General features: G+C 46.0%; 6 protein-coding genes across 15 annotated transcripts in view; 3 read left to right on the forward strand and 3 right to left on the reverse strand.

Moving 5' to 3' along the window:
* Pla2g4c (phospholipase A2 group IVC) overlaps positions 1-12,083 on the reverse strand; it is a 34,664-nt gene extending 22,581 nt beyond the window's left edge. Inside the window, exons 1-3 of the mRNA XM_035449190.1 lie at positions 9,783-12,083; positions 5,140-5,251; positions 4,778-4,914 (exon numbers count right to left, since the gene is read on the reverse strand). Coding sequence (XP_035305081.1) covers positions 4,778-4,914; positions 5,140-5,251; positions 9,783-9,832 — 299 coding nt within the window. The 5' untranslated portion in view covers positions 9,833-12,083. The remainder of the gene's footprint in view (positions 1-4,777; positions 4,915-5,139; positions 5,252-9,782) is intronic.
* Positions 12,084-23,364: 11,281 nt separating this feature from the next.
* On the reverse strand, positions 23,365-57,276 carry Lig1 (DNA ligase 1). Of its 2 annotated transcripts, none has more exons than XM_035449289.1 (28): positions 57,148-57,276; positions 55,152-55,225; positions 53,352-53,441; positions 51,703-51,838; positions 50,270-50,393; positions 47,625-47,720; positions 46,125-46,220; positions 44,796-44,921; positions 44,577-44,652; positions 43,205-43,285; positions 42,893-42,949; positions 39,517-39,689; positions 38,244-38,410; positions 37,797-37,873; positions 36,618-36,709; positions 36,310-36,409; positions 35,135-35,220; positions 34,383-34,498; positions 33,126-33,221; positions 31,475-31,585; positions 30,846-30,917; positions 28,611-28,755; positions 28,394-28,476; positions 26,999-27,151; positions 25,985-26,038; positions 25,248-25,391; positions 23,706-23,798; positions 23,365-23,621 (listed from the first exon to the last, which is right to left on the reverse strand). In XM_035449289.1, exons 2-28 carry the CDS (start codon positions 55,214-55,216, stop codon positions 23,538-23,540), a joined length of 2,793 nt encoding a protein of 930 aa, XP_035305180.1. In that variant the 5' UTR covers positions 55,217-55,225; positions 57,148-57,276; the 3' UTR covers positions 23,365-23,537. The 2 variants fall into 2 exon arrangements, with proteins under 2 accessions (XP_035305180.1, XP_027287107.1); XM_027431306.2 differs by having other exon boundaries at positions 46,125-46,223; positions 57,148-57,275.
* Positions 57,277-57,284: 8 nt separating this feature from the next.
* On the forward strand, positions 57,285-75,398 carry Zswim9 (zinc finger SWIM-type containing 9). Of its 9 annotated transcripts, none has more exons than XM_027431308.2 (5): positions 57,362-57,465; positions 58,021-58,479; positions 58,717-59,000; positions 64,099-64,411; positions 72,659-75,394. In XM_027431308.2, the coding sequence occupies exons 2-5, from the start codon at positions 58,468-58,470 to the stop codon at positions 74,633-74,635; spliced, it is 2,586 nt and encodes an 861-aa protein (XP_027287109.1). In that variant the 5' UTR covers positions 57,362-57,465; positions 58,021-58,467; the 3' UTR covers positions 74,636-75,394. The 9 variants fall into 9 exon arrangements, with proteins under 9 accessions (XP_027287108.1, XP_027287109.1, XP_035305181.1 ...); XM_027431309.2 differs by lacking the exon at positions 57,362-57,465 and adding an exon at positions 57,843-57,938 and having other exon boundaries at positions 72,659-75,398; XM_027431307.2 differs by lacking the exon at positions 58,021-58,479 and having other exon boundaries at positions 57,285-57,465.
* Positions 75,399-91,293: 15,895 nt separating this feature from the next.
* LOC100769379 (vomeronasal type-1 receptor 4) lies at positions 91,294-92,241 on the reverse strand. The gene has a single exon (XM_027431290.1). The coding sequence runs from the start codon at positions 92,239-92,241 to the stop codon at positions 91,294-91,296; it is 948 nt and encodes a 315-aa protein (XP_027287091.1).
* A 23,290-nt stretch (positions 92,242-115,531) lies between these two features.
* Positions 115,532-116,479, forward strand: LOC100773483 (vomeronasal type-1 receptor 4). Its single transcript, XM_027431289.1, has one exon. It carries the CDS (start codon positions 115,532-115,534, stop codon positions 116,477-116,479), a length of 948 nt encoding a protein of 315 aa, XP_027287090.1.
* A 23,224-nt stretch (positions 116,480-139,703) lies between these two features.
* LOC100773773 (vomeronasal type-1 receptor 4-like) lies at positions 139,704-140,651 on the forward strand. Its single transcript, XM_027431291.1, has one exon. It carries the CDS (start codon positions 139,704-139,706, stop codon positions 140,649-140,651), a length of 948 nt encoding a protein of 315 aa, XP_027287092.1.
* The last annotated feature ends 3,528 nt before the right edge of the window (positions 140,652-144,179 follow it).

The following is a 144,179-nucleotide window of genomic DNA, read 5'->3' on the forward strand; positions in this document are numbered from 1 at the left end:
AGCAGTGCAAACAATGCTCCCCCGACAGGTAGCTGCTGCAGTAGGCTGGGTCCTCACTCATCAAACGTCAATCAAGAAAATGTCGCCCCAGGCTTGTCTACATGCCAATCCGATGGAACCAATTCCTCAGCTGAGATTCCTCTTCCCAAGTGACTCTGCTTAGTGTCCAGTTGCCAAAGAAACCAACCAGCACAATCACACCTTCATAATTAGCCACCAAAAGGAACAATAAGATCATTGTCAGTTTAGAGAGGGACAAAGAGAGTGAGCGCCTTCCTCAGCATCACACAGATATTGAAAGGGAACTGGATTTGTTTTCAGATAACCCATCCATCTTAATGCATTTTATTTTCTTTATCTGATCATAGATAAACAAGCTGAGGACATGCCTAGATGGAGAGAGGTTGTCATAGGAGAACTCCTTACCAGTTCCTATAAGGAAATTTGATACCAGCTGGTTCAGTATTTTTTAAGATTTTTTAAAATTTGTATCTATGTGTTTGTGTGTAGCTGCAGGTTTATGTATACACACATATGCAAGTGCCCATGGCAGCACAATGAACCCTCTTTTACCTAAGTCTCATTTGTCAAGTGTTTTTTTTTTTCATTTATTTTAGTGTGTGTGTGTGTGTGTGTGTGTGTGTGTGTGTTCACGAGCGTGCATGTGTATGCATCTGTATGTACACAGGGGTGTGAGGGTGCTCACAGAAGCCAGGAGAGAGTGTCTTCCTTTGCAGCTAAAGTTATAGGTGTTGTGAGCCTCCTGAGGTGGGTGCTGGAACCCAAACTCCAGTTCTTATGACTGAGCAGCAAGTGCTCTCAATCACTGAGCCATGTCTCCAGTCCTGTTTAACAGGTGTTTTTGAAACAGCGATGAGGGAAAGTAATGAATACAGCATGTGACTGATATGATTAGGAAATCATTTTCCATTTTAAATTTTATTAACTTGAATTTCAACATTGCCATTCCATCCCATTACTGGGAAGCTGAAACGCATGAGAAATAAGCTTCTCTGACCTCTACATCCGTGGTGCGGCGCACATATGCACATATATATACATGTGCTCAATAAATAAACAATAATATTTAAAATAAAATGTGTATCAGTTTTCAAAGACTTGGTCTGACAAAAGGAGTGTCACATATCTGATTAATGACGAAATACTCGTGTTTCAGACACCTGAAGGAAGGAAAGTCATTTTTCCTTTGGGTGTGGCCACTGATAAGTCTCCTATACCCCAGAGGAGGTCCCCACACCCATGTGCATATGGAGACACTAAATGGACTGGGTCGTAATGAAAAGGGCGGGATAGGAAGTTGGGAAAGGGGCTGTGTCAGGGAGGGCCTTGGGCGAGTGGGGATATGATTAAAATATACTATACAAACATATATACATATTATGTTTCAAATAACTAAAAAACTATTATTAGAAAAGAAAATGCACCAGGACAATTAATGTCACTGTATCCTTTCACTTTTTTGATGGGGCTTTTCGAATATCAGAAGGGACAGACGTGATTCAAGTGGTATTTCTATTAGATAGCCCCATTTGGATGCTTTCCCTGTCACAGAAACCCTGCAAGATTAGAACTGTAATCCTCCTAACAGCCCGGGAGACAGAGGTCCGTAGATGTGACAGCTGGGCTTCCACCAGCCCGAAATGACTCACTGTAGGAGTTGTATCACAGCTGTTGGACCACAAAGGCTCACCTCCTATTCACCTACAGGCAACATCACGCTTAAGCTTTGAGAAGTCTGTAAATTCTATTTCAATAGCACCTCCTGGAGCTGGGACAGAGAAGTATTGCTCAACCTCAGGCAACCCAGAGATGATAGCAGACGTGTGTGTGTATGTGTGTGTGTGTGTGTGTGTGTGTGTTTTCATGTGCACGTATGGGTTAAAAAGGCAGAAGGCAACATTAGGCAGCTTTCCTCAGAAGCCATCCATCCACCTTGTTTTTTGAGACATGGTCTCTCTCTTGCCTGGAGCTCACCGGTTATCAGAGCAGGCTGACTGACTCACGCACTGCAGGGCTCCACCTGTCTCCACCTCCCCGGTGTCGAGATCACAAGCAGGTGCCACGACAGCCAGCCTTTTAAAATATGGATTCTGGGGATCAATCTCTGGTCTTATATTTGCACTTAACCATCTGAATTATCTTTCCAGCCCTGGTGATGATAATCTTGATCGTCAGCTTGCCATGATTTAGAATCAATCACCTAAGAGAGACATCTCCGGGTGTGCCTGTCAGGGTATTTCAGGGGTGTGAGGAGATGCACCTAACGGTGCTTCTCAACCTTCCTAATGCTGGGACCCTTTAACACAGCTCCTCATGCTTCCCCAATGGGACAATTGGTTTTGTTGCTACTTCATAACTGTAATTTTGCTACTGTTATGAATAGTAATGTAAATATTTTTGGAGACAGAGGTTTGCCAAAGGGGTCTCGACCCACAGGTTGGGAATCGCTGACCTCGAATGTGGGAGTTATCAATCTGTGGGCTGCTGCTGTCTTGGTCTGAATGAAAAGGATAAAGTGAGCTGAACACCTGAATTCATCTCGCTACTTTATTTTATCAACTTAATTTTATTAAGTATCTGCCACAGCAATGAGAAAAATAACTAATGCAACAGGTGTGTCTCTGAAAGGAGCTGTCTCCCCACTGAGTGCTACAGAGTCCTGCCATCTGCCACCTCCACCCACCATTCATTCTCTAAATGCTGTTAGTTCAACAGCTTGTGTAGCTTTATCTGTCAGTGAAAAGGTACCAACACTGATGAACAATGTCTGTCTGGGCTTAGAATCAGGTTGTCAGGCATGAGTGCTTGTGAGCCCTTTGGATAAGAAATTCTACATGAGCTGGGTGTTGGTGGCGCACACCTTTAATAATCCCAGTACTCAAGAGGCAGAGGCAAGCGGATCTCTGTGAGTTCGAGGTCAGCCTGAAACTCCATAGCGAGTTCCAGGACAACCTCCAAAGCTACACAGAGAAACCCTGTCTCGAAAAACGAAAAAAAAAAAAAAAAAGTCTACATGGATTTAATCCAATAGTCTCTGATAAAGGGGTTGTATTCTACCTACCTCAAGTGTAAACACTTGAACTTGAAAACGCTAGAAAGGGGGCAGCAGAAGGTAAAAAGTGACAGGGGAAAATTGGAGTAATAGAAGGGTCAATCCGATCAATGTATACTGTATGCATTATGGAACTGTAACAAAACCCCTTCTGCTGTACAGCTGACATACTATTTCAAAGACAACTTTCAGCCCGGGGAAATGGCTCAGTAAGCAAGAGGGCCTGCCATGCAAGCATGGAGACCTGAGTTTGAATCCAAAACACTCATGTAAAAGTAGGTGTGGCATCTTCAGTAATCAGATTGGTAACTACCCCAATTGTCATCAGAGAGCCTTCATCCACTGACGGATGGAAACGGATGCAGAGATCCATAGCCAAGCACTGGGCTAGCTCGGGGAATCCTGCTGCAGAGAGGAAAGGATTATATAGGCCAGCAGGCATCAAGGGAACCGACAGAGAAAAACAACTGAGCTCACAGACTCTGGACTGATAGATAAGGAGCCTGCATGGGGCTGATCTAGACCCTCTATATATGTGTGACAGTTGAGTAGCTTGATCTACTTGTGGGAGCAGAGCCTGCCTCTAACTCTTTGGCTGGCTTCCAGGAACCCATTCCTCATCCTGAGTTGCCTTGCCCATCCTTAATACAAGGGGAGGAGCTCAGTCCTACCTCGACTTGATAATGCCAAGCTTTGATGACACCCATGGGAGGCCTGTCTCTTTCTGAACAGAAACAGAAATGGATTGAGGAAGTGGGGGAGGAGGGAGGGGCAAGAGAATGGGAGGAGAGGAGGGAGAGGAAACTGCAGTCGGGGATGGAAAATGGATGAATAAATTTAATTAATCATTTTAAAAAGTAGGCATGGATGAACAGGCCTGCACCTCTAGCACTGGAAAGCAGAGACAGGGAGATCCGACAGCCAGCCTAGCCGAAATTGTGAGCTTCAGGCTCACTAAGAGACCACGTCTCGAGGGAATAAGGTGGAGACCGAGGGAGGACACGTGACGCCTGCCGCGCTCTGGCCACAGCAGGCCTCCACAGGGACATACGGAACCCAACATCTCACATGCAGGGGTAAATCTGTGAGGGAGTCTGTGAAGGGGTTAACCGAGACACTTAAATGGCATAGAAGACACCCTCTGAACGTGAGCACACCAGATGGCTCCAGACGGAACAAAAAGAAGCTGAGCTGAGCACCAGCACACCTCCCCCTTCTCTGCTTCACCAAGAAGAGCCCATGATGCCCGCCGTGACTGACAGTGCTCTCAAGCTGAGGGCCAAAGGAAACCTTTCCCTCCATAAGCCGCTTTTGTCAGTTATTTTGTTACACCAAGAAAAGTGAAAATGCAACCGATCGGTGCATAACAACTATATACCGAAATACCACACCACGCAACATTAAGATACGCAATTATCATCTGGCCATTTAAGAAATGGAAAATAGGGGCTGCAGAGATGGCTCAGTGGTCAAGAGCACTGACTGCTTTCTACCAGAGGGCCCGGGTTCAACTCCAGTTCCAGAGGATCCACACCCTCACCCAGACATACATGTAGGCAAAACACCAATGCATATAAAATAAAATTCAAAAATTGAAATGGAAAATAGTAAAAGACAGCATGCATTTGGTGTCTGTTGGAAGATGCTTTCATTCTGACATTAGAAACCATGGTGCACCCTCTCATCCCCACACACAACACTTACCAAGTGGACCCAGAGACGCCTGCCAGGTATGTGACGGCATCCAACAGGCCAAGTTCTTTCATTTCACTCAGTACTCCAAGATAAGCGATGTGGGCCCTCAGTCCCCCACCAGAGCCCAGGACGGCAATGACCGGAGCCTGGGCATTAGAGGAAGGACAATTAGAGCCAGTGAGCAATGTGAGGAACAAGAGGACGTCTAAGGTCCTGCTTGAGTAAGGTGATATCTGTCCCGGGTCAATGCTCTAGCCAAGTAAGTCCATACGTATTTACCCACCCTTCTTACTCATCCTGGATCAGTTGAGCTGCAGAACCTAGGGACAGTAGAGGCAATGTCACCAGTATGGCCCCTCACTCGCACTTACCTGGTCAGCCTGGATGTTCAGCTTTTGCAGAGCTTCCAACACCTTGGGGCTACGTTTGGTCAGAGCGGCCTTCTCCTCTTTCTGGAATCCAGTAGCAAAGTAAACCCCAGTGCTTCTCAGGACAAAGAGAAAAACAGGAAACCACAGGAATTTTGCAGTAAGTAAACACAGAAATTACCTAGAGTTATGTCCTCCAAAGAGCCACCTACCAGTTGCAGGCAGCTTAGGAGCAAATGTGGTCAAGGGCTCTCAAGTTAAGATGCATCTCAGATATTGAAAACATAAACTAAAGAGCAGCCAAAGGCCAGCCAAGATGGTTCTGCAGGTAAAGGTGCCTGACAACAAGTCTGATGAGCTGAACCACACAGTAAAGGGAGAGAACTGACTTCCCCAAGTTATCTTCTGATCTACCCATGTGATGTGGCACATGTATGCATGCAGACATGCATGTATACATTCACACACATTCATACAAATAAACAAATAAGTAAATGGAATTGTTTTTAAGAAGGCCAGAGTCATGGCTCATCAATTAAAAAAATGCTTGCTGCTAATAACCAGGAACTAGAAACAACCTAGATGTGCATCCATCAAAGAATGGATAAAGAAAATGTGGTCCATTTATGTAACAGAGTATTACTCAGCAGTTTAGAAAAATAACATCATGAAATCTGCAGAAAATGGACAGAACTAGAAAAATATCATCCTGAATAAAGTACACAGACCCAGAAAGACAAACATGGTATGTTCTCACTTGTAAGTATATATTAGCTGTTAAGGATATTCACACTACAATCCATAGACCCAGAAAGGCCAAGTAAAATAGAGGCCTCGGGGTGGGGTGGGGTGCATGGATCTCCCTGGGAAGGAGAAATCAATTTTGTGGGTGGATTGGGAGCAGGTGAGGATGGGAAGTGGGGGGGGGATCAGGTTGGGGAGGGGTGGGCAGTAGAAGAGAACATGGGAGAGATTACTGGAACTGGGTGGCACTGGGGAATAATTTGGAAATCTAGTGCAATGGAAACTTCCTAGAATCTATGAGAGTGGCAGTGGTGAGGACCCCTGGTGATGGAAGACATGGAGCCTGAACTGTCCATCTTCTGTAACAAGGCAAGGCTTCCAGTAGTGGGTCTGAGACATCAACTCAGGCACAAAACCTTGGACCTACAACCTGGTCTACCCACAAGATATGCTGGCAATGGTGGCTCAGAACTTGTAAAAGTGGCCAACAAATAACTAGTCTAACTTGAGACCCAAGCCATGAAACAGAGACCATGGCTGACACTGCCTGGGTGGCCAGGAACCACAGGCTGAATAGTCAAGAGACCTAGGTTAGAACTAAACATATCTGAGGGGGGGAAAGTCAATGAAATGATTCCTAATTATATTCTGCTATACTCATAGATTGGTTCCTCGCCCAGTCATCATCAGAGGTTTCCTTCAGAAGCTGATGGGAGCAGATGAAAAGATCCACAGGCAAACATTAGGCAGAGTTCAGGGAAGCCTTGGGGAGAAGGAGGATTGTAAGAGGCAGAAAGGTTGAGGACACCAGGAGAACATGGCCCACAGCATTGAGTAAGCAGGGTTCATATGGTCTCAGAGACTGATGCCACAATCACAAAACCTATGGGTGTGTCCTAGGCTCTCTAGGCCACGTATGTTGCAGTTGTTTAGCTTAGGGTTTCTGTGGGACTCCTAACAGTGGGAGTGGGGGTGTCTCTGACTCTTTTGCCTGCTCTTGAGACCCTTTTCTTCCTACTGGGTTGCCTCATCCAGCCTTGGGTTTGTGTTTAGTCTTATTGCATTGTTATGTAGTGCGTCTTGTTATGTTGTGTTCAGTTCTCTTCCTAGGACGCCTAATTTTTTTGAAAGGGAAACTGAAGAGGAGTAGATCTAGGGAGAGGGGATGTACTGGGGGGGGGGGGCTGGGAGGAATGGAAAGAGGGAAAACTCTGGTTGGAATATATTGTATGAGAGAAGAATTTAAAAAAAAAAAATGCTTGCTGCTCTTCCAGAGGACCCAAGTTCAGTCCCTAGCGCCAATATCAGGCATCTCACAAGTGCTTATAACTCCAGCTCCAGAGGACCCGACACCCTTTTCAGACATCCACACATACACATAAATAAAAATAAATCTTAAAAAAATTTAAGAAACACCAATATCTCAGTAATAAATTTGGCCATGACATGCTGAAATACCAGAATTTGGGATATAATGACTACAAATACTTGGTGGTCCTCAGTGTTTTCAGGGTCTACATACACAAATTCAATGACCCTCTGAGGAACTTACTGCTCTGTTAAAAAGGCACATATATCTTCTGGCCACTATCTGCTAAAGAAAACAGTGGTGCACCTGTTCCCAGAGAACTGGCACTTACTGGGAACTGGAAGTGATTTTAAAAGGCCAAGAGGATGTGTGGGACTCTGAAGATACCATGACATCTTACACAAGGGACCAGAGCACCTCATGATATGGGTGTCTGCAGGGAGGCTAGTGCTGGTCTAGGATCAATCCTCCATGGATACTGAAGAATGGCTACACTTTATACTCTGGACAGCATGGCAGAAAAGAGTTCAGTGGTTCTCAAAAATGTTGGACAGAAGCTGGCTTATGCCACCACGGTAATCCCAGCACTTAGAAAATTGAGATAAGAGGATGTGGATTGGGGAGCAAGGCCAGCCTGGGCCTCACAGTAATGCTTGATCCCAAAAAGGCTAAAGACAGCGACGGGGAGATGACTTGTTCAGGAAAATGCTGGCTGGACAAGAAGATTTGAGTTCAATCTCTAGCATCCACGGAACAAAGCCAGGCACAGCAGTGTGTACCTATAACCCCAGCTCTGGGAAGGTGAGGATAAGACAAACCCAGGGACTTGCCGGCCGTCTCATCTACCTAAATCCATGAGCAGCAGATTCAGCATGAGACCCTGTCTCATAAAATAAGGTGGAGACAGCTAAACACTGAGCTGAACTCCTGGAATCCAATAGTAGAGAGGGAGGAGCGATGAGCAAAGGGGTCAAGACCATGCTAGGGAAACCCACAGAAACAGCTGACCTGAGCAAGTAGGAGCTCATGGACCCCAGTCTGACAGCTGGGAAACCAGCGTAAGTCCAAACCAGGCCCCCTGAACGTGGGTGTCAGTTGGGAGACCAGGGCAGTCTATGGGACCTCTGGAAGTAGAACCAGTATTTATCCCTAGTGCATGGACTTTGGGAGCACATTCCCTATGGAGGGACACTCTGTCAGCCTAGATACATGGGGGAGGGCCTAGGCCCTGCCCCAAATGATGTAACAGACTTTGATGATCCCCCATGGGAAGTCTTACCCTCCCTGGGGAGTGGACGGGGAGTGGGATGGGGGATTGGTTGGGAGCATGGAACGAGGGGAGGGAGAGGGAACTGGGACCGGTATGTAAAACAATATTGTTTTTAATTTAAATAAAAAAATAAGGTGGAAAGCAATTGAGAAAGACATTTGATGTCAAGCACACGCACAAGCAGAACTGCTATATGACCCAGAAATTTCACTCCTAGGTATATAATTCAAAGAGCTCAAAGCAAGTGTTCAAACAAAAACCTGTACACTAACCTACACATGTTCATAATAATAGGTAGAACCAACCCCATTGTCTGTCAAGTAATGAACACATGAACAAAATGTGATCTAATTGAGTGACAGTTTATCACTCAGTAATCCCAAGTTTCCTGTACATACTGCATAATGGATGGACCTTACAGAGGAAATTCTAAGTGACAAGAGACAGACACGAAGGTCATATCTCATATGGCCACCCTAAGTAAGACAGTAGCAGGTCAGTGCCTGGGTTCCTTTTGGGGTGCTGAAAACATTCAGAAATTAGACAGAGTTGGTACTTGGCCTTCCCTGAAATGTGACAACTGCTACTACTGAATGTGTTTACTTTCAAGTGGTCAAGATGATAAATTTATATTATGTGTTTTACCACAGTTTAAAAAAAAAAGTAGTTGAAAAGCTAAACTTCACAGGTTTGGGGGGCAGGGTCATTATTATAGCACTGGTAGCATGACAAATAAAAGACCCAGAGACAGATACCAGGGTTCAAGATTCAAGCTGAAGATCAGAAAAGCAAAGCAGCCAGCCACTAGCTCTTACCTCTACCTCAGACTGGCTCCACCAGACCTCAAACTACAATCCCAGACTGCTATGCTCTCCTCAGCGTGACTTGAGACTGACTACTGAAGACTCTGCTCCTATCTTTTATATCTCTCTAGTGCCAGGATTAAAGGCGTGAGCTCTTGTTGTTACTCTTTTAGACTGATTCAATCTCATGTAGTCCTGGGTAGCCTTTAACTCAGAGAGAGCCATCTGCCTGTCTCCTGAGTCCTGGGATTAAAGGTGTGTGTCTCTACAGCTTGCAGCTGACTTTGCTTTCTGAATCCTCAGGCAAGCTTTAATAAATTGTAAATAATAGATCACCACAAGCACTTGTCTCCAAGCCCCGATGAGCTGAATTTGATTCCTGGGACCCACATGGTAGAAGGAAATTACTCCCATACGTTGTCCTTGACTTCCATATATATACCGTGGCACATGGACAACCTTCCCATGCACAAATGAATGTGATAAAAACATTAAAAGTTAAATTACACCCCTGACTCACCGCTCATGTGTACTGGACAGTTGTGATTTGGGAGACTCTTCAGGGTTCATCTTCCCAAATTCTTCAACCACTTTCAATGTCTCTTTTTCCTGTGGCAGTCACGTCCCACTCTGTGATGAGTTGATGGGAGTTCTGAGGTCAGTATTGGTTCTAGCCGTGGTTTCCGTAGGAATGAACCTAAATGAATACTCCTCAAGGCAGATCAGTCTACCAGTCTAGCCTTAACTTTGTAGTGATTATCGGATACATGTCATGTCATGAATTGAATTCAAATAGCCATTTTTAAAAATCGAGGTGGGGCACAGAAAAGAACAATTGGGTCCTTGTTGAAAGCCTATTAGAAGGTTCTCTGGCTTTGACCAGATGCTTTCATCTATACGGCCATTGGCTCCTCAGCCCAGGAAGGCAGTGATTCACTCAAAGTGAGGTTATTGATACAACTGCAGGTAGGATGAGGCTAAGCTCGAGGGCAAAGACATATCAGGAACAAACTACCGTCCTGGAGGACAGTTAACACTGTTTCTCCTCCCTCTACACCCTACCCTTAACTTGACTCAAAAGACCAGACTCCCTGGTGGACACTGGGAAGGAGGCTCCATGTGATTACACTCTAACCAGTTAAAAGCAGTGGATTCTAGGGCTAGCTGTGACTCCTGACCTGTCCTTGCCTTGCCCCAATCTAGAAAGGGCTTAGGTGTTTCAAGTCCTTGTAGAGGTTGCTAGAAGAGAGGCCTGACACCTGTACCCCTCCAGCTTCCCCATACATGTTCATCCACCAAACACTCCTCCATCCTGTGGGATGAACTCATGTAAAGAGCCAAATTCCGTCAGACAAAACTAGCTCTGGGGAAGCAAACTACCAGTTGAGAGCTGCTATTGCCAGTGACTATCAGTGGTGACATGATTCACAAGTCCAACACAAGATTTGCTTTTTATTTCAAGGTTCTGGGGTTGCTTTTATTCTATTTATCAATCGCTCCATCCCTGTACTACTTGAATTCTCTAGCAATTGAGCTGGTAGCTGTTGTCCCCAGCAAGGACCCAGCTGCTTCACTGACACAAACACATGTAAGAGGAAGTTTGGTAAAAAGGTTTTGGTACTTACAGACCGTGGGGATGCTCCACAGGCCTCCGGCACAGAGGAAAGACAGATGGGAAAGAGTGGCAACCAACAAAATATACTGGGGGGCTGGGTCTTGGGTTGCTTCAAGTTATCAGGCAAATGCCTGGGTGGTGCATTTAAAGGAAACCCAGCCCGTGGAGGGAGAGAATGGTGCTTTCTAGCTCTTATCTGTGTTGCAAGCTGGTACCTTTTGGGTGTGGTAAAGAACTACCTGGAAACTATACCAAAAGAGGCCTTCTTGGAAATCTTGTTCCTGGGATTAAAGATGGGTAGGAAGATTAGCACTCATTCTAGAGCTATGTGTTTTTTTTTAAAAAAATGAGGTTTTTATATATTCAATTGCCTCAAAGGGCACACAGGTTCTCCCACTCCTGCCCCTGATTTCCCTGGTTTCTCAAAACATTATTGGATACGCATTCAGGTTCTATTAAAGCTTTCAATTCCCCTGCCCATCGTCTCTGGGAAAATACAAACTTATACTTAAGGTGGAAATATGGTGTTATCTATGTTATACTTTCCATCAGAACTGAGCTTATGCTATTAATAAATCTTGTTCTTTGAGACATGACAAGGAAATTGTAACTCCAAACAAGGCCTGAATACTGAAAACTCTAGTTAATATGTAAACATGGCGGGGGGGAGGGGGGATCTCACATGGCCCCATTCCTTGAAGAAGTGCTATAGGCAATTCATTAATGGCTGCTGAGAGAAGGAGAGGCAGTCTTCTCAAAGGACGCACCAGACAGGTTATCAAACTCTAAGTGGTCCTCCTAAGCACATGTAAATACAAGCAACATTAAATGGACTCATTAAGGTAGGGTTGTGTGTGTGTGTGTGTGTGTGCAGGGGGTTTATGTATTAAAGAACAGGTCAAATATTTGAGGGAGAGATGCAGCACAAATTAGAGAACATGGAGAGGTGGAAAGAATGTAAAAACAGTATTTATATTCTCATTTTTTTAAAAAAGTCCTGTGATAGGTTGACCATGCTCCAGTGGAAGGCCACAAATCCATGAACATATGGGCAACACAAACGGGACTTGACGGGTGGAGGAAAATTAAAGAGGACACAAAGTTGGCTGGATCGGGAAGGGAGGGTGGGTCTGGGAGGAGTTGGGGGAGGGTGGATGAAGATGGGCAAAACACAACTGTGCAAAATTTTCAATGAATAAAAGGTTTTAAAAGGTAGCTTTTGCAGGCGTTGGTGGCGCACGCCTTTAATCCCAGCACTCAGGAGGCAGAGGCAGGCGGATCTCTGTGAGTTTGAGGCCAGCCAGGTCTTCAAAGAGAGTTCCAGGAGTCTCCAAACCTACGGAGAAACCCTGTCTCAAAAATACCCAATAAGTTAATTAATTAATTAATTAATTAAATAAGGTTTTGTTCTTTGACAATTTCATGCATGCATATAACGTATTCTGGGCCCCCCTCCCCCATTCTTTCCTTTCCTTCCCACCCATGCCATGTCCCTTTATTCCTTACAAATCTTCCCATAGTTACTAGATTTTTAGTGTCAGCTAAAGAAGGGGCAGTGGCTCACCAGACCCTACCACTTACTCCCCATCTACTGACAACTAACAGATTCTGGGCGAGAGGATGTCACAGGACTCATTGCATACACACTGCTGAGCACACCAGGCTCTGACAGGTCTCAACTCGGGGCCACACGGACAGCCCTGGTGTAACTCTGTGAAGACTGGGTCTGATTTTACTCCTCTGCCCTCTTCTCTCCTCCTCTCTGGGGATGCCCCTACCATAAAAATATCTCTCACGCCATCTCATTTTCTTGTGCGCTGTCTCCCTCCCCTTTCTCTCTCTATCCTTTCCCTTTTGGTCTTAGTGCCTTGCTCCTCACAGCTATGGTCTTGGAAGCACTCTCAGCATCTGCCCTTTTCCTCCTTTCTTCATTTTTTCCCCCCATCTGTACTCAAGAGAAACCTGAGAAAAATACAGGCCTGAGGCTACCACATGCTGGCTCCAGTGACCCAGAGATAAACCACCAAGTCCCTCCATGCTATGGCTTCCTTGTGAAATGTCACCAGAGGCTCATGTTTTTCAATATTGGGTTCCCAGTTGATGCCGCTGTTTTGAGAGTGTGTGTGACTTTTTAGGACACGGGACCTAGCTGGAGCATGTAGGACGACCACAGTGGGCCTTTGGCATTGCAGACCGGCATCCCTTCTGGCCTAGCTCTGTGCTTCATGGGAAGGTTAACTAGCTTTGTACCCATGACCTCTCCCTTTATCCTTTACAAATCCCCTTCCCATGTTTACTAGTGAATCCCAGCCCCCTATGACAGGGTCCCGGCACTATGCCTTCCCTACCATGGTGGGTTCATATCCTGAACAACGGGCCAAAGGACATCCTCTCCTCCTCAAGTTGCTCTGTCAGGTGTTCTGTCACAGGTATGAGAAATAGTCTTTGAGTTCAGACTCCTCATCTTGACAGTAGGCAGTGCTGTTGACAGTAGACTATGGTGTTCAAATGACAAACGTGGAGCCTGTCACAGCACACAGCAGCACGCTAAGATTGCCTCCCACCCACTGCTCCAAGAGAGCTTGTTCACTTACTCTCCTCTTTTATTTCTCTTCCTCTTGGTCAAACACAGCGCCTACATAGGTGACTTGTAACGCCCTGTGTTTGCAAAACACTCCCTGTTAACTTCTGCAGAAAATGGTTACTTAACTCGCCAGGGTCACAGGGCAATGCCTTGTAGATAAGGATGTTACTCCACTAATTCCACAGAAAATGACTACTTCACTGGCCAGGGTCTCAAAATCATTGCCTACAGAATGGGGATGTTAATTACTGTTATTTGTTCTAGAAAATAACTAGCCAAGGTCTTAAGGTTATCATCTGTAAACTGCAGACAACAGCATGCCTTGTGGTGTGTTTACATGACTACAATCGTTTATAACCTACCTTGCAAGCAGTCAGCATCTACACGTAAATCATTGCTCTTACCAGTTATTACCAGGCGGTGGTAAAAGTCAAACATGGAAAAGGGATTTGCAGCATGAATAATAAAAACCCAGAAACAGATATTGGTGTTGAAGCTGAAGATCAGAAAAAGCAAAGCAGCCAAGCCACTAGAGAGTTCTTAACCTCTACCAAGGCTAAGACCAAAGAGGCGTGATCCTGTCCAAGCGTGACTGCAGACTACAGTGCTCTCCACCAAACCTCAGACTGCCCTGCACTGAGTTCCTGCCTGATACTCCTTTCTAGTGCTGGGATTAAAGGGATGTCATCCCAAGTTTTGGGATAAAAGGTGTGAGCTCTGTTCTTTTTTTTTTTTTTTTTTTTTTTAGATTGACTCACTCTCATGTAGCCCAGGGTGGCCTTGAACTCACAGAGAGAACCATCTGCCTCTGTCTCCCAAATGCTGGGATTAAAGGTGTGGCCACCACTGCCTGCCCTCTCTGAGTAACTAGTGGCTTAGGTGTGTGGCTACCTAGTGGCTTAGCTTTTAACTAGGTGTGTGGCTAACTAGAGGCTCAGCTCTGCACTCTGATCTTCAGGCAAGCTTTTATTTGTTAGATTACAAACACAATATCACTATAGGGATTGATGTGAAATCTCCCTTTCACTCTTTGGTTTTTTATTTTGTTTTTCCAAGGCAGGGATTCTCTGTGTAGTCCTGGTTGTTCTGGAACTCCACTCTGTAGACCAGACCAAGTTGGATTCAAACTCAGAGATCTGCCTGCCTCTGCCTCTCAAATGTTGGGATTAAAGGTATGTGCCATCACTGCCCAGCCTCTTTCTTATTCTTAAGAAACTACATTTGCTCTTCCTAACAAGTTGCCTAACTTGTTACTGCTTTTCTCATGCTTTTCCAGAATTAACCAGGAAATTAACAAATAGCAAATGTATAGCACTATAAAATACATATATATAGTGTACATACACACTATACATATATACATATTACATATGCATACTTTATGCATGTGTATTTGCTATATACACACTATACATATTCACCATACACTATATACACATACATACAAGATACATGCACACTATAGCTATAAACTATACATATTATTTACATAAATATACTACACATATACATACCATATATACATGTATACAGCCCTGTATATTATATGGACATATAACACACACACACACACACACACACACACACACACACACACACACACACACCCCACACATTTACAGGTACACAGCATCCATACACATCTTTATACAATATATATATTACTACAGATTTGCAGATACATACTATGTCTATATTTATAGTGATATATATACACAAATGCAAACATACAAACACAAAGCACATACACTATAAATTTATATATATATATATATATATATATATATATATATATACATACCACATATATAAAGATTGTGCGTTTGATGGTACGCTAACACTTATTTACCTGTCTTTCTGTAGCAGGAAGATGTTACCTAACTTGCCCTCCTGGGGTAGAGACTCTGACTCCCAGTTTGATAGCAGAGACCCTGACTTGCAGCACCGGCAATTCCTGTGGTGTCAGTAGTCTCACCAGGGTGATTTCAAGCTTCCATCATGAGGACTGTGGAACTGGGAAGAGGGGCCAGAGAGGAGGAAGGAGACCAGCAGAAGCAGATAGAGGAATGGGGTGGGAGGGATGGAAGGTAAGAGAGCAACAAAAACTTTTGTACAGAAACGTCACAGTGAAACACACTGCTTTGAATGCCAGCTTTAAAAACGAATTTTCAAAACATAAATTTGTCCCTGAGGGCCAATGTGATCAGGCTTCAGCCCAGCACCTATGATCACACACACACACACACACACACACACACACACACACACACACAGAGACATACACAACTCACAGAGGACATGCATGAAACCCATTAGGGGTTTTCAAGTCCTTTTATCCTTAGGCAAGGAGAAGTACGGGAGCTTGGAATAGGAAATATGGAGGTCTGTAGAATTTTAGACACTTCTCCAGTGTCTAGAATTCAGAATAGCGTGGGAAAACTTGAGTGTAGTCATCTACTGATTTGGCACAGTCACAAAGTCTGCATGGGCCTGACAGCTGCCAGTTACTCTTATTTTGGCGCCATCCACCATGAGAGGGAGGAGAGATCAAAGGTATCCCAGGACAGCCAGTCTGCATTGATAGTTTCAAGCAAGAATTCCCCAAATGATTAACCAGAGCTGCTGGCCAAGAGCAGGCTCAGGATTTCTTAGGAAAGGTGCTCAGAGGTGCTACCATGGCCAAGATCCGAGACTGAAAACAGCCCTGTACACTGACCTCCAAAAGTGGCCTTTGGTACAGCATGTTACATGCAAGTGACAACACAAGCAAGCAAGGGGGTCCATCTGTCTTCTCCCTCAATCTCATTAGCATTGACAATCTGTTTCCTCCAGGCCAACTCAAGACATCAGCATCAATGGGAGTCCCACCCTGTAGCAATGATGGAATGGGGCTAATTCCTCCCTTGTAATCCAAAGTATGTCTCTAGCTTTTGTTGTTGTTGTTGGTTTTTTTGTTTGTTTTTTGAGACAGGGTTTCTCTGTGGCTTTGGAGGCTGTCCTAGAACTAGCTCTTGTAGACCAGGCTGGCCTCAGATTCACAGAGATCCACCTGCCTCTGCCTCCCAAGTGCTGGGATTAAAGGTGTGCGCCACAACCACCACCCAGCCTGTCTCTAGCTTTATATTACTTTGCCACACCCTTCTGTTAAATCATTGGAAATATTTGTCAATTTCTATAGCTATGAAAACCTGGAATTTCCACTCAAATGACTAATGGTGTGTTTCTCCTGCTATCTATATAGTTTTTTATTTTAAAAAATTTGGTTTTCATTTTACATACCAACCCCAGTTCTCTCTCTCCCCTACTTATATGATTTCTTTAAGCCAATTTCTTTGTGATGGTTTCCAATGGCAAGAATAGGTATTAATTTAACAAAATTTGCTAAGATCATTCACAAATGCCATTATTCAAGATACAAAGTAGAACTTGTTTCTTAGGTTTTAACTGTGTCCAGTAGCCAGTGATTCCTGTTTTTAGCCCCTTCCCTCACATCATGCTCCAGTCCTGCCAACAAAACCTATTCCAGGTAAGGGGCATTGTCTGCAAGCAGTGAATACAGAGAGGACCCTCCTCCTCGGCTTTGTAATGAAAACCTCAAGGCTGCATGTCAGTATAAAAAAATATTTTTTTTCAATGCATTCTCATCTTTTGACAATTAAAAAAAACATCCTGAACGTGTATTTCCGGCCATGTTCATTTTCCTGTGTTCCTGTCTGCTATCTAGCTTCAGTGTGTGTCACCATTGCTGTTACCCTGTCCATCTCCTCACTAATTCTCATTACTCTCTAATTCTCATGACCCTTTGCGGTGACTTTTGTAACCACAAAATATGGCCTTTTGTTCCCATTTACAGAGAAAGAATCAAAGACAGTGACTTGTCGGTATAGCATACTGCCAGCTATTCAACACTACACATCATTCATACTCATGTCCACTACAGGCATGATTATCAATTTATAATAAGAAAACCAGCATTGCAGTCAGGCGGTGGTGGTGCATGCCTTTAATCCCAGCACTTGGGAGGCAGAGGCAGGTGGATCTCTGAGTTCGAGGCCAGCCTGGTCTACAGAATGAGTTCTAGGGCAGCCTCTAAAGTTACACAAAGAAACCCTGACTCAAAAAAAACAAAAAACAAAAATAATGAAAGAAAACCAGGGTTTCAGTGAGTTCTCAGGGCTCACCTGTACCCTCCACAGGCAAGCAGCCAAGCTATGTTTTATGAGAGTCAAGAATTCCTGCTCACCTATAGTAACAAACACAGGATGGAACCAGCACAGAACTCCCCACGCTACAGACACCTGATTTTTGACAAAGATACCAAAAATATAGAGAAATAGGCTCTTCAACAAACAGTTCTAGAATAACTGTGAATCCACAAGCAAAATAATGAAGCCAAATCTCTATCTCTCACCTTCTACACAGGTGTGCTCCAAATGGACCAGACATCTTTCTAAGAAATGTAAGGCAAAGAGACAGATTCTGTGTCAAAAGGCTGAGACTGCCTTACTGGAACAGCAAGGGCCCCAGCCTCTCCTCAGGATGAAGGCTGATCGCCTTTACAGGAGCTGAGAGACACGTAGATAGATATATAAATAGGTAGCTACAACTGTTTTTGTAGTTCAACTGGGAACAAGGTGAGTTGTCAATACGCAGGCATATTGTTTCTGCAGGTGGAGCTCAACAGGTAGGCTTGGGCAAAGCAATTCTTTATAGCTTGGGGCTACTGCCAAATACATCCTGACTCAATTCCTCTTGACCTGAGGCAAAAGACCTGAAACTCATGTTAGAGGAAGAACTGTGGTTAGAATGTAAAATGAATTTAAAAAAAAAATAGGGTAGTCATTTCAAGATACAGGGATAGGCAAGGACATTCTGAGAATGATTCCAGATACTCAAAAATTATGCCAAGGATTTAAAAAAAAATGGGATTTCAAACTTTAAAAGCTGTACATAGCAAAAAAATTTTAAAAATTTAAAAAAAAAATAAAAGAGTTGAGTGAAAAGACAGCCTAAAAAGAATCAGAGGAAGTCTTTGCTAATTGCACTTCAGATTGAAGAAAGCATCAGCAATGTGTTAAGAACTCAAAAAACAAATACCAAGAAATCAAACCCAATCAATAAAATGGGCAAATAAAATGAACAGTTATCAAAAGATGAAATATTAAAAACTAAGTAATAAAAAGTGCATCATGGCCGGGCGTTGGTGGCGCACGCCTTTAATCCCAGCACTCGGGAGACAAAGGCAGGCAGATCTCTGTGAGTTCGAGGCCAGCCTGGTCTCCAGAGCGAGTGCCAGGATAGGCTCCAAAGCTACACAGAGAAACCCTGTCTCGAAACCACCCCCCCCAAAAAAAAGTGCATCATTACCATTGAGTAAATGCAAATTAAAACAACATTGAGTCTATCTCACTCCATTCAAAATGGCAGTCACTAAGGAAACAGGTTAATGATGAGGAGTCAAACCGAAGGGAACATTATACAAGGTTGATAGGAATGTAAATTAGTACATGCACTATAAAAATCAGGGTGGAATCTCCTTGAAAAAAATAAGGACACATCTACCCTAAGACCCAGCTATACTACCCCTGGGAACTTTGCTGAAGGGAAATAAAAGAAATTGTATTCAGTCATAAAGAATGTCAATTGCAGGAAAATGGCTAAAATTCCAGATTATGAGATGAAATCTCAGGCTCAGAAAGGCAAACATTGGGGCTGGAGAGATGGCTCAGACTTTAAGAGCACCGGCTGCTCTTCTGGAGGTCCTGAGTTCGATTCCCAGCAACCACATGGTGGCTCACGGCCACCTTGAATGAGATCGCAAGAATACATGCAGGCAGAACACTGTATACATAATAAATAAGGGCAAATACTACATCCGTGGTTCCTGGATTTTATATAGGGAGGGGAGAAGGAAAAGAAGGGGACAGTAGGAGGGGAGAGTAGCAAGGTCAAAGTATACCCCACAATGGTATGAAAATGTTTTTATGGGTTTTCAGTACTGTGTTCAATGAATATATACCAATAAAACAAAGGGCCAACAAGACGGCTTTGCTGATAAAGGTGCTTGTTGCCAAGCCTAACGACCTAGGCTCATACTCTGGGACCCAAATGGTAGAAAAAGAGAATCCACCACCCCCGCCCCCGACCCCCAAGTTGTCCTCTGCCTTCCCCATGTATGCTATATGTAATATATACAAATACATGAATATAGTAAAAAAAGAAAAAAAAAGTTCTGTGCTAAATGGGGGTGAGGGAGGGCAGGCAGGAAGAGGAGTACTAGACTTTGGCCGGAACATTGAATTACTGTTTTCAAAGAACTGCTTTAAAAGCATCCCCAACTTAAACCAGTGTTGACCCAGCAACAAAGACTTTCTAGAAGCCAGATAATGGATGAGTATAGTGCGTACTAAGTAAGCAGAAGGGTCAGCCTGGGCTACACAGCAAGCCCAACTAAGCAAAACAAAACCAGACAATGGACCAGCCTCGCACTCACCTGAAAGTCTACTAAGCAGGCACCCTCTGGGGACCCATTTCCGCAGCAATCTGCTGATTCCTGAGCCCACCTGCACCTGAATATTGATTCCTAATCTCTTTGCTTCCCTGGACCCAAATGGGATAGAGTTGCGCTCATGGCTCTGTCTCTGGAGCTGTGTGTTGCCTTGCTAAACAGCACATTTCTGTTTTCATGTAATAGCTCTAGTCTTCTTTTAGCTTCTGGATGATAAGGCAAAGCTCCTTCTGTCTTCAGAGAGCTTCTAAGTCAGTGGAAGGAGGGCGTAACCTTTACTGTCTGCCAGCCTCAGCCAGGGACTTACCTTGCCACACACCCCAAACTTGTCAAATTGAGGGTGTTCCTGGCAGCAACCTGAGCTGTTGCTCAGGTTTTGTTGCCAAGATGGCAGGAAACTTGCAGGCAAGGTGTTGGGCAGTGTGCCCAGGATAATGATCTCTCGTTACAAGCCATGATATGGGGCAGTGAAGGCCAAGCTCTCAGATAAATTGATGGCACTTGAAAGCAGATACTGCTCCCAAGGACTATCTTTGCTACCCCTTAGACTCTCAGGAGGCTGGCAAGCTCGCTTATTTTTATTATTAGTGGTCTGGGAGGCCCACGAAGAAAGTATGGTATCTTCAGCTAAGCAGAGAGGCCTATTTATATCACAGTACATGAGAAGTCCTCAGTGTTTGAGGGTACTGGCCAAATCTCAATCCGCTACTTACCAGCTGAGGTTTTCTGGTGAGGGTAAGGTTTTCTTTTACTAAAAGACATGGAAAACAATTGTACCAATAGAATATCTTCATGGGAGGGCGTGGATGAAGCCATGCATGAGACATTGATTAAGACTAAGTCTGTCTTATTTCTCATCTATATGGAAAAATGCGGGGAGTTCTATTCACAGATGGGTGATTTAAAAACTCCTTCCCAGCATAAATACACTTCCTGGCAACTTTTGTAGCAGGTATGGTCATGTGACTGAGGCCTGGTCATTCTGATTCGCCTTGAATTGGGAGTTCTGCTTCCAGGTCTTCAACCTCCCATGATGCCCTCTGACATATACCTAGACCCATGTCCTATTATCTTCCCATCTAGACAGGCCTGTGACAACCTTTAAGCTGACAAGGATTTCACTCTCTGGGGAAGATTCATGTGCCCACTGCTCACCCAACTCCAGGCTTGTCTCTTCAGTGTCCACATACTCCAGGCATCAGCATGATTTCTTCTTTGCAGACTTGACTGCAGCAGGTTCCAAATTCTCATGGGTGTGTATGAGGCCCTCACGGCATACTTACTGTGAATATGTGGCCTGAAGCAGACGGCCCAAACCAAATCCTGTCTCACCCCTCCCCCAGCACCCAGACAGCGATCTCCACCTGTTAATTGTACATCATTTACGAACTAGTGGGGCTCACCTGTGAGAATATGAGAGGGAAATCACTGGCAAGGCAGGAAGGCAAAATAGTCACTTGGTTCAGGCTCAGGTTTGCACAACTGGATCGCATGAGAACTGTGCTACCTTATTTAACTCTTATAACAGCCCAAGCAGCATGTCAACTGCAGCCAACGGAAAACCCCAAAGACATCTGCTTTTGTGTGTGCACGTGTTCCTATTGGTGTATTCACATGGGTGTGCAGGTACATGTATGTGCTTATGTATGCTCAAAGTTAGTGTCAGGTATCTTCCTCAATCACTCTCCACATTAGTTTTTGAGGTGGGTCTGGTCTTTCACTCAATCTGGAGCCTGGCAATTCAGTTGGACTGGCTGGCCCAGAGAGCCCCAGGAAGCCCGCTGTCTCTATTGCCTCCAGGCTGGGATTATAGGCACACACTACTGTGCCCACTTTTTTTTGTTGTTGTTGTTTTTCTCTAAATTTGAGTCCTGGAGCAGAATGGACTTAGGTCTTCATGCTTGCACAGCAAACATTTTCCTGACCAAGCCATCTCCTTCGCCCAAGACGACTGCTTTTAAGAGGGGTTTGTGACGGCTGGGTTGTGTGTCAATTTGACACAAGGTAGAGTTACCTGGGAAGATGGAATCTTGACACAATGCTTCCACTCGGTTGCCTATAGGCTAATCTCTGGGCATCTTCTTGACTGAAGATTGATGTGAGAAGCCCGTGCTCTCTGTGAGCAGCGCCACCCTTGGGCTGGTGGTTCTGGGTGCTACACAACAGGCCAAGCAAGCCAGTAAGCAGCACTTCTCTGTGGCCTCCACATCAGTTCCTGCCTCCAGGTTCCAACCGTGACTTCCCTCAGTGATAATGAAGCGAACCTTTGTAAAAGCTGAAATTAACCCTTGCCTCAAGTTGCTTTGGGTCATGGTGTCTTATCACAGCCATAGAAAACCCAACTAAGACAGGCTTTACTGTGTCCCACGAGAACGGCTCTAGCTGTGCAAACCTGGACTTTGCCTGGTTGTCTACCCTCCTCCTGGTCCATGTCTCTCCTCCAGCTGGTGGCCACAGAGCTAGCCGCTGCAGGTCCCCAGAAAGCTGCCAGTGCCCAGTTCTTCCTGGGACCATGTCAGAAAAGCAGGGCTTTCTAGAAGATTCTCTCTCTCATCTTAGGAGCCTTTCTATCACATCTGCCTAAGCTCTACAATGTTTGTTGCAGCCTCAAATGACCCTCAAGGAACCACAGACTGGCTAGGGCTATCTGCACCTCTGTGAGGACTGCAGTTCCTCCTGAAGCACAGGAGAGAAGGAACGGGACTCTAGAGGAAGACTAGAAGTGATGCCTGGTCTCTGGTCGTGTGCCAGAGGAGGCTGGTACTCAGCTAGTACTTCTGAGCGCCCGCCATACACAAAGACATTACGTTCAGGGCACAACCATGAGCAAAGAAGACACAGTCACTTCTTGATCTTATGGCGTGATGACTGAAATGCTACACGGAGGATTCAGAGGTGACGTCTGGTGACAAGATGGTGGGTGATACAAATAGGAACCACACACACACACCTGGTACTGCACCACTGTCTCCCAAGGGGGACCTTGTTAGAAAGATGTGGGACTGATTGCCAGGAAAGCCACTGGGTTGGAGCCATAAGTACTAGTGTTTCTGGCCAGGGTACTTGGTGGCCCCTAGAAGTTTCAGTGTCCTCACCTATATCTGCAAAAGACAGCACTGGAGTGTCAACCTGCCAGAGTGCTAGGAGTCCAAAGAAGTTAAAACATGAAGGCTCTCAACTACTGCTGTTAATTGATCAGCACTGACCAAAGGTGGCTATTTAAAACAAAAGGAACTGTTCTAGTCTTAGGACTTAGGTGGCAATGGCCGTGTGCTGAGTGTTCCACAGCACATGTGGCTGGAAGCTGACAGACTGCAGGGAACAGGGAACTGACCAGCACCTGGCATGGTCATATACTATACCCGGTGTGAACTCACAGAGTGACGCCACAGAGCTCAATGTGGACCTCCTCACAGAGTAGGCACTTAATAGTCATTTATTAAAGAAAAGGAAGCACTCCAGCCCCAGTCTCCAACCCCTATGTCCCCACACACACACCAGTCAACACCACCAGGCAAACAGTACCCGGTTCCCTCAACCTCCACCCCAGGTCCAAGAGGCCAGGGGGTTAATAGCAGTCCTCAAAGTCGGAGTCCAAGTCTGAGTTGTGCTGGTTCTGTATCTGACTCTGCTTCCGGTACAAACAGGCCACCTGAGGAGGGGGGCGAGTATCAGCAGCTCCTCCCCAGATACTCTTACCTCCTGTCCAGAACCAACCCCCTTCCCCAGGCCTCACCTGGTCACTGGTGGTGGCCTGCTCTGGCTGCTTGTCTTCACGGACACGAATGAACCGAGGGAAACGAAGGGAGATCCCTTTCTCTTTGTCCACCTGTGGGAGAGGACAGTAGCAATGGGAGGACTCTGTGGGGCTCCAACTGCAGTCAGCCACACATGGTTCCCTAGTCTCTTCCTCTTTCCTGACCTGGGCCTTAGCTCAACTGGGCTGAGCATTGGGCTGTGCAGGTTAAAGAAGGTGTCAGCATGTTTGACATCTTAGTCCCCGGTGTACTCTAACAAGTATCAGCTGCTATAGCTGTTTCTACTGTTAGCATCCTGATGAGGATGAGTACTGAAAAGCAGTTGGCTTTCGATACCAGCTAGCAGCTCTCAGGAGCCAAGCAGCTATGAGCCAGTTACCTAAGCCCTCTGTGACTCTCATTCTCACCTATGAACACAGGTACACAGGTTGGCACTACTGTGAGGCTTAAATGGGTAATATACCAGTTATTAACCTACAGCTGCATCAAAGTTAAGTTAGGACAAAGGCCAGCTCCTTGCACTTGGTACTGTACTGTAAAGGGCCCTTGCTCTCTACTGTAAAGTAAGTGTGATTTTTTTTTTTTTTTTTTATTTTTTGAATGAGATAAACCAAGCCTGGAAGAACTTGCTTGCAATCCCAACTGCTCAGGAAGATGAGGCAGGAGAATTTCAAGTTCAGGGCCTGTGTGGGTTAATAAGAATTTGCCTCAAAATAAACAACAATAACCAAAACACAAACGGTGGGGTAGTAGTGGCACATGCCTTTAATCCCAGCATTCGGGAGACAGAGGCAGGAGGATCTCAGTGAGTTGAGGCCAGCCTGGTCTACAGAGCTAGTTCCAGGATAGCCAGAGCTGTTACACAGAGAAACCCTGTCTGGAAAGAAAAAAACAAAAAACAAACAAAAAAACAAAAAACAAAACAAACAAACAAAAAAAAAGCCACAGGGGTAAAAATAGAAAAAAGAGGGGTATGGTACAGTATTATCCCCCGTGAGGGGCCAGGGATGTGGCTCAGTAGAAAAGTACCTCCCTAAAAGTCCCCAGTGAGAACATAGGAAGTAGAGTGCTTGCCTAGCATGTACCAGGCTCTGGCTTAAGCACCAAAGAAACCCTAAAAAACAAAAACCCAAGAGACACACTTTTCAAAATATAAGTCTGCTTCTACTCAGAAAGTACATGCCAGCCTCGCTTCTGGAAGAACCCTGAATTTGAGCTGCACTATCTCCTGTGTGCTGCCTTCTGACGACTGTGGACACCAAGGCTACATCGCTGATCTGTTCTGACACAGGGACATTAGGCATGCTGAACTTTCACGTAAGTCTGCGCTCTCGAGTTACTTTGGAGATGAAAGTCAGATGGGAGCAATGTCACTGTCTTCTTACTACTGCTGGGAATGGTATGTGATGCCCAAATGTATTCAAGGTTTTTTAATGAATACACAGGAAGAGCATGACCCAAAGTCTCCCCGCATCAGCTCTGCCTTCCCTGCTAGAGTCTTTCCCAGGCCCAGCACTCACCAGGCCCCGCGCAGCAGGGTAGATAGGGGACAGGGAGAGATCCGCACACTTCACCTCCCATACGACCTTTGGGTCCAGCCAGTGGTCTGGGGCAACTGCCCCATCGATCCTCACATAGGGGCGTGGGGTCGGCAACACTAGGGCCTGCAGTGAGCAGAGGGAAAGGAGATGAGCTTAAACCTCAAAGCCAGGGCTAAGGCTTAGAGGGAGAGGAATCAGAGATGAGGGAAGGGGAGAAGGGGAGAAGATGCCTGTCCGTGCGGTCCTTAAGTCAAAAGGCTAGGCGTGGAGGATCCTAGGGAAACAGAGAACAAAGGACTGAAAAGGGACACTGAAGATACAGAGAGGCAGAAGCCCAGAGAGACGTAGACACACACCCAACACTGGAAGGGAGGGGAATTTAAGGAGGCACAACCTAGGGAAGAGCAGAGAGATAAGCAAGAATGGGACAGAGGTGGGGGTCAGACCTAAAGATACCAACGCACAGGACAGAGCCTCACACCCCAAAATGCCTGAGACCACTGAGAAAGACTGCCCCTCTCGAGAGGCTCACAGCATTTCCAAAGGACAGATGTATGCTGTGCCGGGACACGCAGTCCCTTGGCCAGCACTGTCAGGAGGTAAGTAGCTGGCAGACCCGGGACTTGAATCTAGATGGTCTGGGAGTCCATTTGGTCACAGCCCTGGCTGGCCAAGAGTGAGTGTGACGAGAGGCACTGGGTGGTCATGGGGCCCACCTTTAGGCTCTGGTGATGCTCCTCCAGCTCTTCATCACTGAATCCAGTTCCCAGCTGCAGGAGAATATGGCCAATTAGAAGTTCATCTTGTCAGATGGTCCAGCACCTAACCCTGTCTTGCCACCTCAGATGAGGTGGACTGATGCTTACTGAGAATTCTCAAAACTCATAGAAGGGGAAAATCCCCTGTCCTGAAAGGCTGAACCTATCATGCACAGCCCTTTGCTTTCTAGAAAAACCCATATTCTCTGCTGTCTCTCTCCAATGTCTAGACAAGATCTCCACCACTGAGCCACGCCCCAGCCCCTTACTGGGGGATTCTAGGCAGGGGCTCTACCACTGAGCCACGCCCCACAGCCCCTCACTGGGGGATTCTAGGCAGGTGCTCTACCACTGAGCCACGCCCCCAGCCCCTTACTGGGGGATTCTAGGCAGGGGCTCCACCACTGAGCCACGCCCCAGCCCCTCACTGGGGGATTCTAGGCAGGGGCTCTACCACTGAGCCACGCCCCAGCCCCTCACTGGGGGATTCTAGGCAACAGCTGTATTACTGAGCTACATTCCCAGCCTCATATGCAATATGATGACACTGTCTTGTGACTCTCTTAACTCCCAAGGGCTAGGATCATAGGCTTGCACCACCACTTATCACTCCTACTAGTAACACTACCATAACCTTAAAACTAACATTCAGGAAATGCTCTGCCTGTATTGATAGTCATATTATTGTTTGACTTCTGTCCTAACAATGGTGCTTTTAAAACCCCACTCTAGATAAATATTGTAAAAATACTGCAAAAAAAAAAAAAAAACATATTTCTGGCTACAGACTAGTGCCCCAAAATATAACAAATTACAAGCCACTTGATCACAAGGGTAAATGTGATCACGTGAGATGTCAGTCATTTGTTCAGAGCTGGTGGAGCCCGCGCATGCATGATGACAGACACAGGCACATCCCAGAGTGCAACTACATCCCTCCCGATTTGGTGACCAGCACCCAGTCTCCAGGACCTTGCATATGGCCTGCAGCTCTTCACTCTCCTCATCATAGGCAGCCAAGAGGAAGCCCCCATACCGGCCGGCACGCTTCCCCCGGCCCAGGTAGGCGCCAATCACCACAAGGTCCAGAGTGTCGCCCACACCGTCAAGGTAGTCCTTCTTTAGCTGGAGGAGGGAAGTGAGGGATGACAGGGTGAAGGGCAGGTGGGAACTCATTACTTGAGGCTTCCTCAAAGTACTCAAGAACTTTGAGGAAGAGAGCAAGGCTCATGTGGAAGCTGCAGGGAAAGGGGCTTTTCATCTTCAAGCAAAGCAAATGGGTTGGGGATGTGTGAGGGGAATCATCTTTCATCTCTCCAGGCTGAGCTGCAATCTAGAGCCTCCTGCCTCATCCTCCCGAGTGCTGGGGTTACAGTACGTACCACACCCAGCTCCGGGGGTCACCTTGTTTCCCTCTCTGCTTCAGTCCCCAAGTAGGCAAGGCTAACTTAACCACTTAACCACTCCTTCACACGTACCCATCCATTCAAGAAACACTTATGAAGCCCCAGCTTGAGATTACGGGTATAGGAGTGAATTATTGCTAAGGCAGGGAAGGTTTGCACAATGTCTGGAGAAACAGACCAGGGCCAAGGGAAATGCACAGCAGGCCGAGCTTGCCCAGTTCCCAAGCGCCTCATTCTGTCATCTTGTGCCAGGAAACACTTCCCCACATTCCCCGCTTCTCATTCTTGCCCAATCATACATCACACCGGCTTATTCTCTATAAAGCAGCCAGAGGACCTCTGCAAAGTGACAACAGGATCAGACTTTCTCTGAGACCCTGCTGGCTTCCTGAAACCTTTGGAAAAGAACCCAGCTTCATCTCAGAGGGCCCAAGGTGCTACAGTCTACACAGTCTGACCTCCCCTGCCCACCCTGTGTCCTGTAATACTGAACCTACCCCGCCTCCAGGCCATTGTACCTGTGGCTCTCCAGCCCAGCTGCTCCACCCTCATCTCCACACGGTTGTCCAGAGCTGGATCCAGATGTCCAGCTGGAAGGCTTTTCTGAATTCCCCAGGGCCCTCCCTAACCAAGCTGACTCTTTCCTCATGAGTTCGTCAGAGGCAGTGGACCTTGGACACGGTGCCGAGGACTCTGCTCTGTGTGCCTCATACAACAATGACAAGCACAGGGAGCAGAGAGCCCTGGCGTTGGCTTCCTCCCATGATACAACTAAGGCGTAGGTTGAGCAGTTCACAGTGAGTCCCTGGAAGAGCTATTAGCCACGCTTTGCTAAGACAGGACATCTGGCTGGGGTGGACCATATAAGGGGACCCATGCTCAAATAGGAGTGACTAGAGACTCCGGTGCATAGTGGGGACAGACATCCACACTGGGAAGGCCAGGCAGAGGCAAGAATCACCTTGAGCCAGTTGTGAGACCTCTTGGCGATCTCATAGGTGGCATCAACATCCAGGGTCTTCACCATCAGTCCCTCACAGGAGTCTGTAGGAAATATGGAAGCCTGACTGGGGAAACAGTGGCTCACGTGGCATGAGCAGGCAGGATTCCAGGCAAATCTCAGGGGTTGGGCTACATCAAGGTATCAGACCCTGAGAGAGAACAGTGGTTGCACTCACCCTTCACCGACTGCTCCAAGAACTCAGCGATCTGCTCGATGTCCTTGGTGTCCAGGGAGGTGGCGAAGACAAACTCACCCTCTGTCTCCACAAAGTTCTCCCGGAGCAGCTGCCGACGTCGAGACAGGGGCTGGCGAATCAGGGACTGACGAGAGAAAGTAGATAACACGGAGGAAATGAAAACTGCAGAAGTCCAGACCTTGACAGCACACACAGGGGTCCACACCTAACAGTGTGGTTACAGAAAGCCTTGGGGAAGAAGGAACCACTGGCCAGCAGACCGGCAGAACTTTAGATGGAGGAATCAGAGAAAAGCAGCCTACTAGTGTGCTGCACTCAGGATTACCTGATGGGGGGCCATCATCCAGCTGGCACCAGAGTGAACATTTTGTGGAGTTAGAATTTAGTTTCTATTTATTATGAATTTATCATAACATGCAGATATGGGTGTCTTCGGTACACATGTGGGAGGTGAGAGGATAATTCCGTGAGGTCAGTTCTCTCATCTTCATATAAGTTTCAGGGACTGAAGTCATGTCATGAGGCTTGCTAGGCAAGCACTCTGGTGTCTTGAAGGCCCCATTTATTGTCATTTCTAATACCACCCAACAAGGGTTAAGACCACGAGGTTAATACACATTTCCAAGAGGATCTTCCCACCACTAACTGAGGACTGGGAATACCCTTCTATGTGAGAAAAGGATTATCAATGCAACGGTCCCTCAATGTCTATGGGGACGGGTCTGGGAGTCCCTGCATCCCTCCCATCCCAGACGCCAAAGTTCACATATGCTAAGGTTCTTTATAAACAATGGGGAAGTAAGCTAGGCAGCAGGTAGTACCTGCTTCCTCACTCAAAAGGCTAAGGCAGGACCCCCCACACACAAACTTCACACACACGGGTAAATATAACCTTAATAAGATGTCATCTATCCACAGGAAAGCTAGCCTCTGCTCACCTTACTTCTCTAAGACAAACTCATCTGTCTGGTGGAAACGATCCGAGCTCTGTGGCTCAATTAGTCAGAAATGTACAGACCATCATCAGTTCTGATAGCCTGACAGGCTCAGATCTGGACCAAGTACAGACTTGACTGGCACTGCCCAGACAGAAGACATCAAGAGAGAAGCAGAAAGAGGAGGCAAGAAAAGAATGGGAAACCTCGTCACTCAGTCCAACCCAACCCCCTAAGCACACAGGATGAGTTCTCTCCAGGCCCGAGAACGACTTCTGTGACGTCAGTCATCAGCTTCTTACCTGGTGCCCTAAATGACCATTTCAAACCTTCAGCCTTAAGACCCTTTACAACGGCCGGGCGGTGGTGGCGCACACCTTTAATCCCAGCACTCAGGAGGCAGAGGCAGGTGGATCTCTGTGAGTTTGAGACCAGCTTGGTCTACAAGAGCTAGTTCCAGGACAGCCTCCAAAGCCACAGAGAAACCCTGTCTCAAAAAAACAAAAACAAAAGACCCTTTACATTCTTTTTTTTTTTTTTTTTTTTTTTTTATAACGTTTTTAGCAGATACTGGAGACACACATGGAGCCTCCTAAATACTAGACAGGCACTTTACTTCTGAGCCTCAGCCCCTCATTGGGAAATTCTAGACAGGGGATCTACCACTGCGCCACACCCCAAGCTTGTTAAAAAGTACTTGAGGACTCTCTTCAAAGGGCTTCTGTTTAGGGGGAGGGAATAGGTGGTCATACTTCCTGATATTCACCATATCAGAAATTCAGAATTTAAAATATATTAATTCATTAAAAAAAATAGGATATCCAATATGCCCAAATAGCATTTATTTCTTCCCCTTTTTTGTGCTCTGCAAATGGAGCTCGGGGCCTTCAGCGAATCAGGCAGATGGTCTACTACTGTCCTGCACCTGCACACCTCCAACTATGTATTTTCTAAAACACACATCTATCTAAAATAATAGTGACAACAGACACAGACTGACTACGTGCAGACCTTTTGTCCAACAGAACAGAGGCTGGCTTTCACATTGCTTCTGAAATCACAAGAGAGAAAAATCTACTTCATACAGAAGAAAAACCATAAGAGGAGTCCTCAAAATCACCCTGCAAGAGGTCTGGGGGCCTCTGGCCTACGGAGTCCACGCTCAGAGAGCCACTGCCTGAGGAAGACATCCCAGCTCAGTGATGGAAGAGAATCAGAAACGGCAGCCCGAGACAGCGCCAAGCACACTCCAACCTGTCTGTCACAGGGCAGAACTCACCTCTCCATTGAGGTAGATGAGATCAAAGGCATACAGACACACCTGCACCTGTATCTCCGAGGCGTCAACCTCCTAGGGGAGAAGAATGAAGACCAGGCGTGAGGGAAGGGGAGGTGACCTTCTGTGCCCTATCCCATCATGCCCCAGGCAAACACCTACACTTTCCCTCACTCCTCCCCCCAGCTGAGGTCACACTGCTGAAGAGGTAGCAAAGCTGCAGGCATTAAGTCCTGAATGACGATGGCTCTTGGGACACCCTGACTTCATTCTCCTTCATTTTGAGATTTGCTTTCCAGCCTCCCTTACAGCTAATGATGATAAAAAGCCACAATTCTAGCCAACTAGATATAAAAGGAAAGCCAGCTGGGGTACAGGACATGTGACTTCCCCAACAGGCCTTTCATAGTGAAATGATAAATACAGGAAAAGGACCCTTCTGTCTTTCCTAACTGGGATCCTGGGGTGAGAGTGTGATGGCTGGAATGATGGCAGCCACTTTGCCAAAGCGAGGAGACCCACATCCAGATTCACTCTGCCCCTTAGGGGGCCAGCCAGGGCCCAAAGTCAGGACTGGGAGGAAAGAAACAACAGTGTGGCACTGTGACAGGAAGCTGACGGGCTGATGCTACCTTGCGCTTGCGTGTGGTGAGCACTTGGAATGGCTGGATCTGCTTCTTTTCCCGGTCCCAGGCCACAGCCTCAGTGTCCAGGATAAAGGACGTGACCGAGGGGAGTTTAATCTGCAAAGTGAGGGCAGAGGTCAAAAGTCAGAAGCAGGCCAATGAATTCCTTTCCCACCATGCTCTCATGAGCCACAACTGACCTCAGCAAGACACAGGAACACAGATCCTCCTGACTCCTCCCTCACCAAGGGGCGCTAGCTTTCCTGGTGACTTGCCAATTGGTACCATGGACCAGACTCAGCAGCGGTGCCCACAGAGAAACTCCCCACTTCCTCTCAAACACATCCAACTTCCCGTGAACCCAGGACCTTCCCCGTGAAGCCTCTGAGCCTTCCCCTCAACACACCCTGCCCAGTCACCCCAACCTCTGGCCTCCCATCTGCACTGACCCCTGCAATAGCATCTCTGGCCAGCAGCCAAAGTGACTTTCACAAACCCTGATGTCTACGGCTATGTCTGCTGACGGAGACGGCGTGCCATTTCCTTGGGCTCTGGAGAACTCCTGAGCAGCCCCTGGTCCTCTCTTCACTGATCTGTGTCTCTAAGGGGCAGGTGTCTCACAGCACCGGGCCTCTGTACATGGTGTTCCCTCTGCAATGTCTGCCTCCCTCCCTGGCCCATTCCCTGGGGTTTGCCTTCCCTGGGAAGCCTTTTCCCTCACTAGAACACTGGTGCAATGCCAGGGGCTGCCTTTCAACCTGCATCCCACAGCAGCTGGATGTATGGTCTCAGACACTGCTTTCTTGACCATTCAAGGAAAGTCCAATTCAGATCCCTCACTCAGTGCTGGGAACTGAACAGAGGGCCTTGGGCACTACACGTCAAGCAAGTGTTCTACCACTGTGTCATGCCGCCAGCCCCTCGCTGGTGAATTCAAGGCAAGTTCTCTACCACTGAGTCATGCCTTCAGCCCTTTGTTAGTGGACTCAACGCAAAGGCTCTACTGCTAAGCCACACCCCCAGTTTCTCATTGGTAGACTCTAGACCACCGTTGTAACACTGAGCAATGTTCCAGTCAGTTATGGTTCTTATTCAGGGCCACAGACGCTAGACCTTTTCTTCTAATGCAGGCAGCAAGCCCTGGCTGTGCTACTGTAGGCTACGGCACATGGCAGATGACTCATAGACATTTGCTGAGGGGATGAGCACAGAAAACATGCCCCACAAGGGCACTTCCAGGAGACAGGAAAACCAACATGTGCTCAGTGGTTAAGAGCAACTGATGCTCTTACAGAGGACCTGGGTTCAATCCCCAACATCCAAGAAAGGTAGAGAAACCCCTGACAGGAGGCCCAGCCCTGCTCTGCCTCTGAGCTACTCGTAAAGCTCCAGCTACTCATAGGCCAGTGCCCTTCAGGTCCTCTTGGCCTCATCACCGGACAGGCTTCAGCCTGACCCAGGATTCTACTAAGGACGTTTATGGGAACCTGTTTTAGACAAGTTGAAGCCAGCGGGGGAAGGGGAGAGGAGTCCAAGAAAGCATTAACTTCCCCATGGGCTGGGTGAGACATAGCCTAGTCTCCTAATAAGCCCCACCCCTACTGCACCAGGTTGGTCCAGAGGGGGCCGTACCACAGCCCAGCAGGCAGATGCTCACCTTGGGGATGCGGCTGATGATGTCCGGGTACTTTCCTGTGTTGTCTTCCTGGTTCCTACTGAAGATCTTCACCTCTCCACCTTCCAGAACATGAATCTACCATCACAGGGAAAAGGAGAGGAAGTCAGGCAATCCCTTTCTGGGTAACAAGGTCTTCAGACCCCATCTTCACTAATAAGTTTGGGAAGCTCAACAAGCTGTTCCAGAGATCTGAGCAAGTCATCTCAAGTTTCCTGGTACCTGCAACCTGTGTATGGCATCCACCATCTTTATTTGTTCTGTTTTTTTAACCTTTATTAAATGTGTGTATGTGTATGTGCACAGGCTTAAGTGCACACGCACACAAACACGTATGCACACACTATGAGTACACACACACACACACACACACACACACACACACACACACACACACACACACACAGATTTACCATACTGCTGAGTATAGAGGTCAGAGAACAAGCTGAGGAAGTTAGATCTCTCCCTCCACCATGTGGATCAAATTCAGGTCATCAGGCTTGGTAAAGCATCTTGCCCAGCCTGGTGCCTGCCTTCATTGTTTCTGTCTTCCCATTGCCCCACCTCCCTGACTCTGAAAGCTCATCCACCTTGCTAAATGCAACACAGACCTGTCTGAATGAGTTGTGCTACAACTGAATCATTTTGGATTCTACTGTTGGCTTAGCTGTTTGAATACTGTCTGGTCACGGGGTTTGAGCAGGGTTTTATATACATAGATGCCATCTCACACACATGATATCTTTAACATAGCGTGACCACTATTATAAACCGTTTTCTGATTGTCTTCTCAGTATTATTCTGAAGACTCACAGCTGAGGTTGTGCATGTGGAATCCACTGCTGTGACTGCCCCAAAGCCCCAGGTACCACTCACCTTGCGTGCTATCCCTTCCTCATGCGATTAATGCCAACCTAGTCCCAAATCCCACCGAGAGAGAAAAGCCATAGCACACTTCCCAGCATGCCTGTCCCGAGAGGCCTATGCCTGTCACTGCACTAGGAGTCACACAGGGCCTTCCAGAAGGGCAACCATATTACATTCACCAAGCACCAGGAGAGTTAGCATCTGATGACCCTTCTGTAGTCAGAACTCCTGGCACCCCCATTTTGCCATAAGCTGGGTGAAGGGTACTGCCCTCACTGAACAGAGGGCAGATTAAAGCCAGAGAGGACTGTGCCATTCGGGGCCTGTACTGAGTACCGTCCTCCCACAGGAGGGGCTGTGCTTTACCCATACCTGGGCCCGCTGCCCGTCATATTTGTACTCGCAGGTAAAGTCCACCTCCTCAAAGCGTTTCAGTACCTCGCTGACACCCCGAGTGGGATGAGCCAGCATTGGTTTAAGAGGGACCCCTGGGAAGGAAGAAAGCAAATTAGGAAGTCAGAGGGAAGGCTATGGATCAAGGAATTAGATAGAGGGAGCAGCAAAGGCTACCAATTTGCCCAGGACCTACTACTCTCTTCTCCTGCTATCATGTAAAGGACAGGACCACCCACACTTCAGAAGACACACTTGGGTCCCTGTACCAGCCTCCCTGGCAGCTAATAAAGGCCATAAAGCGGGCACAGGAGTAACAAGAGCAGTGTATGGTTACACCAGTCGCATGCTTGACAAGCAACACGATTACCTCCCCTGTCCCTGATCATATAGGATTTAGAGTGACAGCTTCAAGACAGCAGAGAGTCAAGAGAGAAGGAACCCAGGTCCTTGGATGACCACTGAAGCACAGCCACATGCCGCCATGGCTGCCTGCCGGGATCTGAACATGGAGGTGCATGACAGACTCTCCTTGGCCAAGCCACTGCCTGAGCCTTCTGGGAAATTTGTGCTGCTGCAGCCCATGCTCCTCTCAGTTCATAAGGGAGCGCTCAGCGGAAAAGGAAAGGGTCTCGGCAAAGGGAACAAGCAGTCAGAGGCTGTCTGGGTGCAGCTGCTCACTCAGGCTCCAGAGGATAGCTGCCCCTGCCTCAAAGGCCCGTGGCGGGTACCTGGGCTCAGCCTGCAGTGCTCTGGGAGGCGTTCCAGGCCATGTTCCAGCAGCACCGGGATGATTCGGTCCAGGTCAGGTACCTCACTAGGGAGAGGTTGAAGAGAAGAGAGCAACATGACAAGCTTTTTGTTTTCTTCCATGGTACTGGGAGGAAGGGTAGAACCCAGGATCTCAGGCATATGAAGGAGATGTTGCTGGGCCACAGCCCCAACCCAGATCAGGACGGATCATTCTAGGCAGACGACACTGCATCACAGAGCCATGCCTTAGCCCCGACCTAACTGTGAGATTCTGGGCAAGTGCTCAACTGCTAAGCCACATGCCCACTCGGGGATTTTACAAGACAGGATCTGCTGCACTGTAACAGGGTCCCAAGCTGGACTCTAACATGAAATCCCAAGTGCGTCCTGAGATTTCAGGTGTAAACCACACACCCAACCCATGGAGGTTCTTTCTAGAACTTGAAAACTCTGCTGTCTACATATAAGCGGAAGTACAGAGACCCCTCAGCCCATGCCAGACTGGGGCTCCTGAATACCTCTGCTTAACTCTGTGACCGTGTCCTACTCCCAGTCACCGTGCCACCCCATGAGGGTGGTCTCCCTCAGCGTGGACCCTCCCTCACCCCTTGCTCATGTCCCAAGAGCAATGACTGTGTCCCACTCAAGGCTATGGCCGTCCCGGCTGGTCTGGGTCAGGACAGAGCCTGGCCTGGCAGATGGTGGAGCCTCCAGATGCTAAGCCACTGGGTGACGTGTACAAAACTTATCACAGAATGCCCAGTACTCAGAGAAGTCAGGCCCAGATCAGGTGCCTTGGGGCTATTTACGGAACTGTTCACTGCCCTCCTTCACTGAGGAGGTCACTGAGTTAAAGGTCGTAGGTCAGCTGCTCACCAAAGTCCCTCCATGTGGCTCACTACAGAGCGCTAACCCTCACTGTGCCTGTAACATCGACTATGAGTAGTCACAGCCTCTTCTCTGGGTCCCTTAGGGCTTTGGCTGGAACTCCAGGCAGGTTGTGCCCGAGGCCCACATGCTCTCCTTGTCTGCTCTGCTCTCACTGCTCACAACCCAGCATCACCCCTGCCTCGATCACAGCCCCATGCTGGTGTTAGACCCATGTCAATCACTCACGTGTCGGCCACGACTCTGCCCCAGCCCTGCATCTCACCAGAAGGTCTGCTTCAAGATCATGCCTTGTTCTTCCAACCATGTCTTTCTGGCCTCTGTGGTCTTGCCCTTCCCAGCATCCACAACAGCTGGGGGAAATTCTATGAAAAGACCCACCAGTGGCTTAGTTATGAACATGACCCCTTGGCTATTCAAGGGCCCATAGTCATGGAGGGCAGTGTGTGGCCTATGACAGAGAAAGGAATGAGGTAGGCTGCCTAAGAGCATTCTCGGAGAATGGGGCAACAGATGGAGAAGGGGGGCCCTATAAACACAGTGTTGCCATAAAAATGGGCCAGAGCTACTCACCTTGGCCAGGGGGTGTGAGGCTCACAGCCAGGGCAAGGGCAGCCAAGACGGACTGCTCAGCCAGCCCGAGGCGCAGGCGTCCACTTAGGGACCTGAGGAGAGAGCAGCAGGGGTGAGTGGGCTGGCCACTCTCCAGTCTTGTCCTCCACACTTTGTCTGCTCCTGTCTCCCTAGTCTCTACCTTCCGGGAAACCTCCTCAATGTCCAGACAGCCAAGATATCCCATAACCCCTAAATGACAAGGCAACTGAGGCCAGCCAGGAATGGCCATGACCACAGTTTATCCCTGGGAGACAGAAGCAGGAACCTCACAGGTGAGAGACAGGTGCGAGGGTAGGAGCTTGAGAAGTATGAGCCACAGGCAAAAGCTGAAACAGAACAAGACTGCTGGGGGTGCTGACAGTCAAGAACCTGACCCGGCCCAGGTTGTGCTTTGAGCCAATCACGACACAGGTAGCTAAAGCTCCCGCACCTCACAGAGTGGCTGGGAGAACTGACAGCATCAAACAGTAGGTACAGGGCAGAACACCTAAAAAATCGCTTCAAGACACACTTCAAGCGAGATCAGTGACTTTCCATCTACGGTCATGACAGCTTTATGCTGAACTCAAGCCCAGGCAGACATAAGTAATCAATCACAGAATTTACCCTTCAGCTCCAGGATCCTTCTCTAGGCAGGATCACCAGTGGAGGGGAGTTAGCCCATGAAAAGAAGTTATTATAGTTCCATATGAAACGTTCCCCACAAGCTCATATTTTAAATGCTTATCCACAGCTGATGGTACTATTTTGGGAGGCTGTGGAAACTTCAGGAAACAGCCATGGAAGCAGGTCACTAGGCCATGAGCAGGAGTTTATACATGCCTTGGTTCTCGTCTTACTCTGTTTCCTTATCTGCTGTAATCTGAGGAGCCTCCCACACCTGGTGTCACAAACCCTGCCATCCCTTCCCTACCATGATGATCCCAGACCCTCCAAACCATGAACCCTCCATCAAGCAGTTTGACCATAGTAATGCAAAAGTAACTAACTAACAAGGCTTCCTACTCAAATCAGAACTGGGTCATGCTGGTACGTTCCTCATCAGAAGGCAGTCAGGTTGCTGACAGTGTCTGGAGCTGCCAGGTGCTCACCACCTAGGCCCCTAAGCCTCCCCAATCTCAGGAGCCCCGTGTTTACCTGGCAATGAACCGGGCTTCCGAGTGACGGCAGGCAACAAACAGGCCCTTGATGGCATCCAACTTCTTGGCCATGGACTGAAAAGAGTGGACAACAGGCAAGGCACCATCAGAGGAGGAACCAGACGATTTCCATTCTTAGAAAAGCTGCCGCCACCGCCACCTGTTGTATGTAGCCTTTTGCTCAGAGGACATTGGCAATTAACTAGTTCTCTTTGCTTCTCTCCCTTTATCTGACAAGCATTAACAAGAGTTCTGACCCCCACCCCCAGGAGGCATGGCATTAGGTGCCAGGGTCTCCAGAGGAGAACAGGATGAGACACTATGACCCACGCCAGCAGAAAAGAACAGTCAGCTCCCACAGTCAGAGCGCAAGGTCCCATCCACATGCGTTGCTTTAGGTCCCAGGACATCGGGGTGTTGGGATGAGCCACCCTGATCCACTTACAGCACTGCCAGTGAGCCGGGCAATGTCACAGAATTTGGTAAAGACCCCGGAGGTGGTGAGCGGAGGAGGGGGCAGCATGAGTCTCTGAGTGCTGCGGCTGTTCTCGGCCACCAGTCCCACGTCACCCTTCTCAGCCACCTCAGCCCGGATGGACTCCAGCTGACGGCCTTGATAGAGGAGACAGAGGGGAAGGAAGGAGTAAGGGGGAAGGGGGAAGGGGACCTTGAGGCTACCTGTCTCCCTTTACTGGCTGGATGTTTCTCCAGCTATCTGGGCTTGTGGGCTTTCTCCTTTTCTACAGACTGCCTCCTTGAGACAACCAGCTTAAGTGTCTGCTTCCATTAGGTCAGTGTAAGAAGCCTGAGCAACAGCCATTCAGAGGAAGACGAGCAGCTGGGTGAGCGCACCCAGACCCAGGGCCATGTGTGGGATGCCCATGGATGGGATGAAGCCAATGGGAGTGCAGAGGGCTTCCCCTTCTATCCTTGGCTGCTCTCTAACAGTCTCCAGCTTCTTACTTATTGGGTTTCTGTTGTTCTACCTTTCAAAACTGCAGTTACCATACGGGGAGTGCCTTGACCTTGATTATGGTCCAAAACAGAGTCCCATTATGGCACCCTTGAGGGAAGAGCAGGAGGCTGGCAAGATGGAGAGGCCACGGCAACTCAATGGTGGTGACCCAGTGTCTTTCCTCACCACCCCACTTTGATCCCACAGCTCCTGTCCCAACACAGGCTGTGTCTCCACCCCATACTGCCCAGATCTTAAAAATACGGCCCTGTCAAGTACTCTTTCCCACTGGCCTCTTCGTCTACCTTAACTCATCCCCAACTCCTTCACTGCTGCGGAATAAACCTCTGTACACTGTGAATATGTATTGCTCTTATTGGTTAATAAAAAAGATGACTGGCCTGTAGCACAGCAGAAGGCAGCTAGGCAGAAAAGCCAAACTGAAAATTCCGGGGGGGGGGGGGAGGGGGGAAGAAGGGCGGAGTCAGAGAGATGCCAGCCAACTGCTGGGAAACAAGATATGCTAGAGGACAGGTAAAGTCACAAAGCCACACAGTAAATCACTGATTAACAAAAATGGGTTAATTTAAATGAAAGAGCTAGTTAGTAATAAGAGCTAGTTAGTAATAAGCCTGAGCTATTGGCCAAGCATTTGTAATTAATGTAAGTCTCTGAGTGGTTATTTGGAAACTAGAGGGTGGGAGAGAAACATCTGTTTACACTTCACAACCTCCAAGTGTCCCCTCCAGTTGGTTCCTCCTACCTGTGGCCTGGGCAACTGCCTTAAGGAGGACGCCATCACCAACACCCAGCTCTAGTCCCTGCTGAGGTGGCCCAAGGCGGTTGAGGCTGAGGTAAAGAACGGGAAGCAGGTCTGGAGGTGACAGGGCCACCACCGAGCGCAGCAAGTTGCTCAGTGTCTCCACCATCTTGAGCCTGGAGGAAAGGGTCAGAGTATGTCCACCTATCTCAAGGTCAGTGGGGTCTGGGGTCCCAGGAAGGGAGGGGGGGTAGAGGAAAGGAACAAGGGAACGGAAGGGAATGAAGTGACAGGGAACAATGACAGCTCGCCTGTGGAAGGGTGACTGTGAAAATGACAATGAGGATGGCAGTAATCGCTAACAGAGGACAGCAGCCATGCTAACAGAGGACAGCAGCCATGCTAACAGAGGACAGCAGCCATGCTAACAGAGGACAGCAGCCATGCGCAGATACTTCCTCAAGAAGGCATTGGTTTTAAACCCTTTTAACTAATGGATCCTCACGTCCCCTCTGAGACAGGTGACATTATCATCCCCAGTTAGCAAATGAGAAAAACAGACATGGAAAGACTATGACTTGTCCAAGGTCATAAAGCACCGGGCTGAGCTTCAGGCTGAAGTTCAGGCTAAAGCTGTCCATTCTAGGACACTCCAGCCACCGAAAATGATGGCCATGCTGCCTGTGGATGCTGGTTATGGTGACACAGACAGAAACTGTGGGCTTCTATGGCCTAACTGAAGAGGCCATGTGGGCTGGGATGTAGTTCAGTTGACAGAATGCTTGCACAACATACACAGATCCCCACATAAACTGGATATGGGGACCCTCCTGCAATCCTAATACACAGGAGGCAGAAGCAGAAAGAGCGGTTCAAGGGCAGCGTGAACTGCATGAGACCTGTCTCAAAAAACGACAAATTTTAAAGAAAGGCTGTATTTTTCCTGTAACAAGCCTGAAGAACAATTCTTTCAGAAAGGCAGGAGAAACAAGAGAAACACAGAGTCACCATTTAACCACTGTACAAACGCCACAGGGATGGATGGTTGTTGCAGAAAGAGCTAACTGCTGGATGTTAGGATGTGCAGACACCTTCCTCCCCAAACCCATGTCTACTCAGCTCCAGAACGCGACCCATTTGAAACAGGGATTTTGTGGGTGTGATTAAGGATGGAGAGAAAGCATGCTGGATTAGGGTGAACCCTAAACCCAAGGCCTCTCAGAGAAAAGGGCATAGAAAGAGAAGGTGGTAACGTGTACAAAGCTTGCTGGAATCCCAGAAGCTGAGAGAAGCTGTGTCAGGTTCTCTCCCTGAGCCTCAAGAGGAGTCACCCTGCCTGCCAACAACCAAACTGTTGCCAGTGCCTTGGCTTTAGACTTGAGGCTTCCTGCACTGAGGGAAAATAACATTCTATTGTTTTAATTCACCAAGTGGCGATCTGTTCCTGGCACCCTGGGACAGCGGCAGGGGTGGAACAGTGGGTGAATGTAAGAAAAGGAAGGAACAGGAAGTTCCCACAAGGCTGCTAAGAGGGAAGCTGCAGAGTGGAGAAGCCAGGTATTCAGCTTTGGGGCTGGGTGATCCAGACCGGCGAAAAGCACTGTCTGAAACTAGATCTGAGGAAACACGCTACAAATCCAAACCGAGACTTCCACACAAGCCACCAAAACTTCAGCAGTATCAAGGTCAGAAAGGACAAAGACAGATGGACGGGACACCTGAGGACAAGCTGGCCACAGGTGGGAATCCCAGAAAAGAAACCAGGACAGAAATGGGCAAGTGTCACAATGCAAATGAAGGCAGGGATCCCTGTCACTAACAGCCTTGTGTTGACATCTTGATTCTGATCATCTTGGTTCTGACAAGGATTCTAAACCAGAATAAGACATCAGCACAAAGGAAGCCAGTCCAGATACATGGGGACACTCTATTGCTTTTGAAGGCTTTCTAGAAAATCTTTAATAATAAAAAAAAAAACTTTAAAAAGAAAAGAAACAAAAACAAATCGGATACCCCTGTACCCCATGGCTTTGGGTTTGGGGTCAGGAAAGCCACCCACAGTAGATAATGTATGAGATTCTCCAAAAGCTAATGTCTCCCCCTGTGTCGTTGATAAATTCAATCTCCACAAAAGGCCGAGATATATGCTCTCCCTTTATCCCTGGGGAAACCAAGTCCAGAGAGGGAGGCCAACCATCTGCCATAGGCACAATGATAACTGTTCCCTTGGCCACCACACCCAGCTGCTGCTACAAGCCACTTTCTGAGCTATGTATCCTGGTACTCAAGGTCCTTCCCATGTCCTCAGTCACCTCACTGTGGGGTTACACCTCATGTGGAGTTCTTAAACATTCCCAAGGAAACATTTCTAAGGACAAAACGTTAAGGGCAGTCTAAAGACGCATAAAAATGAAAGAATGTTATAGGAAAGTTTAAATATGCCAGGAAAGCTTAAGCCAACATGGAGCAGTAAAAATGAGGTCGATAAAACAAGCGCTGGCAGGATGAGGTAGACACCGTAACACTTAAACCACCTAGATACACACAAGAAAGCCCTAGGTGTAGGAGGCCGAGAAGGGACAGAACTGGGGAGAGGAGAAAGGGAGCCAACATGGACCACTGATGCTGATATTGCAGATCACTGGGAGGGAAGGCTCTGCAGGGGAAACTTGGCAAGCAAGGTCACCCCGGCTGTAACCAAGCCTGGACTTCCATTCACCTGAGATGTGGAGCAAGACTGAAGCCACTCTGTGTGACACACTTCCTGTAATTCCTAGAATCTGTTTCCTAACCCTGCAGATCTGGCTGACCTTTGCGTGTCACGCGGGCTCATTCAACCTTTGACAGTGACGGGTGAAGTCCTCTGCAGAGGTCACACTCCACAACAACAAAACCAAGTTACAATCAGTGAGAGACAGTTCTCACAATGAATTAGGTGTGAGACTTCTGTGCGGAGCTACAACACGTCTTGGCTGCATGCAGCCTTTAGGCACAGGCTAGACCCACTTAAACCAAGAGAATATGCCGTCAGAAATGATGCTGTAGCCAGGCGTAGTGGCGCACGCCTTTAATCCCAGCACTCAGAGGGCAAAGGCAAGCAAATCTCTGTGAGTTGGAGGCCAGCCTGGTCTACATAGTAACTTCCAGGCCAGCCAGGGCTACAAAGAGACCCTGGCTCAAAACCCAAAAGAAAAAGAAATGATGCTAAGGGGCTTCTGAGGCTGGGCCTGAAAATGGTGTGAGCCATGTTTGTGACTGGACAGTGACCGTGATGGGGAGAAGAGGTGAAGGAAAGACTGCAGGGCAGGAGGCAGCACACAATCCCATGCTCAGGACAGAACCACAGGGCACCTGCCCCCAGGCCTGAGCAATTAATTACCGAGCAGAAACCTCCTCAATCTTCTCAAAGGTCCGGGCCACAGCGAGAAAAGGGACTCTAGGAAAGGAAAAGAGATGTGAGAACCTCCTGAACAGACCGTCACATCCTGTATCCATCCTGCCTCCTCACACCCTCCTAGGGAACAGCCTAGCTAACACCAAACGGCAGAGGCAACTACCCACTATCCCTTCCCATGGCGCTGTGTCCCCAAAATAGGAATGGGAGAGACATGACAGCTCTTCCAATACAGGCCAAAGTGACAGCCCCAGGGACAGACAGAAGCAGGACAGCATGGGAAGGCTAACTCCGTACTTCTGGCCATGTTTCCAGCAGGCATCTTCAATGGGGTGGTAGTTTCTCTTGGAAGGATTGTAATTTGTTGGATCCAGGGCTCTATGAAGGCAAAGGAGAGGCAAAATTGTACGTGTGACTCTGGGTCTCAGAGGTTACCTTTCTCAAAGGAACGCTTCTAACAGGAGTTGGACCTGGCCACCATCACCCAGCCCCAAAGGCCACCACATTCCCAGCCCCTCACTGGGGGATTCTAGGCAGGGGCTCTACCACTGAGCCACGCCCCCAGCCCCTCACTGGGTGATTCTAAACAAGACCTCTGCCACTGAGCCACAACCCTAGTCCACATTTGGTTTTAAGTAAGGCAAGAATAGGGTCTGATTCCATTACTTTATAAGATGTTTATCCACCTAGCCACCTGATTGTCCATTCAATAAATCCTGTGTTCCTAACTGGTGATGTAAGAATTCCCCAAACAACTTTGGGAGCCCATTCCACATAGAGGGATACTCCCTGAGCCAAGACACACAGGGGTGGGCCTAGGCCCTAACCCAAAGGATATGATAGACTCTTATGACCCCCCCCCACCCATGGAAGGCCTCACCATCCAGGGGGAGCAGAAAGGATATGTGATAAGTAGGTTTTAGGTTGGGGGAGTTAGGGGAGGACGGGAGGGAGAGGGAACTGGGATTGTCGGGTAAAACAATCTTGTTTCTAATTCAAATAAAAAAAAAAAAAAAACTGCAGAAAAAAAAAAGAGGAAGACTGAAGAAAAAAAAAAAAAAAAAAGAATGCCCCAAACACAATTAAACAATCACTATGCAGCCTATTCAGAGAACCACAATCCAGAAAGAGAAGCAGCTCTCCATGGTCCCTACCCATTAGATACCCAGGGCTGGCACAGAGGCTCTCAGGAGATCCGGATAAAGATGCTTGCTGTTTCCAAAACATGTGCTCAACCTGGTAAGCTCGGTATGGTGGAATCTGAGTGCTAAGAACTGAGGACGGAGTACTGGATGGGGATCAGTGGACAAAGGGGCTTAAGATTTTGTCCTGGGGATAGTGCGGAACCACTCTAGACAGGTGGGTAGGGGGGAGAGGTAAGAAAACCCATGATTGAACTGTTGTGTTCCATAGGTGCCCTAGTCCTTTAAGGGTCAGACAGGAGGCTGGAGGTCAGGCATGAGGCCAAGCAATCAATGGGGATGCAAACTCTGTCCCTGAGCAGTTCTTATTCTGCCTGCATCCTAAGGTTTTGCAACAGGGGCCAAAGATGTCTAAAACACTGACCAATGGCCAAACCATTTGAGAGGAGGGAGCCCACGCTCGGGCTGAGCCATGGGATGGAGAAAGGAAAGCACTGGATGTCTCTCAGACGTGGGCACCGACTCACCCCTTGGTCTCTTCCTTCCCTGGAGTACCTGGCTCTTCTTGTTTCACTATGGCTTTCTCTGCTGGCTTCCGGGGAGCTGCAAGGGAAGACAGGGAGTAGAGGGTCCTTACTCCTGATAGTCCCCACCTCCCAAGCCTTGTCCAGCCAGTACTGCCTGAACAGAGCCCGCAACCTGCTGCCTGCACAGCCCAGAGGGACAAAGAGGAGAGATGTGCTCACTGAAGAAGCTGCTGAGTGTCTTGGCGCCTCTGGCAGGAGGCTTGCTCTGCTCCTCTTCCTGAGGCTTCTGTTTCACGCCGGCCTTACACACTGGGATGGTCTCTGTCTTTGTCAAGGTTCCCGACTCTGAAGTGAGAAAGGGTAGATGGGGATACAAACTGTTTCTGCCTCTGGGCTTTAAGATACCAAGGTCACTGTGCCCTAGAAGTGCAAAAAATCAAACCAATCTAGCCTTTCTACCTGCTATGTAAATGCAGGGCCTCTGGCCTGATGTTCACTCCTCAGTGCTAATGAAAGCACAGCTGGCATGGGCGGAAACAGAAGACATAGAAATGGTGGTGAAAAGAAGAAACCTCAGCACCCAGCTGGGTGCCATCTGCCTGGAATCCCAGCTATTCATGGCACTGAGGCAGGAGGCCTGCAAAACTACAAGGCCACCCTGGACTACATAGGAAGATCCTGTCTCAAACAAACAAAAACCTAGAGCTGGGGACAAGACTCAGTTGTAGAGCCCCTGCCTAGAATCCCCCAGTGAGGGGCTGGGGGTGTGGCTCAGTGGTAGAGCCCCTGCCTAGAATCCCCCAGTGAGGGACTGGGGGTATGACTCAGTGGTAGAGCCCCTGCCTAGAATCCCCCAGTGAGGGGCTGGGGGCGTGGCTCAGTGGTAGAGCCCCTGCCTAGAATCCCCCAGTGAGGGACTGGGGGTATGACTCAGTGGTAGAGCCCCTGCCTAGAATCCCCCAGTGAGGGGCTGGGGGCGTGGCTCAGTGGTAGAGCCCCTGCCTAGAATCCCCCAGTGAGGGGCTGGGAGTGTGGCTCAGTAGCAGAGCACCTGCCTAGAACCCACTAGTGAGTGAGAGGCCTGAGGTATAGCTCAGTGTCAAACACTTGCCTAGCATATGCCAGGCTCTGTATTCCACTACCAGCACCACAATTCGAAGTCTCACTTTTCTTGTACTTGTAGAAAACGAGAGCTAAGTAGGTCTTAAAACCGTCCTTGTAAATGTCACCTGTGACACAGGGATCTCAAGGACACCAGGGCACAGAAGCTGCACCATGCCCTTCAAGGACACTCCCACTTCTGAATCTTAAGTTCACTGTATTTGACTGGCACCTATGATGTCTAAAGCACTTTCCTTGAGGGCATTCCTCTTTTTCCTCATGCAAGCAATAAACCTGATAGTAGCAACAAAACCTAGGATTATCTTGGAGTTCACATTGAACCCAAGCTGCAGAGTATGTGCCTTGCTTTAAAAGGCCCACCCTCCAAAGACAAGTGACACCCCAATCAGGATCATGAAGCTGAGGTGAGGGGGATAAGCAACTCACCAGGGGACTTGGAAGCCTCAGCATGCTTGCCCTCCTCCTTTTCTTCCTTGGGTTTTACATCTTCACTCTCTGTGAGGCTTTCCATTGGAGTCTGTGCTTCTGGTGACAGACAGGGAAGTTAAATGGTGGTGAGGCCTAGGAGGTAGTCTGAGGCAGGAAGGTCACAAGTTCAAAGCCTGCCTGGACTACAGAGTAAATTCAATTTTTAGTCTGGGCAACTTTGTGAACCCTTGTTTCAGAAACAAGATACTGACACGGAACTCAGTAACCCAGCACCTGCCTGACCTGTACATTTTTATTTACAAAACATACTGAAAAGCTATGCCCCTAGTAAACACTAACTTGGGAAGAATGTGCCTTAGGATAAAGATACTCCTTTTACTTGGGAGATAACTCAGAATGGCTAAGATCTGGAACTTAGAGTAAAATTTTTTACTAACTACAAGCTTCCAATAGGAAATCAAGTCTTCACCAAATAATTCAAACTTGCTGTGGGAAACTGAGCTATTTTTTTTTTTTTCTTATCACATAACCAAGAACCTGGCTGGGTCAGAGACTGCAATTGATGGAATCACAGACAGCCCCCATGATCAATGGATCCAAGCCAGTGCACTTCCTGCACTGCACCAAGATAAAAGGAATCCTCTCAACAGCCTGACTGTCTCCAGTCTCCAAGGGAACACAGCGACACCTGCTGGGCACTAAATGAAAAACTAGCCAAGGAAACTCTCCAAGTAGCAGGTACATCTCAAAGGACATCCTTGGATAAACTCACCACCTATGAAAAATAATTTCCCTGCAATCGGGATGTACTGTATGAGAGAAGAATAAATTTTAATAAACAAGAATAGAATACAAAAAATAAAACTTCAGCAAAGCAGTGGTTAAAAAAACAATAATGTCCATTAAATAAAAACGAAATTAGTTATACACAATACTAACTTAAGACAAGAAAAATGTGTCAGAGACGTTTCATGATGAGCTCCTGCGTAGTGGTATGGAATGTTTATTCATTTAACTACATATTCAAACAGGGTCTTGCTGTGTGGTCCAGACGGATCTCAAACTGACAGTGACCTCCTCCCTCAGCCTCCTGAGTGCTGTGATTATAGACATAGGCCACCAAGTGTGAAATATTACTTAAAGGTTGAGATATCAGATCTGGAAGTCCGAACATCTTATACTGCACACACCTTCCCTACCCTTCAAGGTGCCCGGGCTATATCATGGATAGGTGCATACACATACATACATACGTACATACACACACAAACATACATACATACATACATACACACACACACTATATCACAGATAGGTGTATGCATGTATACACACACACATTCTATATCACAGATAGGTACATATACATACATACATACATACATACATACATACATACATACACACACACACACACTCTCTACATCATGGATAGGCTCATGCATACACACACACACACACACACACACACACACTCCTCTCACCCTGGTCCCTCACCTTCTTCCTTCTTCCTTTTCTTGGCTGCTCTGCCTTTGTCCTCATTCTGCTCCTCCACAGTGTCCTCAATTGTCCGTTTCGGGAGCTGCTTCCGAGCTGGGAAGGCAAAGGGAGCACTGTGGCTGACCACTGGTTTACCTGTGCCTGCCCCAGTGAGATGAGACGCAAATGCGGCCACTTGGAAGGTTCCGGATTCCCTTTCTGTCACAGACACTCACTACCCCAATAAACAGCTCATTCTTCAAGCTCTGAATCTGTGACCTGGAGTGAGTGAGTTACTTAACCTCTGTGCCGCCCCTTCTTGCATTTCGAGAAAGGAAACAAGTTCTAGTAAACAGTAACAAGCTGGTGTCTGAGAGCCTTGAGGACCCAGCCACCACTCTTTAGCTCACATCTTACCACACACTACCCTCAAGCTGCCTCTTGCTCTTCAAACCACACTGGGTTCTCTAGAAACAGCACAGTCAGAATTCCCACATATCTTGTGTTTTTCCTACCCCAGGGCCTTTGCACATGTGGCTCCTATCTGGGATAGTCCCCACTTGCCTTTTATGACCCTGCCCTACACACCATGGACAACTGACTTCTGAGCTCCCAGAGCACCAGTGACCAGCTCTACCCAGGGGAGCATTCAGGGAAATGAGTATGTGGTATTAAACTTTTGCAAACTGGAGAACCTAGTTTTAACCATACATTATGATCTGAACACAATTTCAATTCTAAATTGTAAGCAGTCTTTTTTTAATGCTAAGAGCGTGGGTTCCTATCTGAGGGGACTCTAGTCAGCATGAGCTTGGCAAACACGGCTCTGGCAGGCCCTGCCCTTCTCTCCTATTCCTGCCTCCTTGCTAAAACCCATTAGGTTACAATGCTAAAGCTAGCCAGCGAGAGCTACTCCCTTATCTGGCCACTTCCTCCTCCTGAGGCTGACTACCAAAGGTCCAGCTATTGAAGTCCAACAATCAGAAGCCCCCTTTGGCTCTCCTAATTAACACGCCCAATTAAAACCAAACACCTCATCCTAGCATGGACTTTCCTCTTTTACCTTTATAAACAAAGACCCCTCCCCCCTCTCCCTTGTTCTCCTCCCCTTCTCCATGATCCTCTATCTCCTGTCTTTGGCCCCTATCGGAGCCCTTTGTCTCCCTGAGGCAAATAAATCTCATTTGTGCAGAAGCTGGTCTTGGGGTGTCCTGAGCCGATCCTGATTCCTTCACTATTCATTATAACTTGACCAAATCTGGAATTCCTAGGAGACCCATCTCGGTGCCTGTGAGGGCATTCTTGTTGAGTTTTAACTGTGGGAGACGCACCCTGAATTTGAGTGGCACCGTCCTACAGGCTGGGGACAGGGAATGTATAAAAATGAGAAGTGGGCTGAACACCAGTGGTGGTTCCTTCTGCTTCCAGACATGAATGCAGTGTCAACAGCTATTGTCATGCCTTCCCAATCATTATGGACTGAACTCTCAAAGTGTGAATCAAAGTAAACTCTCCTGGCTTTAAGATGCTTTTGGCAGACATTTTGTCACAGTAACGAGAAAGGAGAAAGAAAGACAGACAGATAGGAAGGAAGGAAGGAAGGAAGGAAGGAAGGAAGGAAGGACAAACGGGAATACATTAAGTTTTCAAAACCTGACACACTATATGTATGTACATGTCACTTCAGATATCAGGTTTTTGTCATGAATATTTAATCTGTGTTTGGGTTTTTAAAAACTGACAGCGTTCTGTATGACAAGCAGATCCCCAGACCCGAGTTGCTCATGGAACACTGGAAAATCCTCCCTTGCTAAAGCTGACTCCAGTGGAACACCCTGTATGTATCAGATGCTGGGGTCCAGAGGTGTTTTGGAGTTTGGGCTTTTCAATTTTAAGTCTTCAGACTGCACTGGCTGAACTGGTTGAGCATCTCAGATCTGATGGACCTGGGATGCTGGTTTGCCCCAGCTTCGAAATGTCCATTAATTAAAACACCACAACTTTACAAGTCCCCCCTCTCAAGCCACCACATTACAAGTCCTCAGAGCCGGCTGACAGTATCCAGGTCACATGTGGGCCTCTCACCTGGCCCTTCTCCATACCAAGTCTTCTCCTTCCAGCCTATCTCAGGCTGATTCTCTAGGACGTTCTCCAGTCTCTTTCTTCAGTGTCCCCAAATGTGTTCCCTGTGCCAGAACTCCAGACATAAACGAACCAGATATTCCCAACTCATTCACACTACATTGGAATTCTCTTCCTTACTCCTATGCCACCTGCTTCTCGTTGCCTTTCAGGGCTCAGCTTATTTACTCTCTCTTCTAGAAGTCTCCATACTTACACGTTTGTGTTCCTACCCAGAGCTGTGGGTAACTATCATTCCCCGGGACAATCACAATTTCCAACATGTACTGAGTGCTGCCCGTAGGCCGAGTCAGGCCCACTAACTTTACATGAATCAGCCTTTAATCTTGGCCCTTCTGGGCAGCTGGCACTGTACTTCAGACCACCTATTCCACAGGTAAAGTAGCCACACCTCTGGTCACACAGCCGAGGAGGGACAGTTAACCCTGCTCACCACCATGGTACTACCACCATCAGGGCCACTGGAAGGATGAGCACCATGGGCAGTACAGATGGAAAGGAAAGAGTTGGCCTGTCCTTACCAGTGCGACGCTTCGGGAATCCTGATGGGGAGATCTCCATGGAGGGGCTACTGTGGAAAGGACTGTTCTCAGGACATGCGTCAGGGCTGGGAGGAGAGCTTTGTTTGGAGTCTGACACAGACTTCTGGAAGGAGACAGAAAAAAAAAAAAAAAAAAACAGTTCTAGAATACAGAGGATACACACATCACCTGGCGGTTACAGCTAACACACGATTGAGAGCAGAACAGACTCAGTCTCTCACATCTACCGTCATTTCTGTTCCTCGGTCTCATCCCCGCTCAGGGCACCTTCTCTCATCTAGGCAATCATCTGACTCACCGGAACACGTTTATAGTGTCCCAGACTCACTCCGCTATGGACCACAATGCTAACTGTGCCTCTTAAAGCACCAGAATCTTCCTTTTTCAGCTGTACATCTCATGGCCTAACTAAAGACTGTATCCACCAATCTCCCTTGGACTTAGTACAATCATGGGTCTGAGTTCTACATTCCTCAGCCTCCTTTGCAGCTCGCTCGTGTGGTCATGAGACTAAGGACTGTATTTTCAGCCTTCCTTGTATCTCCCACAAGGTGCAAGGAAGGAGAAGACTAACTCTTGCCCGTTATCCTGTGATACTATTTACCATGGCATGAATGGGGATGGACAGATGGACACACACACACACACACACACACACACACACACACACACACACCACACACACACACACACACACACACACACACACACACACACACACACACACACACACACACTCACACACACCACACACACACACACACACACACACACACACACACACACAGAGAGACTATAATTTTTTTATTTTTATTTTTTTACAGAGACGCAAGCATCACAAGGAAATGTGACCACAGAAAGCACAGACAGAGACCATGGGGCTGGCTCAGCAGATGGAGAAACAGGCTTCTAGAAGCATGGAAGTGATCTTCCCTAGAGGCTCCAGCAAAGCGGCCCTGACCATACCCTAAAATAAAATAATCCACTCCTGGTTCCTGACCTACAGAATTATGGGATAACTGTGAAGCAGGAAGCGCCACAGGTCTGTTCTCCAGGCGGCACCAGAGGCTTGACGATGTCAAGGGGCTGAATGAGCCCCACGTCCCAGAGAAGAGGTAGACTGGGACCCTGTACCCCAACCCCCCTGCTCCAAGTCACAATAGCAGATTGCTTGTCTCCTGGACAATGTCCCCAGAGTCTTCCTGCACAGTTACTGCACTCGGCTGCATAGGCTGAGTAAGAAACTTGTCAAAGGTCAACAAGCTTGGAGACCTGGGTTCAATTTCTAAAACCCATGTGGAAGTGGAAGGAGAGACACCACAAAGTCGTCCTCTGACCTCCTCTCACACAGCAAGGCTGTCCACACATACCCGCGAAAATTAAATTTAGACAAGAAAACCGGCTGTATCTACCTGGACTTTAGGGGTGCTGGGGGCTTCATCTTCCTCCTCCCCTTCGCTGCTTAGGACCTGGGCTGCCTTCCTTCCAGGCCTCTTCACTGGAGAATCACTCTCAGGCACTGCTCGATTCCTCTCCTTCAGTGCCACCCTAGAAGGTAGGAGGGAGACGTGGAGCGCATGGCAGGCAGCACGGGGCCACTGCCCAAAAAACTCTGCATTCCCTTCTCTTCCATTTAGCACACCTTCTGGGTACCTCCAGGGCATTCACTCTTTTCTTATGAGATGGTCCCGTGCAGCCAAGGTTGGCCTCAGACTCGGTACATAGCAGAAGCTGACTCTGAACTCCTGACCCTTGCCTACTCCTCACCAGCCCTTGCACTATGGTGTGTGCCACCATACTTGACTCTGTTATATGCCCTTAAGTAGCCTTCCCTCTGTCTCTTTCTCCATCCCGTGCCTGAGGCATCCTGAGTGTCCATGTGGTAGTAACATGTCACGAAAAGTAGACGGATTTCTTGGCAGGGACCAGGCACCAGCTTGACACTGAAATCCATATGGAGACCTTCTATCTTAGCCACAGAGGCACTGGATTCTCCTGGAGCTGGAGGTACAGGTAACTGTGAGCCACCTGACCTGAGGGCTGGGAAGCAAACCTCGGCCCTCTGCGAGAGCAGTCTGTACTCATAACTGCTCTATCACCTCTCCAGTCCCAACGTCAAGTTCCTACCTTAGCTCTGAGTTAACGTTTTTACAATTACCACGTAAAATCCCTCCTATGTTAGACAAACAGAAATACAACACACGTAATTACAGGCACATATAATTAAAAATAATAAAAGCAAATCTAAATATGTTAGTGTAGAACTGTTAACACCAACAAAGAGGAAACGACCTAGATATTCACCAAAACTGAAATGCTAAATAACTTCTATAGCATATCCATAGAAGGGAATACAACACAGGAGGGAAAAAAAACTGAGCCCGTGTTCCTGAAAGAAAAAAAAGCCCTCTAAGTCATGCTAATAGAAGCAAGCTGACGAACAATAATACACAATATACATGGCATGGCCTAAGTAAGTCACAGACAACAAACCGTCATATGCATTTGCACAGAGCAACTGGTTCGTCACCGTGACTGACCTCAACATCGTAGCTTGACTCCTACAAGTGCAGAGGGCCTTTTCTGCAGTATGCAATGTGTTACAAATGGCACGCTTTACTCACTGACCCCGTGCAGAAAGCATGTTGGCTGTCAGGCACCTTTTTACTCATGAGGAAGCTAGGACAAAGGAAGTGAGGTCTCCTGCTCAACATCCCAATGAGGCGATTATGAACTCAATGTATTCACATCCATGCTCTGGCCCAAGCGTGATCATGTTACCCAAGCAAGGCCACGTGGCATCTCTCCCGAGACTCTGTGAATCAAAATGTGGCCAGCATCTCTACTCCGTGGGCGGGGTCTGGTCTAGAACGAATGCAAAGCATATGGAAACACAGCCCTGACAAGAACTCCCAAGTCCTAGGCTTGGCTGTGCCTTCTGGCTGTCAGATATCAAAATTAAATATCATTTTGAGGCCTGACATATCGAAAGTAGGTTTTTAACACATGCAGACAAAAGAACTACTAAGGGCGTATGCCCTGCCCGGGTCCCCTTACATACTTTGGAGGTGGCTCCTTCTCTTTGGTGCTGTTAGCTGTCTCCTTCTCCGGCTTCTGTGCTTTACCCTCTTTCATGGGTTGGAAAAATGACCTGGAGGAGCATAAAGGGGTGAGACTTTTTTTTTTTTTTTTTAGTTTTTCGAGACAGGGTTTCTCTGTGTAGCTTTGAAGCCTATCCTAGCACTCGCTCTGGAGACCAGGCTGGCCTCAAACTCACAGAGTTTGCCTCTGCCTCCGGAGTGCTGGGATTAAAGGCGTGTGCCACCAACGCCCAGCCGGGGATGAGACATTAATGGCACCAATGCTCCAACCAACTAGGCCCACCTACAGCTCCAGACACCCATCCCCAGCCATGCAGATTGCTCTACTTTTGTATAACCTTGGGGGATGGGGGGTGGGTGGGAAACGACACACCAGGGATGTAGCTTAGTGGTAGACGGCTTCCCTAGCATGGGCAAAGATCGTGTATTTTATTCTGTTCTGAACACACTCACTCACACACACACAGCATCTGAATAAAGAGCTGTCATCCCAGGACAGAACACATCCAGGTTTCCTATCCCATGAGTAAACAGGGATTTGTGCCTCCCGGGTTTCCACTGTGGAGGTCCAGGTCTGAGTCTGCTAGTATCCAGTCCCTCCTTCCTCTGATGCCCCCCCCCCTCTCTCTGGGGCTTCTCTCGGTATAGGACATGAGTGGCCTGCACTTACACCTACGACACATGGACACATGACCCAGGCCTCACCAATTAATGCAGTGCTCTGCACACCTGTAGCCCACATTGATTGTCCCAAGCCAAAATTTGACTCTAGAAATTACTGGGTTAGAAAAAAAGGAGGTACTCTCTTCCCTGAGATTGCTGATCTTGGGAGAGTCAGCCTGAGGCTGACAACATCAAAGGTAACAGAGCTGACCAGAGACAGACCATTACAATATTTCGGTTGCTGGATCTAACCGAGGCTGAAGTCGTACAGTGCAACTATGGAAACCAAGTATGTTTTTCTCTCACGTTCCTAAAGGTACCTTGCATTAGCACAGGGTTTTTGAGCTGGCACTGAAGCTATCCTGTGCACTGTGGGAGGTTTAGTGCATGCCTAACTTTTATCCACTTAGACATCAATCAAAAGCAAATCCCAGACCCCTAAATCGTCAGAACCAAAAATGTCTCCAGACACGGCTACACATTCCCATGGGGGCAAAACTGCTGAGAACCACTACATTAGGGACCAATACCCTGCAACTAAAAATGAGTAACTGATTCATTCCTTTCTCCAATGTCCCATTTCCCATTTTCCAGACCACTCAATGATAGGAAATTTCAATCTCACTCTAGAGCTCAGAAAATGAGGATTCGAAGCAGAAAGCCCAGAGTTTGGTAGTCATATTACACAGACACAACCTCTTGCAGGGAAGAGGAAGCCCAAGGCACTGAGGAAGCTCAGAAAGTTACAAGACTCACAAGCCCCTTCCCCAAGGTTTATATAAATGGTCAATGATTGCTAGGGGGGAGAGAGGGACTGTTCAGTGGAGCAGCCTGCAGACTAAACAGGGAGCTCCAGGGTTGCAGCTTTCAGGAGTCAACACCCATGATGAATCTGGAGTGAGCAGGTGCCTTTGTGTCACCAACTTTCCTTTAAGTGACACCCATAAATAAACTCACTGACTCACTAAGTTAAACTGTGGTGGAATCATTTCTTTGGCTTGTCAATGGTGCCCTACGTGGGGTTAATTTATGTTAGTTCTCATTCTTCCCAGGAAAAGTCACAACGCAAAGTGCCTTGACCCAGGCAGGGACCTTACCTGATACTTTTCTGCATGGTGGCAGCAGAGTTCTCCCCTTTCCTCTCTGGTTCTTTTTTTCTCATTAGTTGTACCTGAAAAAAAAAATTCCAAAGACCTGCTAAGGATATTGACTGTGCAAAGACTAAGATGGGGGGGGGGGCAGAACAGACAACAACCCTCCTTAAGGAAATAAAAAACAAATGCAATCAGGGGCTGCAGAGATAGCTCAGTGGGTAAGAGTGCTTGCTATAAAAGCAAGAGGACATGAGCTTGAATCCCAGCACCAATGTTTAAAAAAAACAGAGAGGCATGGCTGGACATGCCTGTAAACCCAGCACCATGGGGTGGAGACCAGTGGAGAAAGGAGATCGAAGAAGCTCTCCTTTCTGAAGATAATAAGGCAAAGAGTGATATTTTCACACATGGGTCTGGATTACCTCCCATACTACTTATGTGCTTTACCAAACACATTCCATACATAACTCCTGGTATATACACACATGAACACACAGCAGGGAATAAGCTGTACAATCGGAAATACGCATTTCCTCTTCAGGAAAAAAAAAAACACCCAATTTTATAAGCCAATATGAAACTTTAATTAAAATTCACTATTAGGGCATAAAATTTCCAAATCAGAAAAGGGGAAGTCTCCTTTTCCGTACGGTGCCTGCTTTCCATCTAATACGAAAAATTCACTGAGAGTACGTAGACTTTTTTTTTTTCAAGTTTTTATTCTTTGAAAGTTAAGTTTCTTTATCTCCCCAGCCCCGCCCACCACCACACACACACAGCGTATGGTACTGAGGACAGAATCCTGGTGCTCCCAGGCAGGTATTCTGTCACTAATCTACATCTGAAGACCTCTGTCGCCCCCTCCCCTTTTCAAATGCCCCTCCTCACCTCGACAAGGTCCTTCTGTTCTTGCTCTCCAAGTTTCTCTGCCTCCCCAACTGTACACACACTAAGCTACAAGCCCTGACCCACCCCTGAGTGTTTCCAGGCCTCACCCCCAGTCTTGTCCCACCCAGGTCCAGGGCCGTGCCCCTTTCTGGCAGCCTAACGTCCCCTTTTAGCTGACACTCATCACATCCAAGCTTCTCTCGTCTTCAGACAGGAGGCTCTCTACCTGACCAGGGATGTCACCTTGCTCTCCATACGAGGGTCCGGCCGGCCCCATTCCACCTAGCATCTTATTTATTTATTTATTTATTTATTATATATACAACATTCCACCTAGCATCTTATTTATTTATTTACTTATTTATTTATGCTCTCCATACAAGGGTCCAGCTAGCCCCATTCCACCTAGCATCTTATTTATTTATTTATTTACTTATTTATTTATGCTCTCCATATAAGGGTCCAGCCGGCCCCATTCCACCTAGCATCTTATTTATTTATTTATTTATTTATTATACAACATTCCACCTAGCATCTTTTTTTTTTCACTTATTTATGATGTACACAACATTCTGCTTCCATGTCTGTCTGCACACCAGACTTCATTACAGATGGCTGTGAGCCACCGTGTGATTGCTGGGAACTGAACTCGGGACCTCTGGAAGAGCAGCCGGCCAGTGCTCTTCACCTCTGAGCCATCTCTCCAGCATCTTACACGGATTGACAGCCGGGGGGGGGGGGGGGCGTCCAGGGTTCACCGTGCGCGCATTAAATCTTCCCTCCAGGCCCCTCCTCCCGTGACGCGGCCGATTTCGGTGGCCCCGCCCCTTTCGAGGCCCCGCCCCCTCCGAGCCCCCCCACCCCCTCCCGGGATCCGAGCAGCCGCCGCGCTTGCAAAGCGCCGCCGCGGCCTTCGTCCGCCCGTCACCCGGGCGCCTCTCCTTCCACCGCGGCCGCTCCTCGCCCTCTCCCCGCGCCCCTCGGCCGCCGCGGCGTCCCCACGCTCGTCCCGCTGCCCACCCACACCCGGAACCGGCGACGTGCACCGGGGACGCTCGCCGGCGCCAGCCCCAGCCCCCGCTCCCGCTCCCGCTCCCGCGGCCCCGCTTGCCTCGCGAGTCGCCTCCCGGGACGCTGCACTCGTTTCGCTCGGCGACGCGCGCCCGCCCGCCCGCCAAGCCCTAAATTGGCGCCACACGGATTTCGCGCGCAGCCTCCGGCGGGCGGGGCCGAGGGTGGAGACGGGCGGGGGGCGGGGGCGGGGCCGGGCGCCGGCCTCCGCCGACGCCCGAAGGCTGCTGGGAGTTGTAGTCTCCAGAGCGTGAGGCCGCCTGGCGATGGGACGGAGTCGGGAGGGCAGGGGAGGGGCGCTGTCCCGCACAGCATGCTGGGAAGCGGCCCGGCGCCTGTCCTCCCCGTGGATGAGCCGGTGAGGCCGCGAGGTCGTGAAGGGGGAACGGGACGGGAGAGGGGGAAAGGGTCGGGGGGGGGGGTGGGTGGTGGGGGGAAGCCGCCTGGTACGCCGCGGCGGGGAGAAAGGGCGGGAGGAGCGCGCGGGGCATCCCGGGAGCAAGGGCCGGGGCCGGGCTTGGGCGCGGGGCATTGTGGGAAGTGGACGCTGCTCCGGGTTGGGTAGGTGAGTTGCGGGGGGAGGGGGCGGGCAGGGTGCAGAGCTTGGGGAGTGGAGCAGCACCGCGGGCTTGGGATGCTCGGGCCGGGAGGGGCGGTGGTGAGATGGGCCGGGAGGGGCTGGGGAGCTGGGACCCAGCTTGCAGCGGGGGGTGGGGGGGTCGGCTGCGCGGGTGCTGAAGCTGGACGCGGGGGGCGAGCATCGATCGGGGTGAAGGAGCCCGTCTGAGGACAAGGGGCCAAGTCCCGCACGAGGGACCCGCACTGGGCACGGTAGCTATTGCCGGGAACAGGGAGGGGGGGCTGCGACGCGACCCAGGAGGAGAGCCAGCCTCAGGAGGAGTATGCCCCGCAGGTGACTCGTTGGTGACACTTTTGAGTCCCGTCGGCCACAAGTGGGCCACACCCCTGTAGAAGCTTAAGGACCCGTGTGACAGGCCATGGGAAGGACGTTCTGAAGATAAGAGCATCATCGCTCTCTCTGGGAAGCATAAAGCCACAGATGGATGTAGCAGTTCCAGGGGGGTCCCATCCGAGGGGCACCAGCTGCATATCGGATACACCTAGGGAGGGAGGAAGCCCAGGTGTATGAGGAAAGTGCTTGGGATTTGAAGTCCATGCCTAGCTCTGTGGATAGATATGCTTACAGTCAATGGGAGCGCTAGAAGTTATCGCCAGGGATGGGAGATCCGTCTGATAGAAGGAGAAATCTCAGCCCGAAGCTAAGAATGCATCTACAAAGATGCCCACAGCTGGGCTGAAGGCAAATATTTAGAAGAAGTGATTCCACTTGTATCTAGAGATGGCATCTAAGGTAACTGGGACTAGAATTGAAATTGCCCCAACCGAACCTAGGGAAGCAAGCCACAGGTGGACCACAAAAATGGGCTGGAGATTCCCCTCTGGAAAACAGACAGTAAAACCACTTTGATCTGCCCAGAGACATAGGTGAGGTGTCAGCAGCTGATAGGACAGTCTGTGAATAGAGAAAATGGGGTAACCCAGGTGGGGATGGGTCTCATGTACAGTTCTTCTCCCCACTTCCATTCAGGGCCCCAAGATGGAGCTGACAGAACCCCCACCAGACACAGCGGTGCAGAAGGAGGAACAGGAATTGTTGGATCGGGCCTTCTTCTCTTGGGCTGAGTTCAGCCGATTCTTCGACAAATGGTGCCAGCAGCGACTGGTGGTCTTCTCAGTGAAGAGCTCCACCCATGTGGCCCGGAGCCCCTGGGCTAGCACGCCCCCGCTCTACAGGCTCATCCACGTGCTCAAGTACAGCTACGTACTGCTGGTGTGCAAGGATGTGCGCGTGCCCAACCAGTCCCCAGCGTGGTGCGTGAGCCTGAGCTCTGACCCTGGAGGGGGAGGGGAGCAAGGGGTGAGCCAGACAGAGCTTCCCACCCACACACCCAGTATCAGGGAGAGAAGCCCACTGTCTCCACCAAGTACAGAGAGGCCAAGCAGGACAGATTCAAGGAAGGACACTTAACTGAGGACAAGGAGAGAGACTGAGCCAGGGGACAAACATAGTCATCACAGAACAACCCAGGCTTGGTATCCAGGGTTTAGGAGAAGCCATCAGAGAAAGTGAAAGACACAATGAAACAAGGTAAAGTTAAATGGTACAATTGGTTCCCCAAATACCAGAACCAGCCAGGGAGTAAGAGGGCCAGGGTTTGCACTACTCAGGGTTTTGCACGCCTATGAAGAAACAGCCTGGGAGACTGAACTGTAAGGAAAGCCACATGACAGGCAGATATCTAATTCAATGTAGAGCCAGGTCCTGTGCTGGGAGCTGGGGATATTTCCGACTAAAATCTGCCCCATCTGGAACTTTCTGATTGGCCAGGAAGATTGATGTTAAAAGAATAAGCATGCAGGTAGTACCACCAAACGGTAGGCTGACAGTCCAAGAGAGCCTCTCGGGGCTGGGGATGTTCTCACTGATGTCTCCAGTCTTCCTTGGATGTAGGACAAGACAACCATGCTTCTGGCTAGCAAATGGTCAAGCTGCTGAGATAGGCCTTTAGAGTTCCTATTTGTCACCTGTTCTACTTCTCTTTACTGCCTCTCTCTAGCTGCCACTGCTTTGTCCTGCCTGTCTGGTGTGTGTGTGTGTGTGTGTGTGTGTGTGTGAGAGAGAGAGAGAGAGAGAGAGTGAGTGAGAGTGAGAGAGAGTTAGGGACCATTAGTTTGAAGCCATGTATAAGAGCAGAGTGCTTAAGAATACTGGCAGTCCCTTGGACTGACTGCCAGACTCCAGCTCTAGTGTGTGTTTAAGATCTTAAGAATACAGGCTGTGTCTTTGGGCTGCTGGAATCCAGCTCTACTGCTTACTAGAATGGGATGCCATTAGGCAATGGATTTCACACCTCCAAACCTCAGTTTTTACATCCCCGAAATGGGGCTGTCACATGCATACCTGCTTCCGAGGACCACTGTGAGGATATATGAGCATAAATAAGAAGGCAGTTACCCTATGCCTGATACCCAGGGCCTAAGTGATAGCTGTCATCAAAGTAGGAGCATAGACTTGGGACTGGTGTCCACCTATGATTATAGTCAGGGAAGAAATAACTTCATCTTCCTGGGCCTCTGTTTGCTCGTTTGGAAAAGAAGGAACACATTAGTGTCTATATCATAGGTTTTGAACCAATGAATTAATACCTGTTAATTGTTCAGAAGGGCATCCCACATGGAGTAAGCAAGCACTCCACAGCTATTCTTATGGGAGGTATTTCAACATTTGGTGTGGGGGTATGCTCTAGTTTGTTCCTTATTCTAGAAGTGGGGATTCAGGGGTCTGCTACCAGGGCAGCCTCAAGCACATGCCTTCACACAACTGTCTAGAGAGCGAGCACTTGCCAAAGGGACAGGCCTACTAATGCAGCCTTTACCTTTGCTAGCAGAAGCAAATTCAACAGTGAACAACCAGTTACTGAGAACCTCTTGTGCGTGTAGGCTCTTTACTGGGTATTTTGAGACCAGAGTTGGTTACCTCACCTCTTGAACTACTCAGATTCTAATGAAGGAGACAGTGACCAAAGGAACAGGAAGGGAGGGAAGAGAGAACACAACAAAAAACAAAGGAAGAAAGAAATTTCAACTAGCCACATAGAATAGTGAGCATCAAATTGAGGGTGGAGATGAGAGGTTGATAAAAGAAAAAGGAAAGTGGTCCACTCTACTTAAAATAGTTTTTTAAATTTATTTATTTTGTGGGGAAGGGAGGACTTGCCACAGTCTAGGTGTGGAGGTCAGAGAACAACTCAAGGGAGTCACTTCTCTCCTAACTTGATGTAGGTACCAAGGATCCGGTAGGCTTGGCTTGACAGCAACCCACTGAGCCATCTTGTACTTGAAATCTGAGGAAAGGTTCTAGGTTTTCTAGAAAAGATGACCAGTAAACATCTTTGGAAAGTTTTATTTATACACTTGTACATGTGTAGGTTTGTTTTTTTGTTTGTTTGTTTGTTTTTAACACGTGGTGATTGCTATCTGCAGTTACTGTCTCAGGTGTTCTACAAATGCCAGGAAGAGCCATTGGGCATGGGGTGCGTGGCTGTGGAGAGAGAACATTGCTCTAAATTTGATGACCTAGTGGATAGAAAGATTGGTTCCTAGGTAGAGAGCTCTGTGATGTGGGGGTTGGTGGCTAGTTTGGGGATACCGACTTGAACTCATTTCTGGACCCGCTTGGTTGCTCAAACCCTGCCCTCTCCAGTGCCACAGTCCAAGGACAGACCATGGCTTGAAGTCTGTAACAGGGATGGTGTCAAAGTCAGAACCTGGCAGGGTTGATTCCAGGCACTAGGGCTTCATCCTTGGGATACAGAGAAGTTCTGAAAGGCTGTGAGCAGAGTCAGTGCTGGTTTAGGAAAGTCTCATTCTTGTGGGTAGTGGTCAGGGGGACAGGGATGAGAGGCCAAGGAGGATACTGAATATCTGGAGAGTATTTGAGAATCACACTTTGCAGAGATTCAGTGGCCTTAAGTTGCCTCCAGCTCTCCAGCACCAGCGTCATTTCCCCCTAATACCTGTCTCTGTAGGACAGTGTTCCTCAGCCCTTCCCAACACACCCCAGCCTTCAAAAACACAGTCTTTAAAATCTGCAAGATTAAAAAACAATTATGTCAGGCCAGGGAGATGGCTTAGTGAGTAAAGGCTTGCCATCAAGCCTGACCCCCTAAATTCCATCCCACAGATCCAGTTAGTAGAAGGAAAGAAATGACTCCCACAAGTTGTTATTTGAGCAACACACCTGCCCTGACACATTTTTTTTTTTAATTTAAGAATAAATAAGAGGGGAAACACCCTGTCTGCTTTTGGATTAAAAAAAATGTTTTGAGAATAGCGACTACTATTTGTTAAATGTTTGCTCGCCCCCCCCCCCCCCAAGCACTGTACTCCTCTCATCAAGCCTGGAAGAATGGCAGTATTTTAGCCCCAGTTTCCAGGTGAGAAAACGGAGGCACAGGTCGTTAAAGGACCCTACACACAGTAGCCCAACCACTGTGGGAAAAAGCAAGACTTGAACCCCACAGTCTTGGTTACAAGACTCGTGCTTCTAATTTCTATCCCATCTTGCCCCATCCATCTGTATTTCAATCATGGATTGTCAGTATAGAAGACAAGTGATCCAGTTCCCTGATGGGTCTGTTGGTTCTAGGGAATCAGCCATTAGTCCAGTCAAGAAAATTGTTCTGAGCACCTCACGTGCAGTCTAAGTGTCTTGAGACTTAGAACTTAGTAGGGCGCATAGGATACGCACTGGCATCCTTCACGTCATCAAACTCTCGTATGTGTTGGTGTCTACCCTAGCCTGGGATTCATCAGAAAGGACTTCCTGAAGGAGGTGATGCTGGTGGTATGGTCTGAAGGAGCAGTCAGAGTTGAGTAGGTCTATAGGACAAAGGATGTTTTATGAAGGAAGAAAAAAAAAATGCTAGTTTGCTGGCTGTAGAGATGGAAAAAGCATGGTCCAAAGATGTTTCGAAAACAGAACGGGCAGGGCATAGTGATGGATGGTTTTGATGAGCAGGGTGGCCGAATGTGTTGCCAGGTATTTAGGTGAGATTCAGCGATTCACTCAGTGTACAGTTGTTTTTGGTGTCTGTGAATTGATTCCAAAACAACAGAGCACACAGGTGCTCAGATGGTGTAGCATTTGCATATAACCCATGCATTTCCTCCGGTAAAATTTAAGTACCTATAAGTGACTTGTAATACGTACCGTGTGCGTGTGCTTAACTGTGTTGTTCGTCTGGGGAACATGACAGGAAAGTGTGTATATATGCCGTGTAGATGGTTTGGTTTTGGTTTTCCAAGTAACTTAGATTTAAGATTAGGAGATCCACAGTAGGTGTTGGGCAAACACTGGATATATTTGTTGAGCTTCTTTGGGGGCCAGATGCTGCTCTAGGTAAAACAGGCAATTCCTGTCCACATTTGCATGTAGAGGCACTGGCATTTCCCACCACTGTACGCAGGGAAGAATGGCACATCTAGACGTCCATACTTTGTCATGTGAGTTGCCAGGACCCCACAGAGGACTTGTTTTTTCTGGCAAGATGGATGCCTTTACAGAAGAGGTGGCATCCCCTAAGTGAAGACCTGATCTAGGAGCAGAAGCCACCCAGGCTCAAAGGGACCCCTGGCCAGACTCCAACAAATGACAACGAACTGTCCTTAGAAAATAAACAGGGTAGAATCTTGGGAATGTACCATTTTTGGGTAGATCAAATGTGGGTGTGTGTTACTTCCACCTGATACCACTGTGGGACCTAAATGTTTGGGTTTCTATTTATTATAATTTATATATGTAAGAATTTTCTGGTCCCAGCACTGAGGCAAGGAGATTGTGAGTTCAAGGCAAGCCTGGGTTGCACAGCATGACTATCTCAAACACCAAAATAGATCACTTTTCTAACTTTATATTTTAATATTTTGAATAAGGGGGGAAAGTCTCAAATTATTTTTCTTTTTAATCTGCTGGGTTTCTGAGGAGAAAAGAGGTGTCTTGGGGAGATTTTTCATTATGTTGTTGATCCTGAGGACAAACGCCTGTCTCAGGAGCAATTTGGAGACAAGGGAACATCATTTTGGGGGGATCCGCTACTGACATTTACTAGACTACCAAGGAACCATGAAATCCTTACTATCACATAGCAGGCAGTGTATATTACAAGGGCCATTAAACTAAGGATCCTATGTGGAAAGTCTGTTATCACTTCCCTATTACCATATCCAGAGAAAATGAGACACTGAGACTTAACAAATTCACCCAGCTGGTGCATTCTTGAGGCTCTCCACTCTTCCCTATCCTTGAAACTTAATGAGGGGGAGGGGTGGGAGGGAGGGGCAGAGAAAGCAAACGGAACCAAGACTGCACATAGGGTTGTGACAGAGGCGCTGGTGGTTCCCTCTGCAGGCCTCCCCAGCCCAGCTGCCCAGCCTTCATCACTGTCAAGCTGAGCCCTTTGCGGGATCGACTCGTGGTGTCTGAGTGCCAGCTGACCCACTCGCACCCCGCCTGCCCACGCGAGTTCGCCTATCACTTCCGCCCGGGCCACTTGCTGGCCAATGCCTGCCTGCCAGTCCGCATCACCAACAAGATCTCCAAGCAGTTTGTGGCCCCTGCTGATGTGCGCCGCCTGCTGTCCCACTGCAAGGGCCCAGACCACGGGGTCCTGGATGCCCTGCAAGTACTTGAGGGGCTCTTCCGCACAGATCCGGAGGCCAAGGTAGGGTTTCCCAGGAGGCAGCATTGGGCGGGGAGAACCACACTGAGCGGCTTCGTGGGTGGATCATTCATTTCTCTGGCCACACATTCATTCACCCGTTTATTCAGCAAACACCTGCTAGGGTACTAAGGGTGCAGCCACAGTCCATCCTTGAGTTCAGGCTGCCCCACAGCAGCGTTTTGTCCTGTGCAGGCGCTCTGATTCTGTGTTGCGATATATGGGAGCCCTAGACGTGCATGACTGATGAGCACTTAAAATGCAACTAGTACTATAAGGGTCTGCGTTCATTTGAACCAAATGAAACTTAAATAGGCATGTATGGCCATGGACTGTCTTGCAGAAGTTCTAGTGACAGAAACAAAAATACCCAGATAGGACATCAATTGCGTACTAGAAAAAAGAGGAGCCAAGAAAGGGAAGGTGCAATCTAAATTTTTCCAACGTGGACGATGAAAACAGAAAGTGCATAAATAAGTCCACTGTTTAATGAATGTTCCCAAGGATTGTGCCCCGGAACTCAACGCCCAGGAAGCTGTGTTACATAGTGCAGTAGAGTGAAGAGTTGTAAAGCAGAAGCTGGGGATATGCAGAAAGATTGTAAGGTGTTGTTGACTAGCTGTTGCTCATTTTCCAGCTCCTGGGGATAGAACTCAAAGCCTATTGCATGCTGGGCAAGCGTTCTACCACTGAGACACACCTCCAAACCCTCACGGGGCGAGGGGGGGGGGTGTCCGGACCAGCGTTCCACCTCTGGGCTGCATCTCCAGCCCCAACTTTCTGTACTGAATTTTATTTCTGATACCCAGTATAGTAGCTGTTGCCCTCATATGCCCTTGATCATTTGAAATGATTAAGGAGCCAGGTTTTTGGCTGGTTGGCTGGTTCAGGTTTGTTTGCTTTATTTCATATTGCTGTTGTTTGGTTGTTGGGGTGTGGGTGCATCCATGTGCCTGAGGCTGACCTTGATTACTTTCCTTTTTTTTTTTTTTTTTTTTTTGTTTTTCGAGACGAGACATAGTTTCTCTTGTGTAGCTTTGAAGCCTATCCTGGCACTCCTCTGGAGACCAGACTGGCCTAGAACTCACAGAGATCCGCCTGCCTCTGCCTCCCGAGTGCTGGGATTAAAGGCGTGCGCCACCAATGCCCAGCTTTTTCCAAAATTATTTAAATGTATTATTTTTTTGTGGGGATGGGTGGGTATGCAGGTATACCCATGCCACAGCTTGCACGTAGAGGTCAAAGGACAATTTTCAAGAATCAGTTCTTTCCTTCTATCCTATAGGTCCTGGGCATCAGACTCTGGTGCTCAGGCTTGGTTGTGAGCACTTTGACCTGCTGGGCCACCTCGCTGGCCCCTCCATCTCTATCCACACACACACACACACAGGATTTCTCTGTATTGTTTTGGATCCTATCCTGGAACTTACTCTGTAGACCAGGCTGGTCTCGAACTCACAGAGATCCGCCTGCCTCTGCCTTCCGAGTACTGGGATTACAGGCGTGCGCCACCAACGCCCCCGGCCCCCTCCATCTCTATTTCTTGAAACAGAGACTCTTGCTGAAACTGAAACTCATTAATTTGACTAGGCTGGCTACCTGACCAATGAGCTTCAGGGATCTACCTGTCTCTGCCCCCACCCCACTGGTTTTTTATATGGGTTCTAGACATCTGAAATTAGGTCCCTGTAATTGAGTGGCAGGTACTTTATTAACTGCCATTTCCTCAGCCCAGTACTAGAGTTTTTAAGTAATTGAATTTAAACAGGCATCATCACTAGCGTGCTTTTACATCAGGTAGTACAGGGCAGTACATGTGCAGGTAAGCTTGCATTTCTGTATTACTATTATATACATATATACATATACATATATATATGCGCACATATCCAGTGTACAAAACTGTGTTCGTGAGATATCCATTCAAGGGAACTGTGTTTGGACCTTAGTCACCAACCCCACATCAGCCTCTTCCCTCCTCATCCTCTTTCCTAATAACCCTCCTTGATTTTCATTATGTATATTTTCTGATTGTCCATCTGGGAGAAAAATGCGTTCTTTTTCTGTTTCAGTGTGACTTGCTAAGTGTGATCTCCAGGGGCCGTCCATGTCCCTGTAATTGACAGATGACCTAATACTGTTCTCTATGGCCAAGTAAAACTCCATTACCCTTAGTCCACAACCTGCCTGCATGTGTGCGCACACACACACACACACACACACACACACACACACACACACACACACACACACTCCACTCAATAATGCTGTGTATTCTACACATCATTTGCATCTCTTTTTCTGGTTGGTTGTTTGAGACAAGGGCTCATGGTAGCCCAGGCTGGCCCGGAACTGGCTGTGTACCTAAAGATGACCTTGAACTCCTGCTGGGAATGCTGTAGTATGCTACTGTGTCTAACACACTAATGGTTTGTCTCGCTGTGCATGCTGAAGAATGCCAAATGCCAACGTCCTCCCTTCTTTCTCTGGGGCTTGGTCAGTTCCCCTGAGAAAAGCCTTCCCACCTCCTGACCGGGGGGGGGGGGGGGGGGGGGGGTGAAGGCCAGACTGCCAGGGTCTAGCAACCCTGTGGGGAAGAGACTGGAGCTGGCAGTCAGCATGATGCATGCCAACCCTCCATGGAGCTTGGAATCTCCCTCCTTCATCCTCAGGTAAGCTTGCTGTCCCCAAGGCCAGCAGCCTTTTCCATTTATCCTATCTACAAAATAAACCTCTTGTCATTTACAAGACCAACAGCCCTCACCTGGTCTTAAGGGAATGTCCTGTGTTGCCTGGTCCTGATGGGGGACTCCACTATTGGTTTCTGCTATTTCCCATCTGCTCACTTAGGGGTCATAGTTTTTTCGGGTGGCATGACAATCCATTTCCTCACCTGCTTTCCAGTTTCCAAGGTAAGTTTTGCACCTATCATCTTTTCTCTTTGTGGTTGAGGAGATAGTGGGGTGCTCGGTCCATCCTCTTGCATAGCTTCACCCGGTTTCTTTCACTTACAAGTCTTTGCGAGACTTTTATATTATAAAGCATATCAGTATTCTGAAAAGGAGTTCTGTATTGTCATCCCCAAAGTAGATCAGCAGCGTTCATATTTTCCTTTCATTTGGCAAGTTTTCTAAATAAGGGTGCATTGGCTTTACATCACTGTACTGAAATGCCCAAGGCCATGAACTTACAAAGTAAAGAGGTTCATTTAGTTCACAGTTCTAGAGGTTCAGGTCAAGAATCAGCAGCCTGGCTGGGCGATGGTAGCACTTGCCATTAATCCCAGCACTCAAGAGGCAGAGGCAGAGGCAGGCGGATCTCTGTGAGTTTGAGGCCAGCCTGGTCTCCAGAGAGAGTGACAGGACAGCTAGGACTACACAGAGAAACCCTGTCTCGAAAAACAACAGCAACAAGCCCCCCCCCAAAAAAAAAGAATCAACAGCCTCATTGCTTTGGACCTCTGGCACGGTGGTACATCATGTGGGGAGCACGTGGCAGAGCAAACTGCTCAAGGCCCTGGAAAGACGGCAAGCAGGGAAGCTTCGAAGGCAGATGGGAGTCATGGTCTTTCAAATGCATATGCCAGTGAACTAAAGACCTCATAAGACCCCAAGGAGAACAAGCCTTTGACACATACACCATTGCGGGACACTGCTAGTACTGACAGACATAGCAGAGATTGTCTTAGAAAGCTCAGTGCCTGGCCCTTTTCTTTGTATTTCATTGACTGAAGCCAACCATGATGCCACTCACCTGCCAAGTACATGAGGTACGCAAATGCTCAGTGCCCAGGATAGAGAAAACTGGAGTCACTTGACTTGCTTTGCGTATGAAATGTCTCCCATGGGCTTGGGCACATGGTCTCTGGTTTGTGACTTGCTTTAGGATGTTGTAGAGCCTCAGTGAGATGGAGCATTGCTGAAGGGTGTGGGACACTGAGCGAGAGTCTCGAGTCTTTATAGCTTGGCCCAACTTCCTGTTGGAGTTGTCTTCCTGGCTGCAGTCACAGGTGACCATCCACTCACACTACTCCATCCCCACCCCTGCCCTGAAGGACTGTAGCCCCTCATACTGTAAGCCAAAATAAACTCTTCCCCACCTCAGTTGTTTCTTAGCAAGTATCTGGTCACAGGGATGAGAAAAATAACCAGTACATCATACAAAGGACCAAGACAAGGGCTGTGTTATCATCACCTTCCCCAAGTTTTGATAATGTTTATATCGCATCAGCCATTTTGAGGGGATACAGTCAAGGCTGGCAATGTGATTTATTGTTCTTGATATGTTCTAGAAGCTTCCCATGCATTATGGCAGTTCTGTTTTCTAGCTGTGGGATAGTGAATGCATTATAAATGGGTAACTTAGGTTCATCTGTAAATAGAGATGATGATGACAATAGACATTATTTTATAGGGTTGTCAAGTAAGGATTAAGGTGTGTGTCAGGCAATGTATGAACTTTTCCTCAGGAGATAAACAATGTCTATTCACCTCAGACAGGGCACCAACAACATACCCAAGAAGCAGTTCCACCTAAGTCTAGCTTGGAAAACTGGTGAGTTTATTTAGGGTTACAGGAGCATGGTTAGTTTACAAGGAGCTAAATTACTGGGGTGGGGGGAATGTCTCCTAGCAACCAGTAATATCCTGTATATCTTGGGGAGGGGCTGGTTTTCTTGAATCATTCCCTACCATCATGCTGGAGCTTCATTGGCCCAATCTTGTGCAGGTCTCAGACAAAGGTAGGTGTGTGTGTGTGTGTGTGTGTGTCTGTGTGTGTGTGTGTGTGTGTGTGTGTGTGTGTGTGTGTGTGTGTACAGCTGCTAAAATCTCAAGAGAACAACTGCCATGTATTACCTAGATCTAGATGACAGTGTTCCGTAATAGTGAGATAGGGACAGAGAGAGAGAATCCAGAAAGGAAGAAGACCTTTATATTCTAACTATTTAGCTATTGTCACTTCCTCATTTTTTCCCTTCAAAACAGAGCAGACACTAATATCGCTCTGGTCACATGAAATGGAAAAGGTGTACCTGTAATATAGGGAGGCATGAGTGGGAGCAATAAGTGTTGGCATTTCTAAAAGCCTCTACCCACTACCTGCCCACACCTGAAGCCATGCTCCTTAAGCTTTTCCATCTCTGCAGAGGCACCAGTGTGCACAAAGCTAGATCCTGTGAGTCTGGCCCTATGCCCAAGCCACATGGACTCAAATCCTTCCTCTGCCACTTCCTGTCTGGGTGACCCAGACAAGCAACTGGCCCCTCCGTGTCTCAGTTTCTCCTCTCGGTAAGGGAGTGGGTAATTACAGGGCACGTGTTGTGGGGTTATTAAATGGTTTGGAGGCATGCCTAGGAGAGAAGCTGCTCCGTGCATGACTGATATTCCTAAGCACTTTATTCACCTAGAATCGTCCACTTAAGATCCATCTCCCTTCGGTTTGCTGCCTGTCCCGTGTACACACTCAGCGTTGCACCTTATTTACACCCTTCCATGCCAGGAGCACGACTCAGCATCCTGCTTGCAGAGCCCCCCGGTCATCAAATCTCAGCACATCCGCTAAGTGTCACCCACACATCTCTCCCACCCTGCCTCTCCCACACACACACACCCCCTGCGACTCCCAAAGGCCTGAACCTAGGTCCTAGAGCCACCACTTGCTAACCTCAAGACTTGGGCAGATCACTCCCCTGGTGCTGTTGGGAGGTCTTTGTGGCCACTCTGGGGTTCAGTGATTCACTAGGAGTCACAGAAGACAAAGTATTTTATACTCAGAGTTGGACATATTTTAAGTAAATTCAAATGACAGTGTAAAATGAGGTTGGCTGGAGGGATGGCTCAGAGGTTAAGAGCACCGGCTGCTCTTCCAGAGGACCCGGTTCAACTCCCAGCAACCACCTAGAGGCTCACAACTGTAACTACAGTTCCCAGAGGACCCAACACACTCTTTCAGGCCTCCCAGGGCACCAGACACACACGTGATTCACAGCCATACATGGCATAAGAAAAAAAAAAATACACATAGGATTATTTTAAGTAATAATGTCTAGAAATATTGTAGTAGAACTATAACTGAGTCAATGACAAACTTACTGTATTTTTTTTCTTAAAATATTTTGGATCTCACCACAGGTATGGTGGTACATGCCTTTAATCCCAGCACTCGGGAGGCAGAGACAGGAGGATCTCTCTGAGTTCGAGGCCAGCCTGGTCTACAGAGCAAATTCCAAGACAGCCAGGGCTACACAGAACAACCCTGTCTTGGGAAAAACAAAAACAAATGGTGTGTGGGTGGGTGTGTTATGTTGAATCTCAGTACCCTTTGGGGTGCTACGTGTGTGATTTTAGGCTTAGGAAAGCAAAGTCTTTCTTCTCTTTGAATTCTGCTGAACCTGTTTTGTTTAGCAGATATCTGTCTTTGTCTCTCTGTATATGGGCCTGTGTGGCTATGCTTATGTGTGTATGCATGTTGCGAGTAGCTAAGCATAAGGGTGTGCAGAAGCCAGAGCTGGCCATCATCTGTCTTGCTCTGTCTCTGTCATATTGCCTTGAGACGGGATCTCATGCTGAAGTGAAACCTTGCTGTTTTCTGCTAGGCTGGTGGTCTCCCTGCTCTCAGTATCTTCCTGTCTTTGCTTCCCAGTGCTGGGGTCACAGTTAACAGCTGTGCCCAGTTTTTTATGTGGGTGCTCATGCTGCCCATTGAGCCATCTACTAAGTCAGACCCCCAGGTTTAGTAGATTTTTCTTAAGGCTGAACATGATGCAGTGTTTTTTAAATAGTCTTGCGGGATGAAGTCGTGTTATGGCAGAGTGGCTGTAGAGGGGGTCTCTGATTAAATTGGATTCAAATCCTGTTTGCCCTGCTGTGGGTTATTTCTTTCAGAAACTGGCCAAAGGAGCCGCAGGACTGGCCCAGGATCTAGAACTGGTGTTGTGGCTCAGTTGGTAGAGTGCTTGCTTGGTTGGTTCCCTGGGTTCCACCCCCAGCACCTAATAGAATTCCAACATAGTGCTACATGCCTGTAACCCCACAACTTGGAAGGTAGACGGAAGGATCAGAAGTTCAAGGCTCATTCTTAGCTACATAATTTGAGACCAACCTAGGCTACATGAAACCCTGTCTTGGGGTGGGGAGAGTCTTTGAACAGACACTCAATCTGGTAATTTATGAACTTGGACTCTTAGAGAGTACATGTTACTTCTTAGTAGTGATGTTGCTTGCCCCAGACAATGTACAAGACACATGAATGCATTTCATCCCACAGGACTTGCTATTGCCATTTTAGAGATGAGACAGAGGTGAGGCAAGCTGCCAGAAGCCACTCAGCCAGAAAGAAGGGGGGTATGGGATCTCAGGTGAGGCAGTCTGGTCTAGAAAGCTTTGTTTTTAACTGTGGTTCCCTTGTTCAGGGCTTGGAGGAATAAACAGTTCTAAAAGAGGAAACCAGCAGGAACAGAGGTTAAAGAGGAAACTGAGGCAGGGAGGTAAACTCAAGCCCATGAGGTAGGCAGGAAGGCTCAAATCAACACCATTTAATCTGCTTCCACAATCTGCTACTTAACCATAGCCCTCAAACCAAAGCCATGGGGACACCCTGGGAGACTTGCCTAAGCAGTTTCAAAGTCTCAGCTCCCCAGAGACAGTGAGTCCAGATGGCTGCTTATCTTTTGCAGCTCCTGTTGCCAGTAGTGGTCCAAGGCCCTTGCATAGACTGCTCCTAGGTGCAGAAAGAAGTAACACCCAGCTTCCAGCAGCAGCAGCAACTAGGACTCAAGAGTATCACAGGGGCTAATCACATGCAAATATCCCAGTATTGTCAAATCAGATCAATCAGGGTGTCCTGATCTCAAACGCTGGAGAACTACTAGTTTATAAGAGTGCCGGATTTTGATTTTATTACACTGCCTCTTAGCAATCAAAAGATTCTGTGCAAATGCATGAACGAATGGATTTGCATTTCTGCAGAGGAAGCATGTGTCCCGGGAATTGGGCAGGACGCGCGTGCGCGGACACACATATACACACACACACACAGAGAGAGAGAGAGAGACACAGAGACAGAGACAGACACGGTGTGACACACACACACACACAGAGAGAGAGAGAGAGAGAGAGAGAGAGAGAGAGAGAGAGAGAGACGGTGTGCCACACACACAGAGACAGACAGACAGACAGACAGACAGACAGACAGACAGACAGACACGGTGTGCCCTGACCTCTTTCCTTGCCTCCCTGCCCGCACCCACAGGTGAAGCTGGTGTTCGTAGAAGACCAAGCGATGGTGGAGACGGTGTTTCTCCTGACGTCACGCACCAGGGCGCTGCTGCGGCGCTTCCCACGCATCCTGTTAGTGGACCGGCTACCGGGGCTGCAGGGCGCGCTGGACCTGATGGCGGTGCTGTGTGTGGATAGCGCGGGCCGTGCGCGCCAGACTGCCTGCTGCGTGGCGCGCCCCGGCACCCCCAGCCTGCTGAGGTTCATGCTGGTCTCCCTGCTGCAAAGCGCTCCAGATGTGAAAGGCCGGGTGCGCTGCCTCACAGCTGGACCGGAGGTGGCCGGGCAGCTGCGCGCAGTTCGCCAGCTGTTGCCGTGCGCGCGCGTGCAGATCTGTCGCGCTCAGGGTCTGGAGACGCTCTTCAGTAAGGCACAGGAGCTGGGCGGTGCCAGCCAGGAGGATCCAGACCTGTGGCCACTCCTCTGCCGCCTGGCAGACTCCAAATCCTATACCGCTTATAGCGAGGCGCTGGCTGAGCTCCGTTCCCAGGCTCCAACTGCCTTCATCCGATACTTTGAGCATAACTGGGCACCCCGCCACGACATGTGGGTACGTTTCCGTGCCTACGAAGCAACCCGCGACCTGGATGCCTGTGCTCTAGTGCGTGGCCATCGAAGGCGACTTCTGCGGCGCCTCAACCCCTCTCACAGTGTGGCTCAGTGCCTTCGCGACCTAGTAGCCATGCAGTGGGCTGATGCGACTGGAGAGGCGGCCTCTGAGGGTGCTCATGGTGACAGAGCGTTGCTGGAGAGTGAGCCCAGGAATAGAGCACAGACGGAGAAACACAAGGTGAGGGGTGCAGAGAGCAGCAACTGGGGAGGGCCAGAGCGAGACAGCGAGAAGGGGAAGGGATTCCAGTCGAGAGACCCACAAGGAGTCTGGTCGGAGAATCAGAAGGTGAGGGGCCCTGAAGGGACAGGAGCCCCGCTGGAAAAAGAGCACTTGAGAGGGCCAGAGGTCAGAGACTGGAGGGGAAGCCAGGTGGAGGATGGAAGGGCTAGGGTGCTGGGGCCCGCAGACCGGAGAGGCACCCAGGTGGAGCCTGAGAAGACCGACAGTCTCGAAGGAAGTCCCTGGAGGGGCGTCAGATTGCAAGAGGAGCAGGCGCTTCTCGCGAACCCTCACGATTGGAAAGGGCCTCAGTTTGAGATGGACAAGGGGGTAGACATTAGGAAGTGGAAGGAGGCCCGTGCGGAGAAGCCCCTGGAGTTGGTCCCCGAGAACGGAGAGCAGAGGGGCCCCCAGTGGGGCGGTGAGGGGCAAAAAGAGCTGGAGATTGCAGAGGAGAAAGACGGGAGGTTTCCAGTCAAAAGGAGACGGGGCCTCGAGGACATCGTTGTGGTTCATTTGGAGGGTGCAAGAGCTGCAGGCATAGCAAATGGGGGTGAAGGGGGACCCCAAACTGTGAGCTCCAAAAATGGAGGACAGCAGATGGAATTTGGGGACCCAGAGGGGAGGCTTCCAGGGCTGGGGAATGGGGTGCTATGCACCGCCCCTGTGCGGACTGTGTTGGAGGGCAATCCAGAATGGGCAGTGGCAAGGGTCGAGTCCCTGGCCACAGGGGAGATAGTAAAAGGAGGAGGTGAAGAAGGCCCAGGGGAACCAAAGAGGCTTTGCCGCCCCTGCAGAGATGAGGGGGTGGACTGCGAGCCACTAGCCAAGTTCCGAGCAGCCTGTGGGCCAGAGCTGGCAGACTTAGTGGCCGAGGAGCTGGCCTTTGCCAGGCAGCACGGGACCCGAGGTTTCCACTGGACCGGAGCGGGCTTTGCGCTTAAGGATGGCACCTCAGACTTCTTCTTGGATGGGGCCCTGACACACTGCAGCTGCTCAATCCATGCTGCCAGACGCCTGCCCTGCAGACACCTCTTTGCTGCGCGTCTCCTCACAGGGGCAGCCTTGTTCCACATGGACCTGCTCAGAGATTGCTGGGGGAGATCCCAGGAACCCTGACCCTGTGCACTTCTGCCTGCTACCCTCCACATGGAGGGCAGAAACATATTCTTTGATCCCAAAGATAATAGGGCTCAGGCACAATGGGCCACCCCAGCCCTTCTAATCACCTGAGTCATCGAAGGACCTCCTCCTGGCCCTCTTCCTCTATATCCTAGAGGATGCTGGCTATGGTCTCTCGAGATCCTGGAGCCACACCCGTGGGCTGTGCTGACGGCCAGGGCACAGTGAAAGGACATTGCTCTGGAGAAGAAATGCGTGGGGAGAGGTGTAGACAGGATCAGCCAAGACAGAAGACAAGAAAAGGACAGTGCCGGGGCAGGGGGAGGCTCAGTGGAGGTTACAAAAAGAAGCCAAGGTATGGGGACACTGACAGAAGTAAAGACTGGGAGCCCTGGGGACTATGAGATTGAAAGGGGGGAATCCAGGGAGAGCGAACAAGGCTGAAAGAGGAGAGGAGAAAAGAAGGGGGGGCTTCCGAAGGAGAAGTGGGGAAAGATAGGAGAAGGGAGGGCAAGAGATGGGACCAGGGGAAGTGAAGCCCTGGGGAAGAGAGGGTGGTAAGGGGAGGAGACAATTTTCAAAGGACATAGGGAGAGAAAAGATGATAGGATGACCTGGGGACCTGGCCATTTCTCAGGGTGGGGCAGGGAAATGGCCCTGAAGATCTAGTGGGACAACCTAAAGACTGCCTCAGAGGGAAGGGAACTAACTGAACGCCTGTGTTTTGAGATTGAAATAAACAGCATTATTTTGGTCTCCAGGCTGAGTTCATGGCTTCTGGGGGAAGGGAGGGGGCAGGGGACCCAGATCCAGAGGAAAAATGAAATGGCCCAGCATCCTTTTGTTCTTTCTGCCAGTGACCTTCTTCTGGGATGAATGGAGGGTTCACAATTAGTCCACTGCTAGGACAACTGATGTGTCATCCTCTTCTGAACCACTTCACAACCATAGCAATTTCAGACGTTTGACCATGCCCAAGTCCTCTTGGTGATTAGTTTGAGAATGGGCTTTTGACCAACAAAGTCTTCTCAAGTGGAGGCAGGACTTCTAGGAAAGATTGTCTTACTCTCAAAATGTTGCAAAATGAGATGATTCTAGACATACTCACACTCCAGTCACCTCAGGCCAATGTAGAGATAAAGCCCATACTGAGCAGGAGTAGAGAACCCAGAGATGAACATCTTATGCCAAAGAGATGGTTCAGCAGGTTAAAATTTTTAAAAACAGAAAATAAAATTTAAAAAAGGTTGCCTTGAAAACCTGATGATATGAATTCAATCCTCAGAGCCCACAGTGGAAGGAGAGAGCTGGCTCCCGAAAGTTGTTCTCGCCTCCACATGCATACATTCACACACACACACACACACACACACACACACACACTGGGGGGGGGGGAGAATAAATCAGAAATATCTAGATTCCTGCTGGATTCTGGATCCGGGTCCTAGGGTTTGTTCTGATGCGATGCTTCTGAAGTGAAAGATGTTATCATGAACACTGGCATGACTTTGGGGTTCTGTGTGCACAGCTAATACAAGGAACCTAAGTCAATAGTAGGCTACAAAATCCACCTGCTCAGACTTTGGTGAAGACATAAAAAGGGAAACTTGTTGAGGCCCAGAGCTGGATTTGCAAGGTCGCGGAGGGGCAAGAGCTTTGAGAAAGATGATGTTTCTGTTACTGATGGACCACAAGGCACACTTAGAATAGCAATAAAAGAATTTTAAGGTAAAGCCAGGCGTTGGTGGCACACGCCTTTAATCTCAGCACTCGGGAGGCAGAGGCAGGTGGATCTCTGTGAGTTCGAGACCAGCCTGGTCTACAAAAGCTAGTTCCAGGACAGCCTCCAAAGCCACAGAGAAATCCTGTAGGGGAAGCTGTAGCCACGCCTTCTTAGGGGCTGGCTACAGGTGTGCCTGACCACGCTTGTGAGGGCGTGGTCAGAGGGATGTAGTGTGACTGCTTTGCTCTTTTGGTTTCACTTTGGTACTTGCTGTACAGACTGCTGCCACGCCGGCTGGCTAGGTCGCTCTGTAAGTAAGGCTTTTCCCTATTAAATACCTTTATATTTCTACCTGACTCCGTATTGATAATTTCCCACTAAATCTGGTGTCAGAAGTGGGATATTGGAAACCTACACCCCATTTGGGACAGGCTGTGGTTCCATCGGGCCCGCGGCCTAGGCCGGGAAAGTGCCCTCTCTTCACAGGCGTTCCCGGCTAGCAGCCGACCTGCTGCAGCTGAGCTGCTCAGAACCATCCACCCAGCTAGGAGACAGTTTCTAGCTGCCTAGAGTCCCGTAGGCCTTGGCTTTCAGCAGAAGCTTCCCCTGGCCACTGCTGCGGGAAAGCCACATCTGTTTCAATGGTTGCAGCCACAAGACCGTATACTCTCTAAGATAAGCGCAGCCGCTTTTGTGAACTCTCTCCACCACTGACCGACTGCTGCCAAACGCCGCGGACTGAACACCTGTGCCACCCACTGGTCAAAGATAGTTACTGCATCGGAGTAGAAATCAGGTAAAATTATGGCGGAATATTTATCATTTGCTAAAATTGGCAATATTTTTGCTTATTATGTGAATTCACTGTTTAAGGAGGATTCTAATTTGCCAATTACTTGCTTATATGCTGTAATGGCAGTTAGCTTGCTGGTACAAATAATATTACTAGCCAGAGGACTCAGGAACAGGGACAGAGATAACCTCACCACCTGCTTGCAGGAAATAACAGCTTTACGCAATGAGGTTTTGGAGAACAGATTAGGTCAGACCACAATTGTGCAGCAAGTGGAACAGAAAATGGATGATAAGCTTGGCTTTGTGTCCAATACGCTAAAGACAGAGCTGTCTGTTACCCAAGATGCGATGCAGCGTATTTATGCCTGAGACCTTAGAGGCTAGGCTGTCAGAAGACGGTGATGAGCTAAAAAAATATCTGTAGCCAGCTAGAAACTCAGATAGGCAATGTTACCCAGAAATTAGATGCAAAGGTGCAAGATACCCAGGATAGGGTTGAAGAATTGAACAATGCCAGTCAATCAATTATTGAAGCATCCAAGGTAGCAGATCACAAATTTGAGTCTAGATTTGAATGTTTGGAAGATAATTTACAATACAGGGCTGACAAGATTACATAGGTCCATAAGGTCGATTGCTGAGGACTCAAAATCAACAAATCATGACCTCGAATCTAGACTTCAATACCTAGAAGGCAGTTTCCATGCCATCCAGATGCTGCCTAAGGATGATCATATTAAAACCTAGAAAAACATGTAAATGAGCAGTTAGAGCAATTTACAGATTCACTAACATGCTTGGAATCTTTTATGATTAAGGAAATTGAAACTTTTCAAAAGGATATCATTACTAGGCTTAAAGATCATTGGGATGCCTCAGAAGCAGAATCACTCCAATCCCAGGCACTTACTCCACCCAGGTATCATGACTATTCTTCTAAGGTTGTTACTCATACACCATTAGTGTACCCAGCTACCATGGTAGAAAAGCCAGCTTCTAAGAAACACCCTCATGGACGAATGGCTTATGAATGGCCACCTATACAACTGAAGGATCTTAAGAATATTAAAGAATCAGTTGTCTCATATGGTCTCCATAGTCCATACGTAAAACAGCTATTACATTCATGGGCAACCTTTAACAGGGTGACACCCACAGACTGGGAACGATTGGTAGCAGCTGTACTTGAGAATTCATGCCAAATCCAATGGAAGGCATTAGTAAGAGAAGAGGCAAAGCTCCTTGAGCATCAGGGCATAAAGGAAGGTTTTGAAGCCCCTCTAGATAAGCTTCTTGGTGAGGGTATTTATGCTGACCCACAGGTTCAGGCTGAATATGATGACGATATACTGTCCCTATGTAGGAAAGCAGCGTTAAATGCCTGGGATAAGGTTTATGAGCCAGGAGAACGCCTAAAAGCTTATACCAGAATAGAACAGGGACCTACAGAACAGTTCCAGGATTTCTTACAAAGGTTAACTAGAGCAGTAGAATTACAGGTAACAGATCCAGAAACAAGACAATCAATTATATATACAATAGCTTATGAAAATACAAACTCAATATGAAAAAGAATACTTTTGCCTTTAAAGATCGGATCAGCTCCGCTAGAAGAATGGGTTTTGTATGCAGCCAATATTGACTATCATGTGCAAGACACTGGAGCTTGGGCAGGAGAAGCCATCTCCAAAGGCTTAAAACGGCAACAGGAAATTAAAAGGTCTAAAGGTGAGGATGTTAGGGCTTGGCAAGGAGAAGCACCTTACAGAGGTCAACATAGATACCAAGAGGCTAGAGGTTACTACTACTATGAACCAGAACGTTGGGTAGGAAGAGCCTTCCCCTGGAGACCACGAAGGCTCCAGGAACCTAGATGTTTCAACTGTGGTAAAATGGGACATACTAAGAGAAATTGTAGACAAACAAATTCTAACAATGCCTCATAAGTGGCCTTCTGGATTATGTAAAAGATATGGTAAGGGCAGACACTGGACCAATGAATGTAGATCGACCAGGGACATGCAAGGAAACCCGTTAAGGTCGGGAAACCCTGAGGGGGCCCCAAGAAGGTCCCCACATCAAGAAACTGGTCATTCCCAGTAGCAGTGGGAGACAATTTCTCACAGGACGAATAGATAGTTCTTTGCCTATTTTGAAAAATGATACTGCTCTAGATGGTAGTTTGAATAGTGATGAAGAATCAAGTGTGAATGGACAAAATGAGAAACGCATTATTTTGGCAAGCTTCTATTAATGATAAAAGGCCTCAGTTAAAAGTGAAAATTAATAATAGTTATTTCTGGCTTAGTGGACACTGGGGTGGATGTAACTATTATTACTCAAAAGTCTTGGCCTCAGAAATGGCCTCTTAGAGAGGCAAATGTACAATTTTTAGGAATTGGAACTCTATCTAGAGTTCGACAGAGTGTTCACTCGGTGGTCTGCTTTCGACCGGAAGGACAGAAAGGGATACTGAAACCATACGTGGCAAATATTGCTATAAATCTCTGGGGTCGTGATCTCTTACAGCAATAGAATACTCAGATTAATATTCCTCCAGTGTCAGACACAAATTATGCACAATCTTTAGATAGTAGAAAAGATCTGGTAAGACGCTATGGAAAACGGTTACCAACCATCCATGCTGTACAGAAACTAGGTACAAATGATGGACCTTCAGAGGAGCCAAAGGCCCTGCCATTGAAGTGGCTTACAAATGAACCAGTTTGGGTAGGACAATGGCCTATGACCTCTGAGAAGCTAGAGGCTTTAGAAAAGTTAGTACAGGAACAGCTAGACGCTGGACATATAGAGGAATCTAGCAGTCCTTGGAATTCCCCTGTATTTGTCATCAAAAAGAAGTCAGGTAAGTGGAGAATGCTGACAGACCTGAGAGCTATAAATAAGGTAATTCAACCCATGGGCTCTCTGCAACCTGGAATGCCATGACCTTCCTTAATACCTAAAGGATGGCCTATCATAGTCATTGATCTAAAAGACTGTTTCTTCACAATACCGTTACAGGAAAATGATAGAGAAAAATTTGCATTTACTGTACCAACTCTTAATAATTCACAGCCAGTGAGGAGATATCAGTGGAGGGTTTTGCCACAAGGAATGTTAAATAGCCCTACTTTGTGTCAACACTTTGTACAGCAACCTTTGGAAATAATTCGTAAAAAATTTTCACAATCTTTTGTTTATCATTACATGGATGATATTCTTTTATCAGATTCTAATAAGGAAACTTTGGAACGTATGTTTGAAATGGTGAAGGAAGTTCTGCCTCGTTGGGGGTTACAGATTGCCCCAGAAAAGATACAAAGAGGAGATTCTATTAACTATTTAGGTTACAAGATAGACTTACAGAGAATCAGACGTCAAAAGGTACAAATTAGGAAAGATCGATATCAAACTCTTAATTCTCTTCAGAAATTATTAGGGGAAATTTCTCAATTGCAGACGATTATTGGTGTAGAAGGACATGACTTAAAGCATTTAAAAATGGCCCTTACAGGTGATAAGGACCTAAACAGTCCGAGAATATTATCTGCTGAGGCAGAAAAAGAGTTACAATGGGTAGAAAACAAAATATTGGATGCACACTTAGATGGGATGAACCTTGATTTAGACTGTATTCTGGTTATCTTGCCATCCAGAGAATACCCTTCTGGGATTCTGTTATGAAGGGAAGACACTATATTGGAATGGATATTTCTGCCACATAAACAGAATGAAAAGTTAAAGACATATATAGAAAAGATTTCTGATTTGATTTTAAAGGGTAAATTAAGACTTTGTCTGCTGACTGGAAAAGATCCAGCAGAAATTATAGTACCTTTAATAAGGAAATTTCCTCCTTGTGGAAGGATAATGAATATTGGCAAATAGCTCTTACTGACTTTTTGGAAACAATTGGCAACAACTATCCCAAAACTGACAGAATTAAATTTATAAAAGAGACAGTCTGGATTCTTCCAGGTATTGTAAGACAAACTCCCATTTCTGGAGTTCTTACCTTCTACACTGATGCCAACAAATCAGATAAGGCAGGTTATAAAGCAGGTGAGGTAAGTAAAGTAGTTCAAAGTCCATCTGTACAGAAGGCAGAATTATATGCAATTCTCATGGTACTTATGGATTTCACAGAACCTCTTAATATAGTTACTGATTCCCAATATACAGAGAGAGTCGTGTTACACATTGAGACTGCAGAACTTGTTTCTGATAATACAAAATTAACTTCTCTGTTTTTACAATTACAGGAAACTATCAGAAACAGAAGTAATCCTCTATATATTACACATATCAGATCCCATACGGGTCTGCCTGGCCCACTAGCACAAGGCAATGATGAGATTGATCGTTTATTAATTGGAAGTGTGCTAGAAGCCTCAGAATTTCATAAGAAACATCATGTGAATAGCAAAGGTTTGAAAAAGGACTTCTCCATCACTTGGCAACAAGCCAAGGAGATAGCGAGAAACTGTCCTACTTGTTCCTTTTATAATCAAACTCCATTGCCAACAGGTTGTAATCCTAAGGGCATTTGGAGAAATGAGGTTTGGCAGATGGATGTCTTTCACTTTACAGAGTTTGGAAATTTAAAATATGTGCATCATACTATAGACACATTCTAAGGGTTCCAATGGGCTACTGCTCTTAACTCAGAAAAGGCTGATTCTGTTACTACACACCTGCTAGAGGTGATCACAGTTATGGGTATACCTGCACAAATAAAAACTGACAATGCTCCAGCATATGTCTCTACAAAATTGAAACAATTTTTCAAATATTATAACATAAAGCACGTTACTGGTATACCACACAATCCTACAGGACAAGCAATGGTTGAGAGATCTAATAGAACACTTAAGGAGATGCTCAACAAACAAGCTTGGAAGACTAAACCCCCCAAACATAGGTTACATAATGCTTTATTAACACTAAACTTTCTTAATGCCAATGAAAAAGGACAAACAGCTGCGAAAAGACACTGGATTACAGAAAAAACTGCTAAACTCAATCAGCCGGTATACTTCAAAGATGTACTAACCTCTATATGGAAACCAGGGCATATGTTACATTGGGGTAGGGGTTTTACATTGGTTTCTACAGGAGAAGAAAAACTTTGGATACCATCAAAGTTGATCAAGATTCGAGTGGAAAAGGAAAAACCTCTCGACAAGGACAAATGACAAGTATTCTACTAAGGTATATCTTATAAACTAAATAAAAACCTCCCAAAGGAAAGGGAAATGTTTTGCTTTTATCTTCACAGGAAAGCTCATCTCCAAAAGACAAAGGACACTGCATGGGTAGATACTTAAGAAGAGAAGGTAGCTATAACCATCAAATAAAAGGAATGTGCCATACGGTAAACTTTACAGCTGTCTCTCAAAAAACTCTATTTCTCTTTATTTCCTAGTCCCTATTCAATTAAACCAATGCTGGGTTTAGAGGTGGATTTGGCTTTCCTCCTCTAAAATCCAAGCATGTTATTTAACTAAACTTTAGTGTTTCTGTATTATATCAAGAAACCAATTGATGTAATACAGAATAAAAGAAGAATTTGGGGACTGTCTTTGTCTTTTCTTGGATCTTTTTCTCAAGGTGTACACCCTCTCATAATTGTTATGCTCTCATGGTTGCATTCCCCAGCATGTGTACATACACAAGCAAACATTTCTCTGCTAACTATGTTTATAGAGTCCCACACAGCCAATAAAGACATGCCTAACAGCAATCCCTAAACACCCTGGAAAGAAAATGGGCCACGCCTCCTCAACTGCACTGGATCCAACTTGTTCCATTTCAACTGACACTCCGGCCAAACCTTTGGATACTGACTTCAATCAAGTTGAGGATTTCAAGCGAGATCTTTTATCAAGAGAATCCCATCTAACATGGACTGGATGCAATCCATTCAAGACTTTTACTACACTAATATATTCTTCCTACAGGACCCCCCATGACTATCATCGTCCCATTTCAGCAAAAAATAACTCAGAGGATGCTAAGCCCCCTTTCCCCATTGTTGTCACTTAGGATAGTGTATATACCTAGTTAGGGATAGCTTCCTATTGTTTATGGTTGGGATTGGAAGGAGGTGTTCAGGCTTGGCCACCTCTTTCAGATGACTTTAGGGTTTAGTTAAAATAGATAGTTAGGATGTGACATAAGCAGATTGTTGTATCTTCTTATATTTTACCTTTATGATTGTTAATTTTGGACTAAAAGGGGAATTGTAGGGGAAACTGTAGCCATGCCTTCTTAGGGGCTGGCTACAGGTGTGCCTGACCACGCTTGTGAGGGCGTGGTCAGAGTGACGTAGTGTGACTGCTTTGCTCTTTGGTTCACTTTGGTACTTGCTGTACAGACTGCTGCCACGCCGGCTGACTAGGTCGGTCTGTAAGTAAGGCTTTTCCCTATTAAATACCCTTGTATTTCTACCTGACTCCGTATTGGTAATTTCCCACTATAAAACCCTGTCTCGAAAAACCAAAGAAACCCCCCCCCCAAAAAAAAAAGAATTTTAAGGTAAAAACAATTCAGTGGTTCAGACAGGGAGTCAAAAGTTCTAACTGAATGTGGGGGTTCCAATAACAGGTTTCTCTTTCATCCTTTTCTTTGTGTGATGGAACACACACGCAAGGCCTTCTCTTGGCCAAGAAAGATACCTGCTATTGGGACCAAGTGGTGATGACAGGAAATGTCCACTTACAAGTGTCTTGGGTCACACAAAAGTACTGTCTTTACCCTTGCTTCCCACAATCTACAAAACAGCATTGATATGGAAGCACATTAGAAATAGGGGTGCGAGTGGCTTGGTGGTTAGGAGCACTATCTGGTCTTGCAGAGGACCTAAGTGCAATCCCTATTAGGACATAGGAGGCTAACAACCATCTATAATTCTAGCTTCAAGAGATCTGATGCCATCTTCTGGCCTTCATAGGAATACACACACACACACACACACACACACACACACACACACACACACACACCCAAGGCAGAGAGAAATTAAAATTCTAAAACAGAAAGAGAGCATAGAAAGAGATTTAGTGAAATGGATATAGTTCATCTCTCTTCACCTTGAAAGAAATGTTTGCTAAAAACAAACAAAAACAGAAGTGTATTTTCAGCCAAGGAACATTATGTATTAAAAGATTTGCCCTTAGGGAAAGCAAAATGAAAAATCAAGATTAGTTACCCTCATAGCTTTTGTCAACTTGACAAACCCAACTCTACCTGAGAAGGGGGAATCTCAACTAAGAAATTGCCTCTGTTCTGGTTACGTTTTATTTTGTTTTGTCAGCTTGACACAAACTAGAGTCAAATGGGAAGAGGAACCTCAGTTGAAGATATTCTTCTATTAGATTGTGTGTGGGCAATTCTGTGGGACATTTTCTTGATTGCTATTTGATAGAGGAAGGCCTAGTCCTCTGTGGGTGGTGCCACTCCTCGGTAGATGGTCCTGGGTGGTCTAAGAAAACTAATTGATCAAGCCAGGGGGAGCAAGCCAGTAAGCAGTGTTCCTCCAGGGCTTCTGCTTCAGTTCCTGTCTCCCAGGTGCTCTTGAGTTCCTGTCTTAGCTTTCCTCAATGGACTGTAACCTGGGATGTGTAAGCCAAATAAACCCTTTCCTTCCCAAGATGCTTTCAGTCGTGTTGTTTTGTTACCGCAACAGAAAGCAAACTAAGACAGCCTCCGTCAGGTTACCTTTGTGGGCAAGTCTGTGGATCATTTTTCTTAGTTGCTAACTGATGTAGAAGGGCCCAGCACACTGTGGGTGGTGCCATCTTTAGACAAATGTACCTAAGCTATTTATGAGAGGTAATTTAAACCAGGAGTGGTGGCTCACACCTTTAATCCTGGTACTCAGGAGGCAGAGGCAGGCAGATCTCTGAGTTGGAGGCCAGCCTGGTCTGTAGATCAAGTGCCAGGACAGCCAGAACTACACAGAGAAACTCTATCTCAGAAAAGGAAAGTGAAAAAAAAAAAAAAAAAAAAAAAAGGTAACTAAGTAAGCCAGCAAATCAGTAAGTAGCATTTCTGCATTGTCTTTCCTTGAAGAACCAGTTGCCAGTAAGCCAAATAAACCCTTTCCTTCTTTCCCCAAGGGGCTTTTGGGTGTGGTGTTTATCACAGCTACCAAAAGCAAACTAGGACTGTGACTCCTGTGATGCCCAACTCATGAGTAAAATCGGTCCCTTTGGGCCAGTGCAAAGTTTCATCCCCTGATGAAGACCATCCCTGAGTAGTTTCCCTAAAATCATCTCCCCCCATACTCCTGCTGTCTCTGCCTGGTTCCTCATAGACGCATAGTCTATCGTATATTTACCAGTATGAAAACATATTGCCTGGGCTTACGTCCCTGGCTCCGCATATGTAGCTTTCAGCTGATTAACCTCTTTATGTTACATGCCTTGATTTATTTGCTTGTTTACTAATTAGCTTTGCATGGATGTGTGGGTGCCTACGCCAGGAGGACAGAGGATGACTTGCGGGAGTAGGGGATTCAACCCTGGTGGCCGGGTTGAAAGCAAATGCTCTCACCTGCTGAGCCATCTCTCCCTGGCTCCTTTATGTTACAGTCTGGGGATAATAATAGTACTTACTTCGTAAGGTTCCGTGGGGATAAGTAAGTGTGTGTACAGAGTCTAACACGGCCTGCATTTCTTCTTTACTCAAAGCCTCCTGTCCATCCATCAGCAAACTGTTTTCCATCAGGGACCTATGAAGTTATTTCCAATCTATGATCAACTCTTCCCACCTTTCCAATAAGGGGGGGGGATCTAATTAGTTCTCCATTGTACGAAAGATTTCTGATGTAAAGTCAACTGTGAGTTAGAAAGACGAAAAGGAAATGGCGGACCAGCTGGGAGGGCTGGCGCTGTATCGTTCCCGCAGCGACGGTACTGCTTACCCTTAGGATCCCAGCTTCAGAAACCTTGTTCGCATCCAGTGCACCCATTGGTCATCCCCTGTGGCACGCAGGGAACTACAACTTCCATCAGGCTGAGCGTCGCCCCGCCGTCTGAGCCCGTTCCTTTTCGTGCTGAGCTGGGGCGCATGCGCTGTGTCCAAGCTTTGTTGCTAAGCGAGTCTCCTGTCTTTCAATTGCCTGGATTGGGAGGTTCCGGGCAGGCGCTTAGTCCAAGGGAGGCAGAGTAGAGGAATGGGGAAAGGTCCTTCACTAGCCGAACAATAAGGGAGCCCCCATTCGCTCTCTGGTCCAGAGAGTCCTAGTCTGGGGCGGGGGCGGGGGACTTCCATGGCAACGGGAGCATCTCATTGTGATGCGGAAAGCCAAAGGTTACTGTTGCCATAGAGATTCTAGTGCAGAAGGAGAGGTGAGATGAGATAAGGGGGTTGGGGAGCGGAGGTTAGGACTGTCAACAGAAGAATTCGATGGCCAAAGCAAGCTAGGTACAGGGATTGGCTTGAAGCAAGAGGATTTGGACAAATATTAGGGAAGGTATAGCTCAGTGGTTAAGAACACTGGCTGCTCTTGCAGAGGACGGGGGTTCAATTCCCGGCAACTACATGAGGGCTCACAACCATTTCTAACTCCAGTTCCAAGGGGATCCAGTGCCCTCCTCTGGCCGCTATGGGCATCAGGCATGCACGTGGTGACAGACATTCGCACAGGCAAAACATCCTTACACATAAAATAGTAATAGAATTTTAATAAAGAGATTTGGGGAGGTGACAGGAAAGCAGTATGTGAGGAGATGCGGAGATGCCTTGGGGAAAGTGGGAGTGCCCTAGGGGAAATTTCTAGTCATTGCCATGTTGTCTGTAGAGTACCGTGTAATTGAGGCATCGCCAGCCACAGAGAATACCACAGCTGGCAGAGCAGATCGTGACTAGAGGCAGAATTTCAGGTCTCTGAGTGGTACAGAAATAGGGCACTCTGGTCCCTGTGGGAATGACAGGGCCAAACTGAATGAATGAATGAATGAATGAATGAATGAATGGGGGCACTTAGAGAAACAGGGACCCAGCTCAGGAAGATCATAAATATTACTGAGAAAACTGGGGTTCCCTTTTGGGGTTCTTAGTCTCATTAATAAAAGCGTTTGAGAAGGACAGTTTTATTAGTTTTTTTGACGGGGAAAAGAAAAACACAAAACAGGACAGGCAACCTCTTAACCTTTGGCAGCTGCTGGGACAAGGGAATTTGCATAAAAGAGAAAGCCAGGCCTTTTAGGTTAGGGTCCAAGAAAGCCCGATCGTTCAACAACGGAAGTCCGCAAGCATCTGCATGGCATATAGGGGTCTTCAGAAAAAAGACTGAAAATGTCCAGTCTATCGTGGAAAGAGGCAATCTATTGCAGGGGGAAACAGGGTGGTGCACACCTCTAATCCCAGCACTCAGGAGACTGGAGCAGGTGGGCCACTGTGAATTCAAGGCCAGTCTCATGCACAACTTCAGTTCCAGGCCAGTCAGAGCTACACTGTGAGACCCTATCTCAAAGGGGGGGAAAAAAGTGGAAAACATTCCCAAGAATGTGAATGGGTTAGTGAGCTGAAATTTTAAAAAGTAATAATAATAATAATAATAATAATAATAATAATAATAATAATAATAAATAATATAAGCATACAACCCTTTATATGACATTTACACATTCATAGTGCCCCCACCACACACACACACACACACACACACACACACACACACACACACCATTTGTATAGCCAGAATGCTGGTGTGCGTCCTTATAGTATCTTCTCTTGGACTTTTCCCTTCTGTTTGTTTGTTTGTTTGTTTGTTTCCAATTCCAGTATGTTAGTTTCAGTTTTACCTAATTATTTTATTTTATTGGAAGAAAACAACACAGTGAAGTAGTTAAATACACGTAAGCCAGATCCCGCTTTGAGTGGTCATTGACCATGTGACCTTGGGCAAATCATCGACTCTTCCTGCCTGCAATGATTAGTTTTAATTTACAACATGACAATCTAGAGTCGGTGAGAGGCTGTCTAGATCAGAGTGGGCTGTAGGTATGTCTGTGGGGGGCTTTATTGTTAACTGGGGTGGGAAGGCATGTTCCCACTATGGGTGACACCACTCCCTAGGAAGGGGAACTGGACTATATAAGTATAATGAGAGTAATGAGCCAGAAGTAAGCATGTTTGCACTCATTTCTCTCTGCTCTCCACTGTGGAGGTATGTTACTAGCTGCTTCAAGGCCCAAGTGCTGTGATTTCTTCCACAATAATGAGCTATTCCCTGGAATTGAGAGCTAAAATAAAACCCATCCCCCATAAGTTGCTTCTTTTTTTTTTTAAAGATTTTATTTATTTATTATGTATACAACATTCTGCTTCCATGTATATCTGTACACCAGAAGAGGGCACCAGATTTCATAACGGATGGTTGTGAGCCACCGTGTGGTTGCTGGGAATTGAACTCAGGACCTCTGGAAGAGCAGTCAGTGCTCTTAACCTCTGAGCCATCTCTTCAGCCCCATAAGTTGCTTCTTATCAGAAATTTTATCACAATAACAGAAATGAACCTAGGGCGCTGCACTTCTGTCTCGTCTGTAAAATAGGAATACTGTTCTGGTTACCGTTTTACTGTTGTGCTAAGACACATCGACCAACTTAAAGAAGAAAGTGTTTATTTGGGGCTTACTGTTTCAAAGGGTTAAAGTCCATGACCATCATGACACAGAGCATGGCAGCAGATAGGCAGATATGACTCTGGATTTGCACCTGAGAACTTTTTTTTAACTTTGTTTTATTGATGAACTATACATTTTTCTCCATTCCCTGTCCCTCCTCTCCTCTCCCATCCTACCCCCCCCACACACACACAGGAGATCTTCCCTTCCTAGGCTGATTCATGTAAGTCTCCTTTAGGGTCCTCTTGGTTACCTAGGTTCTCTGAGGTTGTGGCCTGTAGGCTGGTTGTCCTTTGCTTTGTGTCTAATATCCACTTATGAGTGAGTACATATCATATTTGGCTTTCTGGGTCTGGGTTACCTCACTCAGGATGGTGTTCTCTAGTTCCACTCATTTGCTTGCAAATTTCAAGATGTCATTGTTATTTTTTTGTTTTTTGTTTTTTGTTTTTTTGTTTTTTACCGATGAGTACTCCATTGTGTAAATGTACCACATTTTCCTTATCCATTCTTCAGTTGAGGGGCATCTAGGCTGCTTCCAAGTCCTGGCTATTATGAATAATGTTGCTATGAACACAGTTGAGCAAATGTCCCTGTGGTGTGAGTGTGCCTCCTTTGGGTATATGCCCCAAAGTGGTATTGCTGGGTCTTGAGGCAGATTGATTCCCAATTTTCTGAGAAACCACCATACTGCTTTCCAGAATGGCTGTACAAGTTTGCATTCCTACCAGCAATGGAGGAGTGTTCCCTTTTCTCCACATTCTCTCCACATAAGCTGCCACTGGAGTTTTTTGGCTATTCTGACAGGAGTAAGATGGTATCTTAGAGTTGTTTTTATTTTCATTTCTCTGATGACTAAGGGTGTTGAGCATTTCCTTATGTGTCTTTCAGCTATTTGAGATTCCTCTATGGAGAATTCTCTGTTTAGATCTATACCCCATATTTGATTAGATTATTTGGTCTTTTGATGTCTAGTGTCTTGAGGTCATTGTATATTTTGGAGATCAGTCCTCTGTCAGATGTGGGGTGGGTAAAGATCTCTTACCGTTCTGTAGGCTGCCATTTTGTCTTATTGACAGTGTCCTTTGCCTTACAGTAGAAGCTTCTCAGTTTGAGGAAGTCCCATTTACTCAATGTTGCTCTCAGCATCTGTGCTACTGTTGTTAAATTTAGGAAGTGGTCTCCTGTGCCAATGCCATGAGGAGAACTGCTTTATTAGCAACCATGACACAGAAAGAGACACCTAATGTGGAAGGGTGTGGGCTTTTGAAACCTAAGCACGTGCATATAGAGGCCCATGGTTGATGTCAGGAATCATTTTCCATCACTCTCCTGCCTTATCTGCTGAGGAAAGGTCTTCCAATTAAACCCAGAACTCACTGATATGGCTAGCCTCACGAGCTAGATTCCTCTGGGGATCTCCTGTTTCTACCTTCTGAGTCTGCAATAATAGGCAGGCCACCATGCCCACTCGGCATTTACATGCATGGGGGTCTAGGTATCTGAACTTTGAGCCTCATACTAGCATGGCAAATGCTTTACCCATTATATAATCATCATCTCATTTTTGCCATTTTGTTCAGTTTATTTGCTGTCACTAATATAGTACCAGAACATTCCTGGCATGTTTAACAAGTTGATAAGTAAAAAAAAAAAAAATTGCTCAGGGAAGAATAATTTCATAGATGGTCAACCATACATGTAATAGGAAACTTTCCACTTGCTGTATTTTTCTTAGGATGAAAGTGAGTTTTATTTCCCATCACAATCATCTGTGATTAGGATGGAGAACCTCAAATGGAAGGTGACGAGGAGGATTGAGATGCCACCCAGCTCCAAATTAGTGTTGTTGGGCAATTCAAGGTGCTTGAAAGTTAGAGCCCATCAAATCCTTGGCAAACTTCATGAGAAGAACAACAACAGAATCAAAACAGTGCCATCTAGCAGGGAACACTAAAGCAGGTTGGAAGATCACTTAGAATAAACAACGTGATTTTCAGCCATAAAGTGACCCCAGGTTTCATTGCCCTTAAAATTTAGGATCATTATCTAACGGACACTCTCTGTAATTTTAGAAGAGTTCACCTGTGCGTATGAAGTTAATTATAATACTATTACATATCAAACTTGTTCCTTATAAAATTAAACACATGGTTATGTGAAAATTGTTCATTTATTAATGTTTGTTCCCATGAAGTCTTTAAAGTCTCATATTAAAAACATACCATCTCTAAAAAAAGAATTAAAATGAACAGATAAGGTGGCTGTATTCCTGAATCCCAGTACTTGGAAGATGGAAGCATGAGGAACAGGAGTCCAAGATCATCTCTACTGCTTAACAAGTTTGAGGCCAGCATGGCCTATATAAGGCCCTGACTTTAAAAAAATGCAGTATCTGTCGATTCCCACCATCGGAACATTAGGTACCCAGGAATGCCATGGTTATTTTGCTCAGCTGTGGTTAAGAACGCTCTAAAGCAGAGGAGAGTTTGGATATCAGATTAGCCATGGCAGCCTCTTGTAGAAAAGGTACATTCAAAGTTTGAAAGGGAAGAAATGAATGTGGAAATGATTTTCCTATTGTTCATCAGAACATAAGGGCAGATGATTGGGTAGCCGGAAGACAAAGCTCCACTAATCACATCCAACACTTGGCCGTTCTTAGGTCCGTGGAGTGAATAGAAGGTGACAAAGGTGTTTGAGAAATAGAAAAACATGAAGAAACCCACCAGCAGGAGGATGCTGTGCGTGGCTTTCTTTTCAGAAGAGGCCTGGGAAGAGACTCTGGAACTGTGGACATGCCGGGTTCTCCTATTGTGTCTGAACAGGAGTGTCACCATGTAGAGGCTGGTCCCCATCATGAGAAGCACGAACAGGATGTCTCTAATCGTTAACGCAGTCACAAGTGACAAGGTGGTGTGATGGCGAACCTGGTTGCTTCGGCAGTATGTCTGGGAATATCTAGAACCCACAACAGTGAAGTTGATTTGGCCCTTTACGTTTTCAAGCATGGGAATATAGACAAAGGCATTGATGATCCAGATGAGAAGGAGTGAGGGAAAAATGCAGGGCTCAAGCTTGGACTTAAGCCACGCCCACTTGGAATGATTAGAACTGACAGTGACGGCTTGAAACACACTCAGCAGAGACGTAGTGCAGATGGAAAGGCCCCTGGTAACACTGTATGCGTACAAAACTGCCTTGCATCCAACGTCATGGAAAAGGAGCTTGACGGCGAAGGACGCCATGACGTCTGGCAGCAGCCGGAACGCGATGCTCAGCACGTTGACAAGCGTCAGATGTGTGAAAATCATATCTATGGGTTTCTTCAGACGAGGCTGAATTAAGAAGCTGTACAGGTATAGCATGAAGAGCAGTGAGTTTCCCAGGAATCCAATGAAAAGTTCTGACAGGAAGAAGAATTCAGAAATTAGGTCTCTTGAAAACATTATCTTAAGGAAGTCTTCGGTGTTCTGGTTGGACAAGGCAGACCAAGCAAATATAAATGCATGATGTTGTGAGGTTAGAATTAGTGGACCAGGTGGATGAATACAGGGATCGACAGATGAGCACAAGGAGATGGTAGTGAAATGCACACCCTGCAGCCCGGGATCAGAGCCGGCCCTTCCATGAACTGGTTTCCATTATTTCTGGGAGCCTGAGAGTAGAAAGGTCAGGGTTAATGAACTCATATGGAAACACACAACATATTAGCATATGAACCAGGACATATTTCAGATGAAAGACAGATTTATATTGTACAGAGCTAAAAAATCTGAGCAACAAGAAAACAAATAACCACCAGGTGGTGGTGGCGCACGCCTTTAATTCCAGCACTCGGGAGGCAGAGGCAGGGAGGGGGATCTCTGTGAGTTTGAGGCCAGCCTGGTCTCCAGAGGGAGTTCCAGGACAGGCTTCAAAGCTACAAAGAGAAACCCTGTCTCGGAAAAAATTTTTTTTTGAAATATAGAATTAAATGGGAAAATCTTTAAAGATGAAAGACAACTGGCTGAGAAACACTTCTTTAAAAATATTTATTTACTCTTCTGCCTCCATGTATCCCTGCCCACCAGAAGCAGGCACCGGATCTCACTACAGATGGTTGTGAGCCGCCATGCGGTTGCTGGGAATTGAACTCAGGTCCTCTGGGAGAGCAGCCAGTGCTCTTAACCGTTTAGCCATCTCTCCAGCCCGAGAAACACTTAAAAAAAAAATGTCCAGAATCATTAGTTATCAGGGAAATGCAAATTAACATTTCAATTTCGACTTAGTGCAGTCAGAATAAAACAAAAGACAGCACTTACTGGGGAGAAGGCAGGGAACAGGGAAAACTTCCCCAGAGTGCTAACTGCTGCAGGCACTAAGGGAATCAGTGTGCGGATCCTCAAACAGCTGAAATCAATCTACCTCATGATCCAGCTATGCCACCCTTGGGCATATGACCAGAGGACTCCACATCTTACTACAGAGGTGTAGTACACCTGCTCATCCATGTTTCTTACTGCTGTGTTCAAAATAGCCAGAAATTGGAAACAGCCTAAATGTCTACCAACGAATGAATGGATAATGAAAATGGGATCTCTCTCTCTCTCTCTCTCTCTCTCTCTCTCTCTCTCTCTCTCTGTATGTGTGTGTGTGAATGTCATTCAGCTTTCCAGAAAAATGGAATTATGAAATTTATAGGTGAATGGATTGAGGTAGATGCAATCATCCTGCATGAAGTAACCCTGACCCAGAAGGATAAATGCTGCAGTTTCTCTCCTGGTATATTCTAACTTTGCTATTTCCCTTGTACCTTCTCTCTAAACCAATGTATTCTCAATTATTTGACACGTCTCTATAAAACATTATAGCTCAGAACAAGAGTGTGGGTATTAGTTGTTCTAACCTTGGTTTAGACTCTTTTTTTTTTTTGGACAAGGATTGAAAGCGATGTCCAAGCCTAGTCATTGGCCAGCAGCATTGTAACTAATATTAATCTCTGTGTGTTATTTGGGGGCCCTAACATAATGGCGGAACTCAGGCAGCTGGCAGAAACAGTTATGGTTACAAAGGATTTCAAGAATTACCGGCTCCCGAACGTGGATGTCAATGAGGAGGCCTCGGCACTCTAGGGGGCCCCTGGTAGCGGATCAGTATTTACCCCTGGTGTAAGAAGGGACTCTGGGAGCCCATCCCAAATGGAGGGATGCTCTCTCAGTCTGAACACATGGGGGAGGGCCTAGGCCCTGCCCAGGATGATATGACATTGAGGTGGGGGTCTGGCGGGGTTTGGGTGAGGGGAGGGAGAAGGGACTGACATGTAAAGCAGCCTTGTTTCTAATTTGAACTAATAAAAATTATATTTTAAAAAAAAGAATTACCTATCAGAGATATTCAGGCACGGACATTTAGCTCGCTACCTCCAACTTTACTTTCTGAGTCAAATGTCAGTGTTTGGGGTTCACACGACTTGTCAAGGCTCCTGAAGGGGCGTGGGGAGAGCTAAAAGTTGCATCTAAGGATCCAAGTGTTCAAAACACAAACCTTAACCCAAGAATTTTCTGGCCCAAACCAGCACTCGTACCATGAAGGAAACGCCTAATCTGACCAAGAATTGAAGGGTCTAGCCAAATGACTACGAAAACTCCACACATTAGTGTGAATATTTTGTATGTCTTACGGAAAGAGAGTCTTTGCATTCTCAAGCATAGTTATGATGATGGCACTGACACAAGGAAACAGGAAAATTTCAACCAAACTATAGATCCTGAAGGGTCCCTGAGAGGCGCAAGCGGTGAGATGTGGTCACTGAGTGACCAAGCATCAAACACATCTCTTTCTTTTCCAGTTCTTTCATATATCACATCCTGACCATAGTGTCCCCTCCCTCCTCTCCTCCCAGTCCCCCCCTCCCCCCGTCCCTCACTGAGAACCACTCCTCCTCCATGTCCCTTCAGGAAAGGCAGGGATATGAACCAAACATGCTATATCAAGTTAAAATAAGCCTAGGCACCTCCCCCCATATTAAGGCTGGAGAAGGCAACCCAGTAGGAGGCAAAAGAGTCCAGTCAGCCATTGCTCCCACAGTTAAGAGTCCTACAAGAGCCTCGTGGTGGTGGTGGTGGTGGTGGTGGGTGGTGGTGGTGGTGGTGGTGGTGGTGGTGGTGGACACCTTTCATTCCAGTGTTCTGGTGGAAGCTCCACCCCAATATCCCTCCCCCAACCCTGCTCCACCCCAGTAAGCCTGACAAACAGGGCTCCTCCAGCAGAGATGCTCAAGACAACTCCCATAAAGTATTTTAATTTGCCCCATGGTAAACAGACACATGTTTTTTTCGGTCTTTCTTTTCCTGTCTCCTCTCTCTTTTTTTTGGGGGGGAAGGGGGGCTCGAAAATCATCCTGGAGCTTTTTACCCATTAAATGTGGGCTTTTTTTTCTAATTTGGTTTGATTTGGTCTGATTTGGATGGCTGCATCAGGGGAGAGGCTTATCAGGCTTCAGAAACATTTCCCCCAGCACTCGGGAGACAGAGGCAGGTGGATGGATCTCTGTGAGTTCAAGACCAACCAGATTTACAGAGCTAGTTCCAGGACAGCTGGGGCTGTTACGAAGAGAAACCTTGCCTGGAGGTGGAGTACCACAAGAACACCAAGCTATACAACCATAATATATATGCAGAGGGTCCAGGTCAGACCCTTACAGGCTCCCTGGTTGTTGGCTCCGTCTCCGTGAGCCCCTATGAGCCTTGGTTGCTTGATTCTGTGAGATTTCTCGTGGTGTTCTTGACCCCTCTGGCTCCTACAATCCCTCCTCCCTCCCTCTTCCACAGGATTCCCCTAACTCCATCTAATGTCTGGCTGTGGCTCTCTGCATCTGTTCCCATCAGTTGCTAGGTGAAGGCTCTCTAATGATGATTATGCTAGACTCTGGTCTACGAGTAGAGCCGGGTATCATCAGCAATCATTTCATTGACTTTTTTTTTTCTTGCTCCTGTTTGGTTTTATCCTAATTGTCTGGGTTGTCCAGCCTCTGCTTCCTGGCTCTCCAAGCAGTGTCAGACATGGGCTCCCTCTGGTGGCATGGGTCTCACGCTGGACCACTCACGCTGGACCACTCACGCTGATCACTCACAAGTTCTGCACCAGCTTTACTCCCAGCACTTCTTGCAGGCAGGACAAATTGTAGGCCGGAAATGTTGGGGCTGGGTTAGTGTCCCAATCCCTCCACTGACAGCCTTGCCTGATTACATAGAAGGCTGGTTGAGGCTCTGTATACCCCATTACTAAGAGTCTTTACTGGGGTCACCCTTGTAGATTCCTAGGAGTTTCCATTGCACTAGGTTTCTACCTTGCCTGTGAAATGCCCCCCCCCCCCAATTCCAGTTGTCTCTCCTAGTACTCTCCCCCTCCATTCCCCACCCCAACCTGACCCCTCCTGTACCCATCCCCACATACTCTTTTTTCCTTCAGATCATATAGATCGTTCACCTTTTACAAATACCCTTCTTTGCACACAAGAAGCAGTGCTGCGAACCTTGGATCTGGCTGTGGACCAAAGTTCCAGTTCAGCTGAGCTGTGTGCTGGTGCTAATCAAGGCCAGTCAGCATCCCAATGGAACCCGAATCACCCAGGCTCAGTTACAGGCTCATCAATGCAGGGTGAAATCTATACCCTCAAGGGAATCCTTATTCCAAGGCTGGCTTTCCAGATCAAGATCCTAGGTAGAGACTATGAGAAGCACATAGGGACCAGGATGGACAAAGACACATTTAAGACCCCGTCCACAAGACAAACAATGGAAGTTCCTTGTACAAACCCCGTAGCATCCATGAGATCCAGGCCCATGGGCACTTAGTCATGCTTTGGAGGGAACTAATCCACCCAAATTGCTTTCATAAAAACGTCATAGAAAACTAGAGAAGGCTTGGCCTCTTCTATGAACAGAACCTAAATACACAATGAATATTCGGGTATACAGATGTAAGACATACCAAGCTACGTCCAGGGTCTGAATACAACATGGGTGGAAGTGCCAAAGCAGCACAGGCTGTGGAGAGAAAGCAGAAATGGGACGCCAGGGCCTGTGGCTGAGTTTCTGGAAATCCCCTGAGTAAACAGACTGACAAAGAACCTTCTCTGCAGGTTCAAAGGAACATGAGATCTTCAGTCTTAAACTGGGTGTGGTCCTGCTTAAAGGCTTGCCTAGGAAGAGACCACCTGGAGACAAGGCTCTCCACGGCCACTGTCTCTGGACCATCCTGGGGCCACAGGTGAAGCAGAATTGTTCCACTGCAAGTTAAGCAGGGATGCCTGCCAACCACTGGATCTGCTGTGGTTGCTGTCCTTCCCCACCCCAGATACTGCAGTGGGAAACATGAATTCAGCCGAACACAACAACACAGCCAGCAGACTCACATAAAATAAAAGGCAAAACGGGTGGGAACAAATGAGAACTAAAACTTAGAGGAGAGAAACATCCAACCTAACAATATGCAAAACTCTACACACACACACACACACACACACACACACACACACACAGAGAGAGAGAGAGAGAGAGAGAGAGAGAGAGAGAGAGAGAGAGAGAGCATCTACCATCATCACACCTTCAGATAGAAGAGCCCATCACCAGAATCAAGGAGAAGGAGGGCTGAAATGTCTGAAAACCATTCCAGAGTCCCACTCTACAGAGGATCCATGACCACATGCAGGACCCAAACTGATGAATGAAGTCAGCAGATCCATTCAAGGCACAGATGAGAAAATTAGTAGAGTGGCTGAAAGGGCCAGCGACTGGAAAGGGTAATTAAAGACACAAAGGGAAAAATTAGCAAGGTAATTAAGACCCTGAGAGCAAACAGGAATGTTGACAATGACAGAACCAATCAATCAAATCAAAGGACAGTCAAAAGCTTCAGCAGAAGAGACCAAGGAGATGAGAAGCAGTTTCCAGGCTGGAGGATGACATCAAGAATACAGCCAGAGAGCCGAAATGGGACCCATCTAGTCCCCCTGCATGTGTGTGACAGTTGTGTAGCTTGGTCTCTTTGTAAGGCTCCTAGCAGTGAGATCAGGACCTGTCCCTGGAGCTTAGCTGACTTTTGGGAACCTGTTCCTCATGCTGGATTACCTTGCCCAGCCTTGATGCAAGGAGAGGAGCTTGGCAAGGAGGGGAGCTTGGTCCTGCCTCAACTTGATGTGCCATGCTTTGCTCGAGTCCATGGGAGGCCTGCCCTTTCTGAGTGGAGACAGAGGAGGAGTGGAAGGGAAGAGAGGGGTAGAATGGAAGCAAGGGGAGTGGACTGGGGGAGGATGGGGACTAGGAGGAGAGGAGGGAGGGAAACTGCTATTGGAAAGATGTCTGTGAGTTAGAGGCCAGCCTGGTCTACAAAGTGAGTTCCAGGACAGCCAGGACTACATACAGAGAAACCTAGACGTGAAAAACAACAACAAATAGAATACAACACATTGAGGTGTATGTAAAGAATGGAATGAGCAGGCCTGGAGAGATGGCTCAGCACCTCGGAGCACTGGCTGCTCTTCCCAGGGACCCATATTCAATCCCCAGGACCCACATGCAGCTCACAGCTGTCTGCAGCTCTGTTCCAGGGAATGCGACACCCTCATGTAGACATGCAGGCAGGCAAAACAACAATGCACATAAAATAAAATGAAATAAAGAAGAAAGGAATGAGCATGTGCAGATCTGCAGAATATACTCAACTAATCCACAGTGGGGTACAGCATGGTGAGAGAAAGTCTACAGACACTGGTGAGTTAAACAGCAAAACTAGAGCCAGTGTTCCCCAAACTCATAGAAGAAATAACCATCCAAACAGATCCCAAATAGACACACCAGGGAGGAGCCACACAAAGACACATCACGGTCAAGATATCAAAAATGTGAGTCCCCAAACCGTCTTAGATGTTATAAGGGGAGATTGCCAACCCACCTACCAAGATGGACACGTGAGAATCACATCAGCTCACAAGTCAGCAGCTCCAAAAGCCAGGAAAGCATGAAATGAGATTCCTAGCCTTGAAAGGAACTGGCTTTTCAAACACAGTTGCTGTGCCCAGAGAGTTCTCTTCCCTTTGATGGAGTTGTAAGTGGATGTCAAGACAAGCACAGACCAAGGCAGTCCTCCAGGCTAAGCTGGCAGTGCAGAACTTACTTGTAACATTCCTGACAGCGCTGGCGAGAATACATGTTTTGAGAGGGATGCCTGGAGAAAGGAGAGCTTGAAAGTAGTCAGTACCTGGTAAAGAACACGCTCCCCTCAACCCCACCCCACTGTGAGAGTGTGCACTGCCCAGATGAAGGAAGCAGAATCAAGAATAGTTGTAGACTACAGTTGGGAAATGCAAACACTTGTTAAAAGATGAGATCCTGGGGCTGGAGAGATGGCTCAGTGGTTAAGAGCCCTTGCTGTTCTTCCAGAGGTCCCAGGTTCAATTTCCAGCGCTCACATGGCAGCTCACACCTGTCTGTATCTCCCTGTCCAGGGAAACTGACACCCTCACATAGACATATATGCAGGCAAACAATAATGCACATAAAATGAAAATAAATTATGTCATATACATATATGAGATCTCATATATATATATATATACATATATATATATATATATATATATATATATATATATATATATGAGATCATGGGATCCTACACAAATACATCTGGTAGTTTTAGAGATATAGAAAAGGTTCTGGGACACCAGAAATGTAAGGAACTGAATCCTGGGCTAGAACACATGCTAAGATAGAGAAAGGAAAGGAGATGGTAAAAATGTGTATGAAGATAGAGATGGAGAGAAAATAAGAATGAGGAAATATGATATTTCATAGGAAACATGAGACACAATACCTGATAAGATCACTGTCTACAGAAGGAGGCTGGGAAAGGGGGACATGCACAGTCTTCAGACCTCCTTCTCCTTCTCAGACCCAGGTGTCCTGGCATCCTCACCGGAGGTGACTGCATCCCAGACAGGTGTGTTAAGAAGGCTTCCTAAGCACACTCCCAATTAAACTGCACACAGAATGGCAGCATGTGTCCTCCCCGTGGGCATGGCCCCCCTGGTACCTGAGGCACTGATGGCATTGCTTTAGTGCATCATTTTGGGGCACCCAGAGCAACAATATACCAGTCTCCCACCTTTACAGTGAGTCTCCTGGTGACCTTATTAAGCTAACTAGGCCAGGTGCCTTTGAGGACACTCATTTCCCCATGTTGAGCTACACCACAGAGTCAACTTTGGCATCTGAAAAGTCATTAAAAGTTAGTTCTCCTGCAGTGGCAGCGATCACCACAGCCCCTCAAACAGGCTGAGCACTGAACAGAACCCTAGAGATCATGCTCTCCAATCCACAGGAGGCCATCGTGCCTCCTGCTCTTCCAATGTGCTTTCAACTCCCTCGTGCTAAGCAAGAGGGCACGATGCCAGCCTGTGAAGTTTAGTTTTGCCCACTGTACAGGGATGGGTCATGGCTGTAACACACTGTTGTTTCCCACAGGCTCCTGCTTTGAAATTCCTTGCTATGATAATAAAAAATATTTCTTTGCTTATTGGTGAATATTCCTGGTCAGTACATGCTGTAAATCTAAGAGGAACATAAGATAATAAGTATCCTTCTTGGCCAGTAACTGAATACCTCAAATGTGTACTTACAAAGTCAATGTAACCCTTGCTGGGCCAACCATTGAGATCATTTCATATACCCTTTACTTTTAGGTTTAATACCTTTGAAGCATACAATTCAGAATTTAACAATTTTTTACTTTAAGTGGAAAGAATCATATGTACAAATTCTTTCAAATTTCTCCATCATTTCTGTCTGTGGGTGTTTTGCCTGCTTGTATGTCTTTACAACATGTATGGGCAGTTCCTGCAGTGACCAAGAGAGGGCACCAGATCCCCTATCTAGAATTACAGCTAACTGGGAGCTGCGGGCCCCATGTATGCTGGAAATCTAACCCTCAGGAAGAGCCCCTACTTGCAACCACCAAGCCATCTCTCCAGGTCAGTATTTTTACAAATTCTTAAGGGATGTAAGATTTATCTTGAAAAATGTGATTTTTCAGTTGTGGGATTGTATTTTAAAAAAATAATGTTTTGGTTATTCTTTGAGAATTTCATACAATTTCTTTTGATCATGTTCGTTCCCCTTCTCTACTTCCTCCCAGGTCCTCTCCACCTCCCCTACAACACAGCCTACTGAACTCTCTCCCTCTCTCCCTCTCTTCCCCTCCATCTCATTAAAGAGCTGATGAAAAGCCTGGTGTGGTGGCTCCGACACTGAGGAGCTAGAGGCTGGCAGATCTCTGTGAATTTGAGGGCCCCTCCGACAGAGCAAGTTCCAGGACAGCCAGAGGTACACTCAAAAAAAAAAAAGTTGATCAAATTGAGTTTCTGTAGGTCTTGGCATGGGCCCTCCCCTTGAGTGTAGTGGGTATGCCAGATGTCAATCCATCAAAGAAAACGGATTTTTTTTTCCCTCTTCCAGCAGCAATCAAATGCCAATAGCTCCTAAGTTAGGAATGGAAATTCCTGCCCACCTCCCCTCCTCTGTGCTGGGGTTTTCTCTGGCTTGAGGTTGGATAGGTGTCGTACCTTCCGTCACAATCTCTGAGGGTTCGTATGTGCATCTATCTGCCCTGGTGTGGCTGGAAACCACTGTCTCTTTCCAGCTCCTCTTGCAACTCCTCTTCCTCATGTATCCCTTAGGTGAAGGATGTGACAAAGACATCTCATTCAAAGCTGAGTGTAACCTTAGCACAACTGACTCCATGATGGGAGTACCATTCTGGCCATAAAATTCAGAACCATCAGCCAAAATGAAAACAAAGACCTAATCCAACCAAGCCCATAGTTCTTAGCAAGTCTCTAAATGTACTAACCTTGCTTTTTGTCTTCTGTAGTTCTATTTCTGGGTAACTGTTCTTGTTAACTGGAGCTTGTCAACCCTGGGTATGGTGTGTGTGTGTGTGTGTGTGTGTGTGTGTGTGTGTGTGTGTGTGTTTAAAAGCCCATCCTGAGGCCCCTGGCAGTAGGAACAGGATCTAACCCGGGTACATGAGCTAGCTTGTTGGAGCCCATTCCCTATGGTCGGATGCCGAGCTCAGGCCTAATGCATGGAAGAAGGGTTTGGTCCTGCCCCAACTTAATGTGCCTGACTTTGTTGACTCCTCATGAGAGCCCTTACCCATGAGGAAGAGTGGACTGAGGGCGGTTGGGGGTGAGAGCAAGGGTGGAGGGAAAACTGAGGTTGGAATATAAAGTGAAACTTAAAAAAAAAAAAAAAACAAACAAACCTCATCCTGAGAAAGTCCTGTGATTACACTGGGTTGTGGAACACCCGGGAGAGTCACCAGCCAGCTAATAAAGACATTCTATTGGCTTAAACCTGTGTCTGAGTAGTCTTGTCTGGTGGATAGCCCACAAAACTGAGCACTCCAAAGTCTCTTAGTCTTTGCCCTTGACCAGTTGTGGGTCTCTGGGTCAACTGTCATCTCAATCAAGGAGAACTTTCTCTGGTGAGGGTTGAGTGAAGACTGCTGTATAAGTGTAGCAATAAGTAATTAGGTATAATTTTAGTGCCGTGTCCTCTTGCCAGACAGAACACAGATCCCGTGATACATGGTAGTGGGAGAGGACCATGGTGATGGTCCTTAACACTTTGAAACTGTAAGTTCCAAAAATCACTATAAGTTACTTTCGTCACGCTGTCTTATCACAGCATTGGAAAGTAACCAAGATAAGAACACACACTCAGATTCCGCCGCCGCAGACTGGCCTGGAACTAGAACGACCAAGAAACTAGGAACTAGCGAGGAGACCACCAGGAGCGTCGAGATCATCTAGAGTTGTGGACATCGAATTCCTAGCCCCCACACACCACTGGGCCACAAGAGGAGATAGAGAGAACCCACCCGCACCCACTAAAAGGATATGGGGAGAAGACAGAATAAGATTTCACTCAACAACACAAAGACCAACATGACACCACCAGAACCTAGGGACTCCACTCCGGCAAGAGCTGAAAAGCCCAACACAGAGCATGAAGATGAGATGGACCTCAAAAATTATCTCAGCAAGTTGATAGAGACCTTTAAAGAGGAAACAAGAAAATCCCTTAAAGAAATAGAAGAGAAAACAAACAAAAAATTAAATGAATTGGAGGAAAAGACAAACCAAAAAATTCAAGAAATAAATAAATCTCTTAAAGAATCCAAAGAAAGCCAAGAAAAAACATCCAAGCAAGTGAAGGAAGCTCTTGAAATAGTTCAAAACATGAAAGCTGAAATACACACAATAAAGAAAACACAGAATGAGACCATGTTGGAAATGGAAAGGTTGGATAAACGATCAGGAACTAAAGATGTAAGTGTATCCAACAGGATTCAAGAGATGGAAGAGAGAATCTCAGCCACTGAAGACTCGCTAGAGGATATACATTCATCCACCAAAGAGAACCTCAAGTCCAACAAAACCCTAACACAAAATATCCAGGAAATATGGGACACCGTAAAAAGGCCAAACCTAAGAATAATAGGTGTAGAAGAAGGTGAAGAAATACTGCTCAAAGGTACAGAAAACATATTCAACAAAATCATAGAAGAAAACTTCCCCAACCTACAGAAGGATATGCCTATGAAAGTACAAGAAGCTTACAGGACACCAAACAGACTGGACCACAAAAAGAAGTCGCCCCGACACATAATAATCAAAACACCAAATCTACAGAATAAAGAGAAAATATTAAGAGCAGCAAAGGAAAAAGGCCAAGTAACATATAAAGGCAAACCAATCAGAATCACACCCGACTTCTCAATGGAAACTCTGAAAGCCAGAAGGTCTTGGATAGATACCCTACAAGCACTAAGGGAGCATGGATGTCAACCCAGACTACTGTACCCAGCAAAACTTTCAATCACTATAGATGGAGAAAACAAGATATTCCACGACAAAAACAGATTTAAACAATACATATCAACAAATCCAGCACTACAGAAGGCTCTGGAAGGAAAACTCCAACCCAACGAACATAACTACACTCACAAAAACACTGTCAGTAGTTAATCGAATTTCACCAAACACAAAAAGAAACAGAAGGGCAAAATCCACACGCAATGATACCACCAACAATAAATCCAAAACTAAGAAGAACCAATGAACAATGGACGTTAATATCCCTGAATGTCAATGGTCTTAACTTACCCATAAAAAGATATATCTAACTGTACACTTAATTACCCATAAAGAATCACTCCAACAAGAAACACACCTTTCAAAGACAGGCGATACCTCAGAGTAAAAGGATGGGAAAAGATTTTCCAATCAAATGGGCTCAAGAAACAAGCTGGGGTAGCAATACTAATATCTAACAAATTAGACTTTAAACTGAAAGCAATCAAAAGAGATAAAGAAGGGCATTTCATACTCATCACAGGAAAAGTCCATCAAGACGAAGTCTCAATCCTGAACATCTATGCCCCTAATACAAAAGCATCCACTTTTGTAAAAGAAACATTACTAAAGCTCAAACCACACATAAAACCACACACACTTATAGTAGGAGACTTCAACACCCCCCTTATACCACTGGACAGAACTACTAGACAGAAACTTAACAAAGAAACAAAGGATCTGAAAGAAGTTATGACACAACTGGGTTTAACAGATATCTATAGAACATTCCATCCAAACACAAAAGAATATACCTTCTTCTCAGCGCCACATGGAACCTTCTCAAAAATTGACCACATAGTTGGCAGCAAAGCAAACCTCCACAGGTACAAAAGTATTGAAATAACCCCCTGTATCTTATCAGACCACCATGCATTAAAGCTAGAATTCAACAGCAATACGAATTGCAGAAAACCTACATTTACGTGGAAAATGAATAACTCCCAATTGCACCATTCCTTGGTTGAGGAAGAAATAAAAAAAGAAATCAAAGACTTTCTAGAATTTAATGAGAATGTAGACACAACATACCCGAACTTATGGGACACCCTGAAAGCAGTGCTAAGAGGGAAGTTCATAGCACTAAGTGCTCACATGAAGAAACTGGAGGAAAGTCACATTAGAGAATTGACAGAACAACTGAAAGCTTTAGAGCAAGAGGAAGCAAACTCACCAAGGAGGAGTAGACGCCAGGAAATAATCAACCTGAGAGCCGAAATCAACAAAGTAGAAACTAGGAAAACAGTACAAAGAATCAATGAAACAAAGAGTTGGTTCTTTGAGAAGATCAACAAGATAGACAAGCCTCTAGCCAAACTAACCAAAAGGCAGAGAGAGAGCATGCTAATTAACAAAATCAGAAATGAAAAGGGAGACATAACAACGGACACTGAGGAAATCCAGAGAATCTTTAGGTCATACTTTGAAAACCTGTATTCCACAAAATTGGAAAACCTAAAGGAAATGGACAACTTTCTGGATAAATATCACTTACCAAAATTAAATCAAGATCAGATAGACAGTTTAAATCGAACTATAACCCCTAATGAGATAGAAGCAGTAATCAAAAGCCTCCCAACCAAAAAAAGCCCAGGGCCAGATGGCTTCACTGCAGAATTCTACCAGAAATTCAAACAAGAGCTAATTCCAGTACTCCTCAAACTGTTCCACACAATAGAAGCAGATGGGATATTGCCAAACTCTTTCTATGAGGCTACAATCACTTTGATACCCAAGCCTCACAAAGATATGACTAAGAAAGAGAACTACAGACCGATATCCCTCATGAACATCGATGCTAAAATACTCAACAAAATATTGGCCAACCGAATACAAGAACATATCAGAAAAATCATCCACCATGATCAAGTAGGCTTTATCCCAGGGATGCAAGGATGGTTCAACATACGAAAATCCATCAATGTAATCCACTATATAAACAAACTTAAAAAGAAAAACCACATGATCATCTCACTAGATGCTGAAAAAGCCTTTGACAAAATCCAACATCCCTTCATGATAAAGATCTTGGAGAGAACAGGAATAACAGGAACATATCTAAACATGATCAAGGCAATATATACCAAACCAATAGCCAACATCAAAGTAAATGGAGAGAAACTCAAAGCGTTTCCTCTAAAATCAGGAACAAGACAAGGCTGTCCACTCTCTCCATATCTCTTCAATATTGTACTTGAAGTTCTGGCTATAGCAATAAGACAAGAAAAGGGGATCAAAGGGATACAAATTGGAAAGGATGAAGTAAAACTTTCACTATTTGCAGACGACATGATAGTCTACATTAGTGACCCGAAAAACTCTACCAGGGAACTCCTACGGCTGATAAACACCTTCAGCAAGGTAGCAGGATACAAAATTAACTCAAAAAAATCAGTAGCCCTACTATACACAGATGATAAATCCAATGAGAAAGAAATCAGGGAAACATCACCTTTCACAATATCCACAAGCAACATAAAATACCTGGGGGTAACACTAACCAAAAAAGTGAAAGACCTGTACAATAAGAACTTTGAGACCTTAAAGAAAGAAATTAAAGAAGATACCAGAAAATGGAAAGATCTCCCATGCTCATGGATAGGTAGAATTAACATAGTAAAAATGGCAATCCTGCCAAAAGCAATCTACAGATTCAATGCAATCCCCATCAAAATCCCAACACAGTTTTTCACAGACATTGAAAGAACAATACTCAACTTTATATGGAAAAATAAAAAGCCCAGGATAGCCAAAACAACTCTTTACAATAAAGGATCTTCTGGAGGCATCACCATCCCCGACTTCAAGCTCTACTATAGAGCCATAGTTCTGAAAACAGCTTGGTATTGGCACAAAAATAGACTGATAGACCAATGGAATCGAATTGAAAACCCTGATATCGACCCACGCACCTATGGATACCTTATTTTTGACAAAGGTGCTAAATCTATACAATGGAAAAAAGACAGCATCTTCAACAAATGGTGCTGGCACAATTGGATGCGGACATGCAGAAAATTACAGATAGATCCATACCTGTCACCATGCACAAAACTTAAGTGCAAATGGATCAAAGATCTCAGCATAAATCCAGCCACACTGAATCTTCTAGAAGAGAAAGTGGGAACAACCCTTGAACAAATTGGCACAGGAGACCACTTCCTGAACATTACGCCAGAAGCACAGACATTGAGGTCTGCAATTAATAAATGGGACCTACTGAAACTGAGAAGCTTCTGCAAGGCAAAGGAAACAGTCAGTAGGATAAAACGACCACCCACAGAATGGGAAAAGATCTTCACCGATCCCACATCTGACAGAGGACTGATTTCCAAAATATATAAGGAGCTCAAGAAGCTAGCCACCAAAACACCAAACAACGAAATTAAAAAGTGGGGTGCAGAGCTAAATAGGGAATTCTCAACAGAGGAATCTGAAATGGCTGAAAGACACTTAAAAAAGTGCTCAAAATCATTGGCCATCAGAGAAATGCAACTCAAAACAACTCTGAGATACCATCTCACGCCTGTCAGAATGGCTAAAATAAAAAACACCAATGACAATCTATGCTGGAGAGGATGTGGAGAAAAAGGAACACTCCTCCATTGCTGGTGGGAGTGCGATCTTGTAAGACCACTCTGGAAATCAGTATGGCGGTTGCTCAGAAAAATGGGAATCAGTGTACCTCAAGATCCAGCCATTCCTCTCTTGGGTATATACCCAAATAGGGCATGTACTTACAACAAGGACATATGTTCAACCATGTTCATAGCAGCATTGTTTGTAATAGCCAGAACCTGGAAACAACCTAGATGCCCCTCTATTGAAGAATGGATTGAGAAAATGTGGTACATTTATACAATGGAGTACTACTCAGCAGAAAAAAGCAATGGAATCTTGAAATTCGCAGGCAAATGGATGGAACTAGAGGAAACCATCCTGAGTGAGGTAACCCAGTCACAAAAAGACAAGCAAGGTATGTACTCACTGATATATGAATTTTAGACATAGAACAAAAGACTACCAGTATATAATGCTCTTCACCAAAGAAACTAGGAAACATGAAGGACTCTAAGGGTTAAATGGTCCCCAGGAATGGAAATGGCATGAACTCCCGAACTAATTGGGGGCATGAGGGTGGGGGGGGAAGGAGCTGCTACAATAAGAGCAAGAGAAGAGGAGAAGAGGAGAGGAAATGGAGGGGCAGAAACATTGAGTTGGGGGAAGAATAGAGGAAAGAGAGCAAGATGAGAGAAACGATATCAGAGGGAGCCACTGTAGGCCCGAGAAGGGATCAGGAACCAGGGAGATCTCCAGAGACCTACAAGGATGACACGATCTGACAATCCAGGCAATGGTGGAGAGGATAACCTAAAAACCCTCCCCCTAAAATGAGATTGATGACTTCTCTTTATGCCATCCTAGAGCCCTCACCCAGTGGCTGATGGAAACAGAGACAGACATCCACAGATATACAATGAGCCGAAATCGGGAATTTAGTTGAAGAGAGGGAGGAATGAAGAACGAAGGGGTCTGTACTAGGATGGAGAAACCCACAGGAACTGTTGGCCTGAACAAGGGAGAGCACATCGACCCCAGATGCTGTCCAGGAGGCCTGTACAAGACTGATCCAGACCCCAGAACATAGATGTCAATAAGGAGGCCTCTGCACTCCAGGGAGCCTCTGGTAGTGGATTAGTATTTTTCCCTGGTGCAAAAAGGGACTTTGAGAGCCCATCCCATATGAAGGGTTACACTCTGGCCCTGGACACATGGGGAAGGGCCCAGGATCAGCATAGGAAGACTTGGTGGACTTTGCTGAGCTCCCGTTGAGGGCCCTACCCTGCCTGGGGAGTAGTGGGTGGATGGGGTTGGGGGGATGGGCTGGGGGTGGGGGAGAAAGTTTGGGGGTGAGGGGAGGGAGAGGGAGAAGGGACTTGAAATAAGCTTGTTCCCTATCTAGAACTAATAAAATAAAATAAAATAAAATAAAATAAAAAAAAAAAAGAACACACACTCAAAGCCAGGCGTTGGTGGCGCACGCCTTTAATCCCAGCACTCGGGAGGCAGAGGCAGACGGATCTCTGTGAGTTCGAGACCAGCCTGGTCTACAAGAGCTAGTTCCAGGACAGCCTCCAAAGCCACAGAGAAACCCTGTCTGGAGAAGAAAATAAAACCCACATACTTGAGTCATAGGACATAAACGAAGCAAATGTGTACTGGCCTGGAGACTTCAGTCCTACTAGCTAGCTTTTGTAGTGCTAGAAAGTGCTCTGCACGGCTACTAGTGGTGAAAAGCAGTTATCAGTCTCACCCAGATGGGAAACCAGTGAAATACAACAACAACCTGCCTGACAAGAGACGCCCATTGGTGGAATAGTGGCATAATTGTTACAGGGGTAAGCAAACATTTTATGACTGGATTTCAGGCCCAGTTCGTGAGATGGTGCCCATACCTGGTAATATTAACCAGACTGAGAACCGGGGGCTAGATAGTATATGGGCTCTAAGGGAAAGCCTATTACTATTAACGTACTAAATGGTTGTAGCATTGGGTGACTTGCAATGACTTGCTTCTTTACCTACAGATCAGTGTATCCCTCAATCCCCATCAAGAAAGCTCTTTCTTTCAGGACATAGCAGTGAACACAGAGCCTCACAAATAACCAACATTCGGATAATAAAAAGGCTTCAGAGTGCTCATCCCTGGATGGAAAGTACATACCACACCCCTTCCGTCAAGTCCCAAGGTTCATTGCAGAAGTGGGAACAGAAGGACCGTAAGAGCCAGAGGTGAGGGATGATTTCAAGGCAACTGGTTTGAGACACAACCGAGGTCATACACACGGGAACTCACAGCATTACAAGACCCGGGAAAGCTCAAGGCAGACAGAAACTCCCAGCATGAAAGGGAAAGGTAGGCACATCGACCAACCCATAACTAAGGAGGTATTGGCATCGGATGGCTGCTTGGGAAGGCCGAATCAGTGTTTGTTAGTGTGTGGCCTCTGTTGTATCGGCTACACTATAGAACAAGAACCACACGTGAGAGTAGTTGGACTCAATTGAGAGAGAAACATGGCAGTGGGTGAGATACTCAGGGCTGGGAGTGGAGGGACGGGAGAGAGTGATATGATCAAACCATGCTGCATAAAACTTCCCAAGAATCACAAAAATTATTTTTAAAACAATTCAGATTTATCTGGTTGCTAAGCTGTGGGATCCTGTGATCACATCTTTTTTTTTTTTTTTTCTTTTTCAGATTTTTTTTATTTGAATTAGAAACAAGATTGTTTTACATGACAATCCCAGTTCCCTTCTCCCTCCCCTCCTCCCCTACCCCCCCCCCACTAAAACCCTACCTATCACATGTCCTTTCTTCTTCCCCCGGAGGGTGAGGCCTTCCATAGGGGGTCATAAGAGTCTATCGTATCTTTGGGATAGGGCCTAGGCCCACCCCGGTGTGTCTCGGCTCAGGGAGTATTCCTCTATGTGGAATGGGCTCCCAAAGTCCACACCTATGCTAGGAGTAAGTACTGAACTACTACAGGAGGTCCCGGAGATTTCCGAGGTTTCCTCACTGAAATCCATGTTCCTAGGGTCTGGATCTGTCCCATGCTGGTTTCCGATCTATCAGTCTGGGGAGCAGGAGTTCCCCGATGTTCAGGTCAGCTGTTTCTGTGGATTTCACCAGCCTGGTCTGGACCCCTTTGCTCTTCACTCGTCCTTCTCTGCAACTGGATTTCAGTTCAGTTCAAGGTTTAGCTGTGGGTGTCTGCTTCTACTTCCATCAGCTGCTGGATGAGGGCTATCGGGTGGCATATAAGACAGTCATCAATCTCATTATCAGGGGAGGGCATTTAAGGCAGCCTCTCCTCTGTTGCTTAGATTGTTAGCTGGTGTCATCTTTGTAGATCTTCAGACATTTTCCTAGTGCCTGATTTCTCTGTAAACCTAAAATGTCTCCCTCTATTATGGTATCTCCATTCTTGTTATCATCTATTCTTCCCCTGACTCAACCTGTCTGCTCCCTCATGTCCTCTGCATCCCTCCTCTTCTTCCCTTCTCATTCTCCTAGCTCCCCCCGTTCCCCTGCTCTCAATTAGCTCAGGGGATCTTGACCCTTTCCCCTTCTCCAGGGGACCATGTATGTCTCTCTTAGGGTCCTCCTTGTTTATTAGCTTCTCTGGCAGTGTGGATTGTAGGCTGGTAATCCTTTCTCTATGTCTAAAGTCCGCATATGAGTGAGTACATATCATGTTTGTGTTTTTGGTGATCACATCTTTTAACTGAATAATAGAGGGGAAATTCTTGCAATACATGAAATGAAACACAATACAGCTTCAAAAATAGGTTCTTACAACTACAAAAAAATGTATTTTTTGAAGATGGAAATTAGATTACATTCATCTAAAATAAAGTCCTTAAATTCTCAGTTGTATACTTTACTTTTTAATTTATTGGTTTGTTTATGACAGGGTCTCTCTATATAGCCCTGGAACTCACTATGGACACACACAGGCCTCAAACTCATGGAGATCTAGCTATCTCAGCCTCCCTAGTGTGCCACCATGTCTGGCCGATTTTTGCTTTTAATTTTTACATTTTAGGCATGAAACCTAAAAGTAAAGGGTATATGAAATGTCCTCAATGGTTGGCCCAGGAAGAAAGGAAGCGTTACATTGACTTTATAAGGATACATTTGAGGTATTCAGAGTTACTTGCCATGTGGGATATGTATAATCTAATGTTCCTTTTAGATTTACAGCATGTGTTGATCAGGAATAATTAACAATAAGCAAAGAAATATTTTTTAAATATCATAACAAGGAATTTCAAAGCAGGAGCCTGTGGGAAACAACAGTGTGTTACAGCCATGACCCATCCCTGTACAGTGGGCAAAACTAAACTTCACAGGCTGGCATCATGCCCTCTTCCTTGGCACGAGGGAGATGAAAGCACACTGGAAGAGCAGGAGGCACGATGGCCTCCTGTGGATTGGAGAGCATGATCTCTAGGGTTCTGTTCAGTGCTCAGCCTGTTTGAGGGGCTGTGGTGATCGCTGCCACTGCAGGAGAACTAACTTTTAATGACTTTTCAGATGCCAAAGTTGACTCTGTGGTGTAGCTCAACATGGGGAAATGAGTGTCCTCAAAGGCACCTGGCCTAGTTAGCTTAATAAGGTCACCAGGAGACTCACTGTAAAGGTGGGAGACTGGTATATTGTTATATTGCTCTGGGTGCCCCAAAATGATGCACTAAAGCAAGGCCATCAGTGCCTCAGGTACCACGGGGGCCATGCCCACGGGGAGGACACATGCTGCCATTCTGTGTGCAATTTAATTAGGAGTGTGCTTAGGAAGCCTTCTTAACACACCTGTCTGGGATGCAGTCACCTCCGGTGAGGATGCCAGGACACCTGGGTCTGAGAAGGAGAAGGAGGTCTGAAGACTGTGCATGTCCCCCTTTCCCAGCCTCCTTCTGTAGTCTGTGATCTTATCAGGTATTATGTCTCATGTTTCCTATCAAATGTAATATTTCCTCATTCTTATTTTCTCTCCATCTCTATCTTCATACACATTTTTACCATTTTCTTTCCTTTCTCTATCTTAGCATGTGTTCTAGCCAAGGATTCAGTCGTGGTTCCTTTCATTTCTGGTGTCCTTTCTGGGAAGTTACATCCCAGAACCTTTTCTATGTCTTTAAAACTACCAGATCTATTTGTGTAGGATCTCATGATCTGGCTCTCTGTATGTATGTATGTATGTGTATGTATATATGTATATGTATATGTGTGTGTGTTTGTGTGCAAGTGCGTGTGTGTATGTATGTATATAAACAGATAGGTGACATAATTTATTTTCATTTTATGTCTGTGTGAGTGTGTGAGTTCCCCTGGACAGGGAGTTACAGAGAGGTATGAGCTGCCTTGTGGGTGCTGGGAATTGAACTCAGGTCCTCTGGAAGAACAGCAAGGGCTCTTAACCACTGAGTCATCTCTCCAGCCCCAGGATCTCATCTTTTAACAAGTGTTTGCATTTCCCAACTGCAGTCTACAACTATTCTTGATTCTGCTTCCTTCATCTGGGCAGTGCACACTCTCACAGTGGGGTGGGGTTGAGGGGAGCGTATTCTTTACCAGGTACTGACTACTTTTAAGCTCTCCTTTCTCCAGGCATCCCTCTCAAAACATGTATTCTCGCCAGCGCTGTCAGGAATGTTACAAGTAAGTTCTGCACTGCCAGCTTAGCCTGGAGGACTGCCTTGGTCTGTGCTTGTCTTGACATCCACTTACAACTCCATCAAAGGGAAGAGAACTCTCTGGGCACAGCAACTGTGTTTGAAAAGCCAGTTCCTTTCAAGGCTAGGAATCTCATTTCATGCTTTCCTGGCTTTTGGAGCTGCTGACTTGTGAGCTGATGTGATTCTCACGTGTCCATCTTGGTAGGTGGGTTGGCAATCTCCCCTTATAACATCTAAGACGGTTTGGGGACTCACATTTTTGATATCTTGACGGTGATGTGTCTTTGTGTGGCTCCTCCCTGGTGTGTGTATTTGGGATCTGTTTGGATGGTTATTTCTTCTATGAGTTTGGGGAACACTGGCTCTAGTTTTGCTGTTTAACTCACCAGTGTCTGTAGACTTTCTCTCACCATGCTGTACCCCACTGTGGATTAGTTGAGTATATTCTGCAGATCTGCACATGCTCATTCCTTTCTTCTTTATTTCATTTTATTTTATGTGCATTGTTGTTTTGCCTGCCTGCATGTCTACATGAGGGTGTCGCATTTCCTGGAACAGAGCTGCAGACAGCTGTGAGCTGCATGTGGGTCCTGGGGATTGAATCTGGGTCCCTGGGAAGAGCAGCCAGTGCTCCGAGGTGCTGAGCCATCTCTCCAGGCCTGCTCATTCCATTCTTTACATACACCTCAATGTGTTGTATTCTATTTGTTGTTGTTTTTCACGTCTAGGTTTCTCTGTATCTAGTAGTCCTGGCTGTCCTGGAACTCACTTTGTAGACCAGGCTGGCCTCTAACTCACAGACATCTTTCCAATAGCAGTTTCCCTCCCTCCTCTCCTCCTAGTCCCCATCCTCCCCCAGTCCACTCCCCTTGCTTCCATTCTACCCCTCTCTTCCCTTCCACTCCTCCTCTGTCTCCACTCAGAAAGGGCAGGCCTCCCATGGACTCGAGCAAAGCATGGCACATCAAGTTGAGGCAGGACCAAGCTCCCCTCCTTGCCAAGCTCCTCTCCTTGCATCAAGGCTGGGCAAGGTAATCCAGCATGAGGAACAGGTTCCCAAAAGTCAGCTAAGCTCCAGGGACAGGTCCTGATCTCACTGCTAGGAGCCTTACAAAGAGACCAAGCTACACAACTGTCACACACATGCAGGGGGACTAGATGGGTCCCATTTCGGCTCTCTGGCTGTATTCTTGATGTCATCCTCCAGCCTGGAAATTGCTTCTCTTCTCCTTGGTCTCTTCTGCTGAAGCTTTTGGCTGTCCTTCTGATTTGATTGATTGGTTCTGTCATTCTCAGCATTCCTGTTTGCTCTCAGGGTCTTAATTACCTTGCTAATTTTTCCCTTCGTGTCTCTAATTACCCTTTCCAGTCGCTGGCCCTTTCAGCCACTCTACTAATTTTCTCATCTGTGCCTTGAATGGATCTGCTGACTTCATTCATCAGTTTGGGGGTCCTGCATGTGGTCATGGATCCTCTGTAGAGTGGATTTCAGCCCTCCTTCTCCTTGATTCTGGTGATGGCTTCTTCTATCTGAAGGTGTGATGATGGTAGATGCTTTCTCATTGTGGTGTGTGTGTGTGTGTGTGTGTGTGTGTGTGTGTGTGTGTGTGTGTGTGTAGAGTTTTACACATTGTTAGGGTGAATGTTTCTCTCCTTTAGTGTTTAGTTCTCATTTGTTCCCACCCCCTTTGCGTCTTTTATGTGAGTCTGCTCGCTGTGTTATTATGTTCAGCTGAATTTGTGTTTCCCACTGCAGTATGTGGGGTGGGGAAGAACAGCAACCTTCACAGCAGATATACAGGATGACAGTCAGTCCAGCTTAACCTGCAGTGGAACCATTCTGCCTCACCTGTGGTCCCAGGAGACACTGGCAGTGGAGAGCCTTGCCTCCAGGTGGTCTCTTCCTAGGCAAGCCTTTAAACAGGTATATATTCCCTTATAAGTGGATACTAACTATTAGGTAAAGGATAATCATATTACAATCCTGGTCGTATACTCTCATTTTTTTTTTTATTCATCTTGGTTATTCTGACTGGGCTAAGTTGAAATCGCAAAGAAGTTTTAATTTTCAATTCCCTGATGACTGATGGTGCTGGACATTCTTGAAAAGTCTTTCTCAGCTATTTGTCTTTCATCTTTTGAGATCTTCTCCCTTTAATTCTGTGCCTTCTTTAAAATCGGGGTTATTTGTTTTCTGGATGTTCATCTTCTTTGTTGTTCACAATGTCCATCTGTCTTTCATATTATCCAAATGTCTCTGGGCTCATATATACTAATATGTTGTGTGTTTCCATATGAGTTCATTAACCCTGACCTTTCTACTCTCAGGCTCCCAGAAATAATGGAAACCAGTTCATGGAAGGGCCGGCTCTGATCCCGGGCTGCAGGGTGTGCATTTCACTATCATCTCCTTGTGCTCATCTGTCGATCCCTGTATTCATCCACCTGGTCCACTAATTCTAACCTCACATCGTCATGCATTTATATTTGCTTGGTCTGCCTTGTCCAACCAGAACACCGAAGACTTCCTTAAGATAATGTTTTCAAGAGACCTAATTTCTGAATTCTTCTTCCTGTCAGAACTTTTCATTGGATTCCTGGGAAACTCACTGCTCTTCATGCTATACCTGTACAGCTGCTTAATTCAGCCTCGTCTGAAGAAACCCATAGATATGATTTTCACACATCTGACGCTTGTCAACGTGCTGAGCATCGCCTTCCGGCTGCTGCCAGACATCATGGCGTCCTTCGCGGTCAAGCTCCTTTTCCATGACGTTGGATGCAAGGCAGTTTTGTACGCATACAGTGTTACCAGGGGCCTTTCCATCTGCACCATCTTGCTACTGAGTGCAATCCAAGCCATCACTATCAGTTCTAATCATTCCAAGTGGGCGTGGCTTAAGTCCAAGCTTGAGTCCTGCATTTTCCCCTCACTCCTTCTCATCTGGATCATCAATGCCTTTCTCTATATTCCCATGGTTGAAAACGTAAAGGGCCAAATCAACTTCACTGTTGTGGATTCTAGATATTCCCAGACATACTGCCGAAGTAACCAGGTTCGCCATCACACCACCTTGTCACTTGCGACTGCATTAATGATTAGAGACATCCTGTTCGTGCTTCTCATGATGGGGACCAGCCTCTACATGGTGACACTCCTGTTCAGACACAATAGGAGAACCCGGCATGTCCACAGTTCCAGAGTCTCTTCCCAGGCCTCTTCTGAAAAGAAAGCCACGCACAGCATCCTCCTGCTGGTGGGTTTCTTCATGTTTTTCTATTTCTCAAACACCTTTGTCACCTTCTATTCACTCCACGGACCTAAGAACAGCCAAGTATTGGATGTGATTAGTGGAGCTTTGTCTTCAGGCTACCCAATCATCTGCCCTTATGTTCTGATGAACAATAGGAAAATCATTTCCACATTCATTTCTTCCCTTTCAAACTTTGAATGTACCTTTTCTACAAGAGGCTGCCATGGCTAATCTGATATCCAAACTCTCCTCTGCTTTAGAGCGTTCTTAACCACAGCTGAGCAAAATAACCATGGCATTCCTAATATTCAGATCGTAGGAATTGACAGATACTGCATTTTTTTATCAGTGAAAAGATTTACTTTTTGGTATGGTACTCTATTAGTAATTAAGGCTTTCTTTTCTGTATTTGAAATGCTGATCTTATACTAGAATTTTCTAAGCTAGGAATTCAGAAAGACATTGTTAAGCCATAATAAAACAAGAAGGATTTATGAAACATTTAAATTTTGAAGCCTTATTATTGGTAAATGGAGATTTGACAAATATATAAAGTATAACTAAGGTAAACTTCCAAAAACTTCAAAATTATTCAGAGATGCCTTCCTTGTAAATAAGAAAAGTAATGAAATAGTTTTGATAAAGTAGGGTGGAGAGATAGCTCATAGCTTAAGAGCACTGGCTGCCCTTCCAGAGGTCCTGAGTTCAATTCCCAGTGACCACATGGTGACTCACAATCTTCTATAATAAGATCTGATGTTGTCTTATGTCAGCAAGCACATATGCAGGCAGAACCCTGTATACATAATAAATAAATAAACCTTTAAAAATATTTAATACAGTATACCACGATAAATAATTTTCTGGGACACCAACCAGGCACACAACTTTTAACCTACATTCTGTACTGCCTATGAGATGAGCTTGGGTAATGGTGGCACAGAGATTTGAGAGTGGCCAGTGTCTCATCTAGCCTGAGACCTGTGCCATGAGAGTGAGCCCACACATGACATAGCCTTTCATTCTAAGGTCCAGAATTTGTATTGCCCAGAAATTCATGATAGAACCAAACACAACTGGAGAAAAAAAAATGTCAGCTTAACTATGCCTAATGACATTCTCCAATGTTCAAATGACTACCACAATTGTCATCAGAGACTTTATCCAGTAACTGATGAAAACGGATGCAGAACCACAGCCAAACATTTGACCAAACTTGGTAAATCCTGATAAAGAGATGGGGCGGGGGGGGGGTAATGTAACAGCTCGAGGGATCAAAGACATTACAAGAAAACCCATAGAAACAATTAACCTGGGATTATAGGAGCTCACAGAGCCTAAACTAACATATAGGGAGGCTGCATAGGACTGAACCTAGACCTTCTACATATATGTGACAGTTTTGTAGCTTGGTCTACTTGTGGGACTCCTAACAGTGGGAGCAGCTGGCTGTCCCTAATGCTTTGACTGCCTTTTGGAAACCTATTCCTCATACTAGGCTGTCTTGTCCAGCCTAAATAAAGGTGCAGTGCTTAATCCTACTGCAACTTGATATGCCATATTTTGTTGATACCCAGGGGAGGCCTGCCCTTTTCTAAACAGAAACAAAGGAGAGTTTGATTTAGGTGTGGAATCAAGGGATTTCAGGGGCATTGAATGGGAGGAGATGAAGGAGAAGAAACTGTGGTTGGTATGTAAAATAAATCATTAAATTTAATCTTCAAAAGAATAGAGAACACTATCTAAACACTAGCATACATCCATTTTTTCTTCCTGTGCTCTTGACTATGAAAGTGATGCAAGCTATTTCAAGTTCCTCGGCTTAACTGCCTTGGTGTGATTATTAGTTGCTGGAATCGCTTTATAAGTGAATCATATCTCCATTAAAATAATTTTAATTGTAGAATAAAATAATAACAGATTTTATGGTTTCTTTGTACTCTTTGTCTTCTTATTTTAGTTTGATATTCTTTTTGTCTTACTGGGTTTTTGTTTTTGAGTTTGTTTTGGGGGATTTATTCTAGGACCTTTGAGAAAGAGAAAGAACATTAAGTTACATGAGTAGAAAAGTGGAAAGGATCTGAGAGTAGTTAGGGAAGGGCAAAGAATATGATCAAAATATATTATATGGCAAAAAAACTTTAAATACAAAAGTGTATGTTGTTCACATTCTATATATGTATACATGGTCTATAGTAACTCTTCTTTTCATTTCCAGATTTATCCTGTTATGGACCAATTCATTGCAAGGACTAATTTCATTTATTTCATAGTGGAGACTAAAGTAATAATACAGAAGTCAACAAAACCAAGAGTTGGTTCATTGAAAAATAAGATGTACAAGCCCTTAGCCAAACTAACCAAGAGAAAGAAAGAGAAAACACAACTTGATATAATTCCATAGGTCAAGACTCCTTATGGCTATGAAGTAGCAATGAAATAATTTTATGGTTGGGAACCACCACAATGTAAGAAGCTGTTTTAAAGGGTCACAGCACTGGAAGGTTGAGAACCAGTGATATAACTGAAGATGAAAAGGGGACATTACAATCAGTAATAATGAAATTCAGAGGATCATTAGGGAATAGTTTGAAAACCTAAAATTCTAAAAATGTTGGAAAAATCTAGAAGAAATAGATAAATTTTTAGGCATGTATGACCTACCAAAATCAAACATGTCTCTAAGGCATAATGAAGTTGATGCAATAAAAAAGTTCTCCCAAGACCACATTACGCCTTCATCTGAGATCTTCAGCATCAATCTGGGACTACTGAGGCACCTAGACTTCGGTACTGAGCAGTTACCAGGTTCTTCACTTCTCTGGTCTGATGTAAGACAGACATTATTGGACTAGCCCAACCATATAGTATAAACCAATTTAATAAATCTCCTTCTTGTATGTATTGATTCTATTTGTTCTATAAAGGCCTGACCAATACTAATTATCATCATTTCAGACACTTGAAGATTAACTGACACCAACGGTCTTCAAACTATTCCACGACATTAAGGAAAGGAACACTGCCAGGTAGTTTCTGGTGCACCACTATTACCTTAACACCAAAACCAAATGGGAGACTCAGCAAAGAACCCTATAGACCACTCTCTCTGGTGAAAAAGTTTCTTATTGAAATATGAACACTCAGGGTGGTGGTAGCACACACCGTTAATCCAAGAATTTGGGAAGTAGAGGCAGGCATAGCTCTTGAGTTCAAGGCCAGCTTGGTCTACAGAGAGTTCCAGGTCAGCCAGGCTACACAGAGAAATCTTTTCAAGAAAGAAAGAAAGAAAAAAGAAAAAAAGACAGGAACCAATCAAAGAACCAAAATCAAAACCACATCTTAAAAGATCATATATAACATTCAATTTGGTTTCATTCTGGAGAAAGCAAGAATGGTTCAACATACACAAGTCAAAAATATAACACATTACATAAAATGGACGTACAGACAGGAACCATTTGATGATCTTTTTGGCCGGGGGTTGTTTTTTTCAAGACAGGGTTTCTCAGTAGCTATGGAGTCTATCCTGGAACTTGATCTGTAGACCAGGCTGGCCTCAAACAGAGATCTGCCTGCCTCTGCATCCTGAGTGCTGGGATTAAAGGTGTGTGCCACTAGTTTCTGGCTTGATGATCTTAATAGATATAGAAAGGGCCTTAAGCAGAGTTCTGCATCCTTTCAATGCCATGAAGAGGATAGGAATCAGAGAAACATACCTTATTATGTCAATACTATACTAAATGGAGGGAAAAAAGCATTCCCTCTAAAATCAGGAATGATGCCAGGCATAGTAGTGCACACCTTTAATCCCAGTACTTGGGAGGCAGAGGCAGGTGAATCTTTGTGAGTTTGAGGCCAGCCTGGTCTACAGAGTGAGTTCCAGGACAGATAGAGCTACACAGAGAAACCCTGTCTCATACATGGTCCCTCGGAGAAGGCGAAAGGGACAAGATCTCCTGAGCAATTTGGGAGGATGAGGGGAGGGGAGAGGGAGCTAGGATAATGAGAAGGGGAGAAGAGGAGGGGTGAGGAGGACAAGAGGGAGCAGGAAGGTTGAGTGGAGGGAAGAATAGAGGAGAGCAAAATAAAAGATACCATAATAGAGGGAGACATTATAGGTTTAAAGAGAAATCAGGCACCAGGGAAATGTCTGGAGAGCTACAAAGATGACACCAACTAACAACCTAAGCAACAGAGGAGAGGCTACTTTAAAAGCCCTCCCCTGATAATGAGATTGATGTCTGACTTATATGCCATCCTATAGCCTTCATCCAGCAGCTGATGGAAGTAGAAGCAGATACTCACAGCTAAACACTGAACTGAACTGGAATCCAGTTGCAGAGAAGGACGAGTGATGAGCAAAGGGGTCCAGACCAGGCTGGTGAAACCCACAGAAACAGCTGAACAAGGGGGAGCTCTTGGTCCCCAGACTGGTAGCTGGGAAACCAGCATGGGACTGATCCAGACCCCAGTAACATGGGTTCCAGCGAGGAAACCTCGGAAATCTATGGGGCCCCTTGTAGTGGATCAGTACTTATCCCTAGCATAGGAATGGACTTTGGGAGCCCATTTCACATAAAGGGATACTCCCTGAGCCAAGACACACGGGGGTGGGCCTAGGCCCTATCCCAAAGGATATGACAGACTCTGAAGACCCCCTATGGAAGGCCTCACCCTCCCTGGGGAGCAGAAAGGATATGTGATAGGTAGGGTTTTAGTTGGGGGAGGGTGGCAGGGGAGGAGAGGAGGGAGAGGGAACTGGGATTGACATGTAAAACAATCTTGTTTCTAATTCAAATTAAAAAAATCTGCAAAAAATATTATAAATGTACTCTTGGAAAAAAATGGAAAAATAAGAAACCTTGTCTCAGAAAAAAACATAATGATGATGATGATGATGATGATGACGACGACGACGACAATAATAATAATAATAATAATAATAATATCAGGAATGAACCAAGGATGACCACTCAGCCCTTACTGGATGTAGTGCTTGAAGTCTTCTTAGTCAGAGTAATAAGACATAAGGAAGAAATGAAAGAGATACAAATAGAAAGAAGGCAAATTATCCCTGTTTACAGATGACATAAATCTATAACTAAAACGCCTTAATAATGTTACCAGAAAACTCATTCCTCACCATTTTCATCCAAGTAGTAAGATTCAGTATCAAGAAACAAAAATTAGTGCCTTGTACATGTGGGACTAATGAGCATGCCGAAAAATCCAGAGAAAAATCCCAATCACGGTAACCTAAAACTAGACTGACCCAGCTTAGCTCTTTCCTGCTGACCCCCTTAGCCTTCCCTTCTAGCCCATCTGCATTTGTGTAAGCCATTGATCTGCAGAAACAGGAAGCCCAGTGGCCACACTGGACTGGAAACCAGGTAGGAGATTCTCACCATCCTTCCATTCTCCATTACACGCTCTCCTGGCTTACTGTCCATCCTGAGTAGACCGCTTGCACGAGCCCCTCTGCCTGCCACACCTCCACTACCTGAAGACTCTACCTCTTACTGCAGACCTGACACCCTTACTTCTTTTCCAAAGCCCCTCTTAGCCTTTCCTCCAAGCTCATCTCCATTTCTTTCTGCCACCCAGTGACCTCCAGAAACACTGTCTACCGGGGCACAGCAACCACAGTTGCCCAGGATCCAGAGAGAGCAGCAGCAATCAAGGAACAGAGCAACCACCCAATACAGACAAGATCAGATATCAACATCAAGAAACACCTCAAACACTGTAACTCCACATGTATAAAAACACAAAAATGAATAGCCAACACAATACACCTCCTCCATAACACAATAGCCTTGTTTCAGTAAGGCCTGGAGTTTGCAATATAGTGGAAGCAGAAGAGAAGGACTTCAGAACAGCTATTATGACTATTGGAGCAGCATCTTCCTTGCCAGTGTATTTGTGTTAGTGGCCACACCCCTTTGGGTGTGACTTCAGTATCTGTATAAGTTGTTCCCCAATAAACACCTATTTGTCATTTATCTTGGGCCTAGTGAATTCATTATCACCCGTCTTCAGACTATGTTTAAGGAACTTAGAGAGGATATGAATAAATCCTTTAATGAAGTCTGTGGATAACCAAAGAAAGAATTGAATTAAAATAATGAAAGCAATTGCAATATGGAAATAGAAGTCAAATCACTGAAGAAAATGCCAACTGGAAATGAAAACTTTAGGATTTCAAACAAAAACCTCAAAGGTAAATAGAGTACAGAAGACAGGAAAGAGAGAATCTCGGGCGTTGAAGACAAGATAGAAGAAATGGAATAGCTCAGCCAAAGAAAATGTGAAATCTTTAAAAATACAGGCATAAAACATCCAAGAAATCCAGAACACTATGAAAAGACCAAATCTATTGAAGGGACCAGCTTCCCATTTCAGCAGCCATAACAACCGGACATGTGCTTGCCTGACCTTGTCTTGGTCACTAGGAGGTCAGATGCCTGTGGCAAAGAACCAATCAGAAGTTAGCCTGTGGTGCTATGCTTTACGGCTCTGGGTGTGCTTTATGGACAAGCGCACAGCAATGACGCGCAGAGCCTAGCAACCACCCTGGGAGGGCCTATGGGTTATAACAACCAGTTGATCAATCAACACAGGGCAAACCCTCCAAGCCTGGAGGCACACCAGTCGTGAGCCTGTGCATACCCCTAGACACTCCCCTTACGCTGCCCTATAAGATCTCTATACAGACGCTTCCAGCTGTCTTTCCTAGCCATCCACCATGGTGGATGGATGAAAGACCCGAGCTAACATGGGGTTAGCTCATTAAACAACTACAATAAAGCCTCATGCAGTTTGCATCAAGCTTTCGACTCCGCCTGGTGATTGGGGTGACCGGTCCTGGCCTGAGATCCTGGGGGGCCTGAGCTCCCGGGGGTCTTTCACTATGAATAATTGGGACAGGGGAAGGAGAAGAAACCCAAGTCAAAGATACAAAATTGTTTGTTTTGGGGTTTGTTTGTTTGTTGTTGTTGTTGTTTGAGACAGGATTTCTCTATGTAGTTTTGGAGCCTGTCCTGGTACTTGCTGTATAGACCAGGCTGGCCTCAGACTCACAAAGATCTGCCTATTTCTGCCTCCCAAGGCCTCCAAAGTGTTGGGATTAAAGGCCTGCACCACTACCGCCCAGCTCAGAAAATAGTTTTAACAAAATCATAGAAGAAAAATTTTCCAATCTAAAGAAAGGAAGTGCCTATCAAGGTACAAGAAGCACAAAACACCAAATATACTGGACAAGAAAAGAGATTTCCCTCCGCACATAATCAAGACACCAAATGTACAGAACAAATAAAGAATATTAAAAGCTGCAAGGGGGAAAGACCAAGTAACATATAAAGGCAACCTATTAGAATAGCGCCTACTTGTCAATGGAGATTCCTAAAACTAGAAGGGTTTGGATGGATGTTCTATAGACACTAAGAGAACACAGATGTCAGCCCAGACTTCAATACCCAGCGAAGCTATCAATCACAACACACAGAAAGAAAAACCTTCCACAATGAAACCAAATTCAAACCATTTCTACCTACCAATTGCACTCAATAGAAGCAGTAGAAAGAAAACTTCAACCCAAGAAGACACAAGGAGTAAATAATCCCAGTTCAGCAAATCAAAATTTGAGCCGGTGTGTGTGTGTGTGTGTGTGTGTGTGTGTGTGTGTGTGTGTGTGTGTGTGTGTGTGTATACATCGTAACAGAAAAAACAAAAACAAAAACAGAACCAGAAATCAATAAACACTGCTCACTGATAACTGTCAACATTAATGGTCTCAATTTCCCAATATTTGGACACAGACTAACAGACTGGATTAGGAAACAAAATCCATCTCTCTTCTGCTTCTAAGAAACAAACCTCACCAACAAGTACAGACATCACCTCAGGGTAAAAAGATGGAAAAGAATTCTCAGGCCAGCCAGGGCCCTCAAGGCCGGAACTGGCAGGAAGACATCCCCAGGCCCCTTGATGAGCAAATACGCGTGGTGAAATGGTGGGAAACAGAAGCGGGAGTGGCTCATGGGAGGTGGAAGGGGCGGATGGAAGAAACGAAGGCGATCAGCAGTGGGCCGATGTGGAGGCCAGCTTGCCACCAGGCAGTGTGGTGTAGGCTGATGTCCAAGGCCTGCTTGCTACCAGAGGCCATGGTGATGTGATGCCCTGAACAGGGACCCCCAAAGAAGAAAAGTCGGATGAGTGGATCTCTCTAGCCAATATGGGCAGTACTTCCTCTCATAGCAAAGAAACAGCAACTGGTCATCTTGCAACAGATTCTAGAGAGTGGGCAGCTTTCTTTCTCTGACAGACAGACTAAGAAATTCTACGGTAAGGTGCTAGACCAACTATCCCTCCTGGATCCTTGCTGGACAAAGAGATAGTTAGGAACGGGTAGCACTGCTCGCCCAGCAACGCGAGGGGGAAGACCCTCCTCTTTATTTCCTCCTCATTGCCTCAGCCATCCTAAGCTGCCTTAAAGGAACTGGTGGGTCTGTTTGTTTGTGTGCTTGTTTTCGTCCTCAGCTTTGGTGGCAGAGGCGGAGAGCCCGGGAGATCTGGCGGCACCGCCCACTTCTTTGTCCACTTCTTGGCAGGACTCTGGAAAAAAAAAAAAAACAACGCGGGCGAACTGAAACCACAGCCTACCCCCTTGGCCAGCTCTACAAACAAAAAATGTGGGCAAATCAAGAGTGTCTTCTATCTATCTATCCACCCCGCCCTAGAACGGCTGTCTAGTTATGGATCAGATACGGATGAGGACGTCCCCCCTCCGTATTCCATTGAAAGTGCTAAAAAATCAGCTTGCAACCGCTTCTCCCCAGGCAAGATCAAAAACCGAAAGCCCAAATTGGCCGCTGTTTTCATTTTCCGCAACAGTGACGCCTAATCCTTAGACAAAGAAAACCCGCTGAGTTCCTGGCCCCCGCTGCTTTCTCCCCCAAGCTTTATAATGCTATGAGAAACCCTCCTTTAGAGTTTCCGTAATTATTCCCAGTGATTTTACCCAACAACAAGGCGGACAGCAAAGATGCAAACGACAAAATGTGGAGACCTTACAAAGGAAGGCAGTCATGGAGAATGGGCAGCGCTTCCCTTTTGTTACTCAGATGTTCGAATCCATGGCCGCTACGTTAAACGCCCCCTCGGGACTGGAAAATTGTGATGAGAGCTGTCCTCTCTGGAGGGCAATTCCTCCAAAGGAAAACCACATTTTCGGATGAGGGGGAAATTCTCGGACAGGGAAGTGTTGCTAGATAAGTTCCCGGAGCCACCCACCCCATGCCTTACAAGGTGAGGGTGTATTGGCTTTGCACATGCAAGGACTGCCTAACTACTCTGACCAAGTGCGGCTTTGGGCCACAAAAGCAATTAACCACACCACCGAGGGGACTAATGTTGTGCTTTCTGGACTAAAGCAAAAACCCAGCGAGCATGTGGCAGATTTTTTCTACCGGGTGCAAGAGGCAGTAACGTGCCACCTGGGGGAGGCTTAAGCTCCAGCGAAGGAACTGATTTGGGTTAGAGCCACCGCTGAGGCAAGGAAAGCTGTTGCCCTGGTTCAAAATACGAGGGGTTTAGGTACCGCTTCTAACCAAGCAGAGAGGCACTTGCGGCTGCTTTAGCAAGACACCTTAAGACAAATGAGGCTTTGGGTCCCACAAATGGCTGCTGGGTATGTGGAGGTCAGGGACATTTTGCAATGCCCAAGCAAAACTCAGAATGCCGAGGGAACGAGGCCTCCATCGGTTTGCACTAAATGTAAACAAACAAACAAACAAACAAAAACCCGATTCCACTGAGCTAGAGATTGTAGATCTAAAAACACTAAAGTTTAAACTTCCAACGGGGGACCCCTTAAATACTCTGGACCATTCCTATAGGGACCCACCAAGCAAGAATGAGATTTAAAATAGGTGATGCCATGTTTGGAGGCATTATTAACATGGGTGCAGAAACAAAGTGTTTGAAGAAGGACGAAATACCCGCCCCCTGGAAACTCCGCCCTGGCCCTATGGTCAAGGGTGTTGGAGGACAGTCACCATCTTAACAGAGATCTCGACAGGTGATATGGGAAAATAATGAAGGCAATTACCTCTCCCCATCCCCCATTTTGCTAGACCTCCCCAATAACCTATGGGGAAGAGATCTTTTGGAAGATAGGATGTGGTAGTCACTGAAAGGTTCAGGCATTATGCTGGCCTGCTCCTGTTTCCTGGCAGAATCCACTCAGGCAGTACCCCGGGCAGCCCAGGGTTCCATGGGAACTAAGTCTGCAGGCAGGTATAGAGGACCTCTTTAAAAGACAGACCCCTGCCCATTTACGCTCTCTCTGCCCCTCTTCTCTCTGCCTCTTTCTCTACAGACCAGCCATGGCGGTCAGCCATTAACCCTGTTCTCTTCTCTCTTAGTCTCTCTACTCTGCCCGGCCTATAATAAACTGGTTAATATGTCTCTTAGTCTCATCTTGTCCCCCTTCTTCATCTCTAAGCAAAAACCTGACAGTCACCACTGACAATAAAGCCTTTTATGATGATTGCATAGTCCATGATAAACTTGGAATGAAAGGCTACCCCCAATTCTAAAGGTCACTGACACTAAGAAGCTCCTTTCCCCCTCTGGAACTCCAGCACCCTGCTTTGGGTGACCAGTCGTGCTGGGGGGAATACGAAGCATTATAAAATTTAGTTAAGGAACTATTAAAGGTGGGAAACATTGAACCATCTACTAGCCCCTAGAACTCTCCCGGTTTTGTTATAAAGAAAAAAAAATCAGACAAATTCAAATGTCTCCATAATTTAAGGGAAATTAGCACAGCCATGCAGGCCATAGGGGTTACTTAGCTGGCCTCCCTGCTCTCAACCATCCCCAATAGTTATTGTATAATAACCACCGACATAAAGGACTGTTTTTTTTAATCCATTCCTCTCCATCCTGATGACAAGCAGAGACTTGCTTCCTCAATCCCAGCCGAGAACAACACAGACACCACTGGAGGATGTTCCCACAGTGCATGAAAAATAGTTCAACAATTTGTCGAGTTTATGTAGGGGAGACTTTAAAACCAGTAGTTAAGGCTGTTACGTTGTCCATTACATTGGACAATTCTAATTGGCCATCCTAATGCAGACCATTTAATAAAAGAACTTGCTGACGCCGGGCGTTCGTGGCGCATGCCTTTAATCCCAGCACTCCGGAGGCAGAGGCAGGCAGATCTCTGTGAGTTCGAGGCCAGCCTGGTCTCCAGAGTGAGTGCCAGGATAGGCTCCAAAGCTACACAGAGAAACCCTGCCTTGAAAAAAAAAAAAAAAGAAAGAAAAAGAAAGAAAGAACTTGCTGACAAAGATTACAAAAGTCCTACTTTTAAAAAGGAGCACAGGTGTCTGTTGAAGAGGTACAAAGCCAGGAGTCTTATATGTTTCTAGGGCACATTATAAATAATGATAGAAAAGTTACAATTCAAATTCCCAACTCCTCCAACTTTATCATCCATGCAGACATTTTTGGGAAACCTTGCCTGGGTCCTGTTACCACTGGCCAATTGACCCCTCTCCTTGCCTTTTTTTGAGGTGCAAAGAGACCTGAGGAACCCCTGACTATCACGGAGGAGGCTCCAAAAAGCCTAGTTAATGCAAGCTTAAACCTGACTATGCTGTGTAGATATTATCCCAATAAAGAACTCTGAGGCTTGGTCATGCCAACACCTGGATTACCCCGATCGGATAGTCTACTGGGTAGATTTAGCATAGTCCTCCGCTCCTACAATTATCCCTTTCATAGATGGTATTTTTACATTGGCTCTCAAAAATCTTTTTTTTTTGTTTGCTTTTTTTTTTTTTTTCAAGACAGGGTTTCTCTGTAGCTTTGGAATCTGTCCTGGAACTTAATCTGTAGACCAGGCTGGACTCAAAGTCACAAAAAGATCTACCTACGTCTGCCTCCGGAGTGCTGGGATTAAAGGAGTGTGTAACCACTGCTCCCCAAAGCTCTGAAAATTCTTAAGACCTCCCAGTTAATAATTGGAAAAGACCCAGGTCAAATTGTGCTTCCAGTGTCATAGAATCTATTTAGCTTGGAATTTCTCCTCTAATCCTACAGCTCAAATTTTCCATTTATATTCCATGGTCAGATTGATAATCGTTATCCCTCCCACCTCCCCGCCCCCTCCACCTCCCACACACAAAAAAGTTTGTCTATTTTGCCACAAATGCCAAACCTACAAAATTCAACTATATTTTACATTTAATAGGCAACAAACCACAGGCGTACACCCAATGCTTTAAAGGAGCAGTTCAGCGTGGTGAACTTTTGGCTGTTCTGACACTCCTCCAGGACTATCAAGACTCTCTCAATAGTTTTAGTAATAGTCAGCATGCTTCTAATGGGATAAAATCCTTGCTCCATGCAACATTAAAACCAACAAAGAGCCCACTTTTTATGGCTGTGACTTAGCTCCCGATGTGTTTTTGTTGTTGTATTTTTGTTTTGTTTCTGATTTTATTTTATTTTTTTTGGCCATTTTTAAATTTGAATTAGAAACAAGATTGTTTTACATGTCAATCCCAGTTCCCTTTCCCTCCTCTCCTCCCCTACCCTCCCCAACTAACACCCTACCTACCCCATACCCTTTCTGCTCCCCAGTGAGGGTGAGGCCTTCCATAGGGAGTCTTCAGAGTCTGTCATATCCTTTGGGATAGGGCCTAGGCCCACCCCCGTGTGTCTAGGCTCAGGGAGTATCCCTCTATGTGGAATGGGCTCCCAAAGTCCATTCCTATGCTGGGGATAAGTACTGAACTGCTACAAGAGGCTCCATAGATTTCCCAGGTCTCCTCACTGACACCCACGTTCATCGGGTCTGGAACAGTCCCATGCTGGTTTCCCAGCTATCAGTCTGGGCTCCCCCTTGTTCAAATCAGCTGTTTCTGTGGGTTACACAAAGAGCTCCAAATGTTAATTGAGCAACAGTCTGCCCCTTTCTCTATGCAATATGCCCGCTCCCATTAAAATGTCCCCAGAGTAATTTCACAGGGAAATGCATTGGTGGATCAAGCTGTTTCTGCCCTCATGCTCTCACCACTAGACCAAGCTAGAGCGCTACATGCTCGCTTTCGTAACGCTGTGTCCTCCCTCCCTCCCTCCCACAGGTTATTCCCAGATTTCACAAAAGTCTCTGGCAAGCATTTAGTTCACAGTTGGGCCTCCTGAGGATCACTCCTCTGAATAGGCCCTTTACAGCCCACAGGTGCAAATCCTCGAGGACTGCGCTCTAACGCTCTTTGGCAGATGGTCTCTTTGTGGACACCAAAAATATGTCCATGTGATTATTGATACCTACTCCTCCTCCATTTTCACAGAGGCGCTATCAAAAGAAATTTAAAAGCGGCCATATTTGCTATGAAAACCGCCATGTTAGCCGTGGGGGTTCCTTATTCTATCAAAACAGATAATGGCCCAGTCTATACACACTCAATTTAATGCCCTCTGGGCTGACTGGAACATTGCTCATAACACGGGCATTCTCTACAATCCCCAAGGACAAGCCATTGTCAGGCATGTGAACGCTTCACTTACAAAGCGAAAAGAGGGAAGGGATTCATACACACCCGCAAGAAAAATTAATATCAGCCTTATTTACATTTAATTTTTAGATTTTTATAAATCTGGATTAACCCCTGCTTATAAGCACTGGGAAGTCATGCTCCCTTGAGCTACACCATTGCCACTAGTCCTGTAGTGAGACCCCCTATAGATAATCGGTGGAGGGGTCAAGAACAACAACAGGTCAAGATTTTGCTTCTGTTTTCCCAGAAGGAGCAGAAAAAAAGCCACTCGGGTACCTGGGCGAGCCGTCAAGCCATATACAGAGAATTGAGAGACTGCCATCGATGATGGACAGCCTGTCACTGGACAAGAGGTAAGAGGATCTGGTCCAGAAAGATAACACCTCCCTGGGGATGCAAGATGTGTGGAAGCCAGGAGGAGGACCCCAGAGATGGAGTCACAGCCAGAGTAGACGACCTGGGCCAGCTCCCCCTCATAACTAGCGGAGCTCGTAAAGCCTTATTAACAGAGTCCCCAAACCGTGTCCCCGGAGGAGCTAGAGACAGGACCCTATTCCTGCTTATGTACGTTATTGCCTCTAATTCTCAGGCTCAGGCTCGGCGTCTGTTGCGGGCCTCAGTTAGAGCCCCTCCGTTTTTAACGCCTGTCTCCTGGAACTCTCTCGATTGCCAATCATATGCAGTAACAACCCTAAAACAGCTGACCCGCTCCCCCATTCTCCCGGTTAATTCACCTGTGCTTCCTCCCTTTAACAGCGTCTTTCATCTGGAGCCTGGTTTGGTTAGGTTTTCCCTCCATGAAGATGCCTGCCCCCACCCCCCCCCCCGCCACCATTTTTTCCTCTTGGCAAAGATAACACAGGAGATTTTGCAATTTGAATAAATAGACAATACCAGGGAGAAGAGTACTCTGCACTACCATACACCCCCCCCGCCCCCCAAGGCCTATGGTATCGAGGAAATCCTGTTCAGGAACAGATACGTGGCCGGAATCAATGACACTTTTTTCTGGTACGATGCTTAAACGCTATTTATGGAACTGCAATCTTTGCGGAGGTTGGGATGTCTGCCCCGAATGGATCCTGCGATTTCCAGGATGTTTGTCTACCCACCCCCACCCCCCCGACCATCCTCCCTCCCAGCTCTTTGGGGTCAGTCCTTCTGAAATCCATCCACAGAATACCCCTGTGTAATCTGTGGGATCCGATGCCTGATAACGGCTGGCCACGCCAGTCAGTTTGGGCCTGTCAGTTTGTGACCCATGGTCCTGTTTAGATTTCCGACCCTTTGTGTTGATGCAGGGAATCATCCATTTTTTTTGGCTCCACTTCCAAAGCAGCTAACTCACAGCCTGTTGAGAAAAGCATCCACTCCATCAATAGAACCCTTTGGGGACCTGCTATTAACCTTACCTACATAGGACATGCCTGTGTCCGGCCACCCTTCTTTTTTTGTCTTGGCTCTCATCCAATGGATCTACTCTTAACTGTACTGAGGTGAAATGAACCCTCTCCCCTTGCTGGGACCCTAATTATGGCAACACCTCTTTATTGCTGTGCACTCACCTGGTTTCCTGCTAATGCTACAGACAGATGGCAAGGGCATATGACTTTTAATGACAACCTTTCTGCTGTATTACAAAGACATAAGAGGGATTTTGGTTTCAGCCATAACAGCAGCTATAGCCTCAGGTTTACCTGCCACAGCAGCAACAGCCACTGCAGTAACTTCCGTGCAAAATTCTGTACAGACAGCAGCAGCTTTAAACAATATGTCAAGGCTAACAACCAAAGTATTTGATGCCCAACTTCTCCAAGAAGGCCTACTTAAACTCCATCACCACGTAGTACCATACAGGATGTGCCAAATGGCCTCTGGGATTTAGCTCAGGTAACCCAGATACACCTCAGTTCGTCTCTCCTAGTACCAAACACGTCTTAGCCACTCCTCAGCCCTAAAGCTCCAAAGACAGTACTCACCCGGGATAGGGAACCATTCATTACACTTTTCCTACAATTACATCAGGAAATCACCCAAATGAATGGCGCCAGGGTGGACATCATGGCTTTTCTGAGATGATGGATTTAAAAAAACAAAAACAAAACAAAACAAAAAAACGGGTAGCTCAAAATCTGATCTCCATGTTCTCTCCAGAAAAGCTTGTTGTATATGGATTGTTCCTCCTGCTTTTGGGGGAAGGTATTTCAGTGTGGAAGATCATATCCTGTATTAAAAACAAAACAAAAAAATCAATTAAATACTATTTAGCCTTGAGACAGTAGAAAAAGAGCAAACATGAGGGAATCAGTTTCAGTCCAGATGGTGCTGCTAAACAACAGGAAAGATGAGAAAAAATAAAATAAAATAAAAACAAAACCAAACAACAACAACAAAAAAAACCAAAAAACTGACAACTGACTCCTGTAGTTATTTGAACAGACCAAGTCCCTCCCTGGCACACTAGACGACACAAACATAATGGCATCTAGGCTAACCAGAGACCCTCAGAATCTCTCCAAAAACTCTTTTGCCTGCCGCTTGTCTGCAGACACACTGCCTGGATATTCAGCCTCTCCTCATGTACACTCCCACGTGACGCATTGCAAGCCATTCAGACCCATTGAACAATCAATGCCATACGCCTTTAGCAAATGACAATGTATGTATATACGCCTGTGAGTGTCCACATTAAACTAGATGTGTGCCCGGGTGCTGCTGTCCGAAGTCTGCTTCTGCCCTCACTCTCCAGTCACCAGAGCAAAAACCACCAGTGACAACTGGGCCCAGGCTGTCACCAAGAGCCACGCCTGGGTTCAAGGTCCTACCACAGTCAGGGTCTGTGTGGACATCCATGCCCATGGTGTCACCAAAGGCCACAGGGAAACCCAGTGCCTGGGCTGCCACCTGTGGCCAGGTAGGTGTCCAAAGGCCACCACCAGAGCCACATTGATCTGGATGGCCTGTGCTGTCACCTGGAGCCAGGCCTGAGCTGCTTCTGAGGGCCACATCTGGGTCTGTGCCCCTAGAGAAGCCAGGGTCTATGTTAACACTCATAGCCCATGTTGCTACCAAAGGCTACCCAGAAGCCAACAGTTTGGGCTACAACCTGTGGCCTTGTTGGTGTCCCCGAGGGCCGTACTAACACTAGAGCCACACTGGTATGGGTAGCCTGGTGTTGTCCAAGCCCAGGCTGCTGCCAAGGGCCATGTCTTGGTCTATGGCCAGCAGCCAGAGTCTGAGACATCTGTGGTTCCTGTTGCAACCAAAGGCCATGTGGTTGCCCGCAGTCTGATCAGCCACCTGGGACCATGGTGGTGCCCAGGGTCCATACTGCAGCCAGGATCATACATATATGAGTGGCACATACTGCCTGGTGCCATGGTGCCATCCAAGCCAGGCTGCAGCTGGGGGTCATGTCTGAGTCAGTGACCATACTATGGCCAGGGTCTGTGTTGATGTCTATGGTTCATGTTGCCATCGAGGGCGATGCTGATTCCCAGGGTCACCTGGAGCCTTGTTGGTATCCGATGGCCACACTGCCACTGGGAGCCATGCAGATCCCGGTGGCCTTCACCGCTACCTGTGGTCATGGTGACATCCAAACCTGGGCTGCTGCCAAGGACCATGTCTAGGTCTGTGGTCCGACCACATAGTTCACCTGGGGCCATACAGATCTGGGTATGCGGGTACTGCCACCCAGAGCCATGGTGTCACTGGGGCCTGGGGCACTGATGGGTGCTATGTCTAGATTTGTGGCCCTATGGTACCCAGGGTCAGGGTCTACTGGAGCTCAAGAAGGGACTGGTACTGTGGAATGATATCAGCAGGGTAGCCATGACTAGGGGCGGCCATGGGATAACTCAGAGGAGTTTTGGTTAGAATCCAGTGATGACAGTGAACCAGACCCATTGCAATGAACATTTGCTAGTAAAGCTGATTGGACAAAAGGGTATATACTACATGACACACCGTTCCCAATGCCACGAAGATGAATGAAGAGGTGTTGGAGAATCGAAGAGGGTTTTTTTTTGGGGGGGAGGGTGGGGAGGGGGTTGTTTTGTTCTTGATTTTGTTTCTTTGCTTGCTTTGCTTTGATTTTTTAAAATTTTCTTTTGTGCCTGTGTGTTGCAAGGGTAAGGGGAGGATTTGGGGGGACTGGGAGGTGAACAGATTTAGTTGCATGATGTGAAATTCATAAAGAATCAAAGAAGAAATTGTGTTTTAGAATGGGTTACAGGCTGGAGCTGTGGCTCAGAAGTGGAGGTGGGGGTCCTGCCTCAACTGAGTGTAACAGGCTTTGCTAACTCCCCATGGGAGGGGTGAGGGAGGGAGGGAGGGGAAACTACAGTTGGTATGTAAAATGTATAAAATAATAAAAGTAAAAAAGAACGCCTGTCTTGGGAAAAAGAAAAAAAAAAGGAAGAAAAGAAAGACAGACAAAAGAACCAGTATAATTACTTGTACTTTATCAGACGAGGTAATAAAACTGGATCTAAGTAGCAAGAGAAATTGCACGAAGATTTGAAGGTTGAGCAATACATCTTGAAAGAGCAATGGGTCACTGGAGAAATCAACAGAGAAACGGAGAAGTTCCTGCCGTCAGCTGATAATGGCTGTGATACTTTCCACATGTGCCTGAAAACTTTTAATGATTTCCCAGATTGGAAAGTTTGCTTTCTGACGTAGTTCAACTTGGGAAAGGCACACATTCAGACAGAGACAGAACTCTTGTTTAGTTGACTTAGTCAATCACCATGAGAGTCACACTGGATCTGGAAAGTGAAGTTTTCCTTGGAGTGCAGCAAAATGTGCACAGTCAACAAGGCCACTGGCGCCATGGGTGACAAGCTGGTTCATGTCCACTGGGAAGAACAGTCCTCTTAACCTGTCCCTTATTTAGTCATGGCTCCTGTTAGACAGCCTTTTCAAGATGCTTTGCACCTGTGATGCTTCCTGCCCAACTTGGGATTCACACTGCCCTGAACAAGGATCCCCAGCCCTCAGCTCTCATAGTGGGAGGTGTGTATAAACTCCTTTTCACTCTTCCTCTCTTTCCCCGAGTCTATCCTGCCTTACACTTTGGGTTTTTGTTCTTTCAGATTTATTTTTCTCTACTTTTTTTTGTCAATTTAGTACACTTCCCTTCTTTCCTTTCTTTCTTTCTTTCTTTCTTTCTTTCTTTCTTTCTTTCTTTCTTTCTTTCTGGTTCAATACTTCTCTGGATCTTCATAAGTATTCTTACAATTTTTTCATTTTCAATTTTTATTCTGTATTTTATTGTATGATGGTTGCCTGAATGTATGTCTGTGCACCACATGGGTGAAATACCCGAGAAAAAGATGCCAGATTCCCTAGAATTGGTGTTACAGAAAATTATGAGTCTCTGTGTGGTGTTGGGAATCAAAGCCAGGCTCCCTGGAAGACCAGCCAGTGCTCTCAACCCCTGAGACATCTCAAGCCCCCATTTTTCCTTCTGTTAACACTCCTTCATCTGACCTAGTCAATGATTCCATCTCAGGAGAATATGGAACTTCTATGACCTTTTAGAATTCTAAAATCACTGGAGGAATCTTGTATCTTACAAAATTTTGTACATTTCTCTTAAAGGCTCATATTGGCTTAGGTAGTCATAGTGCAACCTTTTAACAAGAGTCTGCAGTTTGCCAGATGCTGTATACAACATTTCCCCTGGGTGCTTTGTCTTTCCTCCTGGACCACAGCAAAGTCTCACAGAGGAGAGTTAGCATAGTCTCTGCCTTGGCTTTACTTTTCCTGTACATTTATTTCTGTTGTTAGCTATGGACCTGCTTTTATTTATTCAACTCTTTCATTTTAGATTTCGTCTTACATTTCCTTTTGCATATGAAGCCATCATTTCTTAATGTCTTTTATCTAGTTTACACACACATTTCTATAACAGATACAGCGCATTTTAATAATGGATTTTTTTCATTATGTGATTGCCAAGATATGCATTTATTTTTAACATGCTGGGAATCAGGAGGTGTATGCATGTATGTGACTTGTGATCCCTTGTTCATGTGTGTGTACAGGATAGACACTGACATTATGTGTTTTCCTCTACCTCCTCCTAATTTTTTGAGACAGGATCTCTCACTCAACCTGGAGTGCATCAGTAGGCTAGATTAGCTGCTCACAGGGCTTTGAGGATCCACCTCTCACCAACCTATCCAGCTCACCACACTCAACCTTTACATTGATGCTTTGTGTCTGAACTCACTTTCCAATAGTTAGAGTCATCTATCCAGTCTTATTATATTACTTTATAACACAGTGTTATAGACACAGAATTTTGTCTAAAAGACAACCAGACCATTAATGATGATCCCTTCTTTCATGTTGGTTATTAGGTCACATTTACTACTTAATTCATCCGTGCCTGATGGCAAATGATTTCTTCTTTATGGAAACTGTGTGCTGTTTTGTTACACTGGCCCTATCGGTTCACATCTTAATTTTTTAAGATGTTCTTTTTATGTAATTTATTTAATTTTATTTATTGCCCATTCATGTTTTTCCTGCATTCAATGTCTGAGTGAGTGTCAGATCCCCTGGATATGGAGTTTCAGACAGTTATGAGTTGCAATGTAAGTGCTGGAATTGAACCTGGGTCCTCTGGAAGAGCAACCTGTGCTCTATACTGCTGAGCCATCTCTCCAGGCCATTTAGCTCAATTTTTTATATCACATTTTCTCTTTTGTCTTTTGACTTCATTAAATGCAAGAAATATTTGTTAACATTTCCCATCAAAGTGGGCATGCTGACACACACCTTCATTTCCAGCACTTGGAAAGCATAGGCAGGGAAATCTCTGGGAGTTCAAGGCCAGCCTAGTCTACAGAGTGAGTTCCGGGACAGTCAGGTCTACACAGAGAAACCCTGTCTCAGGAAAGAAAAAAGTTCCCATCATATTGCTTGTGACTGTTTGGTCTCCTATAATTTTCTAAGCTTGATTATGTATAGATGATATTAACTCTATTTTATTCTCAAATTGAAGTTTTATGCTGCTGCAAAAGTTGGGTTGTTTGGATGCAGTAATCGTGTTCCCTTAACATTTCTTTTGAGAAGTATAGCTTATTTAAGGTGAAAATTTTCAGTTAATTAGTTTTAAATTTTCTTCCATTTCTTTTAAATATTGCATCTTCCTTAATTACACTTGTATCTCATATACAGTATACACAATGCTGAAAAAATCTAATTTTTCTGATGTTCCTGTAGCACTCCAGCTGTGGGCTGATCATCACTTGCACAGGGATATTTTTCCTCTCCATTGTGCTTGATGTATTTGCACTGCTGTAAAAGGGTGAATCTTTAACACGCAGCCAGAATGTGGAATTTTTTCATTCTTTCTCCAACATGCTAGCATGCTGACAGTTTCATTCACAGAAAGAAAAAAAAGAAGATTTCCAATTTTGCTCTCAGTAGAATTCAAATCGCCAGAGCTAAATATTATTTGTCTTCTGTATTTTATGGTCTGTAGATGTGATGGAATTAAGATTATCACTTTAATTTTTCATTACTTACATATATTTTATATAACTAGATAGTTCACTGCTCTGTTTTTTTAACTGCATATGTACCTTTGATGTGGTTTACATTTTTATTGTAATTTTAATGATTTTGGAGGATGTAACACAAGTATACAATTAAGTATAGTAATATTTATTTGAAATTCACATATTTTTATATATGGACAGCAGTTGTGCTGGGATATATATATATATATATATATATATATGTCTCCCTTCATCGGTATTCAAATTACATTTTTTTTTGTTCTAATCGTTTCTTCAAAGCAGGGTTTCTATGTGTTACCCTGGCTGTCCTGAACTAGCTAAGTAGAACAGGGTGGCCTGAAACTCTCTGAGATCCACCTGCCTCTGCCTCCTGAGTACTGGGATTAAAGGCTTTCACCACCACAGCCCAGAAAATTTCTTTTTCTTGAATGTCAAAAGTAGTGCATGCTAATTATTGGGGATTCCATTTTCCGTTGATAGGATCTTCCTGTGCAAGTCATAGCGTGAGTCTGTTTCATCTGGGTTCAAATGACAGTCTGACATTTTAACCCAGCCCTGGTACTCTTTGCAGGAGAAAATACTAATAACACGGTTAGTGGTGGGCATTTTCAGGACCATGGGGAGTCACAAAAAAAATGACAAGTTAGGGAATTTAAGGACAGATACAGAGCAGAGAGAAAAGAGGAGTGAAAAACAAATTTCAGGTGAGGAGGATGACTACATATCCAGTATGGATAAAAATTGGGAATATGAGACTGATCCCAGAGCAAATGTGGGTCTGAAAAAGCCATAAGGCCAAGGAGAGATGAGAGGTGTTTTTTAAGCTTAAGGATGGTGGGTGCGGTTAAACTATATAAGAGACAGCAATGGCTAACAATGACAAGCCTTGAAACTAACTGAATCGCTGAGGTGAGAAATAACTGGGATTATGGAAGAACAATATCCTAAGTGTTTGAATTCTTTAAGGAATTTCAAAGTTGGTCCCTCGTACTAGAATAAATTGACTAGAGTAGGCGCTTCTGACAAGACAGAGATTTGTGTGCCTGGCAAAAATTCGCTAATTCCTGGGGACTGGTTACATGGTTCAGCTGTTAAGTCCAACAAATCCCTAACACAAAATATCCAGGAAATATGGGACCCCATGAAAGACGAAACCTAAGAATAATAGGCATAGAAGAAGGTGAAGAAACCAATATCAAATGGGCAGAAAATATATTCAACAAAATCATAGAACATAACAATCTTCTGATGGCGATAGGATACAGATGTTGCAATAACAACACACATAAATCTTTGTTACAGTGGGTTTATCAATCAGAATCCACCTCACTGATTTGATCATCATTTGTTACAGAAAACACATTTTTGTGAAGATGAGCTCACCACTGTGGATTTGTAGTCTCACCCTTGCCTTTGCTTTCCACATATCAGCAGCTCAACTCTAGGCTGTTAGCAAAAGAGATGAAAGGAAATGAAATCCCTCAGAACACTGCTGGGTAACATGTAAGGGGAAATGCAAGAAAGCATCCCACATGGAAAGTCCAAGTATTCAGTCATCACAAAGCTGACAGGAACACATGTGTGTCTACACCACTGATGTTCAAGTACACACACTACCATCGATGTTTTAGAAACAAATGTTGCTACAAACATGATTACAGTGATACCTGGGTTAAAGGAAAACATATCAACTGATGAATGAAAATATCTGGGAATGGAGGGATGGTTCAACTGTGAAAGACATTTGGTTGCTCTTCCAGAGTGCTAACGTTTGATTCTTAAGCATGCATATAGTTCACAAACATACAGTCAAAGCACTCATACTCATAAAACAAATAACTGTTATTAAGAGCCTTATGACATGCAAATTTGGCTTTCACATAGGTCAGCATATCCTCTGCCTGACATGAATTCAGGGTGTTTGGGTGGATGTGACCTGCTTTCCAACACTGTATTCTACCCTCTATGATGGTCAAGAATCCCTGGAATGCTAAGATGTCATCCTTGAACCTAACATTGAAAGAATTTGGACATTTCTTCAGGCAGTGATGACAAACACCTCTAATCCCAGCACATAGGAGGCAGAGGTAGGTGGATCTCTGTGAATTCGAGACCAGCCTGGTCTACAGAGCAAGTTCCGGAACTGCCATTGATACACAAAGAAGCCCTGTCCAAAACAACAAAAAAGAATAGAAAGGAATTGGACATTTCTCACTTACCAGTTCTCCTCCTGAGCTGTCAATCGTTATATTTTTCCCACAAATGTCATTTGAAAAATAGTTTTATAATACAGTCCTTTTTTCCGTCATTCCTGGACTAACAAACCTGACAAACATGATCATGCTTCCAAGTAATACCATCTTGGGGGTCTGTCTCATAACTCAGTTATGTGTTGGTGTCACAGGTAACTCATTACTGTTTATTTTATTCATATATACTTTCTTCTTTAAGCCTCATTTTAAGAAGTTGATTGATTCAATTTTCATGCACCTGACAATAGTTAATGTGCTGATGATCATATTCACATTGATATCCCCTATCATGTCGTCCTTTGGAGTACCCAAATTTCTGGATGATGCTGGCTGTAGGGCAGTGTTATTTATATTCAGAGTCTCCCGGGGTATGTCCATCAGTACCACCTCTATTCTGAGCACATTTCAAGTCATCACCATCACTCCCAGTAATTCTCGGTGGTCATGGCTTAAGCCTAAACTCTCCAAGTTGACTTTGTCATCCTTACTTTGCTCCTGGCTCATTAACCTGCTCATCTATACATATATGGTTCAAATGGTTATAGCCAAAACCAATTCTACTCACTTTGGCAATGGATATTTGGACCCTTACTGTCAAAACAAGCACTTTGGGAAACAAAATTCAGGGTCATTTTTGAGTGTCATTCTCATTTATGATCTCTTCTACGTGGCCATCATGATGTGGACCAGCCTGCACATGGTAACTGTCCTCTACATACACCGCAAGAGAGTCCAGCATCTCCACAGCACAAGCCTGTCCTGCCAGCCATCTCCTGAGGGCAGAGCCACTCACAGTATCTTGTTGATGGTGAGCTGTTTTGTCTTCTTTTATTGGTTGAACAATTTCATCACCCTTTCTGGTTTTTATGTACAAGTAAAAATTCCAAACTGGGAGGGAATTAATGCAATTTTGGGAGCATGCTACCCAACCATCTGCCCTTTTTTACTGATGAAGAATAATAAACTTGTTTTGCAATTCACTGCTTCCTTTTCTGAAAGGAAGATGGCCTGCTTTCAAAGGGCACTCAGTGGCTGAGCTGAGACCAGCACATTCTCATCATTGCAAAATAGTCTACATGATTTCCAAGGGATAAAGAATTTGAATGTGGACCTTGAATACCTGATATGGCATTGGTTATACTTCAGACACTCTGTAATCCATTTAAATTCATGTAGTTAACACTTTTCTTGAATACAACTCTGAGTACATAATTTTAATAAATATAACATTAACTACCCATTCAATTTATGGCATTTTGGACAAATGAATATATTTTAAGTATTTTCAACCATATTTTACTTCTTGATTTTTCTCTATTAAAACACTTCTAATTGTAAACCATTGGGAAATTATTTTCCAATCAAATGGGCCCAAGAAACAAGCTGGTGTAGAAATCCCAATATCTGAGTTAATTTTGTATCCTGTTACTTCCAATGGCTGATGGAAGCAGTCGCAGACACCCACAGATATGCACTGAACTGAACTCTGTAACCTAGTTGCAAAGGGGGAGGAATGAAGATCAAAGGGGTCAGTAGCAGGCTGGTGAAACCCACAGAAACAGCTGGCCTGAATAAGGGGTAACACGTGGACCTCAGACTGCTGTCTGGGAGGCCAGCACAGGACAGATCCAGACCCCTGAACATGGATGTCAATGAGGAGGCCTCTGCACTCTAGTGGTCCCCTGGTATTTTTCCCTGGTGTAAGAAAGGATGTTGAGAGCCCATCCCACTTTAAGGGATGCACTCTTGACCTAGACACATGGGGGAGGGCCTAGGTCCAGCAGAGGATGATGTGGTGGACTTTGTGGAGCCCCCATTGAGGGCCCTATCCTACCTGGGAAGTGAAGAGCGGATGGAATGGGGGGTAGTTCCCGGGTAGGGAACTAAGGGTTGGGAGGGAGAGGAGAGAGAGGGAGAAGGGATTGACATGTAAAACCAGCTTGTTCCTAATTTGAACTAATGAAAAGAATTACAAAAAAATATTAACAGCAGCAAAGGAAAATGGCCAATTAGCATATTAAGGCAAACCTGTCAGAACTACACCGGACTTCTCCATGGAAACTCTGAAGCCAGGAGGACCTAGACAGATATTCTACCGACTCTAAGAAAACACAGGTGCCAGCACAGACTACTAAAACCAGCAAAGCTTTCAATTAATATAAAAGAAGAAGACAAAATATTCCACAACGAAACCAGATTTAAACACGTATCAACAAATCCAGCCCTACAGAAAGTTGTAGAAGGAAAACTCCAACCTAAGGAAATTAACTGCAATCATAAAAACATAGGCGATAGATAATCCCACTTTACCAAAACCCAAAAGAAAAAGCAGGGTAAATCCACATACAATGCGACTACATACAACAAGACAAAAACAAACTAGAATAAGCACTCAATGGTCCTTAATTTCTCTCAATATTAATGGACCTAAATTGCCTATAAAAAGACACAGGCTAACCGATTGCATGCGAAGATAGAACCCATACTTCTGCTGCATACAAGAAATACACCTCAAATCCAAAAACTGACATTACCTCAGAGTAAAGGGTTGGGATAAGGTATTATAATCAAACACAACCAAGAAAGGAGCTGGGTAGCTATCCTAGGATCTAAGAAATTAGACTTCAAACTGAATTCAATCAAAATGGATGAAGAAGATCCTTTAATATTCATCACAGGAAAAATCCATCATGAAGAAATCTCAATTTTAAACATTTACGCCCCAAATACAAAGGCATGAACATTCATAAAAGAAACATTATTAAAACTCAAATCACAAATAAAACTTCAACAGCCCACTCTCACCACTGGACAGGACCAGCAGACAGAAACTTAACAAACAGACAAAAGAACTAACAGAAGTTAGGGCCCAACTGGTAAAACAGACAACAATAGAACTTTCCATTCAAACACAAAAGAATAGACCTTCTTTTCAGCATCACATGGAACATTCTCTAAAATTGACCACATACTCGGCAAGATAGCAAACCTCAACAGGTACAAAAAATTGGAATAACCCCCTGTGTCTTATCAGACCACCATTCTTTAAAGTTAGAATTCAACAACAACACAAATTGCAGAAAACCTACCAACTTGTGGAAATTGAACAACACGCAATAAAGAAGAAATAAAGAAAGAAATTAAAGACTTCCTAAAAGTCAATGAGAATGAAGACACAACATACCCAAACATATGGACACTTTGAAAGCAGTACTAAGAGGAAAGTTCATAGCACTAAGTGCTCACAGGAAGAAACTAGAGAATAGTCACACCAGAGAATTGACATCACAGCTGAAAGCTCTAGAAGAAATGAAGCCAATCACCCGGGAGGAGTAGACACCAGGAAATAATCCAACTGAGGGCAGAAATCAATAAAGTCAAAACAAAGAAAGCAATTCAAAGATTCAATGTAACAAAGAGTTGGTTCTGTGGGAAAATCACCAAGACAGACAAACCATTATCCAAACTAACCAAAAGGCAGAAAGAGAACACGCAAATGAACAAAGTCAGAATGGAAAAGGAGGACATAACAAAGGACACTGAGGAAATCCAGAGAATCTTCAGGGCATACTTTCAAAATCTGTACTCCACAAAATTGGAAAACTTAAAGAAAAAGGACAATTTTCTGGACAGATATCACTTACCAACATTGAATCAAAAACAGATAAGCAACTTAAACAGACCTATAACCTCTAAGGAAATAGAAGCATCATCAGAAGTCTCCCAACCAAAAACAGACCAGGGCCAGACGGCTTCAGTGCAGAATTCTACCAGAAATACAAAGAAGTGCTAATACCAACACTCCTCAAATTGTTCCACACAATAGAAGCAGAAGGTTCATTGCCAAACACTTTTTATGAGGCTTCAATAACCTGGATACTGAAGCCACACAAAGACACAACAAAGAAAGGGAACTACAGACCAATCTCGCTCATGAACATATTTGCAAAAATACTCAATAAAATACTGGCAAAACTAATCCAAGAACATATCAGGAAAATTATCCACCATGATAAAGCAGGCTTCATCACAGGGATGCAGGGTTAGTTCAACATTCGAAAATCTGTCAATGTAATCCACCATATAAACCAACTGAAGAAAAAACACCACATGATCATCTCACTAGATGTTGAAAAAGCTTTGAGAAAATCCAGTATCCCTTCATGATAAAGAGCATGGAGAGATCAGGAATAACAGGAACATACCTGAACATAATAAAAACAATATACAGTAAGCCAACAGCCAACATCAAAGTAAACGGAGACAAACTCAAAGCCATTCCTCTAAAATCAGGAACAAGACAAGGCTGTCCACTCCCTCCATAGCTCTTCAATATTGTGCTTGAATTTCTAGCTAGAGGAATAAGACAAAAAAGGAGATCATGGGGATACAAATTGGAAAGGAAGAAGTCAAGATTTCACTGTTTGCTGATAATGTGATTGTCTACATAAGTGACCCGAAAAACTCTACCAGCCAACTGCTACAGATAATAAAAACCTTCAGCAAAGTGGCAGGATACTAGATTAACTCAAAATATCAGTAGCCCTACCAAATATGGATGGTA

Source organism: Cricetulus griseus, chromosome 9, assembly GCF_003668045.3.
Source record: "Cricetulus griseus strain 17A/GY chromosome 9, alternate assembly CriGri-PICRH-1.0, whole genome shotgun sequence".
Lineage (NCBI taxonomy): Eukaryota > Metazoa > Chordata > Mammalia > Rodentia > Cricetidae > Cricetulus > Cricetulus griseus.

Bases quoted from the DNA above. Each gene is read 5' to 3' on its own strand.
- LOC100769379 (XM_027431290.1), bottom strand. From the start codon at position 92,241: ATGTTTTCAAGAGACCTAATTTCTGAATTCTTCTTCCTGTCAGAACTT.
- LOC100773773 (XM_027431291.1), top strand. From the start codon at position 139,704: ATGCTTCCAAGTAATACCATCTTGGGGGTCTGTCTCATAACTCAGTTA.
- LOC100773483 (XM_027431289.1), top strand. From the start codon at position 115,532: ATGTTTTCAAGAGACCTAATTTCTGAATTCTTCTTCCTGTCAGAACTT.
- Zswim9 (XM_027431307.2), top strand. From the start codon at position 57,421: ATGCTGGGAAGCGGCCCGGCGCCTGTCCTCCCCGTGGATGAGCCG. The intron at 57,466-58,716 runs GTGAGGCCGCGA...ACTTCCATTCAG, and splicing joins TCCTCCCCGTGGATGAGCCG to GGCCCCAAGATGGAGCTGAC. The intron at 64,412-72,658 runs GTAGGGTTTCCC...CCGCACCCACAG, and splicing joins GCACAGATCCGGAGGCCAAG to GTGAAGCTGGTGTTCGTAGA.
- Lig1 (XM_027431306.2), bottom strand. From the start codon at position 55,216: ATGAGAAAAAAAGAACCAGAGAGGAAAGGGGAGAACTCTGCTGCCACC. The intron at 42,950-43,204 runs GTACGGAGTTAG...TTCCTTTCCTAG, and splicing joins TGCTGGAAACATGGCCAGAA to AGTCCCTTTTCTCGCTGTGG. The intron at 39,690-42,892 runs GTAATTAATTGC...CCTTTCCTCCAG, and splicing joins ATTGAGGAGGTTTCTGCTCG to GCTCAAGATGGTGGAGACAC.